General features: G+C 40.4%; 6 protein-coding genes and 1 long non-coding RNA gene across 10 annotated transcripts; 4 read left to right on the forward strand and 3 right to left on the reverse strand.

The window, feature by feature from the left end:
- Positions 1–756: 756 nt before the first annotated feature.
- On the reverse strand, positions 757–25,793 carry nhsl1a (NHS-like 1a). Its single transcript, XM_039606480.1, has 8 exons — positions 25,657–25,793; positions 14,667–14,780; positions 12,360–12,505; positions 11,168–11,405; positions 9,527–10,011; positions 5,154–9,165; positions 4,520–4,607; positions 757–3,419 (listed from the first exon to the last, which is right to left on the reverse strand). Exons 1-8 carry the CDS (start codon positions 25,670–25,672, stop codon positions 2,729–2,731), a joined length of 5,790 nt encoding a protein of 1,929 aa, XP_039462414.1. The 5' UTR covers positions 25,673–25,793; the 3' UTR covers positions 757–2,728.
- A 4,378-nt stretch (positions 25,794–30,171) lies between these two features.
- LOC116316688 (neurofilament medium polypeptide-like) lies at positions 30,172–35,506 on the forward strand. 2 transcript variants are annotated; one of them, XM_031735318.2, is made up of 4 exons: positions 30,172–30,327; positions 30,414–30,475; positions 31,775–32,692; positions 33,827–35,506. In XM_031735318.2, exons 3-4 carry the CDS (start codon positions 31,777–31,779, stop codon positions 34,201–34,203), a joined length of 1,293 nt encoding a protein of 430 aa, XP_031591178.1. In that variant the 5' UTR covers positions 30,172–30,327; positions 30,414–30,475; positions 31,775–31,776; the 3' UTR covers positions 34,204–35,506. The 2 variants fall into 2 exon arrangements, with proteins under 2 accessions (XP_031591178.1, XP_031591177.1); XM_031735317.2 differs by lacking the exon at positions 30,414–30,475.
- Positions 35,507–35,636: 130 nt separating this feature from the next.
- fbxo3 (F-box protein 3) lies at positions 35,637–45,980 on the reverse strand. Of its 2 annotated transcripts, none has more exons than XM_031735316.2 (12): positions 45,856–45,980; positions 44,980–45,069; positions 44,709–44,872; positions 43,479–43,593; positions 43,188–43,392; positions 43,047–43,092; positions 39,969–40,053; positions 39,766–39,888; positions 39,576–39,691; positions 39,386–39,493; positions 39,229–39,311; positions 35,637–37,563 (listed from the first exon to the last, which is right to left on the reverse strand). In XM_031735316.2, exons 1-12 carry the CDS (start codon positions 45,948–45,950, stop codon positions 37,423–37,425), a joined length of 1,371 nt encoding a protein of 456 aa, XP_031591176.1. In that variant the 5' UTR covers positions 45,951–45,980; the 3' UTR covers positions 35,637–37,422. The 2 variants fall into 2 exon arrangements, with proteins under 2 accessions (XP_031591176.1, XP_031591175.1); XM_031735315.2 differs by having other exon boundaries at positions 35,637–37,566.
- Positions 45,981–48,469: 2,489 nt separating this feature from the next.
- LOC116316686 (NLR family CARD domain-containing protein 3-like) lies at positions 48,470–62,034 on the forward strand. The gene is made up of 8 exons (XM_039607044.1): positions 48,470–48,540; positions 50,878–50,945; positions 53,752–54,036; positions 55,357–57,115; positions 57,198–57,368; positions 59,687–59,836; positions 60,859–60,905; positions 62,027–62,034. The coding sequence occupies exons 2-8, from the start codon at positions 50,912–50,914 to the stop codon at positions 62,032–62,034; spliced, it is 2,454 nt and encodes an 817-aa protein (XP_039462978.1). The 5' UTR covers positions 48,470–48,540; positions 50,878–50,911.
- A 1,849-nt stretch (positions 62,035–63,883) lies between these two features.
- Positions 63,884–96,832, forward strand: LOC116316697 (protein NLRC3-like). Its single transcript, XM_039606490.1, has 9 exons — positions 63,884–65,552; positions 65,634–65,863; positions 73,410–73,477; positions 82,392–82,676; positions 85,745–87,503; positions 88,680–88,853; positions 89,703–89,858; positions 91,842–91,894; positions 95,139–96,832. Exons 3-9 carry the CDS (start codon positions 73,444–73,446, stop codon positions 95,687–95,689), a joined length of 3,012 nt encoding a protein of 1,003 aa, XP_039462424.1. The 5' UTR covers positions 63,884–65,552; positions 65,634–65,863; positions 73,410–73,443; the 3' UTR covers positions 95,690–96,832.
- Positions 82,784–83,745, reverse strand: LOC120436100. The gene is made up of 3 exons (XR_005610136.1): positions 83,716–83,745; positions 83,592–83,643; positions 82,784–83,385 (listed from the first exon to the last, which is right to left on the reverse strand). It is a non-coding gene; the product is annotated as an uncharacterized LOC120436100 (long non-coding RNA).
- Positions 96,833–97,410: 578 nt separating the features above from the next.
- LOC116316696 (NLR family CARD domain-containing protein 3-like) lies at positions 97,411–118,392 on the forward strand. Of its 2 annotated transcripts, XM_031735326.2 has the most exons (10): positions 97,411–99,458; positions 99,543–99,641; positions 106,647–106,769; positions 109,082–109,154; positions 110,187–110,400; positions 110,501–112,289; positions 112,441–112,614; positions 116,054–116,227; positions 116,528–116,574; positions 116,750–118,392. In XM_031735326.2, exons 1-10 carry the CDS (start codon positions 99,382–99,384, stop codon positions 117,322–117,324), a joined length of 3,345 nt encoding a protein of 1,114 aa, XP_031591186.2. In that variant the 5' UTR covers positions 97,411–99,381; the 3' UTR covers positions 117,325–118,392. The 2 variants fall into 2 exon arrangements, with proteins under 2 accessions (XP_031591186.2, XP_039462421.1); XM_039606487.1 differs by lacking the exon at positions 106,647–106,769.
- The last annotated feature ends 9,468 nt before the right edge of the window (positions 118,393–127,860 follow it).

Below are 127,860 nucleotides of genomic sequence, written 5' to 3' on the forward strand. Positions count from 1 at the left end.
CTCAGAAATCTTCAACTGACTTCTTTATAAATCCTGAGACTTCTTCAAGAAATTTTAAAAAATTCTAACAAACTCCATTACAGGCATCTGGAACAAGAACACTAACAAATCACTTATAACCCAAAAAAGCTACATTTGATACCACTTTGAGAGATATTTGGACATGTCCACCAAGCTCTAAACACACCTGAGAAGTATTTAAACTTCTTCAGGAGTCTTAATCATCTTTTAATCCCCTTTAGATGTGATAAAAATCACCTTAAACCAGGGGTGTCAAACTTATCTTACAATGCCGGCCACATACAGCCCACTTTGATCTTAAGCGGGCGACACATTTAACTGTTTTTCTTCATGATGAAAAAAAGCTGCTGTGACAAAAAAAGGAATCTGTCCACACAGCTCTTTGGATTTAAATTCTATGAACTAAAGGTGTAAAATTACAGAAAAAGCTATCATGGCCCAGACTGTCCAGTTTTTTTGATTTGTTCTTTAACTTTAGTCATAAAAAACAGAAATGTCTATCATAGAAAGTGAAAAACAGAAACTTTTCCTATACTCACAAAGTTACAGAGGTTTTATTAGAGACACAGTTGAGTGTTTTGCTATTTGGCATAACGTGTGAAAGTTGAAATTTCTTTAATACTAAATAGCAGAAATTAGTCTTTCTTGTCAGAGGTCATTTTTTGGGGGAAAAAAAAACAGGGCTGACAACACTGTACAAATGGCAGATCAAGTCACAGATTCAGAAATCAATTTGTCCTTTATTGCTTCCATTTCTACATTCACCTTTTTACATACATTTCCATTTCTTTCATTTCCACCTTTTTGCTGCTTTTCTACACATTCAGTTCTCCATTTCATCCCGATCATCACTTTAACCTATGACTTCTTTTCTCACAGTGCTTTCCTCATTTATTTCAGTTTCCCAAGTAAATTCATTCATTTTATGGTTAATATAGTAAATCTCAACCTCTTATTTTCACACAGAAAGAAGATAAGATTATGTTTCTAAATACAAAGTCTCCACCCTAAAAAGTTACATCCTCATTCTGATAGTTTGTAGTCGTATTAGCTGCTGCCCATGGAAGTTTGCATCCATCGCTGAAAAAAACCCGACGGATTTTTTCAATCCATAAGTCGAAATTTAAGGTTATCATCTCAATATTAAAAGTTTGACTGACTAACTCAAACTTCTGAGAAAATAAACTTGGAATTAAGTCAAAATTTTGAGATAACCTGAAAATTCGAAGTATGAATGGAAAAAATTTTCATTTTTTGTTTTTATTTTGTTTTTGTCAGTCATGGAAACAAGCTTCCATAGATGCCTACTATGAGAAAAACAAATCTGATTTGAGGGTGAAAACTGAATGCGAGTGTTGTGTGACTCATTAAGCTGGAGGCTGAAAATGCTATACAAAATAGAAACAAAGATTCAGCTGCAAAAGTCATACAAACAAGAAAAGAGATAAGAGAGACGAATGAATATAGGGATATTTACAGAAAAGGACCAACTCCATTCCTTATTAGTTACAGTCTCAGTGAATGCAGCTGGTCATAATGTAGAAAATCAGACTTTTAAATGATTATACTGAAACAAACATCAAAATAAAACACGAGCCATTAAAACATTTACACTGATGCTTAAATTTGGAGACACATCAGCCCAGCAGGACAATAAAATTACTCAAGTGATAATAATAAATCCCAACAAATAGTTAGAATTGGCTGATTTAAGGGTCAGTATCGAACATTTATTTTGCTGAAAGCATTGTGATATTATAAAAACCAATGCTTAATTTATTTTGTTTTCCCCGATCTTTTGACCTAATTGATTTGAATGTGGCTTAAGTTTTTAACTTCATGATTAACTGCAACCATAAAAACATTTCTTGAGCACAGAATACAAAATTCAGGAATATTTTCTTATTGTGATAAATTAATTTGTTTTTGGATCACTTTTTTTTTAACTAATTTTTAACATTATACTGGCTCCCCTCCACATCATCCATGATGTGGGTCTAGATGGATCTTCATATAGATTAGTTGTTGATATTTTCTTAAGAACATCAAGATTGTATCTCCCATGTATTTCAGTTTGATTTGTGAATATGAATATGATGTGAAAAGTCAGTCCTTTACACAATTCCTGGATCCACATGAGGAACCACCTCCACCTCCAGCAGAGGATATCCAATTCAACACAGATGTGTATATACTAGAAGTTGCTGAAAACTTTGGGGGAGCTTAAAGATATAAATTTAAAATGTACTGCTCAACAGTGTTATTATTAACTGACTGTTTCAGAATATTTAAAGTGTGATCTGAAGAAAACAAAATTCTCATGTGTAGAACAAACACGGGTTTCTTGTCCAATATAAAGTGCAGAAGACAGAAGAACGTGAATTTATCAATCTCAAAGAAATTCAGTGTCACTCATGTTGGAAAACATAACTAGTGTATTAAAATGAAATAAAAAGCGAAGAAACTGTTGGAGTAAAACTCTTGTGTCATCGCAACAAGCTTCTTTTCTTGAAACCATTAATATTGTACACATCCTTTTAGGTGACTGATGTAGTTAATTAGGAAGTGTGCTTTAGTGCATTCAATTAAATGCTTCAGGTGAGATTCAACTGAGTCAGCTGAGCCACACATTCATGACCACATTCAATTTTTCTGTGGTGTCTAACATCCATCTGCTCCCAGCTACATCAGCAAGCTTTCTTGTCCATCAAGCAGTCTCAACCAGTGTCAGACTGGATTCTCCATCAGCTCCCAATGACTCGTTGAAATCCTCTTCAACTTCCTCCTCATCTTCCCCTTCAAAGATTGCAGTCATGGGGGCTGCAACAAGGCGGCAGCGGGCGGCAAAGCGGCGGCTAGCCGAGCAGGGAGGAGTGAGGGAGCGAGGGCGCATGGAGGAGGATGAGAGGAAGAAGAAGGGAGAGGAGGAAGAAGATGAGAAGAAGAGGTTATTATGTGGCAGATCCTGTTGCCTCCATTCGAACATCATGGAGAAGCTCTGAGCACATGGAGATCTGGGAGGTCGCTGAACATCAAGAGTCAGGTGGGCACTGATGTCATGTGTTTCTCCAGTTTGGAAGGAGCTTGCGGAGTTTACTTGGTCTGATGATATGTGAGGTGGTGGCGCACCATGAAGGTCAGCTGCTGCAGTGGGAGAAACAACTTTCCGAAGTCGCTCAACTGCTGAGATTCGAGATGAAGAATCAGGTCGACTGCCCTTCCTCAGCAGGAGAGCCTTAAAGCTCTCACTTCTTGCTGACCTTTGACTCTTGAGTGCTGCAGGTCGCATTAGCTGGTCAGTGGGAGTCACCGGAGGGGAGGGGGAGGAGGAGGAGGAGCTTGAGACATGATGTTTGTCTTCTTCTAGATCCCTTCTTCCAAGCATCTTCCTTTTGGACCTGATACAAATGTGACAGAAAACAGTGAACAATAGTAACTGTATATTTAGAAGCTACATGCACTGAATTACATGGCCACGAGAGAGTTGCTTTTAAAAGTTACTCTCTCTGCCTTCTAGAAATCTGAAAAAATCAAATAGACAACAAAGGCATAGGTTCCTAAGAAAATGTCTAATATAGGGCACATAAACAATGACATGGCAGGAATGGAAGGGAACTTGGATGGAAGCACTTTTGTTTCAAAAGTACAGGAGAAGCTAATTAGCTGGGGATCAAAGAACAAGTAGACAAAGTAGATCTTACATTTAGTCTCTGAGGAAGAACAGGTTGTGAGTTTACCAGTGATTATATTTTTTGACTACACTCTCTTGGTATCTGTCTAGAGGTTTGAACCTACTTGTGGCTTTGATAACCAGACAATGTCTGGAGATAGTTTTGTACATTCTACTGTATGTCGGACTGCTTGATGTTATCATACCTTTGTTTCCTTACCTCCCCAGCAGGAAAGATGTATTTTCTTGTCAGTGGCTTACCTTCCCAAACTGACTTTCTCGGTCTGTAATTATTGTGTATACATGAATACCAATGATCCCTGACTCCTCGCGTCTACATGCCAAAGTATCCTTGGGCAAGATACTGAATGCCAAATAACTTTTGATGCATCCATCTGAGTGTGAGTGTGTGTGCTTGAAGGCATAGAATAAAGTACTGAATGAATGTGTTTGTGAATGGGTCACTGAGGCTTGTGGATAAAAGTGATTTGAGTGCTCAGTTAGAATAGAGAAACGCTATATAAGTACTACTACTAAATCTCTGGATTCTTTGACAGCTACAACTTATTCCTATTCCTATTTGGGGCAACAGGGAATAAGGAAAAACTAGTTTCTAGGTATAATAGGAGAATAATAAGGACACTACACACTTAGTGACTAATTAAAGGCTTTACCTGTAGACAGACCCCAACTACCAGGGCATTCATGCTGTACCTTCCCATACAGCACTGCTCCATAGAGTAAGAGGTAGAATTCAAACAAACAAGTGAGGATGTGGTTTAAAGGTTTTTACAGAACAAGTTCTTGGTTTACATTTTGTGTTCCTACCTGTGAATGATGGTGAATAGATCCTCTGTGGTTCGCGGACAACCAGAGATGAACATCTGATCTGCCGAAACGCTGCCAAACACATCAGCTGGGAAGGAAAGGAAAGGACAGTGAAAAAAAAAAAACTGAACTTCAGTTATTCATTTAACAGTTTGGTTGAACTGAAATTGAAAAGATGAAGAATACAAGAGCAAGAATACTTATTTTAAGGGTATAAAGATACCTGTATGCTCTGCAGATGACATTCACAGACATGATACTGCGGCATAAATGTAAGTTCCTGTTGAGCTGTAGTCTGACTGAACCACATACTGTACCTTACCTGCATATTTTTGTCTACTCTCACAGCTTGTTTGGGCAGGAAACTTGGCCTACTTTGCTTCACACCTGCACAAACATAAGCTCTGCCTACATTTACTGAATGACTACTAAGGCAGATACTGGGGACAGCTAATACAGAAAATGCTTACTTAGTTTCACCAAGGACTCCATAAATTATATATCTGAGCATTTGGAGAACAATAAACAGGAATCTGCAAATATTAGTTGCTATAATGCATAATAGGCTCACTCCCCACCACAATCTGAATTGGATAGGTTAAGACGCAGGATCTGTGGTCTTGACTGAACTTACCATCCTGGGGACTGCTAGCCTCCTTTGACTTTTCTCCTCCTCTCAGAGCTCCAGGCTCCTCTTGTTGTTCACCTGGCTCTTGTATCAGAAGGTCTGGTAGTGACAGTTCCCCCCGCAGGCTGTCAGTGGACAGTGCGCTGCTGAGAGAGTACCTGCTCTGACCAATCAAAGTGAAGGAGCTTTCAGAGTCACTTGTGTCTTGGTCCCAAACTTTAGTGACTTTCATCTTCTGGCTTATTTGGAGTGTCCTGTCTTTTCTTACATCTCTCTCATCTCCAGATGAGGATGAAGAGGATGATGAGGATGAGGATGATGAAGATGATGAAGATGATGGGGAGGGTTCCATTTTTGCTGACATCATTAGCAGCTGCCTGCCTGGCCTTCTCTTCCTCTTTTTCCTTGCTTTGTCTTTTTTCTTTGTGGTGGATGACATCATCATCATCCTTGCCATGTTAATCCTTCTCTCTTCCAAACTTTCCTTAATGTCTTCCTCTTCATCTTCAGCTAGTGATGACCTCATCATTCTCCTCTGAAATGGTGTATCATCTTGATAAAGTTTTATTTTAATATCACCACAACTGGGGTGTGTTACTTCAGTTTGGGTGCCCTCAGTCCATGTGGAAGTAGTTCCTTCGCTCTTTGAGTTCCCTAATGTGCTACAGGTAGCCATTCCCATGATCCTTGAGGAGGCACAGGTTCTATACATTCCCATGGCCCCCAGGGAGTAGTTGGTTTTTAAGGTATCCAAGGTTTCATTCAAAGTGTTTCGAGCCATTGTGGTCCCGGTGCCTATGGTTTTCAAGGTGCTACTGCTAGCTGTGGTGCACAGACTCTGTGAAGCACCTCCAGTCCCAGAGGTCCCTATGGAAGCCCCTCCTGTAGTTTTAGATGGAAAGAGTGGTTTGGTTGTTTTGGGTGAGGTCAGTGAGAGGTCTGGTTTCTTGTGCAAAATTGGTGGTTTTGTCCGTTGAGGGGAGCTGGCAGGTGAGTGCATGGTGATATTGGCAGATGTTGTGTTAATTGGGTATACAGGTGTCACTGAGTTATCACTGGTGGACACCAAGTGCTTTGGTGAAGGGGGACTACGGGTCACATGTTTGAGTAAAGGTGTGCAGAAAGAATCAGCAGGGAGCTGTGACTGGCTGTTGAACCCTGGTGAAAATGCTGTACTTTGTCCATTGCTCTTCAACACATCGAGTTCTCGTGTGGCGTTGCGGGATGCCGTGAGACCCAGAATGCAAAGATCAGGCTTCTTTGGTGGAACTGGCTTCTCTGGAGAGTGGAGCTTTCTTGGGCTACTTGGCTTCAAGTCCCTGTTACAGTGTTTAATATCAACATGGTTCAAATCTCCATCAGCACCACAGAGTGACTGCATTTGTGATTTTTTCTTGTCATTTTGCTCTACTTTCTCTTTGCTCTCTAACAGCATTTTTCTGCATTCTCTTTGAATCTCTGCAAGTTCTGTGAGCTTAGCATCTGTTAGCACTGTTCCTATAATGTTTTGTTGGAAAGACATAGGTTGACTTATTGTGCTGATGTGGTTATTGCCAGTTTCATAAGACATTTTCACCCATGGACTCTCAGAACTGGAGATTTCATTGTTAGCTAGTGTAGCATACATGTCTGAATCTTTCTTTCTCTGTTCATTGGACTGTCTGCATTGAGGAGTTCCACCATTCCTCAGTTGAAGCCCAAGGCTTCTCTTGCTAGCAGCGTTATGAATAATGCTTTGTGAGCTTTGAAGATTGTTAAAATCGGACTCATCTGCCAAAAGCTCAGTTTTTGTTTGTTTGAAGAAATCATCACCTGATTCATGTCCAGGTTGTTTCATTTCAGCATTGTCTGGGCTGTGAAGGCTAGCATTATCCAAGGATGCACTAGCTGTATTATCTTCATTGTTTGCAACATAACAGATATCATTTTCTGACCCTTGTTCGGCTAGTTTAACACTGGTGTTGGCTAGGCAAACAAGGTTTCCTTTGGTCAAGTCAGCCAAGTCGTGTTGAGCTTCTTTGATTGGTAGATCCTGGTTACCATGGTTACCAACAGATAACAAAGCGCCAGCATCAGTTGATGCATTGGCTGGCAGGACTTCCTGGTTCTTGATAGAGCGGAGTTTGACGTCCTGCAGAGCTTGAGCAGTTACCAGAGGGCAGGGGTGTGCTTTGCCATATTTGTGTGGAAACACCTCCAGGCTTGGTCGGGAGAGGACAGAGGCAAAAGGTGTGGGGACAGTAGACAAAGGAGGGAGAGGGGGAGGTGGTGGTGGTGGAGGGAGGTCAGCAATTGGCATGTCTGGGAGTTCTGAACATGGGGGAGGAGGGGGAGAAGTTGGGGGAGGAGGGAAGTTGGTGGAAGATGACACTGTAAATACCAGATCATGATGGGAAGTCTGCCTGACAGCGTAGGAGTAGGGGGGAGGAGGAGGCCGGGAGAAGGGAGGTAGAGGAGAAGACCTGGCAAGGGATAATGGTGGGAGAGGAGGAGGTGGAGGGGGGAGAGGAAGGGATGATGGTGGAAGAGGAACAAGAGAAAGTTTAGTGAAAGAACAAGGAGCAGGTGAGCAGGACTGCAGTGGAGGAGGAGGGGGAGGAGGAAGAGTTTCATGAATGGGAGAGCAGGAAAGTGAAAGCAAAGAAGACTCGAGTAGAGGAGGAGGAGGTGGTGGGGCAGGAAGATGAATATGTTTAGCAGAGGAGTCTGAGGAGGTGCAGGAGGAGAGGGAAGAGGTTGAAGAAAATGAGGACGAAAGGGATGAGAAAAGTGAAGACTTCCTCTCTGGCACTGGTGGCTTTGGTCTGCCTTCACCTCGAGACCTTGTCCTAGGCAGGGAGGATGCGACAGGGGAGAGGGGGAAGGAGGTAAAGCAGGAAGAGGAGAAAGGTGAGGTTGGGGGGAGGGAGAAAGCTCCAGGACTTGTTGTGAGAGGGGAGGATGGGATGAGGGGTGAAGACACTGGTGTGCCAGGAGTTGGAGTGTTAGACTGACTAGAGTACCCACTGGAGGGCGAAGCAAGTCGCTGAAGCCCAGCCACAGAAGAGGAAGCTGGAGGTTGGTGATTGAGAGTAAAAGTCAGACCTTCCTCCTCTGAACCTGGAGACCCAGGGCTGAGGTGAGTTAGTTCGAGGTTGGAAGGAGGAGAGTCAGAAGAGGTTGATGCCTGACAGTCTGGGTTTAGAGGCTCAAAGGTTGAAACTGTTCCACAGTTAAGCCCACTTTGGCGTCTTTTGGTGCTGCTTCGGGGCACCCAGGGGTCCTGAAAGTTCTGGGGAGATGACGCAGGTGTGTGCTGCATGGTGTGTTCCAGGCGGGGACTGCGCTCCACCTTGGGACTAGAAGAAGAACGCGAAGATTTGCTACGACCTGGCCGTCGCCTCAATGAATCAGAACGCAATGGTGGAGGAGGTGGACGCTTAGACTTGCGAAGGGAAATGCTGCGGGTGACAGAACGAGAGTAGCAGGAGGATGTGCTTGACTTCCTTTTCTCACGGTTTAGCGAGGGAGAGGACATCTTCACTGAACGCAAGGAGCTGCTATCAGTGCAAGAAGGGGAGGACCGACCAGAGGAGAGGAGTGGATCGCAGTTCCAACCTTCATCAGAAACACATCTCATTTCCTGGGAAATTCCACTGTGGACACTGGAGCTTGGCGAGAGGGTTTTGTAGCTCCACCTCTCTCCAGTGTAGGAACCACCATCTGAGAAACACTGGGTGTCCTGCTTTGTGGCTATCAGCTCATCCTGTGCTGGGTAATGAAACTGAGTCTCTGAATCAGTGATTGGGGAAGAGGGAAGAGAGCGGGGGGAAGAAAGGGCCTCATTATTGGGCTTATCACTGGGGGAAGCCCACTCTGATTGTAGGGCACAACTAGAGGTTGCAGGGACAGATGATATAACAGGTGAGGAGGGAAAGGAATAAGAGGAGGAGGAAGGAGACTGTGGCATTACTCTGGCAGTGGGGTCAAAGGGCAGCAGGGGGTGAAGATCGCTGGGGAATCCCTGTAGATCCTGTGACTGGAAAAGAAAACAGGAATATAAAAGAGAAAAATGATTTAAAATGTGCTCCATGCATTTCTAACTTAGCATAACTTGGTTTCCTCAAAAAGCCTGCTTTGATAGTTCTCTTCTACCCAACCGACAGTGAGCAGCAGTAACTTAAAAATTTAGAAAGGTCAACAAATGAAAGGCTCTGAGCACATGACATGCTCTCAGCATCTGTAGGACATTCTGTTCATTGGGGAAATGTTTGGAGTCTAGTTCTGAACTGTCTTACCTCTGGCCTATGTTGGCTGACACTAGCATGCCAGTCATCTGGAAACTCCTTTATTTTATGCTTTGACTTTATTAGTGTAATAATAACTTCTCATTAATTTACCTGGTAGCAAGCTGAGGAGGTGCTCAGAGTCCTGTAGGATACACTGTTACAGCTGGCCTCGGAGTTCAGGGAGGAATTGGTTGCCGGACGGGGGAGGGTGTGGCTCTCCAAGGATGGTGAGCAGCAGGAGCTGGAATGGCTACCAATACGTGGGGAAGAGGTAAGGGAGGCCATGAGGCTGGACATTCCCTCTCCTTTAGGGGCTCGGATTCTCCTTGTTGACAGCTGCTCCTCTTTTCTTAGATCTCCCTTTTCCTCCACTTCCATGTTCCTCTGCTGATGAGGAGAGGTACATTCAGATGCAGGTCGACCCACGGTGGAGAACTGACCGGGAAGAACATCAGAGATGGAGGGAGACTTCGGGAGGGCATTATCTGGTATCCCAGTAACTGTCTTGCGTCGGCTCAATTTCCGGGGTCGTCGGTTTAGTGAGTCAGCATTGGAAAGTGTTCTTCGAAAACTGGCTTGGCGATCAAAACTCTCACCTTAAGTGTTAACACACACAAAAAGGCAACAGTCAAGACAAGTCGCTACTCCGAATCCAAGTTTAGCCTATGAGACCTGTTGTAGTTTATGTAAACCTCACATCATATCCTAACTCTAATGTTTCCAGTTAGTTACTTAGAGTCCTGATAAAATCATATGTCCATTTAAGGTCTTCAAGATAAGCTTTGGCTGAAAGAAAAAAAATCTCAGTTCCAAGTAAGATCTAAAGCTATAGTTGATAGTTATATAGTTATTTAACAAACGTTAATCAAGTTTCTGTGAGAGCAGAATCCAGATGAAAATGGAGGCAATGTACCTCCGATTTCAACTCTTTGTCCAGAGTTAATTCTGAAAAGGCTAATGGTAATTTACCAAGTCCCAAGATTTGTGTGAGTTAAATCGAAGTTAAGTCGAAGTAAAGCCTCAAGCCTAAGTAGAACTTCAAGTTGGATTTGGGTCTCAAAATAGACTAGGCTAACTTATATTTCAAATCTGAGTCCTATCCAGATTCCAGATTTTAAGATTTAAGGCATGAATCAAGATGACAAAAGCTTTCTGGTCGGCTCTAAATTAGAAGAACTTCCTATGAAGATCAAACTGATTTGAGCCTGAGAAAAATTTAAAGGTAAATCTCAAGTTTATGTCTTAGTCTGTTTTTGAAACCAGATGCAAGTAGAAATTCAGTGTAGACTGAATTCTCATATTCTGTAAAGTTATTTATTTCATATTCTGTATAGTTTTTCATATTTATATCCTGTTCATATCCTGTACATAGCTTGTACTCACTACAGCCTGTACATACCTATAGTTATAGAATATTCACAACATACTTCATACCGTGTACATTATAACATACCACAATAGACCCATTTCTGTAATATACTTGCATATCTATATTATTGCTAATATATATTGTAATATATCTATATCACTAAAGCACTTCTGGATGGATGCAAACTGCATTTCGTTGCCCTGTACCTGTGACATGTGCAATGACAATAAAGTTGAATTCTATTCTATTCTATTCTATTCTATTCTATTCTATTCTATTCTATTCTAGACAATATGGCAGAAATAAATTTAAAGTTTTAGATGAGTTTCAATATTAAGTTCAGAGTCCTTACAAACAGAATCTGGATCTGAGTCCAGCTGTACCTGTTACATTAATAGGAACAATATCTGCTGCGACTGCTTCGGCCTGCTGCCTCATCCTCTCCTCCGGCGTTGGAAGTCGAGGGGGCGGTTCCATATCTATTTCGACTTTTGGCTCATATGTTTGCTCGTCATCATCATCCCAACAGGAGGTGAGATGGACGGGATTCAGGACCAGTGGTGTCAGGGGTCGCCTGTTGTTCAAGATAAACATCTCATCTTCCTCTGAGGATGTTGTGGACTGACAAAGAAAACAGGCAGAAATTAACATTTTGGTTTACAAATTGGGTTTTAATTCAGTTAAATCTGGTCCAGCAGTGCTGGGGTTTAATCTAGCCTGGAAGGGTCAAATAAATCTGTGAGTAGCTGAATTAATTCCAAGGTGAAGTCATCGCTAGTCCAGCTAATTTAGCCTTAAAGAAATTTCATGTGAGCCAAAAATTGTTCTAAGTGTAAACCCTCTAAGACTTCGACTTTGTTGACTGTTAGGGTAAAAAGCCTGTTTGGGTGTAACTGAGATGCTACTCTACTTTAGTTTTATCTAATCTAGTGTACTACAGACATGTTTATTCCATGTTTACCTTTCTTCTCCAAAGTGAAAACTTGAAACAAACTGAAAAGCAAGACTTAGAGAAAAAGTCCAAGACTCTGGACCTCTGAGGAGGGTTGAGAACACGAGGGAAGGATCAAAGGATGTGAAAAACAATTAAAGGAAAGGTTAATCATTGAGTACAACAAATAGATGGCAGAAGATGTGTCAGTACTTCATTTTGACCAGCAGATGGAAATAAAACACAAACATTCTGCACTGATTGCACAAACAGAAAAAGATCCAGAACACATCAAACCAGATGTCTGTAGTTTTAAATCAGGAAACTGGATTAAAAAATAAACAATGGACATATATAAAAATCCAGGCTCCTTTAAATATATGGAGAAACAAAGGGATTCTTGTCCTTTAAGAAGCTGTTGTCTTGTATTTTACATTGTGGCAATAAAAATAGCTTAAAAAGTTACCAGTACCAATTATTCTCAATTTATTCTTTCAGATTTAATGGTGAGCACGCTGGGCTGATATAATTGAATTCTCGGGCCTTGAGTCAGAGACACTGAACTGGTAGCGCCGGTGTCATTGTTTTCAGCCCCATTAATATGTATCACTGCATCTGTATAAACATCTTTACATGTTTCTCACCATCTTCCTGCTTTTGTCCCTCCACCCTCGTCGTGTGGTTCCGTCTGATTGGTTGATGCCGGAGAAGGGAGGAAGGGTGGGGCTGGGGGGGTGGGGCTGAGAACCACTTGGGCCGCTGTAGCCATGCTGAGTCAGCCCATTACATGCTACAAACACACCATGACGATAGAAAATAGTGAGTTGAGTACATGAGAATGATTGTGGACTGTGTGAGCTTTGCTGCAGTGATCAGCTGGGATCAGCGGGAGAGCTCAGGCTTCGTCATTTGTGTTTTCTCGCAGTGACATGTGGCGCTGCAGCTGCTGCGATGCTGCAGAGCGTGCTGCATGCAGACCCCTGCAGCACTCTGCAGTCTGCTCACAGGCTGCTGTCACCTCTAAGCCTAATTACTTCTCTGATAAGCATCAAAGAACCAGGATTTATGGCCTCAAGCGAAGGAAACTGATCATTTATAAAGCTTAAGTGCTTCACTGAAAATTTAGGGAATCAAACAGTGTAAAAGGCCTTTATTGCTCAGCAGCTATAAAAACAGACAGGAGGCTGTTTATCAGGACTGATGGCTGATTGAGGATTTACTGCAGATTTCAGAGACGTAAACATTTAAAGAGCAAATGATGAGGATTTTTTTTAACAGGCAGCTCCTTTTGCAATCTTTCCTGGCAGATTTGTTGGTGTAAACACCCAAACAATGTGAGCCTTAGAGACATGACAGTGTTATAAACAGTTATTAGTGATCTGCCACTGCAGTGAGGAAGACTGTGAGCATTTCCACCTTCAGCCCATACAGAGCAATATCAAGAGTGGAGAAGAGTACATATTCTTTCAGCAGCAATTCTGTGAGTGTGTCGGGTCAGAAGGTCACTGTCTGCTGGCATCTGTCAGCCAATGCTAATCCTACAGGACACACACACACTTAGGACTCAAGGTTTGTGTGTAACAGACCTCTGAGGCTCTGGGGGTTCACACACTTCTTGAACTTGACCAAAAATTATTTTCAATTTTCTTCTTTAAATATTTTACAGAATATATAATATGACATAAGGAAGACAAAAAGGGGAAAAAAACACATTTATTACTTATTCATTAATTCACTGTAAAATGTAATTTAATTTAATTTAAATATTTTCAATTTGTTTAAATACTTATAATCTGCTTATTTATCAAAAATCTTTTCCACCTGGGTCTACATCCAAGAATGGATACAGATTCAATCCATTAACTCAGGCTGGGAATGTTTTCTGAAGCAGACCTTATTTAGTCTGACCAGATGCTCCATGTCATTCATATGTCCGACTTCCTGCCCTCCTCATCTGCTCTGTGCGGCTTGAAAGGACTTATAATTAACTTGGATTGCAGAGCCACTTCAGAGATGCTTCTAAAATGTGGAGCAGTGGTTTTAGTGTTTTCAGTCATTTCTACGGCAGCCGCATTGCAGTTTCTCCTCCCACTCAGGTATTATTGATCGAGTTTATACACAGACTTCTTTAAGTGAACGTCTCAGTTCACGATTCCTTCACAAAACAGTCTGATTGCTGTTCTGGACTCAGGTTCAAAGCTGCTGCCTGTCTGTTCACTTTTTCTTCCTAATTTTATCCAGGCTCTCTAAATATTTGAGTTAATGAAGGTTCTCACTCTGTCTCTGTCTCTTCAAGATATGGAATAGCAGTGACTCTGACTCTTGCTTATTTGAAATAACAAAGCCCCATGATTCAAACACTGTGAACTGTTAAAAAATATCAATACATTAGCAATAATTCTCTCTTACTTTTTGAGTAAGATTGCAACACACCTAAACAGCATTTCCTAAATGCTGACTTATGCTGCATGTGGTTTTCACTTAAGCGTCTGAAATGCTTTAAAGGTTTTAGTCTTTTTTGTTAGGATGTAGAAGCACAGAATGAAAAGTGAATCTGAAGTTCCTTAAACCTGCAGTCTTTCCAGTTGCCAACAGTGGGTGACATTTTGGTTACAAAACCATGTCTGATTATATTGAAGTATATGAGGAAAAATGACCAAACTTCTCACCTGAACTATGATGTCAGTAAACACTTTTTTCATTGGTTTATGGTCTCAATAGCTACTTTTAAGTCTTATTGAAGATAACATGGCGTTCCTTTTGGAAATTATGGTTCCATTAGAGTGAGACAGGACCAGAAATCAGGGGAGGATTTAAAGTGTGGCTACTTATTTTCATCTAGAGACTTTCTCAAGTCTCTTAGCATTACTCTAAATGTGTTTCCCTACAGATCCAGTTAATCTCACATTTTTGTACGCTTAACTGACGAAACACTAAAGTACCACTCTCACCTCGCAGGTCATCAGCACTGCCTGATCGCCTTTTGCCAGGGATGAAGCGCAGACCCTGCTGAGGCTTCTGGGTAGTGTAGTGAACAGACCACTTACTGTCCCCATCCCCTGCAGCTGAAACAAAGACACACACAGAGAGAGAGAGAGAGAGAGAGAGGGAGAGTGAGGGTGAGAGTGAGAGTGAGGCTGCTTTGTGGATTTTAATCTTGTTTCAGCAAATCTTTTCACACTCAGTGATGATGAGAGCTGCCGCACTCAGCACTACTCAAGGTGACCTCCACATCACAGGGCTTTTATTGTGAAAGAGCAGCAGATTGACTGTCTGTGGTATTCAGTGGACAGATGTATGGACAGATGTGGAGCTTGAGTCTCAGCTTTCTGCAGTGTATAGACATCAGAACCAAAAACACCTCCTATAATACAAAGTAGGACCTTCTTACAATAACTTATGAGTGATTTTGTTTTTCTGCACTAAGAGTGTTTTTTTGTTTTGTTTTAGTCATTCATCTCAACCTAATAATATTCAAAAAACAAGAGAGAAAAGATCATTTGTTGCCATTAATCAACCACATCTCTCCTTAATCGCATGATCCAAGTCATCACTGATGAGTGATGGCTGATTGTTTATGTTCTGGCTTTGTTGTCAATCAAAAGACAAGTAAATAAACACTGTAACTGAGACACTATTAAATTTTAATCAAGAAAAGGTTATTTTATTTTTTCCCCTGAGCACAGCCTTAGGGGTTTAAACTAAACAATGGAAACAAACATTAATTGGACTGAAATGGTGATGCAGGAAGCTCCCGAGATCCTTGAAGGAATGCCAAAGTCCTTGAGAAATATGAAAGATTATTTAAGATGTAAGATGTAAATAATGTCATGAGGTGTTTTGGTGGGTTCTTTAGAAGAAGTGTGCAGAGGCTGAAATATGAAAATACTCTTCAGTGATTGGCAGTGGTCCGATAAATACTTTAGACAGTTCCAGAAGTGTCTAAGAAGGTATTGCGGGCTTTTGAGAAGCCTCAGTGGTGCTTGAAGTTCTAAAACATTAGAGATTCGATATAAGGCTTGCAGGGTTCTCACTGGCTCTGAAGAAGAAGGTGCAGTTCTTCTAGGAAGGCTTAAACAGTCTTTACGGGGTCCAAATAATCCTCAAGGAGGTCTGACAAGTTGTGTCAATTTTTGAGAAGGGATCACAGGTCTTTGAGAAGATTTGATGAATCCTGTGGCAGGTACCCGGGTTCTTGAGGAGGTTCTTTATGTTAGAAGGAGGCCCTTGATGAAGTCATAAAGGAATTACAGGAACCACCAAGGAGTACCGGAATGATAAAGAGACCATCCTGATTCTTGAGGTGCTTCTGCTGGTCCTTGATATGAACCTGGAGAAGCTAAGTAGTTCTTAATGGGGTCCCAGAAGTTCTTGATAGGTAGTGGTCCTTGAGCAGACAGTAGACATCTGTGGCAGCTTCAGCGGGTCATTGCAAATGTTCCGGTGATTCAAGATTGTATGTTTGTATTGTATGTTGAGGACATACTAAATGTCCACACTGATCATCAAGAAGATACTATGGTTCCTTAATTATTTTTTCCAGTTGTCCTTGAGAAGTAACACAGGTCTGTAAATAGATTTAAATTGTTGTAGAGGTCACTACGAGGTTATAAAGCTCTGAATAACTTTTCCAAGAGTCCTTGTGGAGATTCCAGGGGTCCACGAGTCCTGACAAAAGCCTTTAAATAAAACTATATTGTTCTTGAAGAGTTTCTGGGCGTTACTGGTTAAAGGGTTAAAACCTTGAGAAGACATCCTAAGGGTCCTTGTGGAGATTCCAGGACCCCTTGAGAAAGTACCGCAAATGCTGAAAAAGTCTTACAATGATCCCTAAATTAGGTTCTTGAAGTCAGTAAGATTGATACAAAGCATTTGAAGTCAGCCCTGGAGACCTTGAATAGGGTCTCTAATGTTTTACACTATAGTTACAGGTAATATAAACTCACATTTCAAATGCTCGTTAAAATGCTGATCTAAACTACGTTTGACATGATTTTTACATGCACCTGAGAGCCAATCAGGGGGTGGTATCTATGAGGTCATCTTTAGAGAGCTATAACTCACTCTACATGTACAGCTCAATGGTAAATCAATCCCTCGTCAATACAGCGGCACTCACCTCTGGTCTTACTGAGATATCTGAGGACAGATTTGATTGCCATTCCGATCAGAACCATAACGACGCCACACACTCGTTTAGACACACACACCGACACACACACACTCCTGAGGCTGCAGCAAACAGAAAGAGAGCGGGCGAGCAGCAGCAGTAATGCAGCTCGACTCGCTGCAATGCCACTCTCCTCCCACTCCTCTCTCTCTTATTCTCTTTTTATGTCACTCGCTCCCCCCTCTTTCTTCCTTTCTTATCCACACACACACACACACACATACCCTGTTGGCAGGAAGCCAGCACACGTGTGTGTCCTTCATGTGTGTCGCCAGGTTATGAAGGTTACCCGCAAATACCGCATTATCACAACGACACATGAAACATGATGCTTTGTAGATGAAGGGAGATGAAGAAACAGAATTCAAAGTGTGTGTGTGCCTCTGATGTATCCCTGTTCATCTTTTATTCTCTGTGTTCTCATGGTTCTATCTTTGTGAGGTCCAAAGAGAGTGAGGACATGCTGTCAAAGTGTGGACATCAGCCTTGACATCAGCATCTGAGGGATAAAATGAGGCAAAATGCCCCCCCCAAAAAACCCAACAAAAAACCTTCAGGGTATAACAGGTGCTAAGGTACAAAGAGATAACCAGATCCACTAAATGAATGAATAAATGCAGGTGGTGCATATTTCGTCTTTTTACAGTCAGATTTGTATCTATTTTTAACAATAACCTTTCAAAAGAATGATATAAATAAAGCAGAATACTATTTTCTTGTCCATCCATCCTTCCATTCATCCATCCATCTTGTGGTGCTTTTCTGAACGTGGGGCAACAGATCTCCCTCTAACCAGCCTGCCCTCCACGTCTTCTGGAGTGACAGCACGGTATTCTCAGCTAGCTTTACAGGAGACACTCTAAATGTCTCTGGGATGACCAAGCTCCTCATCCTATTTCTAGCAGAAAGCCCAGACAGCCTGAGAAGGAAATAATTTCCCTGCTTATATCTGTGATCCCATTCATTTGGTCACTGACCACAGTTCATGGCCATAGGTGGGGGTGGGAAGGTAGATGTAGTAACTCTAGAGCTTCGCTTTCACACTCGGCTCTCTCGTCACCGCAACAGACTGTAAAAACATCTGCATCACTGCTGCACCAATCCATCTGTTAGTCTATTACTCCTTCCCGGCCTCGATCATGAACCAGACCCCAAAATAGTTGAACTCCACCATTTAGTGCAGAAGCCATTCCCAGCCTTGAATGGCCCCACCACCCTTTTCTGACTGAGAACCATAACATCATGGAGACTTGTTTTTTAAAATTTGTAACATATTGTTCAAAAAGCCTACTTGTCTTAGTAGATGTCTTTAGTGGACATAGCAGGGGTAACTTGTACATCCCTGAAGGTTTTATTAATCCTTAATAGATATCCACAGGTTTTGGGCTACATACCACATATTGCCATGAAGATGGTGTCTTTTTCAGGCAAAGCATTGCTTATTTCAACAAGAACACCATTCTTTAACTGTCATTCCTTATGGCATGGACATTGGCTAAAGTCAGTTTCATAGTTTTCATGACAAAATGTTGGCATTTTGTCAAATTTTGTAGATTTTTTTTCTTTTCTTTTTTTTTTAGGGAAAATCTTGCTTTTTCAGCAAGACTATATTCTGCACATATTCCAACAGCAGAACTCCACAGTAAAAATATGTGCAACCCTAAGTACTTGTGGTAACACTGGCAATGGCTGATAGAGCTGACAGTCACCTTCATCATCACCTTCATCATCACCAACTGGGACAGTTCCAGTCTGTAACTGTGCCGACTATGTGGGCCAGTGGAGCAGCTAATTACCGTCTTCATGGCTGACAGCCTGTCTGTCTGTCTTCACCTTCTCACTGTTTTAATTAGTTTCATTAATTAGACAGTAAGTAGGACACACTATCATTATGTCATAGTCTTATATATAGTGTGAATCTGTTAAACTCTGAACTCTGTCAGCTGTCCAGTCAGGAAAGAGGAAGGATGGGGCTTTTCAGCTATCAATGGGAAAGACAGAGTCACGTACCACTGACTGATCAATGCTCAGTTTTCTTTGTTTTAACATTTTAAATGCTGTGGAAAGTCACCACAAAGGCAACATGAGGGCGGGATACTGAAGGTAGATGTTAGGAAGCTAACAGGTAGCAGCTGTCGCAGCTAAAAAGCCTGTTCATCATCTGTTATTCGTGGAATTAGCTTTTAGGCCAATGCGTGGAGCGGCAGCTAATCCTTGCGCGCACACACATGTACACATGAAGAAGATTATGCACACAGGGGAGATAATTAACCAAGAATATGGAGAGCTGGTGTGATTTTCTTCTGCATGTTATCAGAGAATAATAGCTGACTGGTGCTGTGATGCATTATTGATCAGACAGTCACACAGCGTGTGTGAAAGTGTGTTTACTTAGCCACAGGAGACATGCAGGCACTGAGTTGCTGCTCTAATATTCTCATTTAAACATGAAGAAACAGTGAGGCAAAGACTGAACCAAACTGGGATGAACTAATCTGGAAGATTTTACTGTATCACACTTTAATTTTACCGACACCACTAATTATGAATATCTGCCATGAGAAATCTCTTCCCAAGTCATCCAAGAGCAAATTGAATTGAGTTTAAGATCTTTTCACATGCAGTGGATCCTAGTCTGCCCTGATGAGAAGAAACACATTAAAATTTGTGCGAGATTTAGAACCAAAGAGAGCCAGGTAAAGCCATCTTTTTGTATTTTATGGAAATGGATAAACAAGAATAAGAAGACATTCAGGACCTCAAAGAGTAATGTCAGGCAAACTTAGATAACTTGGGACCAGACTAGTGGCTAAAAAACATTCATAATATCAAAGAACCAAATAAGCCAAAACAAAGTAACTGCTCCAATTTAAGACTATATCAAACCAAAACATGACAGCTGAGAACATTCAGGGCTTTATAACGCCAAACTAGGTGAGTTACTATTATTTGTTACAAAACTTAGCTAAATCTGCATAGCTGGGACCATTTAGAATATCAAACCGAGCTATCCAGGGCCAAATAAAGCCAGACCATAATAAATGGGATAATTCAGGACCTCAAGCTGGAATCCTTGGAGACCAAAGTGAGCTAAGCAAGGCTAGCTAGCAGCATTCAGGGCCTAACACAACTTATAGGACATTTATACATGCATAGGAATTCAGTCCTTCTGGGTGAGATCAAACAAAAGTAAATTTCAACTAGATTTAGGAACAAATAAAATTTGAAATTTGTGCCAGATTTAAGATCATAGAGAGCCAGACAAGCATAACTCACAGAACAGAAATGGTCAAACAAGAGTAGCTGAGAATATTCAGGAGGTCAAACCTCAGGAACATCAGGAAAAGTGAGATCATTTGGGACCAGACTAAACAGCGCTAGAGTGGTAGTAACCATTCAAGACCCACAATTTAGCACTATTCTGGGCTGAATACAAACAAAACGTAATACCTTTGATTATGTAACCTCAAATAGATAATCCAGGATAACAAATGGTACCATTCATATTATCAAAAAAGTAACTGTTCCAATTTGCCACAGTGTCTAGGAGTATTTGGGACTTTTAAAAGTCAATTCAGGCTGACTGGGATCTGTGGGAACTAAATTGAACTACGCTAGGCTACCTTGGACCAAACTGGGATAACCCCGACATGGTTGGTTAATTAACGGTCTCAAAGAAGGAGGTAATTCGGAGTGTGTTATGCTGCCTGATATGATTGAGTACCACATAAACCCAAATACATGTGTCTATTAGACTGACTATTATCTGAAATCTTTGAGGACCAAAATGGTCCAAAGAGATAGAAGTTGCACAACTCAAAACCAAAAGAACCATTTCAGGATTCCCAGCTTGGACAGTATCTTTCTAGTAGTGTAATATCAAGTACTAGTAGCAGTATTCTGGTTACCCAAATTTCTTGGTAGTACCTCTGTGTAGAAGGGGTGTAGTTTGGGTTGCTTCCTTCCCAGACATTCTCCCTTTGCGACGTCTAAAGCAGAAGAAGCTTGTCTTGCACTTCCTGCTGGGCCTGTAGTGATATTGTGGTGGCGGCTCTGGCTCCATGAATGGGGGTGTAGTTCTAAGATGAAAGGGGACAGGCAAGGTGTAACCGGGACGGGGCTCTGGGGTTGGGGGGCAGGAACTAGTTCTGCGTCGCTGGGTGAGCACTGGGCAGTTAGGGCGCTGCAGCTGAAGCGGTGGAGACTGTGGATGGGGTTTACCGCAGGCTTCTGGAGTAAGGAACAGTTTCCCACGAACCTCTGGGGTGAAGGAAGGGTTGACATGGGAGCGTGGTGGGAGTTGCTGGGGGCGGAACCAGGGGCTGTTTCCTTGATACTGCAGGTGAGTTGGGAGGGGCTTTTTTTCACTTGAGGCTGATGCAAGCTGTCCCACGCCACCTGCATTTAACCCATAGATGGCGTCATGGTGCTGGTAGATTTTAGCTCTGAGCAGGCGCCGGCGCAGACTGCCCTCTGTTTTTGGTTGCAAGGCAATCATCTTGCGTGGAAGAAGCTCATCTCGCTCTTCATCGGGACCAGAATTCCAACAATGCGACGTCACACCAGGCCCCGCCCCCTCCCCACCCAGGCATTCCACATATGAAATCATTGTTTCTCAAGCTGTGATTGGGAGTTTGATGGGCTGACAGATTACAGGTGACTAACCACTACTAAACTACAATAGTATTATCATCTTTTTACAGTAAAAGCCTGCAACAGTTTTCAACCTCTTGTTATTCAAACTCATAAAGAGATTTGTATTATCCAGGTCCTTCACAATAAATGTCCAAAGAGGATCAATAATTCCAGCAAAGGTCCTTTAAAATTCCCCCAAATTTAGTTAGCCTTTCATTGTAAAAGAGTTTGATTCTGCATTTCAAAATAAGCATTAAAAATACCTTCTGTCTTTTTTAGTCGAAGGGAAAAATGAATGTCATCGGATGCACACATTTTCCAGTTATTCACAAAAGGAGCCTTGAGCATTTCACAATAAAAGTCTTAAAATGTTAGATCTTCACAAATAGCACCTTCTGGTTCAGAACAACTATGCAAATTTGTATGATCACAAAAGGCTGATAAAGAATAATAATAAAAAAAAAAAAATGCCCTAAAACAAAGTCCAAAATGTGCTCAGTCGTTTATAAGTGACAGATCTCCAGATCCTCATGTCCACATCTGAAAATGTCCATTTCTCACAACAAACAGTCCCAACATTTCACAGTAAAAAAAAATAAAGAAAAAAAAAACCTTGGAGTGACCCTGGAATGAACGCAGTTAAAACCTTTAGGAGCTCTGTCCAACTTCTTCTTATTCCTTCACAATAAAAACCTCAGACCTCCAAACCACAAACCGAAAAGTCTCCCTCGGCCGATGTGACTCCAGAAATGATTACAGTCCAACAGTAAATGTGATTTTTCTTCAGAGGTGTTGACATAGTGCTGCTTTCTTTCCTCTCCTCTCTCTAACTCTAATCTACTAACAGGGATTATCCAGGTCTGCAGATGGCCGGTGTGGGACAGGTATTTACCACCACACTCACAACACATGTTGCTCAGTAATGCGTTACTGTGTCAAACTGGGTATCTCTAAATTTAGATCTTAAACAGAAGGTTAACATCCTTCACAGCTTAGTTAAACTTCACCTGCAAACCACACGATGTGGGTTAATACACACCTGTCAACTGCAACAAATGCACCAAATCCTACTTCTATAGCTACAGTTAGCAGTTATAGAAACTCGCTGAGCCAGAAAACATTTACATTATTATAGCCTCAAAATGACAGCGTTGACAGCAGCAAATCCTCTTTGGATTCTTTGACCAATTAATGTGCTTCAGAACCAACACTTCTTATCTTGATTATCAGCATGAAAATACACAGAATGGACATAATGATGTGGAGCTTGAACTATAGAGACTGCCATTAGTGTCATGTGCCCGCATGTACTGCTAGTGCTGAGCGCTCATTCAGCTATTTGACACTTAAATCTGAGGAATATGATGGCTTACAAAGGACTGGGTGGACTGATAAACAACCATCATTATAACTGAAGTGATTTTGATGTTCTTTGCTTGAGTTTGATAATACAAAGTTGCAGACTAGACACCAAATCTCTACTGGATTTTATTTTTTCATCTTGCTTTTTCATTGTGTGTTATTGCACCTCGGTTTGGTTTTGCTGTTGCATGTAGCTGACCCTCAGCTACATGCAACATGGACTACAGATACGTTTATCTGTAGTCCAAACGTGTTGTACCTCCATACTGAAAGTAAGTAAACGCCTCAGTCAGGTATCCACTACCAGAACTGGATCCTGCTAAATAAAATGTTAAGAAGAAAGGGGACAGTCAGCAGTTGCAGCACATTAAGGGGCACCACAAACCAGTGTGGTTTATAGTGTTCTCATAAACCACGCTGCCTCATTTGTGCACACAAACCTTCAACCAGGAAGTCCTGAAGAAGGACCTGTGTTAAAATCACTTGAACAATATCTTAGATTACCCAAGAAAAGAAACAAACCAAACTTTATATTACCATAAAAGGAAAATTAAAACGCTGATAGTCAGTGCTTGACTGGAACTTTACATTCACACATAGCATAAATGCACTACTGGCTGCTGTTCATCTGTTTGTTAACACAAAAATCTAATCAGTGAGTTACATGGCAGCAATTCATTGCCTTTAGGCATGTTCAAGAAGACCTGCTGAACTTTAAGCCGAGCACCAGATTGGTGATGAAAGGTGATCTAAGTGCCTTTAAACATGCTGTGGTTTTTAGGGTTTACAGAGAATGGTCTGAAAAATTGAAAATATTCAGTGAGCAGCGGTTCACAGGAGATTGGAGAGACAGCTTTGAGTTGATAGGAAGGCAACAGCAACTCAAAACCACTTATCACAACTAAATATGCAGAAGAGCATCTCTGAATGCAAAGCGCATCAAACATTTAAGCAAATTGGTTACAGCAGCAGAAGACCACACCGAGTGCCACTGATGTCAGCTAAGAACAGAAAACTGAGGCTATGGTTCATGTAGATTCATTGAAATTGAAGAAGATAAGACTGGAAGATGTCCCCTGGTCTGATAGGCCTTGATTTGTGCTGCAACATTCAGAGGGTGGATCCATCCCAGGTTCCAGCTGGTGGAGGTGGAGAAGTGTCCAAAGTGACCTTTAACTTACTGTTGTTGGAAATTTAATAAACATATTGAAAAAATATTCACAAAGAAAAGCAGAATAATGAAAGTCTCTGCTTTAAGTCAGTTTGGGAGGTTGTTGGTATTTTGTTGGCTCGTTATCTATCCTGAGTAAAACTGTGAGGTGTTCCTTTGAGGTGTATAAGTCACAGGGAGGTGAGGACCACAGACAGAAAGAAAGTCAAAAATGTTTATTGTTTAATTATGAAATCAGTTCTAAAACAAAAATGAGTTTTTAACCCACTTTTAAAGCATCTGTGCTTCATATGAAAGAAATGATAATATTCATTAGTTTTCTGCCTGGAGGTCTCCCTGATCAAACGCTTGATTGACTCAGGGAGAAAGTGAGAAGGGTCCCATCAATCTTCAGTTCCTCTCCCCTAGCTCTTCTCCTACGTCATCCATCGTCTGTGTCCTGGCAGTTCAGTTGTGTTTTTGAAGTGAACGTCAGGTACTTGAGAGGGGAATTTTCCCGAGGGTGAAAATGTTTTCTCTGACGGATGATGGGACAAAAATAACTGATGCGATCTTGTCCTGGCGCCTTCAGTTGTTATATTTTGTGCCTCTAACTCTTCCTATTTTTTTTCAACCACTTCACACAGGTATGATTAATACATTGAGCTTACAAAACATGTAAATACGATCTAATACGAATACTAAATACTGCAAGATTTGCTTCGAGATGCATTATGAGTACGAATACAAACGAAATTGAGCTCTAATATGCAAATGTAGCTTAAAATGATACAGAATGAGGCCACAGATAAAAGCAAACAATCTTAAAAATGAGGGACAATAAGCTCATGGGTGAAACATTTAAACATTAACTGCTAATTTGTTTTGTAGCTAAAACTGAAACATCATGAGTCGATAAACATTCTAGCAAATTTTATGTGTGCTCTTTTTGTTTTTGTTTGCTTGAGGAGGTGCAGCTTGCAGGATTTCATTAAAGAAAGATCCACAGCCACGTCTGAAGCTGCAGGAGAAGGACAGCTGTGTTATGGAGGCTCAATGCGATGCTTCAGCCTGCCCCGACAGGCCGACAGTCATTAAAGACACACACACACACACACACACACACACACACACACACACACACACGTGCCAGACTCAAGACTGCACACGTCTCTGACCCAAAACTTGGATGAAGCAGCATCATCAGTACTTGCAGTATCAGAAGTACTTGTAGTAGTTGAAATACTAGCGGTGCTATTAGGAGCAGTAACCATAGTAACAGTTGCACAAAGGAGTGCTGCAGCTGTAATCATGAAAACACTACATCTAGTCAACTCTTCACTCCCTCCATTAATCTCTCTCTCTGTGCTCAAAATAAAGCTTGCTCAACCTTCTTCAGTGCCCCAACACACACACACACACACACACGCACACGCACACGCACACACGCACACACACACACACACATTCTCTCTTTCTCACTCACACTGCAAAAAGGTTATGAAGATAACAGTGTGTGTGTGTGTGTGTGTTAATGTTGACAGTTACAGAACAAAATGACCCACATTTCTTAACTTCATGCCCTCTCTCTCTCTCTCTCTCTCTCTCTCTGTCTCGCTCTTACCTTTTAAGCAGAGCATGTTGTCCTCACTCGCTCGGCGTCCCTCAATATGACACCCAGTATATTTGTGTGTATGTGTGTGTCTGCGTTTGTGAATCTGAGATGACAAAGACTAAAGGAAAACACAAGTTCAAACTCAGATACCTCCCTCTCTCCCTCTGTCTACCCTCACTCGTTCTACCACAATAAAAGCCTTCTCTCCTCCTCTCTCCTCTCAAACCAATCCTCGCTCAACCTGAAATTACTCTCCCATCACTCCTCCCTCTCACTCGCTCAACAGGTGACCTTTAACCTCCCCATTAAGATGAGTATTTCTGCTTTGATAAAGCTTTGATCCACTCACTTCAAAATAAAAGCCCGATCTGGTGTCATCTGCTTTGTTTTAATTTAACGTGTTTCTGAGAAATCAGCCACATAAATTTCTATTCTGTGGTGTGTACATACATATACATATATATATTTATATATATTTACAATGTATTGCTCCTTATATTTTAAAACATATAATTATTCTTTCATTAAGAAAAACTCATCTTATTGAAATAAGGATGTGATGCATGAAGGAGCGTTTCCGCAGGTCCTTCCTCCCTGCAGCTGTCAGGCTGTACAATCAGAACTGCTCCCAACAAACATAATGTTTACATCAGCACTAACTGCAATAAGTTAACCAACTGATTAGCACTACAACCTGGTTTGCCTCTTATCTGTAGTTATTTTTACTTAATTTAATAACTGTACAATACTCTGTATATAGTAACCATAACCATTGTCCTTAATGTAAATATTTAAGAAAAATTGTGTATGTTTCTGTTCTGTGTCCTGTGTACTGTCTGTTTGTATATGTATCTTTTTGGCTGCTGTTACAACCAAATTTCCCCTTGTGGGACAATTAAAGGATTATTCTATTCTATTCTATTCTATTCTATTCTATTCTATTCTATTCTATAAATGGAACTAAAGTGATGTTAAAGTGAAGAAGAATTTGAAGCAGATGGTGTGGAGATCAATAGGTAGACGACCTGCTCTATCATCTGGGCCACAGCGGGTGAAATCAACACATAAATTCAGATTTTTAAAAAAGGGGTGGGGGCACCCCCCCCCCACCACACACACCCAAAGAAAAAAAAAAACCAAAAACCAAAAAAAACGAAACAAAACAAACAAAGAAAAATAAAATACAAGTGAAAGGCAGTAAAGAAGAATAAAAGAATTTCATTCCTACCTGTATGCGCGATGACGAAGCAGTGGATGGCAGAGATGTACACTGTAAAATCTAATTAGTTCCCAGAACTCAAAAAAATTATGGAAACTCGTTGCCTCAAAAAAATTGAGTAAAGCTTAGCTAAAAATGACTAAGTTAGGACAACTTATTTACTTTGAGTACTCTGTACAAGCTCATTTGTTCCCAGAACTCAAAAAAATTGGATCAAGTTTACGTAAGATGACCAAGTTAGGGCAACTTACTCATTTTGAGTACACTGTACAGCCTTGTTAGTTCCTAGAACTCAAAAAAATTATGGAAACTCGTTGCCTCAAAAAAACTAAGTAAAGCTTACTTAAGATGACTGTTAGGACAACTTATACATTCCAAGTCTGCAGTATTAACAATAACTTGATATTTCTGACTGTACAATACTATTTGTTTACCTACTGACAAACATGTTAAGTTCAACTAAATGAAAAAACAATTTGTGGTAACCTGAATATGATTAAAAATAATTAACAACAATTTTTGTAATGATGTTAAAATCAGCCCAACTTTTATTTTCAAACACAACAAAGTACAACAGCCAACATACTGGACACTGTTCTGCTGAACAACAAACAATTATATTGCCATCACTGTTATAATCTTACAATGAAACAAAGTCTCAGATGTAATTATTCTGAAAATAAGTTTAGGCCTACCACAGTTTGTTTTGTACTTACATTACTTATATAATCAAAATAAAATATTTATTGTTCTGTCACAAGTGCAGTCTCTAATTTAAACAACACATTTGTTTTCCATTCCAACACATGAGCTGGAATGTTGTATTATTTTAAGGATGCTTGTTTCCAGTCCAGGCATTACTGCCTGAATGACTGTCATGGATTGAGGTGATCCAAATGTAAGTGCAGAAGAAAGTCTTTAACTTCCCTTAAGTACAGTGGCAGTGGATGTGGGTTGGAGATGCAATGAGCTTGAACCTGCAGGCGACCATCTTCACTGACCACACCATCTGTGACGGAGGACTCGTCTCTCCTGTTGTCCTGCAAGCAAACAATCATATTTTTGGAACATGAACTTAATTGCTTTCTTAAAACATTTTTTCTGCATTTGGTATAGAACAGACTCCAATTTAGACGATCTCAGGCCCCCTCCCCACCGGAGAGGTGACATTCAATGTCCCAAATTGTCAGTCTGGATAGCCCTGACCACCACCCAACACACAATAATGTCATGAAAGCATCATTTTAAAAAAGGGCTATGCAAACAATAAGTTAAACAATAACTTTCATTCTAATGATGTGCAAAATGATTTGGGCACAAAACAGATTTTGCTGTTAGAAAATTTGCAGACTTCACTATATACAGTGTAGACCCTCTAAACTAAGTTTGGGGGATGTGATCTTTCAAGAAATGCAGACCAAACTGTTGTTGTTTGTTTACTTACACAGCGTGTCTTGTAGAATTAACTGTGGTCACCAGCAACAGCATAGTGCAGTCATATCTCAAGTCTAATAACAGAAGACAGGAAAAGATCAGTAAAGAAACAACTTCCCCAAACCAAAGCACAAATAAAACAATAAGTAAAACAGGCTGATCTAAAGTATGATTAAAGTTCAGCCTGATTAATATAAATGTCACTGACAGTTGCTAATATATTGGAAAACCAAAACACTTACTGATGTCTTTCTGTCCAACAGCAGGAGTGCTGGTCCCGAGCCTCAAAGACAGTAAGAAGCAAGCAGAGGGAGAAAAAGCAGAACATTTTTCAGAAACTGATTTGATCCTTAATGGCTGTGCAATCATTGTAACATAGAGTTTGCTTATGTTGTTAAATAAAGGCTAGATTTGACATTAATAGATGCCACAGATGTTCTAAAGCTACCACAAAGCATGAAAAAAAAAAAAAAAAAGCGTCTCCGAAAACGTCAGACATTTTTGCAAATATGTGATGTCTTGATAAATCGAGCAGATAATTGAAATTTACACAGCTACATTGTCGCCTGAAAATATCTTAAAAGTTTATTTTGTGACCCAGAAAAAGTAATAAGTTTTTCAGCGGCGCTCCTCCGCCATTGCCGCGCTTACAAGTATGCACAGGCTCCGACAACCGCGGCGACAAATGCGATCCTCCTTTTCCCCAGACTACCCTTTCTGGGTCACAAAATAACCTTTTAAGATATTTTCAGGCGACAATGTAGCTATGTAATGCTCAAATATCTACTTAATTTATCAAAATATCACATATTTGCAAAAGTGCTTCCAGTTTTCGGAGAGCTCTGTTATCCACCCCCCACACCTACCTACCCCACCCCTAACGGCTGCACCTCCCGAAGAATTTTGTCTGGGCTCTTATCTCACTTATTTATTTCAAACAATCAACAGAAAATTTCACCACATAGTTTTATGTAAGGTTTTTAAGGCTGTGGTGTTAATTTTTAAGTAACATGAGCCCAGCGGCAGCAGCAACGCTAGGCTAACACTAACTAGCTAGCAAGATTTTAAACCTGGTGCTAAACTAAGAGAAGCCACAAAATCAGTTTGAATAAGAGTAAACATTTACTCACCAAGTCAGTGTATCAGGTAAAGATCCACAGCAATGACAACAATAATATCTTGCGCTGACGCTTCTCCAGGTTTGCTCAACATATTCCACCGTGAACATGCGGACTGATCCGAGGGAGGAGGACAGTAGTCACGTGGCATTTTCAAAACACATCTTTCATCCTTCCGCACTGAGAAGCAAAACTTCCAGCTTACTTAGTTTTTCTAAGTTAAGACAACTCAAATAAATGGAGTTTATCAGCGTTTTTGCATAAAAAGTACTGGTAACTTATTTAAATTGAGTTCTAATAACAAATTGATAAAAATTGAGTTCAGCCTATTTAATATTTTTAATTAAACACAATATTACATTTTACAGTGTAGTGCCCTGCTTCCTCAGCAGGTGGTCGGTTTCTGGAGACAGAATCAGCCTCATTAATCACAGACTAAGGAGCACACGCTTCAGCCTGATTATAAATAATATTTAATAAACTTTATGTATCAGTTTCTTCTGTTATCTTTATTCATTTATTTCTAGTTCACTTGAAACTGTAGGCTAGTTTGTCTCAGTTAAATATCACCAGATCCGGACGATTTTATGGTTTTTTTTCCTCTATAAACGAAGGAATGTCCGACAATTATAAAACACTCCAGAGATCTCGCGACAATTGAATGCTAGACGAGAGCCTGGTTAAGGGAATTTTGTGATTGGTCAGTGGCGGACGGCTGAAGTGAGTTGATTGGCTGTGCTAGAGGTAAACACGGAAAAGGGCGGTAGCGGAGAAGCTGCTGAGGATCCCGGGGGGTTAGCCTAAAAGATGGAGATTTAATCCGGTTTAAATCTTTCTCCTGAGTGATTTTATTGTCATTTCAGGTTCAGGAACTTTGTTACAAACTAACACAGCCGGCGGTGGAGTCAGGTGGGTGGAAAAAACTGGTTAAATGTGTAGTTTGTAGTGCAGGCAAGCCTGTTAGCTGCGCTCTTTTATCCCATTGATGTGAACAGCGTGCAGGAGCAGGGTTACCGTTATCCCAGTCCAAGGATAAACCGGGATGAACCAGGATAAGGTGACTTACTCAGGAGACAAATCTCACTCCTAAATGTGCTTAAGTGTTCAAATTGTATCACTGTTTATAGGGAAAAAAGCTTAAATATTAACAAAATCCGGTTAAAGGTTGAATGTATTTGATGTAGATGAGTTTACAGGCTGTGGAGGGGTGGAAGTAAAGAGACGTCCAAAGTACCTAGTTGTGATTTCCTGAGGTGTTAGATTATTTTAATGGAATCTTCTTATTTATTTTTTATATATATTTAGAGCTGCTATTTTTAAATCATATATAGTGAAAAACAAAATTAAAAAAAAAAAATCACACATTTCTGCTGCTTGTGTGACAGCAGAGCTCACACCACAAGGGAAGAGGATTCTCATCCCACAAGCACACAGCACAGATTTTTACATGTAACGTGCACAATTTGGTTTCGGTAAAGGTCTAACATTGGCTGTTTTTAAAGCTTTGTATTCCTGGTTGAAGCAGACATAAAATATACTTTCTGTTGAAAAAAAGTAGTTACAAATTCACACTGAGCAAATATTTCGAAATTGGATAAATCGAGCCCGACAGATATTTTTGCTATTTCCCAATCTATTTATAACAAGCAATAAAGAAATGAAAACAAAAGTAAAGAAAAGACAGGAGAAACACCGTTCAACCATGTTATGACTGTTGGTGTTGCATAGTTTTTCCACCAGAAGGCACTCTACAACCTCCGTGTTAGCAACATTGAATCAGCACGCATACAACAACCAGCTGATCAGAGCAAAATCAGGCAGAAGCTATAGGAGAAAATAAATAACTACTTGTAATCAATCGTAGAGAACTCTTTTGCTGTTTTGTGTGTTTAAAAAAAAAAAAAAATACTATCAGATATGTTGGAATTATCTGATTATTGAAATCACTAAATATGCATTGATCCCAAAAATCCTGTATTTTTTGCTTTGATCGGCCTTGTGTTGGTGTCTAGTCCAGGTTGTAAAAACCGCTCCAAAATGAAAAATTGTGTTAACAGTGGAGATGTGAAAGTGTTCATACCAATGACTGTTTTCTACAGTCACTGGTTCATATCTGTGTTTGGTTTATTGGTAAAACATGTCTGAGACAGTGTTGTTAATCTAATTCATTTTCTCATTCCAGGTGAAAAAGCCCTTTATTAAATATAATATTTTAAATAATGATAATAATGATATTTTAAAAAGTAAAAAAAATGTCCAAGAATCAAACATTTAGCTTTAAGAATTTTTTATCTTGATCTTAGTGGAAGTTTTCTGAGCTCACCTGTGCCTTACCTGCTCTGTCCGATCTTTGCAGGGATGTCGGTTATCATACAGACTCGTGGTGAAGTAGGCGGGGGTGTCGCGGCTCACCTCCAGTGCCCCCACTGCGGCCATTTCTCCAAGAGCCACGCCCACCAGCTATCCCACATTGCGGCATCCCACCCCACCTGCCTTGACGGTGTGGTGATGGGACGCCTCGGGAACATCCTGATGTACCAGAGCGGCGCCCGGCTCTTCCACTGCTCCTACTGCTTCTACACCAGCAGAGACTTCACCAAGCTCTACAAGCACATCATCACCAAACACTGCATGGATGACAGGGACGGGGGAGGCGACAACGGGAGCGAGAAGGGTGACGAGGAGGAGGAAGAAGGGAAAGATGCCACTAAAAGAAAGCAAACTATTAAGACTGAGGAAGAGGAAGAAGAAGAAGGGAAAGGTGACGCTAAAAGAAAGAAGAGCAATGAGGAGGAAGGAGAAGGATGGAAAGATGAATCTAAAATAAAGAGGAGCATCAAGACCGAGGAAGAGGAGGAAGGAAGCAGGGAGGTCCTGAAAAGAAAGAGGAGCAGTGAGGGTGAAGAAGAGGAGGAAGGAGAGGGGGTGGAGTCAGTTAAATCCGAGTATGAAGACAAAAGCGTGCTACTGTTTGATGGCGCCGGGTACCACTGCCTTATCTGTGGTTGGAAGAACAAGCTAAAAGCTGTGGGCATCAGCCACGTGGTGCGCAAGCATAACATTCCCAAAGCATACGCCAACCAGGCCATCAGACGTGACGTTGCCGCGTCCAACCAGACACAGAGTGGCGGGGGGGTGGAAGAGGAGGAGGCGGTGGTGGCCGGGCTGAGCGGTGAGCTGCTGAAGGAGGAGATGGAGGCCACGGCCAAAGTGGTGCGCTTCATCTCCAACCGCTTCGTGTGCCTGATGTGCGGCTGGAAGACCAAACTCAAAGGTACCCGCCCACGCACGCAGCTCAACTCAAACTGATGCAGATAAAAGTCATGAACTCGAGGTCCCAGGTACGAATTCCTGAACCTGCCATTCTTTCAAATACCAGCAGGGGGCAGAAAGCAGTTATTACATGTATATGTAATATAACACTTCTGTACTACTTTGCGTTCTGTGGCCGTGGTAACTTAGGTAACCCTGTGACGTATTTATCAACTTCATCATTTCTCTTGTATCGCCCTTTCTTTAATTGGTAGCTGCTTCAGTTGTTTGTATTAAAGTTGAAGAAGTTTCCCTCACAACTCTGCTGGTTACTTTACCCAAATTTTACTTATTTGATGATGAGTCTGACTCACTTAATCTCATTCTTATTAAACTGGATGCAGAGACTGAACCTGCAGGTTTTGAGGTTTTGTTAATTATATAAGGCAATTCGCTCTTGGTGCATCGCTTTGGACCAGACGGTTGGTTGCTAGTGGTCATGTTAGCCTCTAGTTTCTTGATAGTCAGAGACGGAGGCCGTGGTCGACCACCCTCCGAAGCGTTTAGTGTTTTGTAGCCATTTAACAGACTGTTACCTGGAGGACTGCACCAAACTGGGACAATAAAACTTTGTGGTGATACACTGCCCCCTGGTGGTAACATTTTAAAATATATTTAGAAGAGACTAACTACAAAAATGACCTTTTAATGTGACATTTACGTCTTAAAGCTTGTATGCATGGCACAGATACCACATCAGGCTGTTGCTTTACATTTGTAAATATGAGTTAAAATCCCAGAAATGAAGAAAAGCAGACATAAAACGCCAGAAAATGTAAACACAATCTTTAAATTTTAATTACTCTATAGGCTGACTTCTGTAGTATTCTTTTGGACTTTGATGAAGATTAGATATGACTTTTTTGCCTTATTTTTATGCAAATTATTATATCTTATAACAACAGCAACATCAAAAGAATTTTAATCAGCATATATTTGGTAATTGGTTGTTTTTTTTTTTTTAAGCAAACAAAAGCAAAAAATAAAAATCTTTATCTATTTTTTTTTCAAACAAAACAAGTAAACAGATAACTAAAAATAATCCAACATCAAAAACTACAGATTTATGTTTTTATTTTCATCTGTGTCGCCGCAGGTTTCGCCATCAGTCACGTGGTGCGTTGCCACGACGTCGAGCGGCCGTACAGCTGCAAGGACTGCAAGCGCAGCTTCTTCCTGCCGAGCCGGCTGCAGCGGCACATCAGCTCCGCCCACCGGCCCGGCCGCTACGCCTGCCCCTTCTGCTGCTTCAGGTCGCACTTCCTGGGAGGCTTCAGGAGACACTGCAGCCGCTGCAACGCCCGCGAGGAGGAGGGGGATGGCGGTGAGGGAGGGGCAGTGGAGGAGGAGGACAATGAGGAGGAGGAGGAGGGAGAGGACAGGAAGGAGACAAGAAGGGAGAAGAAACGCAGAAGTGTGGGGATGGCGGCAGTGGAGGAGGACGACGATCAGGACGAAGACGACGAAGACTGAAAAGGAGGAGGAGCTACAGAAGCACACGATACTTCGCTGAAAGTTTTTAACCTGCAGAGAACAAATATCTGTTTCACCGAGTCCGAATAAACTTATTTTTTTTACGATTCGTCTGCTTTAATGCAGGTTCGTGTCTTAAATTTGGAGATTCGGGTGTTTGAAGCTTGACTGTAAAAAGAGCTTCAAATCACCGACTGCAAATGAATTTGATGGCATTTGTGGAGTCTGCTCACAACATCAACATCTGGATCCAACTCTTTAACAGACTGAGTTTGTGTAATTACACCCAGCTGAATGTAACCGTTGGCTTAAACTTTATTATTCACGGTTTCATTCACAGTTTAAGGCAGCGGTCTTAAAGATTCTAATTTAAATGCATGTTTGTGAGGTCACTGTTGGATCTCACAGCAGTTTGTGTCTCTGAACACGATTTCTCATCTGACTTGTGTCCATTTAGCTACCAAACTACACTGAGAAGACGGCAAACGTGTTTAACCTTAATCACTGCCAAAACTTTTGGACACAACTGAACTCAAAACTAATATTTTCAGCTTTTAAAAGGTCAGAATTGAAAGGTTTTGTAACGATGATGTGACGCATTCACATCGGAAACCCAAATTAGAGTCTTACACGTCACTGGTCTTGACACTTCAATTGATTTTTTTTATACTCATGTATGGATCATCATTAAAAACTAGTTGTTTAGGTCTAGGAACCGCTTGTGGCCTGTTGCTTTGCGTTTTCTTGGTTTCCATGGTGATGTGTAAACAGGAAATAAGCTTACCGTTAACATAGACAAGGTTCAAAGTCGTGTTGTTGTCTGTAGTGACTGCATTAAGTTACTGAACACTTACTGCTGCTTCAGTTTTACATTAATAGTATTAAGCTGACAAACCGAGTGGACTTTTATGGTGAAGTAGCCAAAGGAAATGCAACATTGGTCAGCAGCATTTACCACTATGGTCCAAGAATGATTTTCATCATCCATCCTAAAATGTCTGGAGGAGAGAGGAGCTACCTGACAGAGGTCAGTGTATGTACAAAAACACTCTTTTTTCTACTTTTGGATCTGGATGGCATCACAGAGAGCAAATCGTGTGAGGCACACAGAAGCCCCGCCTACCTGCTGATCAAACCTGTTTGTAAAGTGCAGCCAATTGGAAAAACTGGCTGCTAAGACAGGCTGTGGTACATGTGAAGCTCCTCTAGAAGAGTCTAAGAGCTTCCAGGAACTGGCAAATCAGTATAAAATCAACTTTAAGGGAGCTGAAACAATTTGTTTTAATCTAATGAAAACTGTAAAAAGGGCAGGTATCTCAAATAAACTCAATCTTTAAATGGCTGGTGAAGTCTCATTAAAGCTCTGGAGTTAATCTTCCTAGTGTGTCAGAAAATCACCTGGAAGCGAGCGTGTAAAAGTAAAGACTCTCAGCAGCAGTGAATATAAGAGATTTATTTAATCCAAACATACAAAAACAAACCCGCTGACTGTCCCGCCTCCACCGGACAGAAAGGAAGGAGACCTGCTTTAAGATACCAACTAAGTCTAAGAAAGCAGCGTGAAGCATACAACACTTTAACCCCCAGATAAAAGAAACTCAAGTCCTCTTCTCTTATCACACTCTGCCTGCCATTTCGTGTACGCATTATTTTGAAATATAATTTTTTTTGAAAAAGCACAATAAACCCAGATTTTTTTTTTCACTGCAGCAACTTAAAGCCGTATGACTACAACTCATCTGAAAGGTAACATATCATCTAAAGCTGCAAGTACTTATTATTTTATTCATTTACTTTCTTTATTGTGTCTCTCTCGGGTTTTAATACTGGCTGAAGGTGTGATTTACTGGCATGTGACAAAGGATAAGCACCAGATTTAAGGAGCTGAAACCATAAAAATATGCAATAAAACCTTTGGCTGTGGAGAGCTTTCCTTTTTAATAACACACATATAACAGCTGCACTGCTCAGTTTATCCACTAGGGGGAAGGCTAAAGTTGAATCGCCTCTCTCAAATTAAAAAAGTCTCATATGAAAGCCTCAAATAATTCCCAAAAGTTTAGGCTTCAGACATGTGAGACGTTGGAGTCGTTGCTCATCGCTAATCCAACGATATACCTGCTGTTTACTAACACACACAGAACAGGAGCACTGCCAAATCTGTACAGTAGGGGGCAGACTACAACTGGATTATCCTACTGAAAGCAACCACTTTGATTTACAGGTGACCCAAATTAGAGTTAATTGATTATTAATCATTTACGGCAGTTTTTAAAGGAAAAATCGGAATGTTTGATTTCAGGTTCTCAGATTTTCCTTGTTTACCTTTGTAGGTGTTGAATGTTTTTTTTGGATGAAAAAAGCCTTTCGATGAGGTCACACTGGGCTGGTTGGTGTTTTCTAGACCAAATGACTGCATGCTGGGATGAAAGCACCACACATATACTGAAATTTGCTTGCAGCGTCTCTCAGATTACACTTTAAGACGGCAGCATAACATCTTTTTACGCGCAGATACTGTGATGTCTCACTGCTAGGGGGCAGAATATTGCAGAATAACATATGTTTGAAAACACAATCACTCTGTCATTAAATTTTGGCTAGGAAGCCATAAAAAAACTAAATCTATCAGTAGTTAGGCTTAAGTTCCTGCCGTGGAAAAAAAACAAAAACACGGCTTTTCTCATTTAGAGAAGGAGAAGCATTATCCCTCTGAGAACTAAAATCTTATGGACAAAAGTAACAGACCCACATTTTTTCAATTTCACAAAAAACCCTCCTCCAGATTTAAGTCTCGTAGTCGACACAAATGGGCTTTTTTCTCATTCTAAACTGGAACCTGAAGCCACCGGCGTCAGTTTGTTCCCTGCTGTTTGTTTGGGAGCCACAGATAACCACGATGCTCCTTTAAAAGGCCAACGCCAGTGGTGTCCAGCCCGTCTTATCCTCACTTATCAAACAGTGTCCTGACAAAAACTCAAACACCCAACAGAAAAAGACCATTTCTATAAAACTGCACCTTCACATTTTGATTTTGTTTCACTGGCAGCTGGAAGTTGGTGAGACTCAGTCCCCGTATGGCTCTGCTTGGTTGGTTCATTGGTACAACCCGTCCCATAATCCCCTGCTGCGGGTCAATCAAAGGCCATACGGAAGCTTTTAATGTTCATCGACCCAATTAACTGACATCAGCATGTTACGGTGTTGGAAGGTCAGAGGTCAGATGTGTCGAGGACACCATGCTCCCTCCAAGGCAGCCATGTTGATTCCCCTAACGTCGTCGAAGTCGTCGCCGTCTCCGTCGCAGTACTCGCCGTCGTCGTCGTCAAAGCGAGGCGTGTAGCTAGCCAACGCCTTCTGCTGCTTGGATCAGACGCCATCGGGAACAAAACAGAAGAGACAACAGAGAGCGTGAGCAGCAAGTGCTGAAGGTTGGACAGTCTGAAGCTGATCAATGACATCATTAAAGGAGGCGACACCTACTTCAACCCTCCAATACAGAAGCAAGACATGGTCTTGGTGGCTGATTTGCACGTCTGTACCAGTTTTTTACCTGTTTGCAGTGATTTTTTTGGTCACTTTTCAGCCATTATGTGTTTAATTTTTGGTGGTCTTTGCAGGTACTTTATGGTGCGCTTGGACACCATAGTGGTATCACACCATACCAAGATATTTGAAAGCCTAACAGTGTCACTAACACTGACACAGATGTTACGCTGAAGTCATGTTTCACTATAAAGCCACTAGAGGGCACCCCCTCAGCAGTGAACAGTATGCTGAGCTCAGTGAGTTGTGCAACATAGCGATTGTAAGTACAAAACAGTGTAATTAGTAAACTCTTTAAAAGAATTGTAGGCTTGATTTCTTTGATAAAAGGCGAGCCAGCCAACCCCAGTGAAGCTGTGTGACGGAAACACTTCAAACTGGGCCTGAAGTCAGCTCCAGATGTTCGCTGTCTGCAGCAGGGGTGCTCTCAGCAGCTAAAATCAAACAGAAACTAAAATCTGGACTAATGAACCGGGTTAACAGTTAGACTCTCAGTGTAGCTAATGATTTTCCATCACCAGCAGCTCAGCCTGCAGGTTTTACATTTTTAAACTCAGACTACAGAGAGTGAGAGATTCAACATGCAACAAACCTCCAGAGTACAGGGGACTTTTAATTTATCAGATCTCCGAAGATCAAAATTGTTCTGGGACCTGAAACTGAAGCGATCGCAACAGCCAAGTATTGAGGCTTCATTATAGATAAAAAACATTAATCCAAACCAAAGTTGGGGTTAATGTTTCCAAGATTCCAAGTTTGTTAGGAATCTTGTTTCTAACTAGTGATTTTGGTAACTTGATTTATTTTTTTGTTCATTTTATTGGATTATCGGTTCTTTATGAATACACAGAGGCTCAATACACCTGACCAACACCTGAAGACAGCACTGTGGAAATCATGTACATCACTGTACAAGTACAGAGCTTCCTACTGATTCTTTTAATATACACAGCTCTGCTTGGGTAGGTTACTTCTTATCTCTGTACATGCATGTGTAGAAACCATAATCAGGTCAACCTTCTCCCCGTGTTTGATTCCTGACAGTTTACATTTGCTGCACCTTTTGCCTGAAATAATCTCCAGTTAAGCACAAACAAATTGTCATAGTGGAAGATTTAAGAATATTTTAAAGCATTAAACAAACAATTTCTTGACCTTAAAGTTGCTCTTGTCCTTGATATCATCTTGGTGTTCTCCTCACCCTCTTACATTTATGTTTACTGCCCTCAGCTCACTAGGGTAAAACTGTGCTGCATAAACCTGGAAGTTTGACTTTTCATTTCGTTTCCCTGCAGTACGTTCTCAGCCTCTTCCCTTTGCAGTAATCCTGTCTTTGTAATTCCTTTGTCTCAGTTAACCAGCCATGCACATCAATGCCAGATGTTGAAAACAAACAAATAATTACGTTTCAGTTTTGACTTCAGTCTAAAACCCCCTGAAAGTGTCTTTTGATTTTCGGAGCGTTGCAGAACCTCTTACCGTTCGGACCACAGGCTCTCTGAATGGGGGGCAGACCATGTGGAAACGAGGTATGGCCACGTGGAAAACTTCCTCTTTACTGGCTATGAAAGAAACAAATATGAGAACAGCAGCAAAACATCTGGGAGGTGTTTCTGTTACAGGTGGAGGTAGTTACCAAGTCTGTGGAAGGTGTAGTGACCCTCCATGTACTCTGACGAGGTGGAGAAGGTCGTGCAGCTGGCGTACTCGTGTACTTTTCCAGGCGTCATGACCGGGAACTCCCCTGCACAGATACACACACACATTCAGCAGCTGGTCTCAGCCAATCACAGTGGAGCAGCGCAGGTGTGAAGCGGGCAGCGTACCGACCACGCCGGGACCCTGGACTTCCTCCACATTGCCATCGGAGGTGGTGATTTTCCAGTAGCGGCTGTCGAGCTGACAGGCGGCTTCAGGCGAGGCGCTGCTGGACATTTCTATTCTGAAAAAACATGCAGGGTCATTAAAAAGCTGGAAAGAGGCGGCGAGGGACATGGCGAGCAGAGAGGAAGGTACCTGATGCGGTAGGTGAAGAAGAAGTGTGGAGGATGGACGGATGAAAGCTCTGGCAGGAAGGAGGTAGAAACGGAGACGGTGATGTCACCGGTGGTTGCCACGCAGCTTTTGTCGTGCACATACCTGCAGAGCAAAATCAGCTTTGAGCTTCACAGAGGCTCAAACACACAAAACTCATTTACGTGTGCGTGACTCGTAGTTACCTGAAGATCTGGTCTCTGATGATTGGATACTCTCCCGTGACGACGTTGTGCACGTAGGTCGTGAACCACTCCAAGAAACATGAGCCTGAACACACAAACACTCACAGTTTCCCACGTTTTCATGCTCGGGGCTTCTGCAGCTTTCACACAAAGTTAAAGAATCACAGAGAACAAACTGACACAAACTTATAATCTGTCTGGGTAATTTATCCAAGTGGAGGAGAGAAATAAATCAAGCAGCTGCTGAAACGGTCTTGTGTTTAGGACTTTCGGTTCGGTCTTATGTAGCTTATACCTCAACTTTATACAAATGAATGAAGAGTGGACGACTTGAGTCAACTGTTCCTGCAAACCTGAGTCTATCAAATCACATTTCACAGCTGGATACGTGGACAGTACCTGGGTTTAGTTAAACCACAGCAAAGACGAGTAAGCCCACTGACAGACCCGCCTCTCACATGATGACAGCTGTGATGTGTTCCAGCACACTGTGATGCTGAACTGAATGTAGGGAATTCAAATGTTGGCTTTAACTCTGTGAGATTACTCAGATTCACTGCTTGGCCTGTTGTTTCTTTCTTTATGGGCTCCACCCTGAGCATAGGTGACATCAGCAAGAAAGCAGTCAGAAACCCTCAAATTCACCTGCATCTTTATCTGCTCTGGGCATTTTTTTCCACCTTGAAACTTTCCATGTCTACATTAGCCTTCTGACAGTTTGTTCAGCTCATAGATCTATCGAGCTATCAGCCCGAGAACCTTAAACCACTAAGAAACCTGCAGTGACTCTGTCAAGTTGGTCGACCCCTTCCCTTCATTTCCTTCTCATTGCATCCATCTTCAGACAGTGAGCGTGAGGGAGGAGGTCCGTCTGCCTGACTTTTGCGACCGCGCAGTATCATCTGTGAAGAATTTAGATTACAGCTATGCCACGCCCCAGGCAGCGGACTTCAAAGAAGCATAACAGGAACGACTTCTTGGCCGCCGGATCTCCAGCTGTCCGTGTCCGCAACGGAGTATAATTAAGACCTCGGGCATCGTGTTTCCTTTAATGATGTGAATTTCAGGGCACTTTTGGTTTTCCGTTTGCTGTGTGGCTCCAAGACCCGAAGCAGAGTTTTTTGTTAACGAATTTAACTAAAGAAAAATGGGTTATTTAAAAAAAAAAAAAAAAAACAACCTGCATCGAACAAAGCACTCTGAGAGCACAAACGTCCGCCTACTTTAACAAGTTTGCACTGCAGTAAAAACAAGAGCAAAGTGCAGGGTTTGTTATTTGCTCTGTTTAAATCCATTTTAACACACCTGACATAATTTTGAGTATGATTATTTTTTATTTATGTGGATATAGAAGATGTATTAATTTGTTTAAAAAAAATACTGAGTCAGAGGTCAAACATGACATTTTAAATCTTTACACGACTTTCTATATATCAACATTACACGCTGAGTTGACCATGAAGACTGGTTGTAAGAAATATTTGAACATGACCTTTCTCTACACTTCTACAAAGCAGAATTCAAAATGTTTCATGTAATTGTGATTACAGGTAGAAAGCTTATTGTAACACCTGAGAGAATTGGACTGTTTTGTTTGACGGACTTTTGGACCTGGAAATGTTTAATGACATCAGACTGAACGAGAAGACAAGTTGCAGAAAATCTTGTGACATCCAGCTTTAGAGTTCGACAGCAGGGCAGCAAAAACAAACAGATCAAACAGAGAGACGAGCAGTCGCAGCTAAAACTGAGAGGAAAGTGCACGGTGAGACACTTCGTAACAACGTTCATCTGAACTCCTGTGAAGAACTATGTGATAATAGAATTGCATTCAAATACATTACCAACCAGTCAAATACAGTTAACTGACTGAACGTACAGAAATGTTCTACAGGAAAGCTTACAGGACACTTCAACATATAAATTTGAAAAGACAAAAAGTAAATGAAACGATTTTTTTTCCCTAAAACTGATTCAGTGTTAATCCTAAAAACCTTTTAACAGTTCCTCTTCAAATTTAAATATCACTTAAATACTCATTGCACAAGTTTTTCACAAACTGTAAATACCAACTTGTCTTAAATTCTCTAAATATTTAATATTTGTTTTCTCTTTATCATTATTATTACTGCTATTTTCTGTTATTTTCTTCTTAATTTAACTGCACACTTCTATATGCTCATGTAAAGCTGACGAACACGAGCCAAAGAATTTCGTTATGGGTAAATGGGGCTACACTGTTTATCTGAACATGACAATAAAACTTGAAACAGCAGTGCTCAGTATGGTCATAAAGGGTTCCTGTTTCTGTTCTGTTTGTGGTTTAAAATAATCTGAGATTAAACTGGAGGCATTTTTACGGGTTTACACCTAAATTATGCTTCAGTTTGGTCTCGTACGGCTTAACTGAAAACCCCTCTTAACCCTACGTCATAAACTTCCACATAACCTGACGTGCACCAAGACATGGGACTACACGTCGGGTTGACGCAGCCCGCAACGACTAAACGGTGTAAAAGGTTACAGTGTAGGGTTAAAAAGAGCATTTGTGTACATCATAATTTGATGTACACAAATGTAGATTTCCTGCTGAAGCAAAATTCAGGCATCAGACTGAATTTTGATTTGAAGACACAGTTGGTTCTAAGCGATGTTTATTTAAGATTTTAATAATTTAAGTATGTGGTGTAGTTTTAATATTGAGCCACTAGATGGCATTGGTGTCAGCTTTGATCAACATGTCAAACTTGCAATTCACTAAATCTTGTAAATCTTCCGTTTCATGAACTTTGGAGAACAGACACCCTGATCACAGCGATTCTACTGAAGCTGAAAGAATCTGGACTCTTATCTAAGTGTTTTGTGATTTTAGGAAAAGTAAGAGCGCTTAGACCAGAAATTATACACATGGTCTGCCTAAAAAGTCACCTGATCAGTGACAGGAAAATGAAAACAGGAGTCATCTGCAAGTTGAAGAACTTCCTGACCTAAAACCACAATTCATACTTTCAAATGTTAAATAGCATTTTCTGAATATAACATTTTCTAACACAGTTGCAGATAAAGACTGGCGCTGACCTGTGATGAACATGTCGATGGCTGAAGGATCCTGAGCCGTCTGATCCTGAAACACAGAAAGAAGAAACAGTTCCAAATATGTCCACTGAATGCTACAGAGCATTTACTTTGAAAGAATAAGCAGACAGTAAATGTGCTGACCGGGCAGGGGTAGAAGCTCTCAAACATCCGGCGCCCCTCAGCAGGCTCCAGCGCCATATACTGACTGAGGCCTGTGTGGAAGCAGAAGGTGAGCGGCAGGCAGCGCCTCATCCCCTTCCTCTGCTGGAAGCCGCCGGCCGCCGTCTCCACATCCAGCAGCACCTCCGAGCGGTAGTGGTTGGACAGAGACATGCTGCCCATCAGCCTGAGGACAGAGAGACAGGTGGAGAGGAGGGTGAGACAGGTAGAAGGGGGCGTGGCTACAGTCTGTGTTCTCAGGCTGACACTAACCCTGGGATGACCAGCTTCTGACCGTTGTGGATGCGGTAGGAACAGCGGTAGTCGTCTGGGAGCTTGCAGCCGATCTGCGCCTCGATGTCATTCAGCTCCACCTCGGTGGTGCCCTCTGAACACAGAAACAGGAAACATCACCTTTAAAGGCGATGCTAATGGGCTGACAGATATAAACAAAAAAGGTTTTCTTGTAGTTTATCTTCAGGAAACCTCAGACTTTACATGCAATTACTGATTATCAAGTCTTATAGAAAGAAGGTGACGAGATGTGTGAATGACTGAGAAACATGAGCAGAGAGCAACCCAACAACTTTCAAACATCAAGAAACACTTTACAGCAGCACTTTGTTTTATTGAAGCAGAAACAAAAGAACTTGATTCTTTTAGCTCAAGAACAAAGAAAATTTGGCAGAAACATGCAGATTTCTCCTCGTTACACTAAAAATGGTGGAGCAGTGAAGGCAAGCCTGAAGCCATCTGCTTCATCTGTCATAAAATAACGAGTGAAGCGAGCCATGAAATTGTCTGTTGACTTTACTTAAGCCTCTGAAAACAGGGGGCCGTGTTTAAAATAGCTGTAATTCATAAACAGCTAATTCTGTACTTTAGTTAAACCCTTTGAAACAAAACTGAAAGTCTGGATTTTAATCACATATTGATTGTTTCATGTAAAATCCACTGTGGTGATGTGCAGTGAACTTGAGCCTTTGTTGATGCAGTGAGCACAAAGAAAGCCTGGATATGTTGAACTTGCTCCACAGTTACACTCCAGCGGATCCTCCAGCTAAGGAGGACCAAACACACAGACAGATGGTAGGTGACCTTGTGTGTGGTATCCTGGTCTGGATGTCTGGTGCTTTAGAGAAAATATTTAAAGACCCTCAGTATAGCTTGAAAAACTTTTTAAGTATAACAAGTAAACTGAAATCCACTGAAACTGCAGGTAATGTTTAATTTGGATTTACTGAGAATCAAGCATAGAAAAAAGATCTGTGACAACATCTTTGCACTAATAGCCTTAAATTTTCATTAAAGACTAAACTACAAACTCGGAAAGAATCTTTTTGTTAATGAAGAACAACATTTTTATTTAATTTTCAAACCTATATTTTTAAAAGTCTAGAATTCTGGTGTTGCCTTTCAAACTAAAAGCCTGGCTATTTCCAGTAACCATGTGATATCTGTGCGAGCTGTGGTGCATCCAGCTGTTGAACTGTTGTGTGACACCTTTGAGTGATGCGATCATTCGTGGACACCTCTGCTGCAGGAAGCTCTTGAGCTGCTCCCACGCCCTCTTCAGCACTGCGTAATACTGGATGTACCGGCCCAGATCAGTGTAGTACTGCTTGAAGAGGCAGAACCAGGACACACCGCTCTGCAGTCGGTCGTCACTAGGCGAGCATACATACAGAGAGAGAGAGACAAAGAGAGAGAGAGGTGAAAAGTCAGAGTGCAGCGAGGCTGCGGCGAGGTGTAAAACGTGTCGGGGTGAACTTACTCTGTCAGCAGCCAGTGTTTGCAGCACTGACACTTCCACAGAGGATTGTGCTTAGAGAGCTCGTTTAGGCGCCTGCTGACAAAGCTGCAGCTGAGGAGGAGGGAGAGGGGGAGGAGTCAAACACAGAGAGAGGAGTTTTATCTCAAACACATCTTGTGGTTTACACAAGAGCAAACAGATATAATGACACATCCTGAAAACTACTCAACTTTATTTAAAATTTATGTTTATTTAAAACAATAATTTTATTTAAACCTGAGCAACATATTTAACTTTTTTATCAACTAGAAAAGTTTTACGACATATTTATGTACCTTTACTGCAGGAAACCAGTGTACCCTAACTGTAATAACCCTTCTGCTATAATAATCAGAACATATTTGTGTGATTCCACTGAAAGAATCGGATATCTGTGTACTTTTATTACATGGATTTAATGCGCTTTTTAGTACTTTGATAATAAATTTCAGTAGATTAACATGAAAAGGGTTGAGGCTAACAGACATGCGCAGTAGGGGACGTAAACAAATAGTTAGCAGCTGTTAGCATGCGGCTAACTGTAAACACGATCATATCTCGTATATGGGGCGTTTTAAAGTCTCTGTGTTGGCTCTGCGCTACGTGACAGCTGCCATTAAAGTTATATTTTCATGAATACTTGCAGTAAAACACTGACAGCACCTTTTGTCACAACTCTTTACTCAGAATTACAAGAACAAAAATTAAAATAAAGGGGCTCGCCTAACGAGCTGCTGTCGTTGTTATTAGCGGTTAGCCTCTAGCCTGCGTTTCCTCCTGCAGCTTGTGTAAGAAGAAATCAATCGCGTGTTTTCTTCTTCCTCTCCTGGCTGCACCGTGGAGGTGTGGGATACGTACTGCATCAAGTCCCTGAAGTCCAAGTAGGATAAAATGTGCAGCAGCGGGTCTGTGGGCAGTTGATCCATCCGTAACTCCGTGAAAGCGGCTGCCATTGTTAGCACTAGTGACGCTGTTTCTTCTTCTTCAGCGTTTAACGGCTGTTGGTGAACTTTACCTGGTGAACTTCTGTACTTTACCGCCACCAGCTGGTAGTCACTGTGGCTGACGATGTTTAATATTTATATTTTTGACTTCTTTGGTGTAAAATTTTGTGGCTTCTCTGCAGAGGTGGGACCAAGTCATTGTTTTGCAAGTCTCAAGTAAGTCCCAAGTCTTTATCCTCAAGTCACAAGTCAAGTCTCAAGTAAAGTCAAGCAAGTCAGAGTCAAGTCGCAAGTCAAGACAGACAACTTTCAAGTCAAGTCCCAAGTCCGAAACTTTGAATTTCAAGTCCTTTCAAGTCTTTTTTTTAACCCTCTGGGGTCCCGGGTATAATTGGCCGTTCTTGACTACTTTTGATTTTACTTCTATATTTCACTTTTAAAATATGTTTTTCTTGCCTTGTTTGGTATCATTATTTACAGCACAACCTCAAATATCTGAAATTTGAGTTATTTTTTCATTTTGGTATACTATATTAGCACAGTTGATCTAAATTCAGACAAAAATTCAGAATCCGAGTAGAAAAAGTTATATTTTTTTACATGTTTAACGAATCATTTTCATAACTTGAAATGCAAATAGAAATTGTACATTTCTAAAAATTATGCACAAGTTTTGCAAACAACAAAGTTATATGGTACTATTTACCTAAAAATGCAGCCAAGGCCTCAGGCGTTTTTATATAACCATTTAAATCTATTTACAGAACAATCAGGTGTGCTGCATCAAATAAGAAGGCACACAAATTATTTGTGCCAGTCCAAAAATGTAGTTTGTGTTCAGTATAAGACAGAGGAGAACACCACAGGCCTAAACCCTGCAGGTCTGACAACTGGAGGTGCAACAGTCCAGTTTTCTATGTGGAGACAGCGTTTACACTGGAATCTGCCTTTGACAGCTTTTTAGATCAAATATGAAATTCAGCAGTCTAACCGACACACAATACAAAACAATAACTACACAACACACTAACTACAGCCTCCAAACACGCTAAACGTCACTAATGTCTCACATATGAAAACTCTCTCCCTCTCTTTCTTTCGCTCGCCCGCTTTCCATCGCGGGTGTCACTCCTAAAACTTCCCCTTCTCCTAAACAACCAAATGTCACATGTTGCCTTATCATTTTTTTGATTGGCTGACATGGTAAACTCTAACACCAATAGGGAAGGGGTGTTTTTCTTTTCTTTTTCACTCGCAAGTGGAGAGCGTATGCTAGGCTGTCTGTAGAAAACGCCTTTTTTTGTCTAGCATCCCTGTTGAGAATAACCTTTGCAAATAAACAACAGCTAATAATATAAGATCAAAGTATTTTATTTGATGTATTGACATAAATGACAGAAGAAAAAGGCCATGTATAGCAGGACTACTCAATTACACACTAAGGTGGGCCAGATTTTCTAACCAAAAAAATTTTTTTTCCCTGGCTCAGACATGCAAAAGTTAAACACGACCATACACTAATTGCAAATTAAACAGTGATTTTGAATTGTGATGTGATGGTAAAATAAGTATTTGTCAGTATAAACTGGGTTAAATCTCCGGGGTTAATGATGGGGAGGAGACGGAGAGAGACTGAGTACAGCTACAGAACCCACTTTCTGAAACGGACCCTGCTCACCATTCACCGACAATTCTGAGCTAACAAGTTGCATGTTATTCTTGGATGCGCTTGCAGGACCGGATTTAAAATAGCATGACAAACATATCATACCTGTTAAAGCCAAACAGTATCATCAACGTAGCCCGAAGAACATTTGCTAATAAGATGAAGTTAGCTAAGTCAGCTGTCTCATCGTAGCAAAAAAAAAAAAAAAAAAAAGCACCACCTACCGTTCTTTATGCAACTTCAAATGTCGGACAAAGTTGGAAGTTGTTCCATCTCCGTCTGTGATTCTCTTCTTGCATGTTTTGCATATTGCATTTCGTTTTTGTTGACTACTTCGTAGTTTATGTACCCGAAAGAAATTACTCTTGGAAGCATTTTTGGCTCGAGCGTTTTGTTCTTGTTTTTTCAAATCTGGTTAATTTGATTGGCTGTGCTACAGCCCACGCTCACATACATACGGAGTGTGGTAAGAATGAATGAATGAATGAATAAAGTGAATTAATGGTCCGCACTTTTTATATAATATGTATGTTACATTTTAGATTTGGGTAAAATATCAAGTCTTTTCAAGTAAACAGGTTCAAGTCCAATTCAAGTCCCAAGTCACTGGTGTAAAAGTCCAAGTCAAGTCACAAGTTTTACAACCTTTTTTCAAGTCAAGTCTAAAGTCATAAAATTAATGACTCGAGTCTGACTCGAGTCCAAGTCATGTGACTCGAGTCCACACCTCTGCTTCTCTGTGCACTCTTACCTGTAACCTAAATGTCCATAACAAGACGCTGTCTTGTCTGATATTACTGTGGAAATGTTCCTCCCTCCTACCCCTCCTTCCTCCACAGGAGGAGTCTCTCATTCAAGGGAAGAGCTCACATGTTCCTGTCTTTCCCAGTGAGGAGTGCAGAGTCATCGTCTTCTCCTGTGTTTAAATAAACTGTAAGCTTTTATTTTATTTTTTATTTCACACTTTAATTATTTAATGCATGTAGCAATAAGACATAGGCACAATGGTACTTTAACAATGCTAAAGTCTGTAATGTTTGTAAGTTGTTCGACTGGAACTTTTGGATCACTTCTCTTACTGAGACAAGTTTCATATCAATGTGAGTACATTACATTTAAATCTAGGTTATTTCATATTACACTATACTGGTTGTTTACGTGTCAGCGGCTGAGAAAAATACTTATAAATACTACTTATAACGAAGTATTTTCACACTGTGATGCTTTGTGGAAGTTAAACACACCTGGCAAACGGCCAGTTTGGCTTTAGGGCTCTTCAGCACACAGCCTCTCTGTGCTGGTGTCATTAGTTTCGTTTCCTCTAAGGCTGGAATCAAATGGAAACTAAAAACTTAATTCAGCTTAATGAAATGAAAACAAGATGCATGACGAAAGGTGTGATACAGAGAGGATCCGACCTGGCACCACACGCATCAGGAAGGATGAAGTCTGCAAATAAAACATGGTCTTTATTTACCTAGTACACATTAGTAACTGCAACCAACTGCTGGCTGTGCCTGGCTTTAACGATCAGTCTCTCTCACGGCAGCAACTTTGGTATCCTGATAGGAGACAAAAAGCTGACAGCGTAGCTCATACGGGTGAGTGAGGGTTCCTGCAACATGATTTGGTTTGATTTGCATGTCACTGAGTGAATGAAGCACAGCAGTAGGATTGTGACACACAACCCACAGATGTGTCAGTTCAACATTGCTTTATTTACAATCAGGATTGTCCCTGCAGTTTCTGGCTCCTGCCTCTCCGTCACTTCCGTTGTCACTCTCCCGCTTCTTCTCACTGCAAGACATAAGAAAAGTCTCTCCTCATCAAGTCATTTCCGCGCACCTGTTCCTTCCCGCCTCTGCGCCGCCCTGTGAGCTCACTGCATCACCCCTCCTCTGCAGCAGGCCAAAGACCAAGCCCCCGCCACAGCGATGTTTCATATATTTGGTCACCAGGTTTCACACATCTCAGGAAGGATTTAGTCCCACTCCTTTTTACAGAAACTCTCTAAATTATTCAGGTCTCTCCCCTGCTGACTGGCATCTTGAAGCTTCAGCTCTTCACAGATTTTCCATTCTGAGGTCTGGAGACTGGCTAGGTCACTCCTGGACCTTAATTTACTTCTTCTTTAGCCACATTTGTGCTTCTTTGGGGTTATTCTCTGGGTCATTGTCATGTTGGAAGGCTTTATGGTACACGGTCTTAATTGGCTCCTTAGTGCAAGGAAGTTGTCCTGTGCTCTAGAAAGAAAAAGACTCAAAAATAAATAAGACAGTGTTTGCAATAAATTTAATATTACAATTTAATTTAAGATGTGACAGAAGAGTGCTAAGGTCTGCAGATCTACAAACACGCTGTGTTACAACATGTTTGAAGGCAACTGGGACAGAGCCAGACATCAGAAAGACATTAATTAGCCCAGTGATACATGGCTCAAGAGTAGACCTATTAAAAACATCCTTGAGGAGACAGGGTAGGAAGCTGTCACCTTAACAGATCAGCACCCATGCTGAACTATTTCAATTAAAAAGGAGAGAGACACCTGCTCAAAGTTCACAAAGAAAACTGGGCAAACAGGATGAACAACGTGATCTAAGACAGGATCTGAGGGGAAAGAACTGATAGGACAATTTGTTTTTTTTTTATTTTTTTAAATGTGAAATTTTTTTTCACAAAGTCCTGGTGAGAGCTTCTATGGAACCAGCTTCCAGTTCGGATTCAGGAGACAGACACTATCTCTACTTTTAAGATTAGGCTTCAAACTTTCCTTTAGGGCTGGATCAGGTGACTCTGAATCCTCCCTTAGTTATGCTGCAATAGGCATAGGCTGCTGGGGGATTCCCATGATGCATTAAGTGTTACTAGACCTCTCTGCATTGAATCATATCTGTTATTAATCTCTGGCTCTCTTCCACAGCATGTCTTTATCCTGTTTTCCTTCTCTCACCCCAAACGGTCGCAGCAGGTGGCCGCCCCTCCCTGAGCCTGGTTCTGCCAGTTTATTCCTGGAAAAGGGAGTTTTTCCCTCCCACTGTCGCAAAAGTGCTTGCTCATGGGGGGGGGGGGTCATATGATTGTTGGTTTTTCTCTGTATGTATTATTGTAGGGTCTACCTTACAATATAAAGCACCTTCACGCATCTGTTGTTGTGATTTGTGTTATATAAATAAAACTGAATGAATAAGAATAGAGTGCCATAGAAGTAGAATCCCAAAGCAGCTTAAATAGCTCTACAACCTGAAAATCTTGTGTGGTGTTCTGTTCTAGAGCAAAGCTGCAGCAGACCGTAGAGGAGGTGCTGATGGATTCGCCAAAACAAGCAGTTTGCTCAGCAGGTAGGAGTCAGTAGGCTATTTGACAATATTTGACAAGATGTAAGTAAGACAAATAAACATGAAACAAAAAAGTCTTCTTAGAATAATAGAGCACTCTGTACTTCGTGTACAGACATTGTGTATGGTTTATTCACCAAAATACATAAACATACATACATACATGAGAGAGTTAAAGTTGGCACAGTTAAATAAGGCAACTTTTTAAAAATAACTGCATACTAGTTAAAGCAGTCAGCAGCCATAGGGCGCCGGAAAGCACTGTGTAGGGACCGTACCTTGCTCAGGGGTACCTAGGGTAGCTATTGAGTGGATTCAAACCCCCAACCTTCCTATCATGGGGACACCACTCTACCTACTGAGCTATCCCTGCCCGTGTTTGTTGGCAGTTAAATTCTTTTTCTATAAAAGGAGTAACTGTGTATTAAATTTCAGTGAAATCAAATTTATGTTTATGTATCTTTTATTTAATAGGGACAGTTCACGTTAACATAAGTACTTAGGTGCATCATGAATAAATACCCCGTTTTCTGCTGTGCAGGCTGATTTTTATCTGCAGTTACTGGCAAGTTGACTATCGTACACACCAACCTGTAAATGCTCTTTTGCACAATATGATTACTGGATTTTTTTTTTTTTGCACTAACTTCTTTACTTCCTAATTTTTGCTGCCACATTAAGGAATGTTTACTGTTCCTGCACCACCTACCTACCAAGTTTTCCTTAGATAGTTAGATAGTTAGTTTTTGTTAATTTATGTTGTAATTTATGTTAGGTCAGTCTGTCTTGTCTCTGCTAGCCAGCTAACTAGGCCTCTTAGTTAGCTAGTTTAGTGTTTTCTGTTAATTTATGTTGTAAATTTATGTTGCATGTAGCACCTTGGTCCTGGAGGAACGTTGTTTCGTTTCACTGTGTACTAACTGTATATGGTTGAAGTGACAATAAAACCAACTTGACTTGAATTACATGAACAGCATGTAGTCAGCCAGAAGTACATGAACAGCAAAAGAAAGACCTACCTGTGTAACACATTAAAAATTCAATTAAATATATTTTAAATGTAAAATAATGTGAAGTTTTTGGCTCTCATCCATATGAAAATTAAATGCAAAGACTCCAGCACAAATCATTATGTGCATGTGCTGTCATATCATTATTTTCCAAAGTTACTTTTTTTTTTAATTAAAGTTTTTTATTATTTTAAACAATTAAGAAAACCATAACATAACAACCCAAAACAACAAAAAACACACTCAGTGAAGAAAACAAATAAATACATAAATAAAATAAATACATAAATAAACTGTTGCACACACAGTTAATTCTTAATTCATACTGTATCTCACATTGTCTTCATGTTGTAGGCCCATATAAACAAAAAAACTGTCCCATTGTTCTGTTAGAGTCTCTGTCTTACTGCTCTGTCTTCCCAGCATTTTCTCACATGCGGCATTTTTCAGTCATTTTCTCCTTCCACTTTTTTAGGGTTGAAGTCCGAGGGTCTTTCCAAAGTGTTAAAATGAGACGAACACACGTCACAATCCCAGTGTTTAACACTCTAAAGCCTGCTTTGTCTAACTTTGGCACCTCACCTTTGTCCCCCAATAGGCACAGTCTTGGTGATCTAGGTAATTTAAGTTTCACCCAACCCTCCATATATTTTAAAACATTTTCCCATATTGGGGAGACCAGTGGACATTCCCATAAAGCATGTACTAACGTACCTTTTCCTTCTTGGCACTTCCAGCACAAGTCATCTTTACTGATTCCCATTTTATAAAGTCTCGTTGGTGTGTATAATAGTACCTATTGAGAATTTTATATTGAATACATTTGCCTCTAGCTTCCCTAATGTAAAAACCATTTTCAGAAATAATTGAATCCCATGTTCCCTCATTGAAGGAACAATGCAGATCTTTTTCCCAAGCCCTTTTAAGACTTTTACATATGTTGTTTTTAACCCAATGACATAAATGATACCATTTTGATGCCTTTGCATTTCAGGGTGGAAGTACAAAGAAATTCTCTATGACATTTTTCTCCTGAGACAATTTTATTTTATCTTTCAGACAGTCTCTCATTTGTAAATATTGCCAAAAATGGCCGGGTCCTTCCAAATTAAACTTTATTGTCAAATCACTGATATTTTACATGAACAGCATGTAGTCAGCCAGAAGTACATGAACAGCAAAAGAAAGACCTACCTGTGTCACACATTAAAAATTCAATTAAATATATTTTAAATGTAAAATAATGTGAAGTTTTTGGCTCTCATCCATATGAAAATTAAATGCAAGGACTCCAGCACAAATCATTATGTGCGTGTGCTGTCATATCATTATTTTCCAAAGTTACTTGTTAATTTTCTGCTTTCTGTAGTTGTGTAAAGCACTTTGAGTGCTTGGGTAAAGTAGAAAAGTGCTGTATAAGAACTGTCCATTTACCATTTGCCAAAAAGAAGTGGGATACACTTATAATATAAATCCTTTATTTAGCTATGGACTGACTATATTACTTAAAAACTGGTACTATCAAGGTTAGACTTAAGTTCTGCCCTGCTGCAAGGTTCACTCCATAAACTCCTGTAACACTGAACTAGTTTATCTGTTAAAATAATGATACATATAAGCAGACTCCACTACACTGGAGGTTTGCAGAGGCTACTCATAGAGAGTTAACTGTTAAATCTATGTTGGCTGAGCTGACTGACTGAGTTACTAAACTTTTTATTTTCAAAACAAATCAACTATTTAAACAAACAAAACAGAAACAAACTCTTCATTTCAGTTTATTATATTTCTTTCCACAGAGAAGGAGCTTGGCAGAATGCGAACACAGTTTGTGGAGAAGGTGACAGCAGAAAATCTCACACAGCTACTTGAAGCCCTTGTAACAGACAATGTCTTGAATGAGTTGGAGAAAGAAAGGATACAGGAAATGAACCAAACTAGAGCAGACAAGGCACGCGACTTCATTGACACCGTGAAGAAAAAGGGAGAAAAAGCCTGCAGGATAATGATCAGTCACCTTCGAACCATTGATCCTACAGTTTCCTGTCAGCTAGGTTTGTCCTCTGGGCCATCTGCTCCTTTAGGTGAGATCAAATATTTTGTTATTAATATATTATTACGTTATTTGTTAGAGCACTAACCTTTGTCTGTTTGTGTGTGTGTGTGTGTGTGTGTGTGTGTGTGTGTGTGTGTACGTGTGTGTGTGTGTGTTCCCCTGGAGAAGTGATCTGACTCTAATCCATTCTTGAGTTGCCCTCTTTGGCTTTTAGGTCCTGGTTCACTGATATTTCCCCTGATGAATGAAAATGATGTTTCCCTATGAGGGATTGTCCTGAAATGCCTTTTGTGGTGCTAAAACCTACTCCAGCTGTGGACTTCATTGTACTTCCCTTAGATTTTACTGTTCATGTAGACAACGACAGAGACCCGCAGGGCTGTAGCTGGGAGGAATGGCCTGTCCAATCTGAACTTAAATTGTGTTCTCTTATTGGACTGCTGTGGTTATCAGACTTTATCTATGAGGAACAGGACAGTGTTCACCATCTGGAAGACACCCAGGTCCAGGAGAGTTGTAGGCAAGCCAAGAGGCTAAAAGAATAAAACTGTGGATACAAGTAATGGAAACTGGCATCCTCCCTCATGGGCTTTGCTTTAAAAAAGCATTTTTTGCTTTTAAATGTGCTATAGAATTAAAATTTATATTGACATTAAGTGGAATTCATGTCTCTATCTTAAATTTATGTTGTAGGTACATTACAACTGCAAACCTTTCCGAAACCCTACACTATAACTTAAGCCATAACTTGATATGCATCTCCATAAAAATGTACCTACAACTTGTGCTGATGCAGCCTGCAACTACTGTGATTGGTCCATTTATTACTGTTGTTAACTTCTACATATTTTTGGAGAAGTGGAAACTTGCATTTGCATTTGCACAGTCTATATACATGCTGGAAATGGTACTGGCCACATGCAAAGTTTACATTGTAGCCTCTACAGACGTGTAGATCATGTATATGCATGCACCATCATTAGGGCTCAGCTGGGAAATCCTTGGTGTCTCCACAAAAGAACTTGAGGTGATAGCGGGATGAGCATCTCCACTTAGACTACCCCCATGGTTTGGACCTAGACAGGTGGCACAAAATTAGATTAGATGAAACTTTATTAATCCCTCGGGTGGGTTCCTCCGGGAAATTCAGTACAAAATAGATGGATGGACAACAACAAAAGCTCATCCGAAATTGAATAAAACAACCACAACAGTTCAAAAATCATACATATTTGTGTGTTTCTATTAGCAGCACTTGACAAGTGTCATCTTAAATTTAAATCTACTCTGAAGAACAAGTTCCAGCGTGTGTTTGAATACACAAAATGTTGTTTCTCTATTCTTTTAGGATGCTCCAGCATGTGTCAGAATAATCATAAATCTGTGCTGAAGAAGAAGTTCCAGTGTGTGTTTGAGGGGGTTGCTAGAGCAGGAAATCCAACCCTTCTGAATCAGATCTACACAGAGCTCTACATCACAGAGGGAGGGACTGCAGAGGTCAATCAAGAACATGAGGTCAGACAAATTGAAACAGCATCAAGAAAACCATACAGACCAGAAACAACAATAAGATTAGAAGACATCTTTAAAGGCCCACCTGGAAAAGAACAACCAGTCAGAAGAGTACTAACTATGGGAGGGGCAGGCTTTGGGAAAACTTTGTTAACACAGAAGTTCACTCTGGACTGGGCTGAAGACAAAACCAACCAGGACATCCAGTTCATATTTCCATTCCCTTTCAGAGAGCTGAATGTGCTGAAGGAGAAAAAGTTCAGCTTGGTGGAACTTGTTCATCGCTTCTTTACTGAAACCAAAGAAGCAGGAATCTGCAGGTTTGAAGACTTCCAGGTTGTGTTCATCTTTGATGGTCTGGATGAGTGTCGACTTCCTCTGGACTTCCACAGTACAGAAATCCTGACTGACCCCAGAGAGTCCACTTCTGTGGTTTTGCTACTAACAAACCTCATCAAGGGCAACCTGCTTCCCTCTGCTCACCTCTGGATAACCACACGTCCTGCAGCAGCCAATCAGATCCCTTCGGACTGTGTTGACATGGTGACAGAAATCAGAGGGTTCACTGACCCACAGAAGGAGGAGTACTTCAAGAAGAGATTCACTAATGAGAAGCGGTCCAGCAGGATCATCTCCCACATCAAGACATCACGAAGCCTCCACATCATGTGCCACATCCCAGTCTTCTGCTGGATCACTGCTACAGTTCTGGAGCACATGTTGAGAACCACAGAGGTGAGAAAGCTGCCCAAGACTCTGACTGAGATGTACATCCACTTCTTGGTGGTTCAGGTCAAAGTGAAAAAGGTCAAATATGATGGAGGAGCTGAGACAGATCCACCCTGGAGTCCAGAGAGCAGGAAGATGATTGAGTCTCTGGGAAAACTGGCTTTTGAGCAGCTGCAGAAAGGAAACCTGATCTTCTATGAATCAGACCTGACAGAGTGTGGCATCGATATCAGAGCAGCCTCAGTGTACTCAGGAGTGTTCACACAGATCTTTAAAGAGGAGAGAGGACTGTACCAGGACGAGGTGTTCTGCTTTGTCCATCTGAGTGTTCAGGAGTTTCTGGCTGCTCTTCATGTACATTTGACCTTCATCAACACTGGAGTCAATCTGCTGGAAGAACAACAAACAGATAAACACTTTTACCAGAGTGCTGTGGACAAGGCCTTACAGAGTCCAAATGGACACCTGGACTTGTTTCTTCGCTTCCTCCTGGGTCTATCACTGCAAACCAATCAGAGTCGCCTGCAAGGCCTGCTGAAACAGACAAGTAGTCCACAGACCAATCAGGAAGTAGTTCAGTACATCAAGAAGAAGCTCAATGAGAATCTGCCTGCAGAGAAAAGCATAAACCTGTTCCACTGTTTGAATGAACTGAATGATCGTTTTCTAGTGAAGGAGATCCAACAGGCCCTGAGTTCAGGAAGTCTCTCTACAGATAAACTGTCTCCTGCTGAGTGGTCAGCTCTGGTCTTCACCTTACTTTCATCAGAAGAAGATCTGGATGAGTTTGACCTGAAGAAATACGCTGCTTCAGAGGAGGCTCTTCTGAGACTGATGCCAGTGGTCAAAGCTTCCAATAAAGCTCTGTAAGTTATATATATTTTTAAATGCATTGCCATCTTTATAAATGAATAAAAATGTACAAAATTTACATTACTATCTTTTCAGACTGAGTGGCTGTAACCTCTCAGAGAGAAGCTGTGGAGCTCTATTCTCAGTTAGCCTGGAGTCCTCTAATTTAATTGAGCTGGACCTGAATAACAACGATCTGAAGGATTCAGGAGTGATGCTACTATCTTCTGGATTGAAGAGTCTGCAGTGTAATCTCCACATTCTCAGGTAAGAATTCAGCAGATTGTTTCAAACAAGAGCTATTTGCTGAAATTATCTGTCTATAACTATTTCTGCTTATCTAAACCTTCTGTCATTCTTAAACAACAAGACAGGGCAGCTTTACCACCAAGAATTTCCAGTTATCTCGTTCTGGCAGTTTAAAAATTCTGTCCAATTACTCTTTTGGTTGCACATTCAACTATACATGTTTTCGAGAGACCTGTGAGACGCTGTTACATAAAACTGCATAGTGAAAACAAGGGTTAGGGGTAACTGATATACATTGAGGGGAATTAATTATGTGTTGAATTTGTACGTTTGTTCACTTACAAAAAAACTAATAGTTTATAATTTTATTGTCATTTGATTAAATGAATGAACACAGAATATCAACCAAAAATCCAGAAAAAAACACATTACATAAGAGTTATAAATTGAGTGAGATAAGTATTCAATCCAAAAGCAAAACATGACTTAGTATTTGGAGAAAACCTTGTTGGCAAGGCAGTGGAAAGATGTTTCTTGTAGTTTAGTCACTAGGTTTGCACACATCTCAGGAGGGGTTTTGTTCCAGTCCTCTTTAGAAGAACTCTAAATCTTATAAGTTTCTTGGCTGCTACTTGGCAACTCAAAGCTTCAGTTCCCTCCACAGACACCAGACATTACCACAATCAATTATAAATGAAACAATTCAGATGCAGCTGAAGAGCAGACTTTCAGCTTTAATTCAGTGGGTTGAACAAAAAGTTACACAGCATAAAAAGGTGAGGAACTAAATGATTTTTTAACACAATCTTCTCATTTCAGGGGCTCAAAAGTAATTGGACAAATGAAATAATTGAAAATAAAATGTTCATTTCTAATACTTGGTTGAAACCCTTTTGCTGGCAGGAAAATGCCAAAGTCTTGAACTCATGGTGACCTACTTGGCCATTCAAGAATATTACATTTCTTCGCTTTAATAAACTCCTGGTTTGCTTTGGCTGTATGTTTTGGGTAATTGTCCATCTGTATTATGAAACACCACCCAATTAATTTGACTGCATTTAGCTGGATGTGAGCAGGCAGTACGTCTCTGAACACCTCAGAATTCATTCTACTGCTTCTGTCCTGTGTCACATCATCAATAAACACTAGTGTCCCAGTTCCACTGGCAGCCATGCACACCCAAGCCATCACACTGCCTCTGCCATGTTTTATGATGTTGTATGATTTGGATCATGAGGTGTTTCACACCTTCTCTATACTTTCTTCGTGCCATCATTCTGGTAGAGGTTTATCTTAGTTTCATCTGTCCAAAGAATGATTTTACAGCACCGTACTGGATTTCTTTTGTGTTTTTTAGCAAAGTCCAATCTAACCTTTCTATTCTTGAGGGTTATGAGTGGCTTCCACCCTACAGTGAACCCTCTGTATTTACTTTCATGCAGTCTTCTCTTTATGGTAGATATTGATACGCCGACCTCCTGGAGAGTCTTATTCACTTGATTGGCTGTTGTGAAAGGGGTTTCTCTTCACAATGGAAATGATCCTGCGATCATCCACCACTGCTGTTTTCCGTGCATGTCCAGGTCTTTTTGCAATACTGAGTTCACCAGTGCTTTCTTTCTTTCTCAGGATGTACCAAACTGTAGATTTCACTACTCCCTAGTATTGTAGCAATTTCTTGGATATGTTTTTTCTGTTTTCACTGTTTAAAGGTGGCTTGTTTCACCTTCATGGAGAGCTCCTTTGGCTGCGTGTTGTCTGTTTACATTAAAATATTCCAGATGAAAGCACCACACCTCAAAATAACTCCAGGCCTTTTATCTCCTTAACTGATAATGATGTATTGAGGAAATTGCCCACACCTGCCCATGACATAGCTTTTGAGTCAATTGTCCAATTGCTTTTGCTCCCTTTAAAAAGATGTTGGGACATTTTAAGGATGCTGAAACTCATAAACCCTTCATCCAATTTGAATGTGGATACCCTGAAATGAAAGCTGAGAGTCTACACATAATGTCCATGTCCATTATATGACTGTAATTTTGAACTTGTGTCAGTGTCCAAATATATATGGACCTAACTGTACACACCATAGTCTGTAGATTGGACCTACTTCCTGGAGGTATGACAACAGCATGCAATATAAGATTATTTTTGTCACAATATTGTGAGATTGTGGAGAACTTTTAACAGAAAGGTGCTGCATTTTGGGTAAAGATGATATATCTATATCTGTACATTATTAAATGTGTACACAACACACAAAAATGTGAACCAGAGTGAAGACTTGGACAATAACATGGGGCAATCACTGTCATGTTGTTTTGTGTCTGTAGGCTGTCAGGCTGTCTAATTACAGAGCATGGTTGCGCTTCTCTGGCCACAGCTTTGCGCTCCAACTCCCAACTGAGAGAGCTGGACCTGAGCTATAACCATCCAGGAGAGGCAGGAGAGAAGCAGCTGAAGCAGCTGAGAATGGATATCAGGTATGGAGATGCCGGTTGAAATCACATACAGTGTCTAAAGGAGGAAGAAATACTGTCATGTTGTCAGGCTTTCTAAATCTGCTGTAGGTGTGGATGCGATTGCCTGTGTGAATCCCCGATTGACAAAGGTTTAATTCTACACTGCATGTTTACCGTACCACCACCATTTTTCCATGCTGGATCTTTAAAAAAAGATGAAAAATGAAAAAAAAAAAGATTTACAGATTGCAGACCTCTTTGTAAGTTTGTGTGTGTGATTATATCTCACATGTTGACAAAGTGCTAGCAGCTGAATTTGCATGATGATTATTAAGGGCCTTATTATTTTTAGGACATGGTCCAAAGTCGTCACTGTTATCATCCTCTCTTTTCTTCAGCCATTTCACTTTTAACCTCACTGTTCATGCTGTGAAATTTCTCCCACAGAAAACCTGATACCAAAAATGAAAGAGTTGAAAGTTTTTAATCGGAGGTCCCAAGTCATCTCTGAGTTCATTGAGCAAGTTTAGAATTAGGTCACTGCGTAATATGTATGTTTTAAAAGAGCTTTTTCTGGCAATTCAAATAAATTGACACAAGTGGACAAACATCTCTCTTTTCTAGAACACACTTTTACGTGTGCAAGCAATAATTGCTGCCATGTCAAAAAAATATTGGCGCAAACAGCAGTACACCTGTATGCACAGTTGATTTAAGTAGTTTTTTCACCCATATTTTGCAGCTTTAGAAAGGAACTTCCAGAAGTTTATATGCAAGACGAGTGCAAAAATATCAGTTCCCACGTCTTACATGCAATCTTGCAAATCTTGACAGTACTTTGTTGAGTTTGGACTGAAGCAACACATTAGTAAATCTGGCCCATAGGTGGTTATTTTTTATGCACTCTGACCATGATGAAAGCATTTATTGCTATTCCTCACTTCCTATTAGAGAATAATAAACTATGTGTATGAGACCGATGTAATGTCCATGTGTGCATGCTGAAAGAGACTGTGGTGGTCTGACCCCCCTCCTCCTTTCAGGGTGGAGCCTTCAGGAGAACAATGGCTGAGACCAGGTCTGAGGAAGTGTAAGTGTTTTTTTAATGTGATTCATGAAAACAAAGCAGCACACATTCAACCATCTTCAAACTGTCGCATCACTCATTCACATCTCTGATGTCAGGAGTCATCATCAAAGTGTCAATCAATGAACAGATGATGGATCAATAACTGCAGCTGGATTGTGTTTGTTCTCTCCATCAGATTCCTGTCAACTCACAATCGACACAAACACAGTAAATAAAAACCTCAAACTGTCTGACAACAACAGGAAGGTGACACATGTGAAGAAGATTCAGTCATATCCTGATCATCCAGACAGATTTGATGACTGTCCTCAGCTGCTCTGCACAGATCCTCTGACTGGTCGCTGTTACTGGGAGGTCGAGTGGAGAGGAGACATTGAAATATCTGTGAGTTACAGAGGAATCAGAAGGAAAGGACACATAACAGACTGTGGGTTTCGATCAAATGATCAATCTTGGAGTCTGAGGTGCTCTGACAATGGTTACTCTGTGTGGCACAGTAAGCGACAAATATGCAGCACCTCCTCCTCCTCTGACTTTGACATAGTAGCTGTGTATGTGGACTGTCTTGCTGGCACTGTGTCCTTCTACAGAATCTCCTCAGACAATCTCATCCACCTCCACACCCTCAAAATTACAATTACTGAACCTCTTTATCCTGGATTTAGGCTACGGTCCAATACTGTATCCTCTGTTTCCCCCCCTGTTAGGCAAACTTTTGTTAGACTGTTAAAGATATAAGAATGCTTCTTCCAATTTTTCTCCCTGCAACAGCATTGCCATGTGAAGCAGTGGTGCAGCACCAAATGCAAGAAAACAGATGAATTAAAGTGTTAAAAACTTAAAACTTGTCCTGATGTTTGTCTAAGAAATGAGTTATTTAGGAAATTGCCATTAATCGATTACAATACCAAATGGAGTAAAATAAATACTTTTTTTCTGTAAATAAAGCCAAACACAATGCTTGGTTTGTTAATAGTGTAAAAACCATATCTATAACTGTGTTCATTTATTTGCAGAAAAACACTGTATTTAAGAAAAAGCTTGGGCTTGTGGTGGGTCCATTCAAAATAAAGGCCTGGATGATTTGAATCATGTGACATCTCAAGTTGTGCTCCTTTCAGGTTACTAACTCTTTGATTAGTCAATAATTATCTCATTAACTCTCATCTGCCACTTCCTGTAGACAAACTTCCTGTTCTAGGCTCCACCTCACCTGCTCAAGTGTGCCCAACCGTGATGCTAATTGTCTCATCCCACAGCAAATTAAATTAATGATAAAACAAAAGAATTTAAAGATAGACAAATATATTTTTAACATTAATCAATAGAACTGTAAGAATAAAAAATTAAAAGAATACAAATGTTAGTTAAAACAAATTAAAGTGCTACTAGTATTTAAACAAAAAACGATGTGCAAATAGGAAATAAAAAATGGCTTCTGTCCTTAAGTTCAAATAAAGCTTTAGATTAAATCCAAAACATTTTATTTTTCAGTTCAAAATAACACGTTTCCAAAGTTTACAGATGATTTAGTTCATGAATTCAGGTTTGCAGTGGACATGCTCTGGAGTGAGGCTTGCTCTTATCTTTGAGATATCTTCGAGGGCGATCGTGGCTCAAGAGTTGGCGGTTTGTCTTGTAATCAAAAGGTTGCCGGTTCAAGCCCTGGCTTGGACAGTCTCAGTCGTTGTGTCCTTGGGCAAGACATTTCACCCGTTGCCTACTGGTGGTGGTCAGAGGGCCCGGTGGCGCCAGTGTCCGGCAGCCTCGCCTCTGTCAGTGAGTCCCAGCGTGGCTGTGGCTACAATGGTGGATGACTGAACGTGTAAAGTGCTTTGGGGTCCTTAGGGACTATGTAAAGCGCCTTACAAATACAAGCCATTTATTTTTGAGATAATGTTATGTAAATATTATATACAATACTATGGCCATTAGAGCCATTTGAGAGGTGCATAAGCCTCTTTTCAGGACAAAGTCATCTATATGCCTTTGCTTACTAGTAAAATACTAGCAAAACAGAATGTGACTGCCCACCCTATATACTCACTGCTCCTCTCTTGTTTTCATCAGCAGCTTTTGTGGGTCATCAGGGAAGTGGCTGCACCTGAGAGGTGGGAGAGACCAAAGCCATAAGGCCCGCTCTTTGTCCCCTCTTTAGGCAGCATCTACTTCTTCGCCATTGTGCTGGGTTTTTAAGGATGTCTTTTGTCTCTTGTGGCCATAGTCAACACCTTGCATATATACCTGACGCTTTCACACTTTACTGCATGTTCAGTTAAATAACCTGGAGGTGAGGTAGGATAGATTCCCAGAACACCGCCCTTGGTAACAGCCCATGTCACCCATATCATAAACCGCCACTGCGTGTCCCACAGGCTGTCTTGCAGGATGATTGGGGAAAAATGGTCACCACCAGGCCACCGACTATTGATTTTAAAGGTTATATAAAGCACACTGTATTGCATGTTCATTTAATTTAACTGGACAATGGAATTAAGCTGTGTGTGAACTCATTTGTTTGTTGCCAGCTTGAGCCAAACTGGGAACAAGACAGAATTAGAAAAGTGTTATTAATCAGAAATGCATTACATATTTATGTAGCTGATAATTCTTGTCCTTTCATTTACAAGAATTTAATATAGTTTTTAGTATTTGGATAAGTTTTAGTGGATTCATTTGAAAAGTTGAGATTAAATGACATGCCACCAGAATCCAAACAACCAGTTGGTGGCTGTTAGCATGTGGCTAACTGTAAACGCGATGACAGCTGCCAATGAAGTTAAATTTTGGTGAATACTTGCAGTACAACACTGATAGCACCTTTGGTACATCTCTTTAGTAAGAATTAAAACAAACAAACAAACCCCCCAAAAAAACCTGAGATGATGTGTCGTCCTACAGCTTGTTTAAGGAGAGCTCAATCACGTGTTTGCCCTCTTTCTTTCTTGCTTGCTTTGGTGCACTGGGGAGGTGTGGGATACATACTGCATGAAGTTCCTGAAGTCAAAGTAGGATGAAACGTGGAGCAGTTGGGGAGCTGATCCATCTGTAACACTCTACAAGTGACTGCCATCGTTAGTAGTAGTGATGTTTATCCGCGGCTGGTGAACGGTACATTTGTACTTTACTGTCACCAGCTGGTATTCACTGTCTCACAAAGTTGAATATTTATAGCCTTCAAAAATAAGAATCTTCCGTTGATTAAATTAGTTTCAGGTGCTAACAAAGGGTCAACGTATATTAAATGCATTTTTTCACCTTTCTGAAATTTTGAGTGGCTTTTTTCTGCCTCATATCTCGAAATGATGCATTCTGTTCGCCTGTTGGATAGACTGTAACATCCTTCATATATTCATGTCTGTAATTTAAATTTTGTGAGGCTTTCATGTTTTTTCCTCTTATGATTTTTGGACTAATTTGAGGTTCATTATGTTTATGAATTTTGTAATGCAAACCTTTGTGGCTCCTCAGTGCAGTTGTACCTGCCATTTTAATGTCCTTATGTATCAAAAAGCCAGTACAAAATACGGTCTCATCTCTGTGATCCACTGCATAAAATCGCTGGCCCCTTCCTGATTTGCTCTTTTCTTTTCTTTGTATGTTCTTTACATCATCTCATCAAACAAATTTAAATATCAAACAAAGATAGCGCAAGTAAACACAGCATGGAGTTTCTAACTGAAGGTGTTTATTATCAAGTGGCCTAGTCAATCAACCCCTGACTGGAATCTTGAAAACCCTCCAATGTGGCTGAATCTGATCTGCAAAGATGAGTGGTCCAAAATTCCTACGCAGCGCTGCAAAAGACTCTTTGCCAATTATCACAAGTGCTTGAATGCAGTTGTTGCTGTTAAGGGTGGCCCAATCAGTTATTAGATTAAAACAAACAAACAATGTATTTCACACAGTGTCGTAGGCTTGGATTTTTTGCCCCCCCCCCGTTAATATTAAACGCCTTCATGTAGAACCTATGTTTTGTGTTTAGTTGTGTTATCACTGTCTGATTTTTCTCTCCCCCTGTTAGGCAAACGTTAATTACATTAGAAAAAAAAATATATGAATGCTTCTTATTTCCATAAAAACGGCCTTGGCTTCTGGTTCTGGCCCTTCAAAATAAAAGCCCACTGGCTGCTTTGACTGTTTTATTTTATCCAAATCTAGAGTCAACTGTGGTATCTATCAGCATCTATGCCCTGTGCTCCACTCCAACGTGTTTGCTTATAGTGAGTGGCGTGAGAGGGCAGAATATCGTTGACGATGGGTGGTTTCCTCCCCCCTCCCACCTGTTCTACCTCCTGAGCAGCTCACGCGCGTTTTCAGTCTTGCTGTCATAGTCCGTGGTCCTGGGTCTGTGGAATGCGTGCTGCTTGGGTAGCCACACCCCCGGACAGGGCCATCACCGACACACCTGCTCTCCATCGCGGTGATTACCTGCAGAGCTTCTTTACCCGGCGCTGACGGATGCTCCACGCCAGTCCGTAATCACCTCACAGTGGTTTCAATCCGGCGTTCGGCGTCTGCCACCTGCCTGTCCTCCTGCTCTACTGGCTCACTCAGTGCATCATCTGGCCCTTTCACCATCTCCACGGACTCCCTGCTCACGGGCTGCCGCACCTCCCTTCCGAGCTCCCACGGTCTCGCTCTATCGTAAGCCCACTACTCTAACGCAGTCTTAATGTGTTTTCCGCTTCCCGGCTTCCTAGTAATCCTCTCCCCTTTCTGTTGCAGCCTCCCGCGGTCCCGATTCCGGCTTCCTTGTGTCATTGTTTCCCCGGGTTATTAGTTCCTCGTTTTGCTCTCTAGTTTCCCCGGGTCGCCTTTCGTTAGTATAATAAAGTGTCTTTTCTGCTACCGCTGGGTCTGCGCCTGGATCCTTTTTGTGCACGCGCGCTGTGGCGCCTGACAGTTTCAGATGTGGAGCGCAGTCTTCTTTCTCTTCTTCACTGTATAAATCAACAGTAAGCTTAATTTTTCTCTTTCGTTAATTACGTCTTGATCTAATTAATGTTTGGAGTTGTTCAACTTGTGTTTCATTGGAAAGTTTCTGTGACTTTTATTCTAAAGGGCCATGTGGTCAGAAAGAGTATAAGAAAAATACGTCATACTTATATAATAATATAAAATTAACTTTGTTTAATATATTACGTTGTTTGAGTGCAGTGCTTTGAGATCCTGCTTTATTACTCGGAGTTAAGTTGCCTTTAACCGTCTTATAAAGTCAAACACACCTGGCCTTGGCAACAGTTTGCCTCCAGGGGTTTTGGCACAATCACGATGTTATAAAAAATACAATTTAAAAAAAAAAAAAGCAACAATTTAAAAGAGGTGAGCTTTCCGATAAGGTTACCGCTTTACATTTGCTGGTTTTTTAAAAAAAAAAAAAAAAAAAAAAAAAAGACACAAGAAATGATGAAAGATGATGATGAAAGAGACGGTGCGCCCTGAAGTTGGGCACATTCGATAGAGAGGGCCGTGACCGTTGCCGGTTACTGAGGTGGTTTCTGTTTGTGGGTGGGGTGGGTTTCACTCCCTTCCTTCTGCCTATTAAAGCAAACAAACGAACAGAGATCAGACAAAGACGGAACACACAAACTTGTGCACTCTTTGGATGATACTAGAAACCGTTCATTTTCATACAAATCCTTCATACAAAATAGTTCAACTTTAGACAGCAACAGCCCAGCAAAATGTGATTGAAACCCTGACCACCTGTAGTATTTGCCAAAAAAACGAGCCAGAAAGAATATTCCTGTTGCAAAAGCTGCAGTTAGTTTATGGTAAAGTGACTTTTTCTTTTTATCAAAGGGTAAAAATTATTTTTGATATTAAAAATTTTAAATAAAGCACATTTTTTAGATATTAAAAAAATGTGCTTTTAAGAGCGATCTGTCCGGGAGGGATGCTGAAAACGTCCCAAGATCAGAGTTCTATGAGCATACTTTAAGTGGTGTGGTACAATAACGCATAGCCACAAATATGTTTGTAAAACAGGTAGTTTCTTAATTTTATAATCAGGGCCGTTGCTAGCCATTTGGGTGCCCTAAGCACAAATGCTTTATGGTGCCCCCCCAATAAAAAAAAAAAAAAAAAAAAAAACATTAATACTTTTGAATTTCTCAGTGGAATTTGTTTAATTAAATAACAACAAACATGACAGTTAAACAAATAAATAAGGTTAAAGGAGGTTAAAAATACTGTTACAAATAAATACTCAGGCCCCTTTGGAAAATTAAAATCAGAGCTGACATTAAAAGGACCTCTCCGCACAATTTCAACACGATCAGCATCTACAATGTGAGCTGGCCAAAGAGCAGGATCGGTTGAAGGGGCACACATGTCTCCACAGTGTCACTTTCTGATAGTCTCTCAGTGACAGGACTCTCAGTGGTACTTGTGTATGGAACTGTACCTGAACTGGTGGTTGATGGTTCTTGTTCTTCTTGGCTAGGGATTGTTGCAGGGTCTACAATGGCTGGTGGTTGATGTCCAGGGATGGCACTACTACTGGATGGTTCATCCTGTCCTTGAGATCCTCCTTGAACATATTTAAGCATTGACCCTGCATACAAGAGAAAATATTCAGGGATTTTACAGAAATACAATTTTGAATCTACAGTAGGCCTACGAAAAATTGCATTATAAGACTAATAAATTAAGTAAGTCACTGGTACATTTAAAATTACTAACTATATTTTACATGTATAGATTTTCATAATGGCAAATGGCAATATAAACATGCTGTACATAATTTGATATAAATGCGCAAGTAGAAATCTATATTATTGAAGATATAGGTTTCATATTACACTGTAATATGAAACCTATATCTTATTTATGCCGCATAAATAAGATATGCGTCTTTATAGATATCCTGAAATGCAGCAACATACAAAGTAATCTTGTCTAATCTGATAATAATACTTGACTGCATCACTGACCTATCCCAAAGTTAAGGTTAATCAGTAGCATGCATGACGTTAGCCAGCTAGCAACCTGAGGAGGGAAATGCTAGTTTCACGATTGCTAACGTTATCTGAAAACCGTCAATTGAGTGACCATGATGAGTTGCTTTTAGTAGTCCATTCTATATTCATATCCACAACGTAAACAAACTACCCAACATCAATCATTTGCAACATTTGTTAACACAGTATGAACACTGCTAACAGGAGCTATCACAGAGTTGACGGACATGAGCGTGCAAGCAAGGGCTACAATAATGAACTTTTTCTTATTGTTATTATTTAAACATTGCCTTACCGGCAAGCGACGCCTGAGTTTCATCACGCTTCCTCTTCTTCTTTCTTTCTCCGCTCCCGACTCCTGTTGCCGTTTCGAGGCCATGTTCAAACAGGTGTTTACCAATACCGAATTGAGGCATTATAGAACAGACCACTGGGAGTGGGGGGCACCAGGAGGAGACTGGAGACAGGGCACAAAGCAGATTCACCCTTTTCTCGGGAAAATTGTTTTATGTTGCTTTTGTATTGTTTAACCATATTAATGCATATGATATTTATAGTATTAATATGGTTTACTTTTTTTTTTACGACCCTGATTTTTTTGGTGCCCTACCGGCCATTTGGTGCCCTACGCAGTGTGCGTTATGTGCGTTTGCGGAGCTACGGCGCTGTTTATAATTAACCCTTTCGTTAATCATGTTAAGTCTATTTAGTAACAGAAGTAAAGACAGACATAAAAACATTTCGGAAGTGACTTTTTGGCACAAGCTGAACTGTAGACGGACAGACGGCTGCCCGTGGGAGGTATTTGTTAAAGAAAGCATTTTTAAAATAAAAAAATCACAGACACATTCTGACAAATCGCAACAACCCGCTTCACTTTTACAGATTCTTGTTTGAACCTAAACAAACGTGTCACAGGTCAGAGACGAAGCTTTTGTGAAATTGAATTCCTCGCCCAAATTTACCGTGACCGAAATCCGGAAGCTGCGAGTGTCTTCCACGTAAGACAGAGGTCGCCTCATGACATCTCTTGCAAAAATAAAAATTAAAAAAGATCAAAAAGAAAAAATTGAATGTTTTTTTTAAAATTATTATTATTTATTTATTTTTGTGAGAAGCCTTAAGCCAATAGGGTTAAGGCTCGAACAGAATCGCACTGATTTTAAGCGTCAGGTGTGAAAAGGCCTGCAGAGAAATCATTTCAGAGAGCCAAGTGGGCCGGAGTGGTGTTCAGTTGTGTGTTTCAGGTAAAATGGGATTTAAAAAATGTATTATCATTTCCATGTGATTGCATATTCAGCACAGGTGCACGATTTCAACTATGAGCGCACTTGTTGCCAAATGCAGTGATCTGATCGGTCAGATCTGTTTATGCGGATCCGACAAACCGTGAAAATGGAGCTTGGTTCGAAAAATAAAGGTAAAAAGAAATCGTCCAGTGAAATTACGCGGTCGGTGTGAACGTCTACAATAAGAATAGTCAGAAAAAAAATATTTTTAATGCGGGAAATACTCGGACTGATTTACGCGTCCTCCTTTTATTTCTTTTCTACTACTTCAACTAGCTAAGAAGAATAAGCTGCAGACCGACATGTGTGAGGTTGTGAGCTCTAATTTGAAACAAACTGCCCCCCTTGTTCTTTTGTTGAAAATTCTATTTTCATATTGTATACAGTATATCTTTTTCTTCTAATCGATAAAGAGCAACTGAATATCTCGGCAAAGGCATGAGAGCAGAAAACAAATATTAAACACAAACCTCCTTTTGCCACAAAGTCTTGTCGACCCTGGAGCTGGTTGCTGTCACTTTGGGACTATTTTTCATCCATGCAAACGCCAGGATTTCTATTTTGGATGAACCGGTGTAATTTGGGTTTGGAACTTAATGTTTTTTGTTTTAAAATATATATTTGCAATACTTGATTTAATTTAGTTGTGAAGAAAATCATAAATATTTTGTACTTGTAAATCAGTTTTGTATGTGTAAAAAGAATTTGTGTGTGCGTAAAAAAGATTTGTGTGTGGACTTAACGAAAAAATACATGTGAAACTCTGCACTCAAGTTTCGAGTTACAAGTACGAATGACCCAATTTGACCCTATTTATCTTCTTTTCATCTGATTGGCCAATGTCATGTCAATCACAAATTTAACAATCCAATCAGACAACAGATGGGTTTGGCTGTCGGAGGGGTGCTTTATGGAGCTTCAGGTCCTTGAAGGGAATAAATGCCCTTTTACATTCCAGCCCAGCCCCAGCGTTTTCCTTCATCACCACGAAGGAAAACAGTCTGTGGTGGTCTGAGTTTTGTGATTTTTGTGTCCCAGGTTTACGTGCTTAATACAGGGACCTCCAGAGCCTTTTCAACAGCGCTGCAGACCTAGGGGCAGTGTTGCCAACTTAGACTTTGTCGCTATATTTAGCGAGTTTTCAGACCCCCTAGCGACTTTTTTTCTTTAAAAAGTCGCTAAAAAAAGACGTGAAAGCGCATATCGCTTTTACTCTCAACAAGCAGCGGGTGCTGTAACACAGTCAGTTCTTCTTTTACTCTTTTACTCTTATGCTGTTTTGTGGATCACAAGGTTTAAAACTACTTATAAACACACACACACAAAGTAACTCCACCAGAGTGCCTATTTCGGATCACTTTTGCCGGTCCAAGCCCGGGTAAAGGAGCAGGGTTGGAATTGTGACATTAAAAAAAACAATAATTGCTAAAAGAAATTTAATTTGTAGTTCTAAATAAACTCTAAATGCATTTAGGACGTTTTTACTCACTTTGTCTCTTCCACGATGTTATTTCTCTCTCCAACAACATAGGTTACAATTATATTAGCATGACCAATTATGCAAATTAGGTGATGACGTCATTTAGCGACTTCTAGCGACTTCTAGCGACTTTTAGGACAACCAATAGCGATTTTCCTTACTGATGAGTTGGCAACACTGCCTAGGGGGGGCAGTGTTGTGGAAATGACAGTCTTCACTAGTGGGGATAGTTACAAAGCTTTCTTCATTATGAGTTAGCGATACATGTTTTTATTGAACATTTGAAGATTAAAAAAAAAAAAACTCTTGTAGAGGACATAAAGTCAGAGATAGAAACGACAAGGAGCAGGTGCATCTAGTACAGGCAGAGCTGTCGCAAAAACCCACAGAGCCCAGCAGCCAGCGTAACAAATTCTGGATCTTTGGCTTTTAGTTAGCAGTTAGCATTAGCAGCACATGCTGCGTCCGATGTGAAAGGACCTTTATGCTGCGCACTGTGACTTACAGCAATGGTCCCGGGTCAGCCCTGACTTTGTGTTAAACTAATCATAAAGTAATAATGGTATTTCTAACCACTGATATACCACAACTTTATCCTTTCAACAGCTACTGAAAGTTAGCGGACAGAGCTTCTATCGGATATTTAAATAGAGATCCTCCAGCCTCAAACTGTATTACCCTTCAAGGACCTGCAGTTCTGCGCCCCTCTGACAGCCAAACCCGTCTGTTCTCTGATTGGATTGTTAAATTTGTGATTGAGATGACATTGACCAATCAGCTGAAAGGAAGAAAAATAGGGTCAAAATTCGTACTTGTAACTTGAAACTTGAGTGCAGAGTTTCACATCTATTTTTTGGCTAAGTCCATATACAAATTTATTTATTTATTTATTTATTTACACACAAATTCTTTTTACACATACAAATGCTGATTTACAAGTACAAAATATTTACGACCACAATTTGAGCCCATAGAGCTCAGAGGAGGTTCATAGATGTAGTGAAAGAGGACACTGACAGGACTGGTGACAGAGCTAGGAACAGAGTGAGATGGAGGCTGATGATCCAATGTCAAGACCCCTAAAGAGAGCAGCCAAAAGATGAAGACATTTTTGTTGCTTTTGCTGTGACTCATGAAGACTAACATGGGCTCTGCAACTATTTTAAGATGGAGATGCAAAGTGTATTAAATAAAGACTTTGTTGCTAAAACGATTTCTGTTATAAAGATGAGCAAGAAAGAGAGAAACAGACAAAGAGCTGGTTGAACATAATGATTCATATCAGCACAGGAAGAATGCTGCACTGCACTTGACATTTATTAACTTGTTTGAACAGAAACCACTTACTGAGTCACACACGAGCAGATGGCACAGTGCCACACAGCTCAAAAGGAAAACACGAGACTTTTCTTCAGCCTCTGCTGATCAACCTGTGAACCATGATGTGCTCAAAAATAAATTGAAAAAATTAAAAAGGGGAGTCCCAACGGAAACGTTCAGTAATAATTTGGACAACCTTTGTTTTTCTTTTACTCATTGAAAGAATGCCGACTAGTTGGCACAGCATGTTCACAGTGATTGGTCTGTTTCAGTGATGGTCCTAGAACCTTAATTACAAATAATTATCATGTTGAAGCAACAACAACACGGCTTTGTGTCGTAAGGCTGCATGTAAGTGTCCTGGACATGTCAGCAGTCCACCACAGGGTAACTAGAACTCTGTAATTTTACTGCTTTCATCTCAACACAAAGCGTCTGTTACTGTAAGAGTTTCGTTATTAGGACCTACAGCAGATGACTTCCCCTCCCTGAGCCTGACTGTTACTTTGTGTTAAAACGTGCCTTTTCCCTCCCACTGTCACCAAGTCCTTGCTTGTAACAGTTCTCAAAGATGTTCTGTTGGGTTGAGGTCAGGACTCTATATGGGTCAAGGTCTTCCACAAACTTGCTCATTCATGTCTTTGTGGACCTTGCTTTGTGCACTGGTGTGAAGACATGCTGGAACAGGAACGGGCCATCCCCAAACTGCTACCACAAGGTTGGGAGGATGAAATTGTCCTAAATGTCTTGGTATGCTGAAACATACCTGCTCTGTGAATTCACATGGTCTACCACTTCATGGCTAAGTACTGTCACGTTCACTATGTTATAATCCCACTATGAGCTAACTGTGGAAAATACTGAGTGTGCTTGTTATGCAGTGCACAATCCAGTCACTCTATGAAGACCTGTGATTATTGGGCTTCTCTCACTTTCTCCATGCTTATAGACATCACAGCTGTCTTTATTTTAGCAAGGCTGAATCAGTGTCACGTTTGCAGTAGCTTAGTTAAAGAAGATGATGTAAATTTATGGCAAAAGCATAGATAAATGTGTCCAGCAGTGATGCTAAATGTGAGGTGCTGTGTTTGCGTCAGAGTTGTTACACCTGTGAGTATGAGCAACATAAAGTGGTTAAAACGGACAATTCAAATTTCTTCTCCTGCCTGATTTTTTTTGAAGAAAAACACGACATGCTACTTGTGTTTGTTCAGAATTGTTAGTAAAATACCAAGAAAAATGTACTTAAATCTAATATATATATATATTTATATATTTATATATTTTTCGGTTTGGTAAGTTTAGGTCTAATCATTTAATAAGTGGCAATTCAATACAAGCAGTATATATTGTTTATATTATGAATAAATGTATAAATAAAATGCATAAATGTAACAAAATGTTGAAAATCTCTGGTGTTTTCTCTCTTCTTGTTTTTTTTTTCCCCAAGAGCAAAGCTGGAGAAGGCTTTAAAGCAGCAGCTCATGGATTCACCAAACCAAGCGGCTCGCTCTGCAGGTACGAGTTCAGCAGCATGTTTGGGGAGACGTCATTAAGGCAAACAAACATGAAACACAAAGAGGATTTTTCCAGCAAACAGAGTTCTCTGCTTAACTCCATATACAGGAATGACATTAAAGCATTGGCAGAAACGCTCAGACAGCAAAAGAAAGACTAATCCATAAAACATTAAACGATTTAAAAAAAAAAAAAAAAAAAAAAAAAAGTGAAATTTATGTCTCAGACAAATAAAAAAAACAAAAAAAAAAACCCAACCGAAGAACAAAAACGAGCAGCTGCTTATATAATACAGTGGTTTGCAAAAGTATTCGGCCCCCTTGAACTTTTCCACATTTTGTCACATTACAGCCACAAACATGAATCAATTTTATTGGAATTCCACGTGAAAGACCAATACAAAGTGGTGTACACGTGAGAAGTGGAACGACAATCATACATGATTCCAAACATTTTTTACAAATAAATAACTGCAAAGTGGGGTGTGCGTAATTATTCAGCCCCCTGAGTCAATACTTTGTAGAACCACCTTTTGCTGCAATTCCAGCTGCCAGTCTTTTAGGGTATGTCTCTACCAGCTTTGCACATCTACAGACTGAAATCCTTGCCCATTCTTCTTTGCAAAACAGCTCCAGCTCAGTCAGATTAGATGGACAACGTTTGTGAACAGCAGTTTTCAGATCTTGCCACAGATTCTCGATTGGATTTAGATCTGGACTTTGACTGGGCCATTCTAACACATGGATATGTTTGGTTTTAAACCATTCCATTGTTGCCCTGGCTTTATGTTTAGGGTCGTTGTCCTGCTGGAAGGTGAACCTCCGCCCCAGTCTCAAGTCTTTTGCAGACTCCAAGAGGTTTTCTTCCAAGATTGCCCTGTATTTGGCTCCATCCATCTTCCCATCAACTCTGACCAGCTTCCCTGTCCCTGCTGAAGAGAAGCACCCCCAGAGCATGATGCGGCTACCACCATATTTGACAGTGGGGACGGTGTGTTCAGAGTGATGTGCAGTGTTAGTTTTCCACCATACACAGCGTTTTGCATTTTGGCCAAAAAGTTCCATTTTGGTCTCATCTGACCAGAGCACCTTCTTCCACATGTTTGCTGTGTCCCCCACATGGCTTGTGGAAAACTGCAAACGGGACTTATGGTTTCCTGTTAACAATGGCTTTCTTCTTGCCACTCTTCCATAAAGGCCAACTTTGTGCAGTGCACGACTAATAGTTGTCCTATGGACAGATTCCCCCACCTGAGCTGTAGATCTCTGCAGCTCGTCCAGAGTCACCATGGGCCTCTTGGCTGCATTTCTGATCAGCGCTCTCCTTGTTCGGCCTGTGAGTTTAGGTGGACGGCCTTGTCTTGGTAGGTTTACAGTTGTGCCATACTCCTTCCATTTCTGAATGATGGCTTGAACAGTGCTCCGTGGGATGTTCAAGGCTTGGGAAATCTTTTTGGAGCCTAAGCCTGCTTTAAATTGCTCAATAACTTTATCCCTGACCTGTCTGGTGTCTAAATCCAATCTAGAATCGGTGGCAAGATCTGAAAACTGCTGTTCGCAAACGCTGTCCATCTAATCTGACTGAGCTGGAGCTGTTTTGCAAAGAAGAATGGGCAAGAATTTCAGTCTGTAGATGTGCAAAGCTGGTAGAGACATACCCTAAAAGACTGGCAGCTGGAATTGCAGCAAAAGGTGGTTCTACAAAGTATTGACTCAGGGGGCTGAATAATTACGCACACCCCACTTTGCAGTTATTTATTTGTAAAAAATGTTTGGAATCATGTATGATTGTCGTTCCACTTCTCACGTGTACACCACTTTGTATTGGTCTTTCACGTGGAATTCCAATAAAATTGATTCATGTTTGTGGCTGTAATGTGACAAAATGTGGAAAAGTTCAAGGGGGCCGAATACTTTTGCAAGCCACTGTATGCACATGGTTGTCATATCAATCTTTACATGCTTGCTTTTCAAAAATTCTAAAACTTGCTCATTTTCAGTACTCAGAGAGAAGTAGCATACACAGAATATTTTTATATCTGTGGGAGCTGGTGGACAACCTTTGGTTAAGGTTGGCCAAAGTATTCACTCACTGCCCCCCCCACTGTTTCGCTAGCTTAGCTCGTAGCCGACTCGTTAGCACCATGGCTACTTCACCTGTCCCTCCTGCACTTTCCTGCTCATTGTGTCAGATGTTTAGCTACTCCTCAGCCTCCTTTAGCAGTAATGATACCTGCAACAAATGTAGCATATTTGCAGCTCTGGAGGCCAGGATTAATGAATTGGAGACTCGGCTTCGCACCCTTCATTCACCCATAGCTAGCCAGGCCCCTGTAGCTGGTGCAGCCGAAGATGGCGTAGGCCCCGCTGGCTGTTCCCCGGCAGACCCCAAGCAGCTGGGGAAAGAGGGTGGCTGGGTGACGGTGAGGAGGAAGCATAGTCCTAAACAGAAGCCCCAGGTACACCACCAACCTGTTCATGTGTCTAACTGTTTTCCCCCACTTGGCAACACACCCGCCGGCGGTCAAACTCTGGTAATTGGCGATTCTGTTCTCAGACATGTGACACTAGAGACACCGGCAACCATAGTCAATTGTCTTCCAGGGGCCAGAGCAGGCGACATTGAAGGAAATTTAAAACTGCTGGCTAAGGGTAAACGTAGATTCAGTAAAATCATAATTCACGTCGGCAGTAATGACACCCGGTTACGCCAATCGGAGGTCACTAAAATCAATATTGAATCGGTGTGTAACTTTGCAAAAACAATGTCGGACTCTGTAGTTTTCTCTGGTCCCCTCCCCAATCAGACCAGGAGTGACATGTTTAGCCGCATGTTCTCCTTAAATTGCTGGCTGTCTGAGTGGTGTCCCAGAAACGATGTGGGCTTCATAGATAATTGGCAAACCTTCTGGAGGAAACCTGGTCTTGTTAGGAGAGACGGCATCCATCCCACTTTGGATGGAGCAGCTCTCATTTCTAGAAATATGGACAAATTCATTAAACCCCCCAAAATATGACTATCCAGAGTTGGGACCAGGAAGCAGAGTTGCAGTCTTACACGCCTCTCTGCAGCTTCTCTCCTCCTGCTAACCCCCCCAAAACCCATCTCCATTGAGACTGTGTCAGCTCCCAAACAGACAAAAAAAACAAACTAAAAACCAGCAATAAACAATTTAAACATAAAAAAAAAAATCACAAAGAAAGAACAATACAGTATCCACATCTGAACCAAAGAGTAAAACAGTGAAATGTGGATTATTAAATATTAGGTCTCTCTCCTCCAAGTCTCTGTTAGTACATGACTTAATAATTGATCAACAAATCGATTTACTCTGCCTTACAGAAACCTGGTTACAGCAGGATGATTATGTTAGTTTAAATGAATCAACACCCCCGACTCATTCTAACTACCAGAAATCTCGAAGCACAGGCCGAGGGGGCGGTGTGGCAGCAATTTTTCACACCAGCCTATTAATTAACGAAAGACCAAGACAGACTTTTAATTCATTTGAAAGCCTGATGCTTAACCTCGTCCACCCCAGCTGTAAAACTCAGAAACCAGTCTTACTTGTTATCATCTATCGTCCACCTGGGCCTTACACAGAGTTTCTCTCTGATTTCTCAGACTTTTTATCTGATTTAGTGCTCAGCTCAGATAAAATAATTATTGTGGGTGATTATAACATCCATGTAGATGCTAAAAATGACAGCCTCAACATTGCATTTAATCTGTTATTAGACTCAATTGGCTTCTCTCAAAATGTAAAAGAACCCACCCACCACTTTAATCACACTCTAGATCTTGTTTTAACATATGGCATAGAAACTGAACATTTAACAGTGTTTCCTGAAAACCCTCTGCTGTCTGATCATTTCCTGATAACATTTACATTTACAATAATTGATTACACAGCAGTGGAGAGTAGACTTTATCACAGTAGACGTCTTTCTGAAAGTCCTGTAACTAAGTTTAAGAATATAATCCACCCACTGTTAGGGATGGGTATTGATAAGATTTTCATGATTCAGATTCCATTTTTGATTCTGTTTAACGATTCGATTCTTTTTAAAAAAGGAGAGCACTAAGGTCCACTATATCTTCTCTTTGAACAAGATAGAAATTTAGGAGTAACATGGCCTTACAAACCCAACAGTGAGATCTTAAGAGTTTCACAGCCTATGGCTCTTCAATGGGGTGTCACAGGGTCCTCAGGAAAAAAAAAAAGAAAAAAGAATTGTAAATGTAAATAATAAATAAAATAAATAGTCTTCTGTAGTAATAACAAAGTATAACATAAATTATTCTGTAGCAATTACACAAGAATATCCAGTAATGTCCCTGCCTACAACTAAACACATTCACTTACCAAAAATTGGGGGCATCTGCTGTGACAAATGGGTGCAAGCCTTTGACCACAAACTTAGTCACTGCTCGGTGACATTCGTCTATCCTGGCCTGAAAGCAGATGCTAACGGTAGACTGCAGCGAGAACTGCCAGCCAGACTCTGTCTCTCTCGTCATGGTCACCTAAAGGCACAGTAATAGCAGGTTTTGTAATAAGGCAGATTGCGCTAACATAATATGCACTGTTAGCTGATTATTTACCTGCCGCATTAACGGGAGAGGACGTGCAAACGTTACCACTGTTGCTGGGTTGAGATTCACGAGTCCGGAGCGGAATTAAAAACACGACATTCATTTAAGGTTATCGTGTGTTTTGTGAGCAAATGCTTTTGCATATTCGTAGTGTTTCCTCCCTTAAATGAAATATCTACTTTGCAAGTATTGCAAGTTGCCCGTTGTCATCCGTTCTCGTAAAGTATAACCAAACTTTTGAGCGGCTTAGGCGCCCTGCCAGGTAAATGACGCTCCGCAACGTGGTGACATCTTTCGGGGCGACTGGAATCGATAAGGGAATTGTTTGCAAAAATGGCAAACAATTCCAAGGAATTGAAACAGTGGGAACCGGTTCTCAACAAGAACCGGGTTTTGATACCCAACCCCACCCACTGTTATCATCTTCAATGCCCTGTACCAACATAGAGCAGAGCAGCTATCTGAATGCTACCCCAACAGAGGTCGATTATCTTGTTAATAATTTTACCTCCTCACTACGTACGACTCTGGATACTGTAGCTCCTGTGAAAACTAAGGTCTCAAATCCGAAGTACCTGACTCCGTGGTATAATTCTCAAACACGTAGCCTAAAGCAGATAACTCGTAAGCTGGAGAGGAAATGGCGTGTCACAAATTTAGAGGATCATCATTTAGCCTGGAGAAATAGTTTGTTGCTTTATAAGAAGCCCTCCATAAAGCCAGAACATCTTACTATTAGTCACTGATTGAAGAAAATAAGAACAACCCCAGGTTTCTCTTCAGCACTGTAGCCAGGCTGACAAAAAGTCAGAGCTCTATTGAGCCAACCATCCCTTTAACGTTAACTAGTAATGACTTCATGAACTTCTTCACAAATAAAATTTTTATCATTAGAGAAAAAATTACCAATAATCATCCCACAGATGTAATATCGTCTACAGCTACTCTTAGTACCATCGATGTTAAGTTAGACTCTTTTTCTCCAATTGATCTTTCTGAGTTAACTTCAATAATTAATTCCTCCAAACCATCAACGTGTCTTTTAGACCCCATTCCTACAAAACTCCTCAAAGAAATTGTCACGGGTTGCCAGGGCAAGCCGTGTGAGAATATATTAGGACCCAAAATGCGGTAGCTCTGGTGCAAGTGAGTTTATTTAACAAAGTAAATACAAACAGAGATGGCGAGGGTGAGCTTAAAACTAAGAAAACCTAAACTGGGAACAACTAAGGAAAACAAACCTGAAACCTTGAGATAAGAAACCGGGATGCAGGGAGACTGAGAACATGGGGAAAAAAACCACACAGGACGACAGAGGGAGAAAGGCAGGAAGATGGAGGGGAACAACACAGAGGAACCAGCAACTATTAAGACAGAAGACACGACTTAAATACACTCAGAGAAACACAGGGAGATTACACACAGGTGAGGGACACAGCTGGGAGTGATTAACATGATGAGACCAGGGAGGCAAACCGAAAACACTCACATAAAACGCAGACCTTCACAATAAAACAGGAAACGCATACACGTAATGACAACACAAACTAAACAGACTGGGGGACACAGAACATAGGAACATGAAACGAAACAGAAGAGTACAAAACCCCAAGATAACAAAAACCACAGAATAATAAACTAAAACATAAACATGGAGTCACACACTCTGGACCATGACAGAAGTCCTGGCACTAATTAATTCTTCGATCTCTAATAATCGGCTATGTACCACAGGCCTTCAAGGTGGCTGTAGTTAAACCTTTACTTAAAAAGCCATCTCTAGACCCAGCTGTCTTAGCTAATTATAGGCCAATCTCCAACCTTCCTTTCATATCAAAAATCCTTGAAAGAGTAGTTGTCAAACAGCTAACAGATCATCTGCAGAGGAATGGCTTATTTGAAGAGTTTCAGTCAGGTTTCAGAGCTCATCACAGCACAGAAACAGCTTTAGTGAAGGTTACAAATGATCTTCTTATGGCCTCTGACAGTGGACTCATCTCTGTGCTTGCCCTGCTAGACCTTAGTGCTGCGTTTGATACTGTTGACCATAATATCCTATTAGAGCGATTAGAACATGCTGTAGGTATTACAGGTACTGCACTGCAGTGGTTTGTATCATATCTATCTAATAGACTCCAATTTGTACATGTAAATGGAGAGTCCTCTTCACACACTAAGGTCAATTATGGTGTTCCACAGGGTTCGGTGCTAGGACCAATTCTATTTACATTATACACACGTCCCTTAGGCAGCATCATTAGAAGACATAGCATAAATTTTCACTGCTATGCAGATGACATGCAGCTCTATCTATCCATGAAGCCAGGTGACACACAGCAATTAGTTAAACTGCAGGAATGTCTTAAAGACATAAAAACCTGGATGGCCGCTAACTTTCTGCTTCTTAATTCAGATAAAACTGAAGTTATTGTACTCGGCCCTGAAAACCTTAGAAATATGGTATCTAACCAGATTCCTACTCTGGATGGCATTACCTTGGCCTCCAGTAATGCTGTGAGGAACCTTGGAGTCATTTTTGACCAGGACATGTCCTTCAACGCACATATTAAACAAATATGTAGGACTGCTTTCTTCCATTTGTGCAACATCTCTAAAATTAGAAATATCCTGTCTCAGAGTGATGCTGAAAAACTAGTTCATGCATTCATTACTTCCAGGCTGGACTACTGTAATTCATTATTATCAGGATGTCCTAAAAACTCGCTGAAAAGTCTTCAGCTAATCCAAAATGCTGCAGCAAGAGTACTGACAGGGACTAGAAAAGAGAGCATATTTCTCCTGTTTTGGCTTCCTTCATTGGCTTCCTGTTAAATCCAGAATTGAATTCAAAATCCTGCTCCTCACATACAAGGTCTTAAATAATCAGGCCCCATCTTATTTTAATGACCTTGTAGTACCATATCACCCTATTAGAGCACTTCGCTCTCGCTCTGCAGGCCTACTTGTTGTTCCTAGAGTATTTAAAAGTAGAATGGGAGGGAGAGCCTTCAGTTTTCACCAGGTGAACAGGTGACCCTGAATCCTCCCTTAGTTATGCTGCAATAGATGTAGGCTGCCGGGGGATTCCCATGATGCATTGAGTTTTTCCTTTCAAGTCACCTTTCTCACTCAGTATGTGTTAATAGACCTCTCTGGATTGAATCATATCTGTTATTAACCTCTGTCTCTTCCACAGCATGTCTTTCATCCTGGGCATTTCTCAATATGCGTACTTGCGTTCTCGTGATACGTCATCAGTCGGAGACCAAGTACTGTTCCAATTCGAAGTACGCATCAAGCCGAGAACGCGAAAAAGTCCCGGATGTGTTCTCGCTCCGCCCGTTTTATCGAGCATGCATCGGTGTGGACTTGGTACAGCTAAATATCCCAGAATGCATTTCGTCCAAAACTCAACAGCGGACTCCCGGCACATCGTTTCCACCCCCGCTCGCGGTCTTCTCACTACTCAGGTTAAAGAAACTCCAGCAGCTGTCTATAGTATTGAGTGTCCACTAGAATAGAAATAAAAGCGTTCTAACATCTCACCTGCTTGTTTTTATTAAGGTATGTACACGTATGTACATGTACACTATTGTTATTAATAGAGGTTTCACTACTGAGGTTACAAATGATATATAAGTCACTTAGATCACTTCTAAATGTTAATGTTTGGTTTATTTCAGTTTTATTTGTTCCTGAGTAAATCGGTTTGGCTGTGATTAAAGTTAAGCTTCATAACATGTTACTCACAGTTAAATTAAGAGGGGACGGCAGTAAAAACTCCGGACCTGTGACATCATCACGTACGCAGGTGTTCCAATTGTACATATCGCGAGTCCGTGCTCGCGTTCTCGGTGGGTACGTACGCGCGTGCGTTCTCGGCGGGTACGTACTCGCGTACTTGAGAATTGAGAATCGGCCCCTGTTTTCCTTCTCTCACCCCAACCGGTCGCAGCAGATGGCCGCCCCTCCCTGAGCCTGGTTCTGTCGGAGGTTTCTTCCTGTTAAAAGGGAGTTTTTCCTTCCCACTGTCGCCAAAGTGCTTGCTCATAGGGGGTCATATGATTGTTAGGTTTTTCTCTGTACATATAAAGTGCCTTGAGGCGACTTTTGTTGTGATTTGGCGCTATATAAATAAAATTGAATTTTGGAGAGTCTACTCATATTGAGTTAACTAGGAAATCTATGCTAACTACACTAATTAGACGTATTTGTTATTAAATTTCAAGGTCAATTTTCTTTCTTTAATCTTTTTTTAAGAAAAAAACTGAAAAAAAAGAAATTTTAAATCCTCACATCAATTTCTTTCTTTCCACAGAGAAGGAGCTTGCCAGAATGCGAACACAGTTTGTGGAGAGGGTGACAGCAGAAAATCTCACACAGCTACTTGAAGCCCTTGTAACAGACAATGTCTTGAATGAGTTGGAGAAAGAAAGGATACAGGAAATGAACCAAACTAGAGCAGACAAGGCACGCGACATCATTGACACCGTGAAGAAAAAGGGAGAAAAAGCCTGCAGGATAATGATCAGTCACCTTCGAACCATTGATCCTACAGTTTCCTGTCAGCTAGGTTTGTCCTCTGGGCCATCTGTTCGGTTAGGTAAGAAAAAAAAATATTTCTGTTATTATATCATTGCACAGTTTGCTTGAACGGTGAGTGTATGATGCATTTCTTTTTCTATTGTAAATAGTTTGTCGTTTGTCTTTTGTAACACTGATGAAGCACTAATGAATTAATACAGGCTAGGTATTGAGTGAAATATTAGGTTATTATTAATCAGAAGATTTAGGAATGCTACTGGAGCTGATGGGCAGTAACTAATAAATACACACAACACAAAATGCTTTTGCAGGTACCATGTATTTAACCGAAACCAAAGGAAAATAACAAGAAAAGAAAAGGAAAACTTAAATAATCACTCCTGCTGCAGCTATTCAGTTAATCGAAAAACCCAGTGGGGGTGCACAAAGACAACTAAGCAAATTCTTCTGGCTTATACCAAGCAATATAGATTCTCAAAAAAAAGTTCCCCATAAATAACACATGTTAACATCAAAAAACACTGATCCACACTGAAGTCCGTGAGTTTTATCTGAATGTCCATGAGAGATGTCCAAGCGCTATTGTCCATAAACGGGGGGAATGGTGTGTATGATTGTGGAAATCAGTGTATTCGGAAAATGGGGACAGAGCGTCGTCTTTGATAGCTTCCTACCCAACCAGTGGAAGCTTCAATGCAGAATGATTCCTGCTCCTAGCCGTTCATTGGCTGGCCATCCTTTTCCATACCCAAAAAGGTTCACCTGGCCTATATTGTACACAATTTATAAATAAATAAAACAGTATATTTAACCAATAAGGATTTAACTAAAACATTTCAACTGCTATATACATATTATATAGCTTCACAACATTTGTTATTCAACAACTATCGATCAAATTGTTTGGACCGGCAGCAGCCAATTAGCGTCAGCTGGTAGCAATACAAACAGTCAATTAAAAGTTCAAACTCACCAATTCCGTTCTGCACGACAACACTATGGCTCTGGCTCGCAGTAATCAGCGTCTAAGTCGCATAAGTTAGTTGGTGTTAAAAAATGCATTAAAACAAGAAAAGCAAGTGTTTGCCAGTACAAACCTGCAACAGCTCTGTCACCTGGCTTGCCTCCACGCATCTGACGGGAGGAAGCCGGGACAGGCTTACTATGACCTACATGCCATCCGATTGGCTGAGCAAAGTCATGTGGTTGGAGTCATGTATTTGTGATGTGTTCAATGGCAGGAAATAAGTGCAGGAAATTACTAAAATCTAGTATAACAGATTTTACTCTGGGTTACACTTTGGTCAGTTTTCATTTAAATATTTATGGAGTGCCTTACTTGGTTTTTAAATTACTATAAATTTATCTGGAGAAGTTGAGTCCAGTCCATTCTTGAATTGCCTTCTGTGAAAAGAAAGGAGTAGTTGGGATATTTATATCATCCCAGTTGGTTCCTGCATATTGTTGTTTTCCCTGATGGATGAAAGGGTTGTTTCCCTGAACCACTGGGTTGAAGAATCGAGCTTGACTATTGTTCTAACTTACACAGTAACAGCTCAGAGTACTGGCAGAACTTTGTGCCATCAGAAACTGAATTTGAATAACTTCTATTTGAATTTGCGTTGCTCAGATTGAATCTGAATTTCTCAACTTGAATAAAAGCTTCCAAAACTGAATTTGAAAATTCTTCACCTTTTCAAAGACAAAGCAGCCATTTAAATAAAATATAAGATATTGTTCATGTGTAACTGCAAAAAGAGAATTTAGAAATTTAATTATTGACAAGAGTGAACAAACACTGATTGTGTAATCTACAGCTGTGGCCAAATGTTTGGAGAATGAGAAGTGTTTTGTTTTGTTTTTTTCCACACAGTTTGCTGTTTCATTGATAGTCATATCAGGTGATCCAGTAATGCGGCACTGATGAGTTAGTAGCTTCTCTACTGTCAGGGTCTCTGCAAGCATACGGGGCTCTGAGAGGGTACAAGTTGACAACTTCGGAATTCTATTGGAAACAAACTATCATATTTGTTTGTCAAAGCTGAACCCAGGGCAAACTAACCTAAATTGGCGTTTTTAGCTAACAGCCACAAAAGCACAACAGTAACTGTTTTGGTTATAATTTGTTTATATTAAGCTTTTTCTTATAGCGGTAATATATTTATTACCAACCTGAGAGTTTATCTGCTGGTCATTGAGCATGACGAATGGGAGGGACTGAGGACACAACCCTGTGGAACGCCAGTGTTAGTACCAATCCTGACGGACTGGGGCCTGCCAGTCAAAAAGTCCTGTAGCCAGTCACATAGGGTGGGGTGTAGTAGGCCGAGTGTTGCCAGCTTTTGAGTGAGTTTGTGTGGGATGACAGTATTGAAGGCGGAGCTGTAATCGACAAAAAGTACCCTGATGTATGAGTCTTTGTTTTCCAGATCTGGAGGGTCTCGAAGCAGGTGTAGAATTGAGGTCATCCAGCAGACTGCCTGCAGAGCTGGCAGAACTGCAACTGAGAAGTGAGAGGGGAAACTGAACATATTCAAGAGCTAAATTTTAAAAAAGGATAAAATACAATTTCTTTGGTTCAATAAAAGGATCAGGGATTGTAACATCTAATCCTTTTATTGAATCAAAGAAAATTAATTCATTCTGTTTCAATTTAGTGACGATCATCTCCAAACCAACACACTGGATTTCAAATTTAGGTTAATTCAGTTTTAGAAACTTTTTTTTATTTATTGTTGAGCAAATCAGACTCAATCTTAGCAATGCAAATTCAAATATAAATTATTCAAATTCAGTTTGGCACAAAGTTCTGCCCATATCAGAGCACCTGGCCTTCTTGGAATGCTCTATTGGCATGCTGGAACATGCCTCAGGTGGAATCTACAATGTCCTACTAGGAGACTTCAATGATCATGCAGGCAATAAGAGTGAGACCTGGGGTGTGACTGTACTAAACAGAGTTTATCTATAATGAACCCGTTGTTCAAGCATTAGGATATTGAAAAGTGCACTTGGCACCGAGAAACACTATGTGGCAAGACAATTAGCAATTTTTTATGAATTTATATTAAATAAACCAACCATATTAGTCAGAAGATTTTATGTGTTGTTTTTTTCTGTTAGCAGCACTTGAGAAGTGTCAGCTCAAATTCAAATCTACTCTGAAGAAGAAGTTCCAGTGTGTGTTTGAGGGAATTCCTAAAGCAGGAAATCCAACCCTTCTGAATCAGATCTACACAGAGCTCTACATCACAGAGGGAGAGACTACAGAGGTCAATCATGAACATGAGGTCAGACAGATTGAAACAGCAACCAGGAAATGGCACAGATCAAAAATAACAATCAGACAAGAAGACATCTTTAAAGGGCCACCTGGAAGAGATGAACCGATCAGGACAGTGTTGACAATGGGAGTGGCTGGAATTGGGAAAACAGTGTTAACACAGAAGTTTACTCTGGATTGGGCTGAATGCAAAACCAATCAGGACATTCAGTTCATATTTCCATTCACTTTCAGGCAGCTGAATGTGCTGAAGGAGAAAAAGTTCAGCTTGGTGGAACTTATTCATCTCTTCTTTACTGAAACCAAAGAAGCAGGAATCTGCAGGTTTGAAGACTTCCAGGTTGTGTTCATCTTTGATGGTCTGGATGAGTGTCGACCTCCTCTAGATTTCCACAAAACTAAAATCCTAACTGACCCTCGAAAGTCCACGTCCGTGGATGCGATACTGATAAACCTCATCAGAGGGCATCTGCTTCCCACTTCTCGCCTCTGGATAACCACACGACCTGCAGCAGCCAATCAGATGCCTGCTGAGTGTGTTGACATGGTGACAGAGGTCAGAGGATTTACTGACCCACATAAGGATGAGTACTTCAGAAAGCGATACAAGGATAAGAAAAAAGCCAATAGGGTAATCTCCCACATCAAGACATCACGAAGCCTCCACATCATGTGCCACATCCCAGTCTTCTGCTGGATCACTGCTACAGTTCTAGAGAATATGCTAGAAACCAGAAAGAGGCGAGAGTTGCCTAAGACTCTGACTGAAATGTACATCCACTTCCTGGTGATTCAGGTCAAAGTGAAGAAGGTCAAGTATGATGGAGGAGCTGAGACAGATCAACACTGGAGTCCAGAGAGCAGGGAGATGATTGAGTCTCTGGGAAAACTGGCTTTTGATCAGCTGCAGAAAGGAAACCTGATCTTCTATGAATCAGACCTGACAGAGTGTTGCATCGATATCAGAGCAGCCTCAGTGTACTCAGGAGTGTTCACACAGATCTTTAAAGAGGAGAGAGGACTGTACCAGGACAAGGTGTTCTGCTTTGTTCACCTGAGTGTTCAGGAGTTTCTGGCTGCTCTTCATGTCCATCTGACTTTCATCAACTCTGGAGTCAATCTGCTGGAAGAACAACAAACTGGGGCACACTTCTACCAGAGTGCTGTGGACAAGGCCTTACAGAGTGCAAATGGACACCTGGACTTGTTCCTTCGCTTCCTCCTGGGTATTTCACTACATTCCAATCAGACTCTCCTACAAGGCCCGCTGACACAAAGAAAACGTAGCTCACAAACCAATCAGGAAGTAGTGCAGTACATCAAGCAGAAGATTGGGGAGAATCCTGGTCAGGAGAGAATCTCTAATCTCTTTCACTGTTTGAATGAACTGAATGATCGTTCTCTTATGAAGGAAATTCAACAGTCCCTGAGATCAGGAAGTCTCTCCACAGATAAATTTTCCTCTGCCCAGTGGTCAGCTCTGGTCTTCACTTTATTGTCATCAGAAAAACATCTGGATAAGTTTGACTTAAAGAAATACTCTGCTTCAGGAGAAGGCCTTTTAAGTCTGTTGCCTGTGGTCAAAGCCTCCAATTACGCTCTGTAAGTTACCATTAAATACACTGCCATCTTTAGAAACTGACGAAAATGAAAATGATCACACTTAATAGTAATAACTTCATTTGTGTGGCACTTTCAAAATACACACATATAAAGGTTCTTCACAGTTTGGATAAAACCACACAGGTATACATGTTCGATTACACAGTGAGACACTAATCGGATGATCTGAGTAGGTGACCGCTGGAATACGGTCTCGGCAGCTCTGCTATATAGGCAGGAACCTGGCTCTGTATGTGATTAATACAATTTTAAAACACATTCTGAATTTCACTGAAAGCCAGTGAAGGGAAACAAGCTAGCTGTTTTAAGCATTATACGTGCTGTGTTCTTGACCAACTGAAGCCAGGCTAAGGAGGACTGAGAGAGCCAAAATTGAGACAGGAGAAAATTATAGTAGTGACTACTAAAAGTTCCATATCATCAGTACAGGTTTGATTTTTGCAATGTTTCTTAAATGAAAGAAATGAGTCTAGATGGTCTTAGAGACATGATATTCAAAATTCAGATTTCAGTTAAAAATAATACAACTTTCAGATGATTTGACATTACCTGCATATGGACTGACCCAAACACACGTTACAGAATATTTGAAATCCCCATATATATCATTTTCTAAAAACCAATATGTTGTCAATGCAACATTGTTTAAAATAGCTACACAATTTCATTATCACCTTGACCTTGATCAATTTATTGATCTTATAGGAGAGGTCATAGGTCAAATGTGATGTGATATTTTGAAAATTTATATGGACATTTCTATATGTTGATAATACCTACTAGACCTATAAGAATCATAGTTTCTGAGTTATATTACTTTTTGTCAATTTTCAACCAATAAATCATTAAGTAGATCTTGAAAACCTTGGGGGCTGTTATTATGGCTGCACATTATACCCCTGCAAAGTTTTATCGGTATTGATTCAAACATTTTCGATCCATCATGTTTACAGACAAAATGACATGAATGCATGCATGCACACAAACACTACTAAAACCATTACCTCCCTGGCAGATCTAATTATTACATAACTGGTTCAAGAAGTCCTCAAGAAGCGCTGATGAGGACATGCAATTGTTAATATGAATTCCGAAGTGTCTATCAGATAAGGATGATGCAAACCATTTCAGAGCTTGTCATTACTGTCTCTTCAGACTATGCGCCTGTAATGTCTCAGAGAGAAGCTGTAGAGCTCTGTCTTCAGTTCTCAGCTCCCAATCCTCTAGTTTGAGAGAACTGGACCTGAGTAACAACAACCTGAAGGATTCAGGTGCGAAGATCCTGTCTTCTGGATTAAAGAGTCTGCACTGCAAACTCAACACTCTTAGGTAAAAATTCTTTAGCTTCTTTAAATAAAAGCCATTTATTTTAAAATATCTTATCTGGTCTTACTTATATTAACTTTTTTTTCCATCCTTGAACAATAAGAAATGAGGAGAGGTTCCATTTTTTTTGTTTTGTTTTTCCCAGATATTGCACAGTCCTTGATGTAATCTAACTGGGTTAAATTAATAGTAACATCTGGGGAAATCAATACTGATATGTAATTCCATTTTTAGCTGAAGATTCAAGGCTTAATTTTTGAGAGAGACCCAGTAGCTAGTGGCAGACAAAACTGCATAACAAAAGCAGCTGATCTAAGACTAATGATACTATTTTTTTTTTTTAAATCCTTTAAACTTGAATATCGTCCATTTTAAGTGAACGTGTTATTCTCCTTAGCACAAGGAAATGTGGCAAAAAGAAACTGTGTGAATCTATTAACTTATGTCCTTTTAAAAACAAAAAACAAAAAATAAAACCTTGTTTCTCTTTGCGACCTTTGTGGCTGCATTCATGTAGTTACTTATGCTACATGCCACATTACAAAACCAAAAACCAAAAGCAAAGAACAGGACTTACTGTAATTTAGCTACATGCATTATCTCCTGTGTTTTGTTTTGTTTTCCTTTTTTGCATTATTGTAAACTAATCTTAAATTTTCACAGAAATATTTATTGCTCATTCAGCATGAATATGTTGCATGTATAGAAAATGCAAATAAAAGACAAAAATGTGAACCACAGTGAATTTTGAGTGACAAAAGCCTGATATGGATAGTTTACAATTAGACAGTTGAAACGCCCTAGTTTTAGATTAGTGCCCTAAAAGTGTCTGTCTTCTGATGTTCTGTGCAGACTGTCAGGCTGTGTGATCAGAGAGGAAGGCTGTATTTCTCTAGCCTTAGCTATTAGCGCCAATCCTTCTCATCTGAGAGAGCTGGACCTGAGCTACAACCATCCAGGAGAGGGAGGAGTGAAGCAGCTGAAGCAGCTGAGATGGGAAACTCTCAGGTATGGAGAGGCCTGGTGCAGGACGATGGAATAGTCTTGATTGTAAATGTGGATATGATGGTGTAACTCTGTGTTAGTTCTGTGCATCTGTCCAGGGTGTTTTACACCATGTCCCTCTTTCGAACAATTACTTAAAAAATATATTTGTATTCGGGAAAAAGGGAAAACTTTAAATAAAAAAGCTTAATTTTCGTTATGTGACCGCAGTGCATGTGGGTGACGTGTGAAAGAGGTGACTGACACGGGCTGCTCCACACAGCAACAGAGAGGCTCGGCTGAGCGAAAAAAAGGCTGAACTGTATCACTATTTTTGTTGAATAGATTTTTTTGTACCTTAACTGGGTTCCGGAGGCAGTTTATAACTTTCGCGAAGATCAGTAGATTATTATTATTATTACACTGCATTATTGACGTCTGCAGTCAGGTGGTCTCATGCAGTGTTGCCAACTTAGCCACTTTGTCGCTATATTTAGCGAGTTTTCAGACCCCCTTAGTGACTTTTTTTCTAAAAAGCGACTAGCGACAAATCTGGCGACTTTTTCTGGTATTGTTGGAGACTTATTTATGATGACTTTTTGACGTGAAAGCGCGTATCGCTCTTACTCTCAACAAGCAGCAGTGCTACCGTGGGCACCTCACCCGTGCTAAAGCGCTCACGGGCGGAGGATAGTCCTCCCCCCGCTGCAGGAGATGTTCACACTTGTGCGTCCAAACTGCAAATGAACCGCGCATGAGCGAAGCCACTGCTCCCGCACTGACTGTAACACTTCTTTTACTGTTATGCTTATTTGTGGATCACAAGGTTTAAAACTACTTATAAACACACACACACACACACACACAGTAACTCCACCAGAGCACCTATTTCGGGTCACTTTTGCCGGTCCAGGCCCGGATAAAGGAGCAGGGTTGGAATTGTGACATTAAAAAACAATAATTGCTAAAAGAAATTTAATTTGTAGTTCTAAATAAATTCTAAATGCATAGGACGTTTTTTACTCACTTTATGTCTCTTCCACGATGTTATTTCTCTCTCCAACAACAGGTTAGGATTACATTAGCATGACCAATTATGCAAATTAGGCGATGACGTCATTTAGCGACTTCTAGCGACTTTTAGGACAACCAATAGCGATTTTCCTTACGGAGGAGTTGGCAACACTGCAGCCAATAGCGATTTTCCTTACTGAGGAGTTGGCGACACTGGTCTCATGTTTGCTCTGTTTACGTAGCTGTGTTAGCTCAGTCATTTAGACAAAAGGCTGTTGACAGAGTAACGTTAACGTTTGGTTAAAAATGTTAAAACAATGCTTGTGTAGTTGTGTCGAATTCTATGCACTTACGCGAGTTGTACGGTACGTTTAAGTTACTCTGTCTTTTGCAGACAGCAAGATGTAGGTAGGCTATAGGCCAGTTAACCTTAGCATAGTTTCCCGTCACTCGTTAACTTAGCTGAAACTCCCCACATGGATTTGGGCAACCAAACTGAAAAGAGTGTGGCTGCTGCTGAGCCATCTCTTGGTCCTCCAGCAGCCAAAAAAACTCAAGTTCTGTGTGGAAGCATTTTGCAGTCAGTGCTGCAGAAGAAACCAAAGTGATATGTAATGTGTGCAAAAGTCAAATCAGCAGACGCAGAAATATCAAACATCTGTCAACATCTGCCATGGATAATCACATGTACTTAAAGCATCCTCTCCTGGTACAGTCTGCCAACCCCCCCACAAGCACCAATTCATCATCACAGCCATGTTCTGCCCCTGCGAGTCAGTTTTGAAGCCCTTCTTCTACATGTGAATTTTGTTGTTGGATAGTAGGAGTAGTTTCGTAACAGTTTAGAAGTTTTTTTATTTTCTAAATTATTATTATTTTTTTTAAATTTAAGTTTATATTAAAGAACAACTTACATTCCTTGAAAATGTGTGTAATGTCCATGTGTGCATGCTGAAAGAGACTGTGCTGGTCTGACCCCCCTCCTCCTTTCAGGGTCATTCTGGAGCCTGCTGGAGAACAATGGTTGAGACCAGATCTGAGGAAGTGTAAGTGTGTTTTTAATGTGATTCATGAAAACAAAGCAGCACACATTCAACCATCTTCAAACTGTCACATCACTCATTCACGGACTTCCGGTGTCATGGTGGCGAGAGTAGCAGCATAAACAGGAGCTCCTGCATCGATAGCTAAAATAATCCGCAATTCAAGAATATAATCCATTAAAAGTGACTTTCCCCTCAAGAATAATGAGCGGAGATAAAAATAAGAAGGGACGAGCCCCAGGCCGGAGCTTAGAAAGGCGACTTGAGAGCAAGACATACGAAACACGCTCCGAGCAGGAGGGCGAGAAGATGGCGGAGGAGGCCTCAACGTCAGCGCTAGGCTCTCTCAGACAGGTGGTGAGTGAAGTAGTGGCGGAGGGCATGCAAGGCCTTAAGGCAGAAATGAAGAAGGAGCTATCGCTCGTGAGAACAAGTTTGAAAGAGGACATGAAAGCCCAAATGAGCGAGTTAACACACGAGATAAACCAACAGGTTACCACTGCCACAAGCAGGATCGAGGAGGTGGGGAAACGTCTGGAAGAAATGGAAAGAAACATGGTAGGGAAGGAGAAATGGGACATTGGAGTGAAGGATGCCATTGTTCAGCTGTTGGATAACCAGAGGCAGCTCCAAGAGAAGGTTACGGATTTGGAGGGGCGCTTACGCCATAATAACATACGGATATATGGCATCCCTGAGAATATAGAAGGCACCTCCATGCTAAGGTATGTGGAAAGCATGATGATGTCGGAGTTGGGGGACGGTGTGGACTTGGGCAGCGAGAAGAACCTAGGGATATAGAGAGCTCACCGGGCGCTGGGAGCGCAGCCGCCGCCGGGGGCGCCGCCCCGATCAACGGTGGTGCGCTTCTTAAAGTTCAATATTAAAGAACAAATCCGCGCTGCATGGAAGAAGCCTGTATATATAAAGGAGAAGCGGATTTTCTTTGATCATTTGGGACTAACTATGAAGATTGGGTTTAAAGCTAGCCCCAAAAACACCTTATGGAGGCGTAACACAGGTCTGTTAAATAATAACTCGTTTAAAAGAGAAATGGGACAGGAGTTAAAAACATATTTAGAACTCAATGACAATGGAACAGTTAATCCTACAATTCTATGGGATGCGGCTAAGGCATACCTTAGGGGTAAAATTATTGCAAAATGTGCAGTCCTAAAGAAGGTGAGAGCAAAAAAGCTGTCAGATTTGCGGGAAAATTTAGGAAAATTGGAACAGCTGCACACCGTTACAAGGTGCCCCAAGGTATTGGAGCAGATGAGGCCGGTTAAACAGGAGATCCACAAAATTTTAAGGGAGGAAATTGAAAAAAAATTAAAATATAATAGACAACGATGTTATGAGGCAGGACCCAAAGCTGCTAGGCTATTATCATGGAGACTCAGGAGACAACAACAGGAGAACACTATTCATAAAGTTCGAAATTTAAAAACAAGTAAATGGTAAATGGCCTCTATTTATATAGCGCTTTTCTAGTCCCTAAGGACCCCAAAGCGCTTTACATATCCAGTCATTCACCCATCCACACGCACATTTACACACTCCCACCATCATGGCGGGAGGCGTATATCTCTGTCATACCAAAAGCAGGGAAGGATAAAACTGACCCCAGAGGTTATAGACCTATTAGCGTGTTAAATATGGACTATAAACTATTTGCTGCGATTTTGGCTAAGAGGTTAAGTACATTGATGCCCACGCTGATTGAGGAGGATCAAACAGGCTTCATTGGTAACAGACAAACACACGATAATATCAGAAGGGCCATTCATATTATTGACCAGATACTTAAAGGGAAAACTGGAACAGTTCTCATTGGGCTTGATGCAGAAAAGGCATACGATATGGTCGGGTGGGAATTTCTGTTTCATGTGTTGAAGAGATTTGGGCTATGTGACAGGTTTATTCAATGTATAAGAATGATTTATATGTCTCCAACAGCGAGGATCAAAGTTAACGGAAGCCTCTCAAATCGGATAATACTACAACGTGGCTGTAGGCAGGGCTACCCGTTGAGCCCACTGCTCTTTAACCTTTTCATTGAACCGTTGGCTCAATGCATCAGGGAAGAGACTCGATTGGAGGGGGTTACAATGGGGACCGTGGAAAATAAAATTTGCTTGTATGCAGACAACGTGCTAGTAGCGCTAGGAAACCCGGAAGAGGGAATCCCTCTGCTTATGGAAATGCTGGAAGAATATGGCAGACTGTCTGGTTATAGACTAAACATTCAAAAAACTCAAATCTTGACATTCTTTTTTAACCCCTCAAAACAATTGGTAGCAAGATATAGATTCAGATGGCATCAATCTCAAATGGAGTACTTGGGGATGCTGCTGACAAAAGACCTTGCATTGTTATATGAAGTTAATTATAATCGGGTGAACAAGAAGATATATGAAGCTCTGGAGAGGTGGGGTCTGCTCCACCTCGATCTGGGCAGCAGAGTTAGAGCGATAAAGATAAATATCCTCCCAAAGCTGCTATATTTGTTTGCAGCACTTCCAGTGGAGGTTCCAGCAAAACAATTTAGGGAGTGGGATATGCATTGCTCAAGGTTCATATGGGAAAATAAAAGGCCGAGAGTGAGATGCAACATTGCAGCTGCCTGGTGACCGGGGGGGCATGGCCCTACCGTACTTTGAGGATTACTATCTGGCAGCCCAGATCAGACCTCTAGTGTGCTGGTGTAACTCTAAGTATGAGGCAAAATGGAAGGACATTGAGCTTTCTTTGATGGATTTCCCAATACAGTCTGTTCTGGGGTCTCTTGAGAGTTTGCCACAGGCATATCAGATGCAAAATTTCTGTGTAAGTTTTTCCCTGAAAAAATGGGCAGATGTGATTAAAATTTTTGGTAGGGAAATAGGGTTGCTGGGATGGCCAGCGTATCTCCCACGCTTCCTTCCAGCATTGTTAGACCATAAATTCAGGGAGTGGTCCAGGCATGGAATCACTGCAATCTGTAAAATAGTTAAGCATGGGGAACTGATAAATTTGGAGGACATGTGTGAGATTTACGAGATCGGGAGGGAAGATTTTTGTGTTGGTTTCCCGTGCCCTCTTTAGTTCTGTATGTAAAATAAGTGTAAAATCAATAAAGAGAAAGTTTAAAAAAAAACATCACTCATTCACATCTCTGATGTCAGGAGTCATCATCAAAGTGTCAATCAATGAACAGATGATGGATCAATAACTGCAGCTGGATTGTGTTTGTTCTCTCCATCAGATTCCTGTCAACTCACAATCGACACAAACACAGTAAATAGAGAACTTAAACTCTCTGACAACAACAGGAAGGTGACACATGTGAAGAAGATTCAGTCATATCCTGATCATCCAGACAGATTTGATGACTGTCCTCAGCTGCTCTGCACAGATCATCTGACTGGCCGCTGTTACTGGGAGGTCGAGTGGAGAGGAGACATTGAAATATCTGTGAGTTACAGAGGAATCAGAAGGAAAGGACACATAACAGACTGTGGGTTTGGATCAAATGATCAATCTTGGAGTCTGAGGTGCTCTGACAAAGGTTACTCTGTGTGGCACAGTAAGCGGCACACTCGCATCTCCTCTTCTTCCTCCTCCTCCTCTGTCTCTAACAGAGTAGCAGTGTATGTGGACTGTCCTGCTGGCACTCTGTCCTTCTACAGAGTCTCTGACATTTTGATCCACCTCCACACCTTCAACACCACATTTACTGAACCGCTTTATCCTGGATTTAGGTTAAGGTCCAACCCTGATTCCTCTGTTTCTCTCCCCCTGTTAGGCAAAATTTAGACTGTTAAAAAACCCAAAGATGCTCCAGTTATTCCAAGATCAACATATTGCTTCTCTGTTTTTTTCCACTTAAAGCTTTACAGTCAACATCAGTATGTTGTGTTTCTCTGAGTTAAGCTGATATGATTCAGTTTTTGTGAACAGACACAAAAACTGCTTAACTTTGTATCAACTGCAGCCCTGCACCAGCAGTGCATCGAAAGCATGGATGCAGCAGCCCCTATTGAAAAAGTCAGACATTGCAGCACCTCCTGCCAAAATTCCATCAAAATTTCCGGCTGTTTGTCTTAGTTAAAGTAGTTATTTTGTAATTCGTGATTGATCAGTAATTATACTAAATAATAATGATTTTTTGTCTTTAAATAATACCAAGGATCATGTTCAAATGATATTACTTGCTAATAAAGAAGGGTTTCCAAATATCATTAAGCTGTAATTTCACACAAACACCTTTTGCTGCCAAATCTGACTGTGGTTTGGAAATTGTGTTCCTGAGCCTGGTGAAATACTCCATTTATTTTAATATGTTTCAATAAAATAGATCAGCCTGTATGCCTAAACTCCTGTCTCAAAGGGGACCGCCAGTGTTCTGAGACTGCCATGTCTTTTTTTCTGTTTTCATAATGAATTCACTTGCTTATTTGTGTCCCTCACTGGATGTATTATAATGTGACAATACCGTAGGAGTGATTTTGGGGGGGTTTGTTATCTTATGCATGCTGCTAGGGGTCACGTTTGTGTTTTTTGTTTGTATGGTGATTATATTAAAGGTAGACGCACATGTAACACCAGGTGTGTTGTTGATTGCGAGGAAGCAAACAGTTTGTGACCGCTGCACTGTTATGTTAAATCATGTTGGAATAAAGAATCTAAAGGACAAGATAAGTATGGCTGGAGTTATTGGACTGTATCAAGTTTAATAAGTTCATGCACACCAGTGACATCGCGTCACCCCTGCCAAGAAAGACCTCAGTGGCTTCAAGCGTAAGCTTAGCCTCTACAAATACAAATGGGTTATTAGCTAAAGGACTTTAGTTCAAATTGTTAAATAAAACTGTAAAATAGATTTTACAGTCTGTTATTCACCCTCTGTGACGACACTATCAAAGTGACTTTTTCTGATGCTTTATTTGACATGTAACTTCTGACCCTTGAAAGCTGTAAGTGAAGCAGTAGTAGTTTCTTCACACTGCTTTCCATAAAGATTTAATAAAGAATTAAAGAAAGAAAAAGAAAATTTGATTATAATTTGTGCTGTCTTGCCCGTAACTTCTCCACAGTATGCCTTTTGTCCTGTCCTCCTCACATCCTTCCCAAACCAGCCATGGCAGATGGGCCTGGTTCTGCTGGAGAGTTCCTCCTGGTGTTGCCAAGCGCTTGTTCATAGTGAGCTGCCTGATCATTGGGGTTTTCTCTGAATTATTTACATATAAATATAAAGCACCTCAAAGTGAAGAATAAAATAAAGTAAATAAAGTGAATAAACAAAATTCAATTGAATTGAAATGATCTGATTATAGGAAGAAGTGATGGAAGGTGGTGAATTAATAATGAACATTAATTGTTAATAGGAATATTTCAAGGTTCCCTTACAGATATTATTTAATTAGGAAATTCTTCTTTGTGGTCATAGCTGATTTGTCCTCATCAGAATGAAGTTTATTTTATTCATATCCAGCAGTTGGCGCTAATGCGCCGGTTTCTAATAGCCAAAGAAGAAGACCACCGGTAGAGCAGCTGGATTTCTTCACCGTTTGCTCGGGACTGTAAGTTTTCCCTTATTTCAAACGGTATGCTCGCTGTCAGAGAAGTATCTGCTTTCACTCTGCTTCATATAGAATCAGCAGAAAGCCGCCGCTCGGCTCTTCCGGTGACTCTGTAACTTCAGTCGGGGCGGAGCATTTCCAGCTGGTTTCCGTTATATGAGGCAACACAGCCGCTGAAACCTGACATTTCCCCCCAAATAACTCCAAATATAAACGCAGTCGTCCGCTGTTTTTAAATACAACAACCTCAGTCACCCCAACCACTCACAACTTTAAAAGACAGCTTACATCTGTCGGTAAATAATAAAATTTGCTTCTGTTTACTTTCTGTGTCCCGTCGGGATGTTAATCCTTACATACTTTTCAGGTCAAGTTTGAGAGCAGCTTCATTGTGTGTTAAATTCCTGCGTGTCTTATGTTGGCCGTGTGAGAAGTTATGTTTATAACACTTTCACTTTATGGAGGATGTTGTTAATGTTAATGTTAATTACAGAATTACAAAATCATGCGTGTTGTTATGATACTTGTAGTGATAGGAGTGTTGCCAGTGCGTAATGGGCTCAAAGCTGTGGGCGCAGCGGCAAAACGCATCCACGCTGGCCTTTGAGACGCTGCTCTCGACAGAATGCTGGTTATTACTTCGGTGGACCCCAGAAGTGCTCTATACAGGAGGGCACAAGTTAAAGTGTGATGTTTAATGATGTTTTTAATTACAGTAGGATGGCGTCATTGTGACGTGGTAGGGCGTCATATTGAAAAAAAAATAGTGTGTTTTACAGCCCTCTCAATGGCCTTTCATATGGTATATTACTCAGTGTGTTTTAAAAAAAATTTCAAGGTAACCTTTGACCTCGAACTTTGACAAAGTGAACTTTGACCTAACAGTGACGGTAAAGGTCAAAGGGTCATTCCTTATTTTCACATACATTTTTCATTTAAATTATTGTGCCTGTCATGTTTTCATGTCTTAGGTGAAACAGGGCATGATATTATGGGATAGTAGATGTTTTTTCCTTCTAAACAAAGTGTTGTACAGTCTCCCTTCTTTCTTCTTGTAATAATGTCAGACATGCTATTTATACATTCAAATCTATAGCTCAAGATTTGTTGCAGACATGATGTGGGAAACCTTGCCTGGGTCGAAATTAACCTGGATTACACTGTGAAGGTATGAAATAGGAACAAAATGTAAAGGTTAGAGGAAATGATTAATTAATGGGTCCACTCTGTGTTTACCACATGCCCATTAATAACAGTAGTGACCAGGTTCACCAGTTTCAGCAGCTGGAAGTTGTAAATTAAGAAATAGTCTGTAATGCTCATGAAAGCAGATTGTTACTGGTGGAAAGATTATCCTAAACACCACCTTTGGAAGGAAACATGACTTGCAGTTTGCAAATTTTTGTTGTTTTTAATCAGTGTCTTACTCTGTATGAGCTGTAACATCTGTCTTTTTTAAACACTTTTCTTTCTTCACCAATCAGCTGAAGTGTTTGAAAATATTTGCTGGATTGACTGAATTTTCCAGTCAAAGTGATCCACTGGTCCAGTTTAAATTCGACCTGAAAACTGTCACACTCCAGGACGGGTGTCTATATGTGTACTGGTTTCTTAATGTAGGGTGGGGTATCTCTTTTTGGAGTTTCCTCCTTATCAGTCAAAAACAGGTGATGCATGTTCAGAGATTTTGGTCAATGAGTAGCATGTGTGCTGACTCACTGTTGGAGGGATTTATAAGCCACTGACCCTAAAGGCCGGTCAGTTTAGAACAGCAGACCCTTCATTCAAACACAGTGTGTAGGGTCAGATTAGAACTAGATACTCGTGTCAGTGAATGCATTCTGTATGTTCTGGGATGATTTGTGTTTCCTCTCCAGGTAAAGGTAGAAAGTGTGTGTGAGCTGATGTGGATGTGAATTCAGCAGCATGGACCAGTGTGAGGACAGAGAGGAGGGAGTCCCTCCCTCTAAAAGAGCCAGAGAGAGCCAGAGCAAAGCTCAGAGGTGAGATGACCATCTCTAACTGTCCATGACTCTTCTCCATGTCACAGCTCAGCACTCACATCACTGCTCCATCATTATTCACAGGAACCAACCTGGAACTGAACCCAGCTGTGTGTCCTTACAGAGTGATGCCTCAGTTGAACGCCACATTGAATTTAAACAACAACCCTCTGCTGCAGGGAGGTAAACATGAACATGGGCTTTTTTGGGTCTTATTTACATGACAGAGTTTAATAGTTTACCACAAGTTTAAAATGAAAAATACAATTTAAAATATTTTAAGAAAAAATTTTTAAAAAAGATACAAACACAGTTATTGAAGAATTCAAAAGGTAAATCATCTAAAACAGCTACACACAGAATCTGAACGGTTCCTGTTCCCGTTAAATTAACCAAGTGTTAACAAAGATTACAGTTTAGGAACTAAAACAGATCTTCTGAGCTGAGTACAGACTTCAGAGACCTGCGGTATGATTCTGTCACTGAAATGAGTTTGAGGTGGTTTATAGGACCAGGTAGCATAGAACTGATATACAGTGGCAGCTTCCTGATACAGAGATGGAACAAAGACAAGTAATACATGTCTATCATGTCTTTTAGATGTAAAGAAAGGCTTTTTTAAATCCAAAGTAGAGATGAGTACTGCTACCATCAGCAGTGCTAGCAGCAGCAGGTCATCGTCCTCACGTCTGTGTTTTTATCATTCTGCTCAGGTGGTTAGAATCGACATACAGACCTTCATATTCTTTATATGCTTGTTAGCACAGATGGCCTCTACCTTATATTCCACCTGCTGAGTAGGTGATCAATATTTTAGGACGACACTTGGTTTTGTTTATTACTGAAGTATGATGAATTAGTTTAAGTGACTTGAATTTTTTTTTCCACTCAGCGAGGTCAGCTGATTTTAATCTTCCACTAAAACAAATGTGATGCCTTTCTAATTTGTTTCCAACCATTTCATCATACAGTAATTGTTAACTAACCCATATTACACAAACACTGTGAAATAGGGCTGCCACGATTCCTCGACTAGTCATGAAATCGTCAACGACTAATTTAATAGTCGACGCGTCTTTTGAAGCTTTTTGAGATCCTGAAAGACGCAGGAATAAGTAGGATTTAAGAGTGTAGTAATGGACTGAAACAGAAGAAGCAATGCATTTACAAGGATGCCAGCTGCTGTTAAACGCCAAAGAAGAAGAAGCAGTCTGTGTCCAAATTAAGAGGCCGCATTTGTAGGCCAATTACGTTACAGCGACACAACCTATCCCAGAATTCATAGCGTGGCTCAGCCAATTCCAGTTTCCAACAATGGCGGCAGCTACTTAGTTTTAATGTTACTCTTATTATTCTTTCTGGGTCGCAAAATAAAGTTTTCAGATATTTTCAGGCGAGAATGTAGGTGTGTAAACTTCAAATATTTGCTCAATTTATCAAGACATCACACATTTGCAAAAGTGATCCGATGTTTTCATAGACGAGCTGGCCGGGAGGTCAAGGTTCAACTCCCGGCACATCGTTTTCAAAGCGTCTGCGGTCTTTCGCTCCTCAGGTTTAACATGATACAGTATAAGTCACTTAGATAATAACTTTAAAATGCTATTGCTTGGCTTTTTTCAGTGTTTTGTTTGTTCCTGAGTAAATCGGTTTGGCTGAGATTAAAGTTATAGTTTTCACACAGCTGAATAAACATCAAACAGAAAACCGATTAAACAGAAGTGTGAGAGGCTCCAGAATTTACTCCAGTGTAATATTTTAGATAGCAAGGAGCAGACAGCTGAGTTTATTAAACTCCACCAAGACAATCTGCAAACGTCAATAAAAGTTTAATAAACTATCATCTTATCTTTATTTTTGGTTAGCACATACCTTAAACACTTTAAACACTAAGCTAATGATAGTTATATAAGAGCAGATGCTGCTGGTGCAATAAGCTGTACATTTTATGTCAAGTGGATGCATGATCTGATTAGTCGACTAATCGCAAACTTTCAATTCAATTCAATTCAATTTTATTTATATAGCGCCAAATCACAACAAAAGTCGCCTCAAGGCGCTTTATATTGTACAGTAGATAGCACAATAATAAATACAGAGAAAACCCAACAATCATATGACCCCTATGAGCAAGCACTTTGGCGACAGTGGGAAGGAAAAACTCCCTTTAACAGGAAGAAACCTCCGGCAGAACCAGGCTCAGGGAGGGGCGGCCATCTGCTGCGACCGGTTGGGGTGAAAGAAGGAAAACAGGATGAAAGACATGCTGTGGAAGAGAGACAGAGATTAATGACAGATATGATTCGATGCAGAGAGGTCTATTAGCACATAGTGAGTGAGAAAGGTGACTGGAAGGGAAAACTCAATGCATCATGGGAATCCCGGCAGCCACGTCTATTGCAGCATAACTAAGGGAGGATTCAGGGTCACCTGGTCCAGCCCTAACTATATGCTTTAGCAAAAAGGAAAGTTTTAAGCCTAATCTTGAAAGTAGAGATAGTGTCTGTCTCCGAATCCAAACTGGAAGTTGGTTCCACAGAAGAGGGGCCTGAAAACTGAAGGCTCTCCTCCCATTCTACTTTTAAATACTCTAGGAACAACAAGTAGGCCTGCAGTGCAAGAGCGAAGTGCTCTAATAGGGTGATATGGTACTACAAGGTCATTAAGATAAGATGGGGCCTGATTATTTAAGACCTTGTATGTGAGGAGCAGGATTTTGAATTCAATTCTGGATTTAACAGGAAGCCAATGAAGGAAGCCAAAACAGGAGAAATATGCTCTCTCTTTCTAGTCCCTGTCAGTACTCTTGCTGCAGCATTTTGGATTAGCTGAAGGCTTCTCAGCGAGTTTTAGGACTTCCTGATAATAGTGAATTACAGTAGTCCAGCCTGGAAGTAATAAATGCATGAACTAGTTTTTCAGCATCACTCTGAGACAGGATATTTCTAATTTTAGAGATGTTGCGCAAATGGAAGAAAGCAGTCTTACATATTTGTTTAATATGTGCATTGAAGGACATGTCCTGGTCAAAAATGACTCAAGGTTTCTCACAGTGTTACTGGAGGCCAAGGTAATGCCATCCAGAGTAAGAATCTGCTTAGATACCATATTTCTAAGATTTTCAGGGCCGAGTACAATAACCTCAGTTTTATCTGAATTAAGAAGCAGAAAGTTAGCGGCCATCCAGGTCTTTATGTCTTTAAGACATTCCTGCAGTTTAACTAATTGGTGTGTGTTACCTGGCTTCATGGATAGATAGAGCTGCGTGTCATCTGCATAGCAGTGAAAATTTATGCTATGTCTTCTAATGATGTTGCCTAGGGAAGCATGTATAATGTAAATAGAATTGGTCCTAGCACTGAACCCTGTGGAACACCATAATTGACCTTAGTGTCTGAAGAGGACTCTCCATTTACATGTACAAACTGGAGTCTATTAGATAGATATGATACAAACCACTGCAGTGCAGTACCTGTAATACCTACAGCATGTTCTAATCGCTCTAATAGGATATTATGGTCAACAGTATCGAACGCAGCACTGAGGTCTAGCAGGACAAGCACAGAGATGAGTCCACTGTCAGAGGCCATAAGAAGATCATTTGTAACCTTCACTAAAGCTGTTTCTGTGCTGTGATGAGCTCTGAAACCTGACTGAAACTCTTCAAATAAACCATTTCTCTGCAGATGATCTGTTAGCTGTTTGACAACTACTCTTTCAAGGATTTTTGATATGAAAGGAAGGTTGGAGATTGGCCTATAATTAGCTAAGACAGCTGGGTCTAGAGATGGCTTTTTAAGTAAAGGTTTAACTACAGCCAGCTTGAAGGCCTGTGGTACATAGCCGATTATTAGAGATAGGTTGATCATATTTAAGATCGAAGAATTAATTAATGGCAGGACTTCTTTGAGCAGTTTTGTAGGAATGGGGTCTAAAAGACACATTGATGGTTTGGAGGAATTAATTATTGAAGTTAACTCAGAAAGATCAATTGGAGAAAAAGAGTCTAACTTAACATCGATGGTACTAAGAGTAGCTGTAGATAATATTACATCTGTGGGATGATTATTGGTAATTTTTCTCTAATGATAAAAATTTTATTTGTGAAGAAGTTCATGAAGTCATTACTAGTTAACGTTAAAGGGATGGTTGGCTCAGTAGAGCTCTGACTTTTTGTCAGCCTGGCTACAGTGCTGAAGAGAAACCTGGGGTTGTTCTTATTTTCTTCAATCAGTGACGAATAGTAAGATGTTCTGGCTTTATGGAGGGCTTTCTTATAAAGCAGCAAACTATTTCTCCAGGCTAAATGATGATCCTCTAAATTTGTGACACGCCATTTCCTCTCCAGCTTACGAGTTATCTGCTTTAGGCTACGTGTTTGAGAATTATACCACGGAGTCAGGGACTTTGGATTTGAGGCCTTAGTTTTCACAGGAGCTACAGTATCCAGAGTCGCACGTAGTGAGGAGGTAAAATTATTAACAAGATAATCGACCTCTGTTGGAGTAGCGTTCAGATAGCTGCTCTGTTCTATGTTGGTACAGGGCATTGAAGATGATAACAGTGGGTGGATTATATTCTTAAACTTAGTTACAGCACTTTCAGAAAGACATCTACTTTGATAAAGTCTACTCTCCACTGCTGTGTAATCAATTATTGTAAATGTAAATGTTATCAGGAAATGATCAGACAGCAGAGGGTTTTCAGGAAACACTGTTAAATATTCAGTTTCTATGCCATACGTTAAAACAAGATCTAGAGTGTGATTAAAGTGGTGGGTGGGTTCTTTTACATTTTGAGAGAAGCCAATTGAGTCTAGTAACAGATTAAATGCGATGTTGAGGCTGTCATTTTTAGCATCTACATGGATGTTAAAATCACCCACAATAATTATTTTATCTGAGCTGAGCACTAAATCAGATAAAAAGTCTGAGAAATCAGAGAGAAACTCTGTGTAAGGCCCAGGTGGACGATAGATGATAACAAGTAAGACTGGTTTCTGAGTTTTACAGCTGGGGTGGACGAGGCTAAGCATCAGGCTTTCAAATGAATTAAAAGTCTGTCTTGGTCTTTCGTTAATTAATAGGCTGGTGTGAAAATTGCTGCCACACCGCCCCTCGGCCTGTGCTTCGGGATTTCTGGTAGTTAGAATGACTCGGGGTGTTGATTCATTTAAACTAACATACTCATCCTGCTGCAACCAGGTTTCTGTAAGGCAGAGTAAATCGATTTGTTGATCAATTATTAAGTCATGTACTAACAGAGACTTGGAGGAGAGAGACCTAATATTTAATAATCCACATTTCACTGTTTTACTCTTTGGTTCAGATGTGGATACTGTATTGTTCTTTCTTTGTGATTTTTATGTTTAAGTTGTTTATTGCTGGTTTTAGTTTGTTTTTGTCTTTTTGGGAGCTGACACAGTCTCAATGGAGATGGGTTTTGGGGGTAGCAGGAGGAGAGAAGCTGCAGAGAGGCGTGTAAGACTGCAACTCTGCTTCCTGGTCCCAACTCTGGATAGTCATATTTTGGGGGTTTAATGAATTTGTCCATATTTCTAGAAATGAGAGCTGCTCCATCCAAAGTGGGATGGATGCCGTCTCTCCTAACAAGACCAGGTTTCCTCCAGAAGGTTTGCCAATTATCTATGAAGCCCACATCGTTTCTGGGACACCACTCAGACAGCCAGCAATTTAAGGAGAACATGCGGCTAAACATGTCACTCCTGGTCTGATTGGGGAGGGACCAGAGAAAACTACAGAGTCCGACATTGTTTTTGCAAAGTTACACACCGATTCAATATTGATTTTAGTGACCTCCGATTGGCGTAACCGGGTGTCATTACTGCCGACGTGAATTATGATCTTACTGTATTTACGTTTACCCTTAGCCAGCAGTTTTAAATTTCCTTCAATGTCGCCTGCTCTGGCCCCTGGAAGACAATTGACTATGGTTGCCGGTGTCTCTAGCTTCACATGTCTGAGAACAGAATCACCAATTACCAGAGTTTGACCCCCGGCGGGTGTGTCGCCGAGTGGGGAAAAACAGTTGACACATGAACAGGTTGGTGGTGTACCTGGGGCTTCAGTTTAAGACTATGCTTCCTCCTCACCGTCACCCAGCCGCCCTCTTTCCCCAGCTGCTTGGGGTCTGCCGGGGAACAGCTAGCGGGGCCCACGCTATCTTCGGCTGCACCAGCTACAGGGGCCTGGCTAGCTACGGGTGAATGAAGGGTGCGGCCGAGTCTCCAATTCAGTAATCCTGGCCTCCAGAGCTGCAAATATGCTACATTTATTACAGGTATCATTACTGCTAAAGGAGGCCGAGGAGTAACTAAACATCTGACACAATGAGCAGGAAAGTGCAGGAGGGACAGGTGAAGTAGCCATGGTGCTAACGAGTCGGCTACGAGCTAAGCTAAGCTAGCGAAACAGTAAAGAGACAGTGAGTGAATACTTTGGCTATAAATTAGGTAGTGAGTACACAGAAAGGGTGATTCAGATGAAGCACGTTAAGATTATACTATGAAAAAGGGATGTATCAAAAGATTTAAATTAAATTGCTAAGCAGAAAAGCTACTCAGAAACACCACTGTGTTTGAGCAGGAACAGGAAGTGATACTATACCACAGAGCGAGCGAACACCAAGTGACAGCGCCACCAAGAGTCAGGAGAACAGCGTGAACCCACCAAAATTCTCTCTGTCAAACATAATCAATGACTAGTTGACTATCAAAATAATCGTTTGTGGCAGCCCTACTGTGAACCATGTGAACCAGCGCCAGCCCCAAACTGAAGGCACAACATGATCTCAGATTCAAAGGTCACCATCAGAGGCGAGGAGCAAAGCCAGCAGGAATCATCAGCTGAGCGTTTTTTGTCATCATCAAACGAGTACAAACGACTGCAAACAAAGAAAGTTGTTAGTGTAGGAAGAATGCCTTTCTTGTTACCTTCTTCCATACTATGTAAGCTGTTAAAAACTCTGTATTTTGAACATGAACCTGAGCACAGCTACATCTCCTTGAAGACTGCTGCCTCAGTTGAACATCATATTGATGTTATTAGAGAGCAGGATGAGAGCGAGACTAGAGCTCAGATGTGAGTTGACCATGTCTAACTGTCACAAACTCTCTGACCTCCATGGCACTGCTGAGCCCTCAAATCAATGCACCGTCTTTATTTACAGAAATACAGTTAGGACTACAGCTGGATCTGACCCCAGTCCTGAACCTAGCAATGTGTCCTTGAAGAGCACCGCCTCGGCTGAACGGGTCATTGAATTTAAAGGACAGCCCTGTACTGCGGAGAGGTAAACATGAGCTTTGCTCCACATACAGAGCTCCGAAATGTCTAACAAAGGAATATGTCAATTTTTCAACATGAGCTCAGCATGATGTGTTTTTATTTTTAGTGAAAGTCAAAACTAAAACAGGAGGAAATATTTACGGCTGATAACGGAGTTTATGAGTCTAGTGTGTGTTTGAAATGAAAAATAGATTCATGAACATGTTGAAAAAAAGAAAAGCCCAGAAAAACCAAGTTAATAAAGAGTTAACGGTGTTAAAGACGCTATGTAAATGTAGATAAAATTAGTATTTGATCATTTTCAAATCTCATAAATCTTATTTACAACTGAATACAGACAACATATAAAATCTTTAAATAAGACAATGTACCATTTTAAGAAGAGCAGTAGCTCATTTTAAATTTGATGGCAGCAGCACAGCACAGTGGAACAAGGTTACCACTGTGTAGAACTCTCTCTTCTTTACACAACAGTCCATAAACATCTGGGACCAGTTGCTGGACCTTTGGGAGAGCAATGGTGTCCCATTCTTGTTTGATATAGTATTTTTGCTGTTCAACAGTCCCAGGTCTTCTTTGTCATATTTTTCATTTTATGATGCACCAAAGGTTTTAGTTGGTTGAAGATCTGGACTGCAGGTAGGCCAGCTCTACATTCAGGCTCCTCTGAAACCATTTAGCATTGATATTGCCTTTAAGATTTGCAAGCTGCGAGTTCCATAGGCACCAGTGCACACCTACACATCAGAGGCCCAGGCTGTCAAATTGAACACTGATACCAAGCTGCATGTTTTTTCCCCCTCTTTAGTCTGGGGGATGCAAGATCCATGTCTTCCAAAAAGAATTTGAAATTTCCTTTTGTCTGACGACAGAACAGTTTTCCACTTTTCCTCAGTCCATTTTAAATAAGCTTTGGCCCGGAGAAAGCAGTGCTATTTCTGGATTATTTTCACTTCTTACTTATTTTTTTTGCATGAAAAAGCTTTAACCTGCATGTGCGTATGCCATGGGGAAGTGTTCCTTAGCTCATCCAGTGATTTTCATGACAGAGTCATGCCTACATTGCAAAAACTCAAAATCTTACCAAGTATATTTGTCTAATTTCTAGTCAAAATAATCTCATTACACTTAAAATAAGAAAATCAGCTAGAGAGTAACATTTAAGTTAGATATAGGAACTTGTTTTTAGACAGTGCATCTTGGACCTGGAGAATTTTCACTTGTTCCATTGGCAGTTTTTTCACTTAATACAAGATATTCTTGCTTGAAATAAGTGAAATAAATCTGCCAATGGAACAAGTGATGATCTTCTATTGGCACCCTTTGATGATGCAGTAGATGAGATAGTCACAGACTACACAAATTTACAATGAAGAACATTATTCTGAAATTGTTCAGTAATTTGTAGATGCCTTTTGTTGCAGACCAGTAAACTCTGCCCATCTTTATTTCAGAGAAACTCTGCCTCTCCAAGATGATATTTATTTAATTAATTAACTAATTATTGCACAATGGTTCTGGTTGTTTTTTTTTAGCACCACTTACTTTTTGTCACAATCATAACTTTAAAAAAAACAAACATTTTTCCTAATCTTGGGTCTTTGATCCAGAGTTGTGAGGTTTTGTAATGAATTCTTGCTTATTATTTAAAGTTCTGTTTGTTATCTAGTTTTTTAAATTGTTATTGTTTTTAATTGTCATTCAATTGTTATGTTTCTCCTTTATATCTTGAGGTTTCTGGCTGTTTATTTCCATTAGTTGTTTTGGCAGGGTCTATAATCCATAGATTCTTGTGCTATTTTTTAGCTTTTTTTTTTTTTTTTTTAAGTTTGAGTGTTTTCTTAGGTGATTCCTGCATATTTATTTGTATTATTAGCCTTCTTTGTCTTGTTTGTAGTTCAGCATCTTTAGTGCTGCAGAAATGTGCTGGTTACCAAAGCTGCCTTATATTCCACCTGCTGAGTAGCTGATTGACATCTTAGGATCAATACTTAGCTGGCTTTGTTTATTACTGAAGAATGATGGTTTAGTTTAAGTGATTGGAAATTATAACACGTGTGATGCCACTTTTATGGATTTTTAACCATTTTATTATACAGTAGTTGTTAATTTACACATTTACACGGAAAATAGAAAATATATCAAATGTTTAAATGACAAAAATGTGTCATTTGAACAAGAACAGTTGCTCATTTTGAATTTGATAGCAGTAACACATATATATAAAAAAACTCCGTATACTTTTATGGGCAAAGTGTATAAAAATCACCAAAGCATAAAACTGAATGGAGCCAATTCTTGAAATTTTCTTTACAGTATCACCAGGTCAGATGTTCCCACTGGTCCGACTGTCTCGCAGGATAAAACACACCTGGACTCCATATTTATGGTCTGTACGTTTACAATTACTTGTTGTTTTCTGTTCATTTCATTGTAAGTTTTTTAATTTTTCACAAAGAATAAAATTCAAAAGAAAAACTGAATAATTTAATTTAGCTCCTGATGGAACTTTATTCAGGCAGAAACTCCACATAAGGACTACAAACAGGTTGAATTAGATTAAAACTAGGAGAAAGTTTATTTGCACTTTTAGTTAAGCTAATGTTAACTAACTTTAGCAGGAAGAAAGCAAGTTTTATCAATTGAAGGCTGGGTCTGGGCTAACAGGAATTTGACTGACGTGGCTTTCTTCTGGCTGATCTTAGCTAATGCTCTTATGGCTAGTATGGACAAATTTCAAGGTGTCTAATGTAACAAAATGAAGTGGATAAAGTCAGCTGATCATTCCAATCCTATGTTGCTCATCTGGGCGATGAAATATCTTGCCAATATTTTGTAAGTTAATAATAATAAGTAACCATTGACTGATTTATGTAATGTTGTTAAATTATAGGTGGTTGTAAATGTTATTATATGCAAAACAATTAATGAATTGAAATCCTAGTTGTCTTATCTTTCTAAATACTTTACCAGGTATTATAATCCATGATAACCACGCATCGATTATGTGGTTATTGTTCTTATAGTCTATTTAGAAACTTAAATATTTAGCTATCCTTTTTTAGAGCTTTGGATTGTGAATATAACCAGAACTTCAGAGAATATCAAGGTTCTGTTCTTTTTCCAGCACACCAGTGCTGATTCGCCATGTCCCTTTTCACTGTAGGAGAAAAACGAGGTAGCCGGTGAGTCCGGTCAGGAGAATCACTTCACCGGAGAGGCATAAAACATATATTGTATCATCAGATACTGTTATAATTGTGTAAAAAGCAATCATGGCTAATGCTTGCTTCAATAAAAAGGGCAATAAAGAAAGAACTAGACCATTACATAAACGGTATGTCCAACATGCTTGCTGATGCTTGGCTGATGTTTCTCTATGATTTCAGTCTGACTGTAGCATTCAAATAATGTTTTCCAGCTGTTGGAGGAGAACCTCAATGCTTTTGTGAAGAATGAACTGAGAAAGATCCAGAAGGTTCTGAGTCCAGATTACATAAAGAGTCAGGCAGAGGAGGTGTTGCAGGGTGACCATGAGATGGAGAGGAAGAGCAGCAGTGAGGCATTTCTTAGGATCACAGCGAACTTCCTGAGAATAATGAAGCAGGAGGTGCTGGCTCAACGTCTGGAGAATAGTAAGAGGATTTCTCTAAAGATATAATAAGCAGTAGACCATTTTATTATTATTACTATTATTATTTATATTACATAAATGTTGTTTGTCTATTCTTTTAGGATTCCCCATCATGTGTCAGAATAAACTTAAATCTAACCTGAAGAAGAAGTTCCAGTGTGTGTTTGAGGGAATTGCTAAAGAAGGAAACCCAACCTTTCTGAATCAGATCTACACAGAGCTCTACATCACAGAGGGAGAGACTACAGAGGTCAACCAAGAACATGAGATTAGACAGATTGAAACAGCATCCAGGAAATCAGACAGACCAGAAACAACAATTAGACAAGAAGACATCTTTAAAACTTCACTTGGAATAGATAAGCCAATCAGAACAGTCCTGACAAAGGGAGTGGCTGGCATTGGAAAAACATTCTTAACGCGGAAGTACACACTAGATTGGGCCGCTGAAAAAGCCAACCAGGACATCCAATTCATGTTTCCATTCACTTTCAGAGAGCTGAATTTGTTGAAAGAGAAAAAGTTCAGCCTGGTGGAACTTGTTCATCACTTCTTTACTGAAACCAAAGAATCAGGAATCTGCAGCTTTGAAGACTTCCAGGTTCTGTTTATCTTTGATGGTCTGGATGAGTGTCGACTTCATCTGGACTTCCACTACACAGAGACCCTGACTGATGTTACAGAGCCCACTGCAGTGGGTGTGCTGCTCACAAACCTCATCAGGGGTAAGCTGGTTCCATCTGCTCGAATCTGGATAACCACACGACCTGCAGCAGCCAATCAGATCCATCCTGAGTGTGTTGACATGGTGACAGAGGTTAGAGGGTTCACTGAACAACAGAAGGAGGAGTACTTCAAGAAGAGATTCAGAGAAGAGCAGGCCAGCAAAATCATCTCCCATATCAAGACATCACGAAGCCTCCACATCATGTGCCACATCCCAGTCTTCTGCTGGATCACTGCTACAGTTCTGGAGGATGTGCTGAAAACCAAAAAGAGGAGAGAGTTGCCTAAGAACTTGACTGAGATGTACATCCACTTCCTGGTGGTTCAGGCCAAAGTGAAAAAGGTCAAGTATGATGGAGGAGCTGAGACAGATCCACACTGGAGTCCAGAGAGCAGGAAGATGATTGAGTCTCTGGGAAAACTGGCTTTTGAGCAGCTGCAGAAAGGAAACCTGATCTTCTATGAATCAGACCTGACAGAGTGTGGCATCGATATCAGAGCAGCCTCAGTGTACTCAGGAGTGTTCACACAGATCTTTAGAGAGGAGAGAGGACTGTACCAGGACAAGGTGTTCTGCTTTGTCCATCTGAGTGTTCAGGAGTTTCTGGCTGCTCTTCATGTTCATCTGACCTTTATAAAGTCTGCTATCAATCTGCTGGAAGAACAAGAAATCTCCCAGATGTGTGAAACAAGAGAATTTGCAGAGACACAATTCTTTGTGAGTGCTGTGGACAAGACTTTAAAGAGTCCAAATGGACACCTGGACTTGTTACTCCGTTTCCTTCTTGGTCTCTCACTGAAGGAAAATCAGACTCTCCTACGAGGTCTTTTGACACAGATAGGATGTAGCTCACAGACCAAACAGGAAAATATCCGGTACATCAAAGAGAAGATCAGTCAGAATCTGTCTGCAGAAAAAAGCATCAACCTGTTCCACTGTCTGAATGAACTGAATGATCATTCTCTAGTGGAGGAGATCCAACAGGCCCTGAGTTCAGGAAGTCTCTCTACAGATAAACTGTCTCCTGCTCAGTGGTCAGCTCTCGTCTTCATCTTACTGTCATCAGAAGAAGATCTGAATGTGTTTGACCTGAAGAAATACTCTGCTTCAGAGGAGGCTCTTTTGAGGCTGCTGCCAGTGACCAAAGCCTCCTGCAAAGCTCTGTAAGTAAACAGTGGTGTTTCTTTACAATCCATTACTTTCTTAGTGGACAGTAGAGAGTATTTAATAACTACTACACATTTTCTTATTTCCATATTCTCTTATTTTCTCTTATTTTTATTCTCTTTTATTTTATTTTTTTATATTTTGCAGACTGAATATCTGTAACCTGTCAGTGAGAAGCTGTGAAGGTCTGTCCTCAGTTCTCAGCTCCCTGTCCTCTAATCTCAAAGAACTTAACCTGAGTAACAACAACCTGCAGGATTCAGGAGTGAAGCTGCTGGCTTCTGGACTGAAGAGTTCCCATTGTATACTGGAAAGTCTCAGGTCAGGATTCATATATCTGTTCCAACTCATAACATGTAGATGAATTTGTAAGACTGTGTGATTTGCAAATTAATTGTTGCATATCCTTCTTTATTTTGGATATTAGTTTTATGAAGATTTTGTATTATTTTCTTCTGCTTTTGCTTCTTGCTTGTGACTGTGAACTCACATTTAAAAAACTTTTTAGTAATACTCTTGTCAAACACTTCACCCTTCAATACATTTGTATGTTTGAACTGTGATGATAAAATATTTTTAGACTTTTCCTTCTGAATGACACTTACGTGACCTTCTTTTAGATATTTACTTTGTCCTCATAAAAATATAACAAGTTTGATGATTTTACTTTTCATCATCGGGTCAATATTTTGGCTTAATGAACCACGCCTCTAAAAAAACTTTGTCTGGTGTTACTAAAGCCAACGTTGATTTGATAGCAGTCTTGAGCTAGTCTGAATTTTTATACTTTTTGTGGAAGGTGTTAATCATCATAGTCTGTACAACTGTCAACTATCAACACTGTTCTCCATGACTGTGGTTGGGTGTTACTGACCTAGACTGGTTATACAATGTTTGAATACTTTTTTACTGTAATATGACTATAGTTGAGATTTCTGATTATCATGAGCTATAAGCTACAATTATCAATGTTAAAACAAAGGCTTGAAATGTTTCACTTTCACTATAGAATACATAAAAGTTTACCATACCACATTAAATTACCAAAAAGTATTTTCATAATATTCCAATGTTCACATGCTGGATGGACTAGGGAAGGATATCAAGTGAACTTTGTTGATCTGTGGAACCAGGACCCCAGTACAGGAAGTCTGCCTTGGCTCTCTGTTTATAAAGTCTAGTCTCTGATCCTGTGAGTATTATCCAGTTGGTAGTGCAGAGCTTAGATGGAGCCAACAGATAAGTGGATTTGCTCAGTTCTAACTGCATCTATTCTGGATGTCTATCCTGCTTATCTCTGAGGAACCCTTGTAGCTCAAGGGAGATTCCTCAGCCACACATGTTAATGACAGCTCCTTTTTGACACACACACACACACACACACACACACACACACACACACACAGCCTCCAAGTCCAACTTCACACACACTCTCAGTGAGAAGCAATTAAGCAGGTAAGTATGATCAACTGTCAGCAAACTCACATATGAATTATGGTTCTGTGTTTAACAATTACAACATACTTAATACCTTTTTTCTCATTCAGAATCATATATAATGATGGGCTGGAGACACATTTCTTTTCTTTTCACAAGGCTGAAGCTGGATCATGTCTACACACAAAATCCAGACATTGGAGCAATTCAATTCAATTCAATTCAATTTTATTTAAATAGCGCCAAATCACAACAAAAGTCGCCTCAAGGCGCTTTATATTGTACAGTAGATAGCACAATATTAAATACAGAGAAAAACCCAACAATCATATGACCCCCTATGAGCAAGCACTTTGGCGACAGTGGGAAGGAAAAACTCCCTTTTAACAGGAAGAAACCTCCGGCAGAACCAGGCTCAGGGAGGGCGGGGCCATCTGCTGCGACCGGTTGGGGTGAAAGAAGGAAAACAGGATAAAGACATGCTGTGGAAGAGAGACAGAGATTAATAACAGATATGATTCAATGCAGAGAGGTCTGTTAACACATAGTGAGTGAGAAAGGTGACTGGAAAGGAAAAACTCAATGCATCATGGGAATCCCCGGCAGCCTATGTCTATTGCAGCATAACTAAGGGAGGATTCAGGGTCACCTGGTCCAGCCCTAACTATATGCTTTAGCAAAAAGGAAAGTTTTAAGCCTAATCTTGAAAGTAGAGATAGTGTCTGTCTCCCGAATCCAAACTGGAAGCTGGTTCCACAGAAGAGGGGCCTGAAAACTGAAGGCTCTCCCTCCCATTCTACTTTTAAATACTCTAGGAACAACAAGTAGGCCTGCAGAGCGAGAGCGAAGTGCTCTAATAGGGTGATATGGTACTACAAGGTCATTAAGATAAGATGGGGCCTGATTATTTAAGACCTTGTATGTGAGGAGCAGGATTTTGAATTCAATTCTGGATTTAACAGGAAGCCAATGAAGGGAAGCCAAAACAGGAGAAATCTGCTCTCTCTTTCTAGTCCCTGTCAGTACCCTTGCTGCAGCATTTTGGATCAGCTGAAGGCTTTTCAGGGAGTTTTTAGGACATCCTGATAATAATGAATTACAGTAGTCCAGCCTGGAAGTAATAAATGCATGAACTAGTTTTTCAGCGTCACTCTGAGACAGGATATTTCTAATTTTAGAGATGTTGCGCAAATGGAAGAAAGCAGTCTTACATATTTGTTTAATATGTGCGTTGAAGGACATGTCCTGGTCAAAAATGACTCAAGGTTCCTCACAGTGTTACTGGAGGCCAAGGTAATGCCATCCAGAGTAAGAATCTGCTTAGATACCATATTTCTAAGATTTTCAGGGCCGAGTACAATAACCTCAGTTTTATCTGAATTAAGAAGCAGAAAGTTAGCGGCCATCCAGGTCTTTATGTCTTTAAGACATTCCTGTAGTTTAACTAATTGGTGTGTGTTACCTGGCTTCATGGATAGATAGAGCTGCGTGTCATCTGCATAGCAGTGAAAATTTATGCTATGTCTTCTAATGATGTTGCCTAGGGAAGCATGTATAATGTAAATAGAATTGGTCCTAGCACTGAACCCTGTGGAACACCATAATTGACCTTAGTGTGTGAAGAGGACTCTCCATTTACATGTACAAATTGGAGTCTATTAGATAGATATGATACAAACCACTGCAGTACAGTACCTGTAATACCTACAGCATGTTCTAATCGCTCTAATAGGATATTATGGTCAACAGTATCAAACGCAGCACTGAGGTCTAGCAGGACAGCACAGAGATGAGTCCACTGTCAGAGGCCATAAGAAGATCATTTGTAACCTTCACTAAAGCTGTTTCTGTGCTGTGATGAGCTCTGAAACCTGACTGAAACTCTTCAAATAAGCCATTCCTCTGCAGATGATCTGTTAGCTGTTTGACAACTACTCTTTCAAGGATTTTTGATATGAAAGGAAGGTTGGAGATTGGCCTATAATTAGCTAAGACTGCTGGGTCTAGAGATGGCTTTTTAAGTAAAGGTTTAACTACAGCCACCTTGAAGGCCTGTGGTACATAGCCGATTATTAGAGATAGGTTGATCATATTTAAGATTGAAGAATTAATTAATGGCAGGACTTCTTTGAGCAGTTTTGTAGGAATGGGGTCTAAAAGACACGTTGATGGTTTGGAGGAAGTAATTATTGAAGTTAACTCAGAAAGATCAATTGGAGAAAAAGAGTCTAACTTAACATCAATGGTACTAAAAGTAGCTGTATTTTACAGCACACAGCAATTCCCTGAGAGTTTCCTTCATATATGTTGTGTGTGTCTGTAGTCTATCGGGCTGTCTGATCGCAAAAGAAGGCTCTGATTCTCTGGCCTCAGCTCTAACGTCCAACCCCTCCCATCTGAGAGAGCTCGACCTGAGCTACAATCATCTGGGAGAGTCAGCAGTGAAGCTCTTGTCTTCTGGACTGGAGAATCCAGACTGGAGTCTGGACACTCTCAGGTATGGAGAGGACTGCTGCACCCACAGACAATTTCTAATAGAGGGAGGAGTGACTGAAAATATTTCTCACTGTGGATCTATTTATTGGAATATTGTGACATTTTCACTGATATGTTAATCACTGATGTTAGGAGCATTTTTCCTCTTACAAGAGACAGTGAACATAAATTGCAGATATTTGTGTGTAGCAGCTGCAGGAACATCTTTGTCATTGTTTTAGTTTAGACAGATGTGTGTGTCTGTGCTTGTGTGTAAAAGAGCGATGTAATGTGCAGGATGTAACCCCCTTCCTTCTCTCAGGGTGGAGCCTTCAGGAGAACAATGGTTGAGACCAGGTCTGAGGAAGTGTAAGTGTGTTTTTAATGTGATTCATGAAAACAAAGCAGCACACATTCAACCATCTTCAAACTGTCACATCACTCATTCACATCTCTGATGTCAGGAGTCATCATCTAAGTGTCAATCAATGACCAGATGATGGATCAATAACTGCAGCTGGATTGTGTTTGTTCTCTCCATCAGATTCCTGTCAACTCACAATCGACACAAACACAGTACACAAGAACCTTAAGCTGTCTGACAACAACAGGAAGGTGACATATGTTAAGGAGGAGCAGCCATATCCTGATCATCCAGACAGATTTGATGAATGGTGCCCCCAGGTGCTGTGTAGAGAAGGTCTGACTGGTCGCTGTTACTGGGAGGTCGAGAAAAATGGACAGGTTCACATATCAGTAAGTTACGGAAGAATCCCAAGAAAAGGGCACAGAGATGAAAGAAATGACATTGAATTTGGATTTAATGATCAGTCCTGGTGTCTCAGCTTCTCTAAACGAGGTTGCTCTGCTTGGCACAACAATAGAGAAACGTTCATCTGCTCTTCCTATTCTTGGTCTGGCAGAGTAGGAGTGTATGTGGACTGTCCTGCTGGCGCTCTGTCCTTCTACAGAGTCTCCTCTGATGACACTCTGATCCACCTCCACACCTTCAACACCACATTCACTGAACCTCTTTATGCTGGATTTGGGTTTGTGTTCAGAACAACATCAGGGTTTTCGATCTCTCTTGATTCTTCAGCTTCTCTGTGTTCAGTTTAGTGTAAATAGCGTCTTGTCTCATTATTTCTCTCTTTACCGTCCAAACTTTGATGTCACCATGTCTTTTGATGAATGAATGAAGTTATAAGTGTAATCAAATACGAAATATAATTTTATGGTCTTCAACTTTAAAGAAACCTTTCTATACTGTCCCATACTGTCTGGGTAAAATTTGACCCTTTTTTTTTTTTTTTACAATAGAGTTCATTACCCTTAGTACCATTCGTTTTAGCTTTTGAATTTTTTAATTAGATTTTTGCCAAAGTGGTACCACAATTAAAATATTTCAGAACTTAGTGTATGTTGCTACAGATGTTTGTACACTGAGCATGTTCCAGGACAGATTTGATTATGCATTGAATGAGCAGCAGATGTTAGCACTTCCAGACGAGCTGTTGAACAGAGATGAACTTCATCACATCTTCACTAATGTCATGTAACTGTGTGTTGTGATGTTACGTATGACATTAAAGCCCTGTCATGTGACCGAAGACAAAGGAAGCCCTGTTTCTCTGAAACGATTCAACTGCCTCATTATGTGATTCAAGCTGTTGAAAAGATGCAGGAATTATAGGAAGTGTTTTCCATGATCTGGATCTGAGGATTGTCACGTCACAAGCAGAGGTTGTGAGGACATTATGGACCCACCCAAAAAAAACAAAACGTTTGGGAGCATTTGACATAATTTTACATAATATCTCACAACTTACATTTTCTCAAATCAATCTCACAGAGTATTGTTTTATGTATATATCTATATCTATATATATATACATATATATTCATCACAGGGTTACTGTGGATGAACTTTGATTAATCATCATTAAATATAATTCATCTTTATTCTATATTAATCGCATTTCATTTTGCGTGAGCAAACAGACTCGAGAAAAAAGGAAAATATACGAACTTAACATGTTTATTGAAAATCTTGAACATTTATGTTAACAAAAAAACTCTGTGGCAAGATCTGAAAACCGCTGTTCACAAATGCTGTCCATCTAATCTGACTGAGCTGGAGCTGTTTTGCAAAGAAGAATGGGCAAAGATTTCAGTCTGTAGATGTGCAAAGCTGGTAGAGACATACCCTAAAAGACTGGCAGCTGGAATTGCAGCAAAAGGTGGTTCTACAAAGTATTGACTCAGGGGGCTGAATAATTACGCACACGCAACTTTGCAGTTATTTATTTGTAAAAAATGTTTGGAATCATGTATGATTGTCGTTCCACTTCTCACGTGTACACCACTTTGTATTGGTCTTTCACGTGGAATTCCAATAAAATTGATTCATGTTTGTGGCTGTAATGTGACAAAATGTGGAAAAGTTCAAGGGGGCCGAATACTTTTGCAAGCAACTGTATACATATATATATGTGTGTGTATATATATGTATATATATATATACACACACATGGCCTCATATTGGTATTCTGCAAATGATACATCATTACATTCACATGTAATGTCACAGTATTCATGCCAGTATTCAGTACTCGTACATGAGCTGTTAAACACTTTGTGTGATCTGCCTTTTGGCAAAGCCGCAATTGGCTGGAAATATTTGACACATTCATGGGGCTTCATCACACCATCACTAACTGTGTGTAACAGTGATTCACGGAGAGTTTCAGGTATTTGATGACCTGTTTTTGTGCTGCCATTGGTTCGGAAACCTGATGGGATGAAAGGTTTTCATTCAGTAGTTTAGAAACGTCATTTTCAAATATTTTGCAGAGAAGAAAAAAGAAGATGAGAAATATGCCCATAATTTATAATTACAACTGATTTAAGTTGTTTTTCTTGACTAGCAGTGTGATTACAAAACAACTGAGAGAAATAACCAGTCTGTAAAGAGTTGTTGATAATATTTGCTAAATGATTTATAAAACAATGAAATACAGATTTTAACTGTTTGATGAGGCTGGAGTCAAAGTAATAAGATTTTAATAGATTAATAACTTATTCCACATTTGTGGAATTTATTGATGGATTTTTTTTAAGATCTGGGATTTTTACACTGTGATAAAAACAGTCATCTGCTGTGTGAGAATAAATCAGTTATACTTTGATCCATTAGTCAGATAACATCAGTCCATCTCAGTCCTCTGCATAAAATAAATCAAAGTCATTCAGTAACGCGTCCTCTCATTGTGACAATCTCGATCCCCCCTTCTCATTCCCATCATTTTCCCATCATAGGTGGAGTCCTTCCACATTCCAAGTAGGCTTACTCAGTATTGATTCTGATTATGAAGTGCAACTATGCAAGTTTGGGCTTGTAGAGTTGATATATTACTTGATATGAACTTGGCAATTTGATTCAGTAGAGCAGAGTGCTAAGAACAAGAGTATCCTGCAGTTTAGCCACACAGCTCAGCTTGACTGTAGTAAATGTGTGGCTCATTTGTTTATAATTGATATATAGAATTGTTAAAATAGTAAAACCAAATGGGGAAAAACACAATATTGAATCAAACAATTCTGATAACAATTCATTAACATACGTGAACTCTATAAATTCTTACCCTCTGATAGCTAGGATGAGCTCCAATAATGCAATATAAATGACATATAAGAAACACAAGCTTTCCTGAGCAAAAGCAAGCTCTCAACAAACAGGTCAAAAGTGAAAAGTCACCAAAGCTTTTGGAGTTTACACTTTTTTTTACAACTCTATTTTGCTAAAGAAAGTAATTGAAATGTTTTAGTTAAAGAACTTTTTCACTCTTTCTACAACCAAAAGAAAAGACACAGAATGTAAAAGAAGGAGAAGATGACAAAGGAGGAGGAGGCTCTTCGGCCAGCTGCAACTGTTCAAAATTACCCGATCAAGAGCCATTACCAAGCTTCCATTTGCTTAGAAGCACATTTAAACCGAACTTTACGGCTGCTCAGCACATTTGCTGACTGTTCGTCTTACAGGGATATCATTTTGTTCATTCACAAAACCCGCAAGAAGACTCAAATCAGGACTGGACTGGAACCACAGATAAGAGTAAATGGTGCCTATTTACATTATAACACCACACAAGCTTCACTCACACAGGAAGCCGGTTAATCATTTTCAAGGAAAAAAACAAGTGAAGAAAAAGTACAAAATGTGATATTAAACATATCTGTTATATTCTTATGCAGGTTTTTCACAAGTCCCTTTGAAAAAAACAAAACAAAACAAAACAAAAAGCACACCAACAAAAATTCAAGCATAACATCTACTTGCAAAGACTGCGGACATGCACAGTGTCAGCAGCATCTTACCAAACAGAAACAAGATAAATGCACTGGCAACAGAGCAGCTGATTCTTTGAATGAAGATAAAACTATACTATGAAAAATATGAACACACATAATACAGACTGACAGCAACAACAGCAGTGTTTTGAGTGTTTGTGAGAGGAAGAGCTCTTTACAGTAGTTTAGTATTAAATGTATGTTGTATGAATGTGGGAGCGCTTTGAACAGTAAGGCTAGAACAGACGTATTTTTATTAATGAAGTTTAGCCTATTTGAAGCCAAGAAAGACTTCACTATCACCACTTTGTCTGTATGACACGGGAGAGTCTGACATATTATAATCAAGTATTTTATACAATTAAAGTTTAAAGGAAGGTTTAAGTTTTTATTCTTTCAGCTGCAGCAAGTACAAATACTTGTCCTGTTTCAGGACCATGTATTGATAAACTGTCATAAAAATCACTCAATAAAAATTCATCTACAACTCTATATTCATTACCAATACTCATCAGGGAAAGACTTTAGAGCCTCCTACTTTCTGCCCACAGGGATCTGACAGACATCCCAGAAATGCTGACACTATTTCCAGAGAACTGATTGGTCATTAAGTGATGACTTTTAATCTGGAACAAGTTAGGTTCACACTACATTCTTCAGGCATAAACTCAACAGAAAGCCCAAAGGGCACTTGGCTCTGACCTAATATGCAGTTTAATTAATATTCAAATGCACTTCAGGTGTGTCAGGCCTTTAACACAAAGAGAGTCACATCTCTTCCACCAAGAGTTCAAAGCTTAGTGGATATAATTATTGTTATACCGTAAATTCATTACATTTTTTTTTAACCTGATGACTTCCCCACTGAAGAAGACATTCAATTATCTTTATATCTGTTTTGTATTTATTTTGATCGAAGTAATTATAAACTCTAATTAATCTAATCTAATTAATCTGGTAGATTTACAAAAAAACTGTTTTATGTTGACCTTGAACAAAAGTCTGAACTTTTGAGAAATATTCTTAGTAACATGGAAGGTGATTCATGTTAATCAGCAACATCGCTCCCACTTTCCATTTATTTATTTCCCACAGTGCAATATTATTTCCAACTTTTCACTTCCTGCGATGCGTCTGTTTTTTCTAACGTGCCGAGGCTTGTGAGAGTGTTCCTGATGAATCCTCAATAGTACAGACAGAGCCAAAGAGCATTGAAATGATTTGCAATAGCATGCAACAAAAGCTCAAGTCAAGACAGAGTGGAGATTCTTCTTTTTCAGCACTGTTAGAAAATACTGTAAGTTTGCTTTGTTTCCTCCTTTAACAGTTTGTCTTTAGGAGTTTTACTGTGTGTTGATGCTGTTAGGGGTGGGCTTGGTGCTGGATCAATACTAATGTTTCAGAGTAAATGTCAATTTTTCTCCTCTGTATTCAGTATGTTGCTCCCATTTATCAAAATTACGATTTTCTATGAAAATGCTATACTTCTCGCAAGCATGCTGAAGCAGCGTTGCAGTGAGTTGGAAAGAGGAGCATCTGGTGAAGACTGTTAATTTAAACACTGCAAACAGCAGTGTGTGCGGGAGGGGAATTCTGAACTGTGGCAACATCAGTAATAAAAACATATAAAACCTACAAAAAGAGAAGAAAGAATATGCCTGATACATGATACAGTGAGGCAAGGTGTCACCCGAAACCTCTCCTGATAATGACCCACACCCTTTTTTACATCTTGGCTCATGTGATGAGGCACATGATCAACAGTGGGCCTACGACCCTCTTAAGGGACAACTCCCATTAGCTCTTAAATACCTGGGACTCTCAATCATTTGGTCTTAGAACTGAAGAAGCTTCTCAGATGAGAGGTCAAACTTAAAGACGTCCAGTCTCTCTTCTTTCCGAAGATTGCCTTTTGTCTTAATGGTCAAGCATTTCTTTTTTATGTAGTACAATCAAAATACCAGAATTGGACTCAAAGTGCTTTCCAGACAAACACGTTTACCTTCAAGGTCTCAAAAAAAAAAAAAAACAGTTTAAAAAAATGTGAAAACTGTGAATTGTGTGTTTTCTTGTCTTTAAACTAGAAAGCAAAGATCACAGTCATTTAGCAGTCATTAAAATGAATTCAGATTAAACATTTTGATGGATTCATCCTAGAAATCATGACACACTGCTCTCCTTTACATGAAAATACAGAAGCTGCTATTACTAGTTAAAAGTATAGGTAACCAGTCTCAGGTAACAGTACTTGGTATCGGTATTACTGACCTGGTATTTACTTAGTGGTAAAATTTGCTATGGATCAAATTCAATCTGCTATTTCCTGTCAGTTGTTTTGGAATAAAAGTTATATTCATGTAATTTATAATATGTTTGATTTTATTCAGGTGATTTTGCTCTTTCTGTGACTGTCTGGAAGCTTTTTAGCACGCTAAACATATGAAGCAACAAATATAGATGAGTGACTGTACAGCCAGCTTCCTCTGCCTCACACTGCTGTCTGACTGCATTCAGCTGACACTGAGATGAAGCAGCTGATATTTGGACAGCACACATGATGGAAAGGAGGATTTCAGTTGATGTCCCATGAATGATTTGTGTTTCCTCTGCAGGTGAAGGTAGAAAGTGTGTGTGAGCTGATGTGGATGTGAAGTCAGCAGCATGGATCAGTGTGAGGACAGAGAGGAGGGAGTCCCTCCCTCTAAAACCACTCTGTGTGGGGACCATGAGAGCCAGACCAAAGCTCAGAGGTGAGATGACCATCTCTAACTGTCCATGACTCTTCTCCATGTCACAGCTCAGCACTCACATCACTGCTCCATCATTATTCACAGGAACCAACCTGGAGCTGAACCCAGCTGTGTGTCCTTAAAGAGCAACTGGTCAAAGGAAGCTGGTATCAAGTTTGAAAAAGCGCCCGCTTCGAAGGGGTAAGTTGTACCTAAATGACTCAGAACAGTTTTTCTGAATAAATTCTTCAGCTATTTATTTTCATTTATTTATTTATTTATTTTTAAACGCACCGTCTCCAAAGTGTAAGGAATGGATGCTGGAGGTCTTCCCTGATTTTGGCTTCCAGCCTTCTTCTCCATGCAGGGGCTTCCTACACATGCACCCTTGATGCACCTTTGTTTAAGTGATACTCGTTGTGGGGATGGTGCACAGAGCAGTGTTTATATCTGCAAGCAAAGTTCCCTCTAAGCTGCGCGCGTGCGCAATTGCGCACTACTGGCACGGTCTCTGCGCACAGAATATCTGCATTGCGCACACACACACAAAAAAAAATCTAACCTGAATTGAAATTAAAATTAAAACTTTAACAATTCTGTTTTGCAGTGTTAGTCAGTAAGTGACTGGCTGCTCCCGAATGGGATTAGAACAGGGGTGGGCAATCTCAGTCCATGAGGGCTGGTGTCCCTGCAGGTTTTAGTTCTCACCTTGGGTCAACACACCTGAATCACATGATTAGTTAGTTACCAGGCTTCTGGAGAACTTCAGGACATGTTGAGGAGCTAATTTAGCCATTTAAATCAGCTGTGTTGGTTCGAGGACACATCTAAAACCTGCAGGGACACCGGCCCTCGTGGACTGAGATTGCCAACAACTGGATTAGAACGATGCCACTTTATCCCATAGTCCAACCAATGATGCGATTCACATTCGTATATACGCAGCTAATCAACGTCGGTGACAGGCTATGACAGCGTCCTTATGTGCCGACACCGGAGTTTTAGCTAGCAAAGCGGCGTGGCTGATGTGGAGTGAAGCCACGTTAATGACAACGTGTACAACCATTGGAGATGTGAGCAGGACAGACGGAACAATTGACGGAAAAAGTGTGGACTTTATACCAGTTTTTAAATTGTGTTGATAGGCCACGTAAAACCAGAGTTATGATAAAAATATCTGCAATGTTTGGTTTTCTTCCTGAATACTGTCGTTGTTTATATTTACTGCGGGAAGAAACGGTAAAAACGGGGTTTTATAAGGAAAACGCGAAAGCGCTCTCCGCCTGTGAGCAAAACCAAAACCAAACCCCCCCCCACCCTTTCCTATTGGTTGAAAAATGTACCATGTCAACCAATCAAAAAATGGCATGTAGTTGTTTAGGAAGGGGGAAGTTTTAGGAGTGACGGCGGTGTTTTGAGATTTGCGACCTTTAGCGCAACTCTTGTGTAGTTAGTGTGTAGTGTAGTCAATAGTTTTGTTGTGTGTGTGTCAGAACAATGAGGCGACTGCTGAATGTTACAGGTGTTACAGGAGTGATACATCTCCTGTTGTCAGGCCTGCAGGTATCAGGCTGTTGTTCTCCTTTATCTCATAGTGGACAGAAATTATTTTTTGGAGTGGCACAAATAATTTGTGTGGCATCAAATCTGATGCAGAACAGCTGATTGTTCTGTAAATAGTTTTAAATGTTTATTTAAAAAACGCCTTGGCTGCATTTTTAGGTAAACAGCTGCAAAAAACTTTGTTGTTTGCAAAACTGAGTTACTTTTTTGAAGAAGTAACTATATAATTAATTGCCCAACATTGGTCATTATATACTGTATTTGGCAGACAGAGAGTTACAGGACTCTCTCCCAGACCACAGACTCATACTTATAATACAAGTCAGAGCTTTATATAAAATAAAAAGAAAGTTGTGTTTTCAAAATTGGAGTTCAAGTTATTTTTACTTCCAATAGTGTTAACATACTACACAGGTCATGAACAAGATTTTTTTAAATTTTCATTGTCAGTGGGCTAAAGCAGTTAATTAAAAGTAGTCTAACATAAATGTAAATGCTGTAATTTGATTATTTTAATAAACCATGTAACTTGGATGGATTTGATGCTGGCGTGACCACAGTGCACACGTCTGATGTCGCTCACAGTGGTCCAAGGGACCGCTCAGGGAGTTTGTGTGTTCACTCAGACACATGAAAAATTAGAGGGAACATTGTCTGCAAGTATCTTCTCTGGTGGGACTTTGCCACCAAGCCGGGGTTATTGTGCTCTCTGTTAAGTGGCTGATTTAAGTTTGGTGTTTATCCTCAGCTCAGTAGATGTGTCTATCATTGCAGGTGACTGGACATTACCTGGTTCAGTTACACTGCTCTCTTCTACCAGGGCTGGCTCATTATGCCATACTGTTTACTATTGTTTCCTCTGTGCTGTAGACTCTGAAGCTCTGGCATTGAGAGAAGCTGTCTTTTATTGATATTAATGCATTGAGTTTTCAGGCACTTCTTGGTCAGAGATGATGTTGGCTTTAAACTCATCTAGAGTTGCATAGTTCCCAGATGTTTTGCATATAACCTCACACTGGGTTGGCAGACATATTATGCTATCAATTCCATACTGCCAACTCTTGTCCATGTATGCCTTATATCCTAGTAGCCCCTGTAGCCCCTGTATCCTGGTTCTTTAACAGTTACTTCCACATAATAAGAAATTGAAAGTAGAATTTTAGGATTTTTGTGTAAATTTGTCAAGAAGAAAAAACTTAAATATGAAATTTACATAATAAGCATGCAGACCCTAACGTAGTACACAGCCGATACACATTTGGCAGCAATGGGGACAGTAAGTGGACAGCTATTTTCAGATCAGATGTTCAATAAGGTTTAAGTCAGGTCTCTGGCTGGACCACTCTGGGACATTTATAGAGTTATCCCTAAGCCATACCTGTGATGTCTTCACTGTGTTCAGGGTCTTTAGCATTTTGGAATGTGAACATTCATCCTGCACACTGTACCAGGGCCCACAGGCTCACAGGCCCAAAACATGATACTGCAAATACCATCCTTCATTTTTGGGATTTTTCTGGGTAGGTGATGAGCAGTATTTGGTTTCCTTAAAACATTATATTTAAAACAGAGTCCAAAAAAGTTCAATCTTAATTTCAAAGAGTCTTGCTATCACAGTCTGAGAATCCTTTGGGTGCTCTTTTCTTAAACTCCAATAGGGCTTTCATGTGTTTTGCAGTGTGGAGAAGCTTCCATCTACTCATTCTGCCATAAAGCCAAGGTCTGTAGAGGGCTGCAATGATGGTTGTCCTTTTGGAGCCTAGTCACATCTCCGCACCTGGTTTCTGCAGTACAGTCAGAGTGACCATCAGGTTCTTGGTCACTTCTGTCACTAAGGTCTGTCTCTCTGGCTTGCTCACTTTTTCCAGGCAACTAGTTCTTGCAAGAGTCCCAGTAAACATCTTCCATCCGAGAATTATGGATGCCATTGTGTTCTTGGGAACCTTCAGTGCAGCAAATAGTTTTCCTTTACACTAACAGCTGTGGGCCTTCTATAGAAGTTTGTCTTTCCAAATCATGTCAGTTTGGTTGTCAACATTGTCAAAACCAAAGGGAAACCATTAGTGAGACAGGCTAATCTATTTTGCCAAAGCTTAATTGGAGCAACTCCAAATGGTACCCAGTAGTTAGTATGTTCTTGTATGCATACCCGATAACACTGATGCATTCTCCTAGTGAGATGACAGAGTTGTTTTTTTGGATTTGGGTCAGCCGAGAGTTGGGGAATGGCTGCAATAACAGCATTGTAAGATGGTGAAACATGTACACTTAGGCCCTCTCCTCGATTCAGAGATTGTTCGTCAGTTGCACTAGTTTCATTCATTAGGCAACGGTACTGTTTATAAGGCTGTTGAAACCTGGGGCCCGTTCTTCGTACCTCGCTTACTACATCCAAGATCAAATGACACATCCAAGATCAAATCATCGCGCTAACTTTGAGCTCGCTAATCCGGTTCTCCGAACACACCTGTTGTTGACGATTAGTATAGCTGGATGAAGTAATCTGAGATCACTGGGTGGCTTAAAAGGGGCTACGCATCGATAGTAGAAACATTGATCGGCAACCCTGTGATTGGTTGGCGAAGATGTCGAAGGAGCGCGCACAGTATTTCACGGCAGCAGAGCAAGAACTCTTGATTGAGGGATATCAGGAGTTTCAGAGTTTAATTAAAACGCAGGGGAACACTGCAAAGGCTGCAAAAGCAAGGAGAGGGCTGGCAGAAAGTTGCTGACAAATTAAACTCGTAAGTGATCCATGATATTACATTATATCATGTGATATTATATTATACCACATTATATTATATTACATCATATCCTCTTTCACATTAGAGCCACAACAGGACCCACTAGAACATGGGAACAAGTAAAAGTGAAATATAAGAATATTCCACAGAATGGTAATATTTATCACTTATATTGCTTTTAGTCTATGACAAGAGACCCTGGAATAATCTGTTTGTTTGTTTATAACAGCAACCAAGAAAAGGGCAGAGCAAATAAAGACAGGTGG

This window comes from Oreochromis aureus, linkage group 23 (assembly GCF_013358895.1).
Source record: "Oreochromis aureus strain Israel breed Guangdong linkage group 23, ZZ_aureus, whole genome shotgun sequence".
Taxonomy (NCBI): domain Eukaryota; kingdom Metazoa; phylum Chordata; class Actinopteri; order Cichliformes; family Cichlidae; genus Oreochromis; species Oreochromis aureus.

Coding starts and splice junctions, on each gene's coding strand:
- nhsl1a (XM_039606480.1), bottom strand. Junction 12,506..14,666: donor CAGTGCTGATGACCTGCGAG/GTGAGAGTGGTA, acceptor GTGTGTTTGTAG/CATGTAATGGGCTGACTCAG. Junction 9,166..9,526: donor CCTCCTCAGCTTGCTACCAG/GTAAATTAATGA, acceptor TTTCTTTTCCAG/TCACAGGATCTACAGGGATT.
- LOC116316688 (XM_031735318.2), top strand. CDS start 31,777: ATGTCGGTTATCATACAGACTCGTGGTGAAGTAGGCGGGGGTGTCGCG. Junction 32,693..33,826: donor CTGGAAGACCAAACTCAAAG/GTACCCGCCCAC, acceptor GTGTCGCCGCAG/GTTTCGCCATCAGTCACGTG.
- fbxo3 (XM_031735315.2), bottom strand. CDS start 45,950: ATGGCAGCCGCTTTCACGGAGTTACGGATGGATCAACTGCCCACAGAC. Junction 43,093..43,187: donor AGAGCTTCTACCCCTGCCCG/GTCAGCACATTT, acceptor TCTGTGTTTCAG/GATCAGACGGCTCAGGATCC. Junction 37,567..39,228: donor GAGAGCCTGTGGTCCGAACG/GTAAGAGGTTCT, acceptor GTCTGATCCAAG/CAGCAGAAGGCGTTGGCTAG.
- LOC116316686 (XM_039607044.1), top strand. CDS start 50,912: ATGGATTCGCCAAAACAAGCAGTTTGCTCAGCAG. Junction 50,946..53,751: donor ACAAGCAGTTTGCTCAGCAG/GTAGGAGTCAGT, acceptor TTCTTTCCACAG/AGAAGGAGCTTGGCAGAATG. Junction 57,369..59,686: donor TGTAATCTCCACATTCTCAG/GTAAGAATTCAG, acceptor TTGTGTCTGTAG/GCTGTCAGGCTGTCTAATTA.
- LOC116316697 (XM_039606490.1), top strand. CDS start 73,444: ATGGATTCACCAAACCAAGCGGCTCGCTCTGCAG. Junction 82,677..85,744: donor TGGGCCATCTGTTCGGTTAG/GTAAGAAAAAAA, acceptor TTCTGTTAGCAG/CACTTGAGAAGTGTCAGCTC. Junction 89,859..91,841: donor CTGAGATGGGAAACTCTCAG/GTATGGAGAGGC, acceptor TCCTCCTTTCAG/GGTCATTCTGGAGCCTGCTG.
- LOC116316696 (XM_031735326.2), top strand. CDS start 99,382: ATGGACCAGTGTGAGGACAGAGAGGAGGGAGTCCCTCCCTCTAAAAGA. Junction 106,770..109,081: donor CAGCCCTGTACTGCGGAGAG/GTAAACATGAGC, acceptor TTTTCTTTACAG/TATCACCAGGTCAGATGTTC. Junction 109,155..110,186: donor ACCTGGACTCCATATTTATG/GTCTGTACGTTT, acceptor AATGTTTTCCAG/CTGTTGGAGGAGAACCTCAA.